The sequence below is a fragment of the Lonchura striata genome, chromosome 20 (assembly GCF_046129695.1).
Source record: "Lonchura striata isolate bLonStr1 chromosome 20, bLonStr1.mat, whole genome shotgun sequence".
Classification (NCBI taxonomy): Eukaryota; Metazoa; Chordata; class Aves; order Passeriformes; family Estrildidae; genus Lonchura; species Lonchura striata.
The window spans coordinates 3,977,290-4,103,538 of record NC_134622.1 but is presented as its reverse complement, the minus strand read 5'-3'; the positions used below and the strand labels follow the sequence as shown (position 1 = coordinate 4,103,538).

At 47.3% G+C, this 126,249-nt stretch overlaps 2 protein-coding genes across 5 annotated transcripts; both read left to right on the top strand.

Moving 5' to 3' along the window:
* Positions 1 to 16,749: 16,749 nt before the first annotated feature.
* Positions 16,750 to 92,631, top strand: CLIP2 (CAP-Gly domain containing linker protein 2). Of its 4 annotated transcripts, none has more exons than XM_021551041.3 (17): positions 16,750 to 16,814; positions 32,232 to 32,450; positions 52,454 to 52,992; positions 63,160 to 63,284; positions 68,049 to 68,262; positions 69,200 to 69,397; positions 70,526 to 70,629; positions 72,103 to 72,163; positions 76,052 to 76,156; positions 77,679 to 78,623; positions 81,072 to 81,129; positions 82,151 to 82,234; positions 82,641 to 82,797; positions 83,226 to 83,385; positions 84,306 to 84,491; positions 88,218 to 88,280; positions 88,656 to 92,631. In XM_021551041.3, the coding sequence occupies exons 2-17, from the start codon at positions 32,339 to 32,341 to the stop codon at positions 88,665 to 88,667; spliced, it is 3,123 nt and encodes a 1,040-aa protein (XP_021406716.1). In that variant the 5' UTR covers positions 16,750 to 16,814; positions 32,232 to 32,338; the 3' UTR covers positions 88,668 to 92,631. The 4 variants fall into 4 exon arrangements, with proteins under 4 accessions (XP_021406716.1, XP_021406714.1, XP_021406717.1 ...); XM_021551039.2 differs by lacking the exon at positions 16,750 to 16,814 and adding an exon at positions 17,042 to 17,152; XM_021551040.2 differs by lacking the exon at positions 16,750 to 16,814 and adding an exon at positions 17,107 to 17,226.
* Positions 92,632 to 92,718: 87 nt separating this feature from the next.
* On the top strand, positions 92,719 to 95,254 carry RBBP6 (RB binding protein 6, ubiquitin ligase). Its single transcript, XM_077787482.1, has 2 exons — positions 92,719 to 94,541; positions 94,777 to 95,254. Exons 1-2 carry the CDS (start codon positions 94,184 to 94,186, stop codon positions 94,848 to 94,850), a joined length of 432 nt encoding a protein of 143 aa, XP_077643608.1. The 5' UTR covers positions 92,719 to 94,183; the 3' UTR covers positions 94,851 to 95,254.
* The last annotated feature ends 30,995 nt before the right edge of the window (positions 95,255 to 126,249 follow it).

The following is a 126,249-nucleotide window of genomic DNA, read 5'->3' as shown; positions in this document are numbered from 1 at the left end:
CTTCCTCCCCTCCCCAAAATGAAAACAACAGAAGATGAATGGCAAAATACTGCAAGCAGTTATGTTATAGTTGGGGGATGATTCTGGCTCTATTTAACATATATAATGTATACAGGTTGCCTAGGTGTGAAAAACACCAATCACTTGGTTTTTAAAATTTTAGGTTTAATAATAATAAAATGGTTATAAAAATAATAATATAATTAGAGTAATAAAGTTTAGAGTTAGGACAATTACAAGATAATAAAAAGCAATGAATTATGGACGTTTGGATGCTCTCGGACATAAGTAACGAAAAGCATGCCTTGTGAACAAAGGAATAACCTTAAAAGCAATAGCCTGTTGCATATTCATATATCTCACACATGATGCATAAATTCCTTGCAAATTAAGAGCTTTCCTAGTTTTTTGTCAACTTCTTCTCGTTAATCCTGTTGGTTCTACACAGACGGAGAGAAGGTGGAAGAATGTCTTTTTTGATAAGGAGGCAGTAACTTTTTATGGGCTCCCTTCACTGACATCTGTGTGAAGCATTTCTTGATTATCTCATCTTCTTGCTTGAGCTTGTAACAAATCTTATATCACAGAGTTTCTATTTTAACATTATGTCGTAACCTAAAACTACATTTAACACACTACTTAAGAGAATTAATACAGCATAATTTTCTAGCATTACACATATAATGTTCATTGTAACATTTGCAAAAAGCCAATCATAAAATATGCATTTTTCACACTAGGGAAGCTCTGGCTGTCCTGTTCCTGAAAATGTTCAAGGGCAGGTTGGATGGACTTGGAGCAATCTTGTCTACTGAAAAGTGTCCCCATGGCAGAGGGTGGAATGAAATGAGCTTTAAGATCTTCTCCAACCCAAACCATTCTGAGATTCTATAATTCTAAATGTTCTTTTCCAGGTTAAGTAAAGATGGGTCAAGACTTTTTTTTCTTAATTTATAATTTTGATGAGGTGTTATGGTACCAAGCTCATTGGTACCCCTAGATGCTACCAGCCCCTGACAGAGAGCTGGGTTGTTGATTCTGTAGCATTAGAATTTGGAAATCAGTACTGATTTTCAACCTCAGTAGTTACGGGGGGCCTTGGTACATCTTTCAGCTCTGTTTATGCTCCAAATAATTAATGACGTTTGTGTTAGCTCAGTGCACAGAGCATCTGTCCTTCAGTCTGGGCCCTGATTCCTTGTGAAGTGTTTCTAATTTAAGATTGGTGTGAGGCAGGAACTCATAACTAACCATATTTGCAGCTCAGTGTGAGCAGTGATGCTCCTCTGAGGGAGTAACTTCCTCTTACTCATCACAGCATTTGTATTGTTGTGTTTCTGTCAGTGCTTGTTATTGGTATTTTGAGGCTGACATATGAGCATTTGCCTTCAGCCTGTAAAACTCATTCTGCCTATGGCCTGACAGTGATGGAGTTTAATGAGTTTCTCCTAAGACTCTAAAACTCTGGAGGGTGAAGTTTCTGTTTTGCAAAGTGCAGTCTCATATCTGAGTTTTTATGGTAAGTGCTTTAGTCTTGTTTTGCACATTGTTTTTATTAATAGCTGTGGTAGTTCCTAGTGGCTCTGGGATAACTGTTATGTAAGGTAAAACTGGAAGTGTTCTGCATCCTTCATGTGCCTGGCTGAGTTAACTTCACCAGTGGATTGACCACCTCCATTGGAGCTAAAGAAGATAATTAAATATCACCACAATTACATGGCATATGAAGGGGAGAGTTGGCTTTTTTTTTTTTTTTTTTTTTTTTTTTGGTGTTTTAACTGCTTGTTCCTGTAATTCTCAAACTCACTCTGTTACTCTTGTCTGTAGATTTCATTTTCTGTGGTGCTCATCAGAACCCAACATGAGACAGCGAAATACTGTTGGACATAGCAGCCTGTCAGTGCAGCAGCCTGGATATGCTTTGATTTCTTGCCAAATTAAACAGTAGTTCTGCTCTTAGGAAGTTCCAGCTTCTAGATAAGATATCATTTTCCTGGCTAGCATTAATCCTACCACTCTACATATGGAATTGCTGCTGATAAGCACTCAAAGGACAATAAAAACAGCTAATGATAAGAATTGTTGCAGAGAGCCTGATGACAGATTTTGTGATATGTTTCTGCTATCAATTGAAATGTGGTTTTGAGCATTTTGAGCTCCTCTAAAGAGCTGCAGCCCTAGCGTAGGCAGGAGCTTCTCACAGTGGTTTATCAAGCACAGAACAAGTATTTATTGAAGGCACAACAACATTGCTAGGGATATGTGGCAGGTGGACAAGCACATGTGAGCTGAAATTTTTAAAACCCATCATGTCCCAAAATCGGAACAGTTCTTATTCTAATCTGAAACTTGAGCTCACAGGATACATCCAGAGTTAAATCAATTCTGAATTCAATGCTGAAATAGCAGAACTTTTGATGTGTCATCAGCAATGTTTAAATACATGTGTATGCAGATGTACTGTTATCCTGAAAGGAGAATACTCCTGAATTTAAGATGATTTTTTTCAGACCTTTCTCCCTCACACCCCAAAAGATGTATAGAAAAGCTTACTAAGTACTTGTAATCAGCATAGAGTACAGAGAAAGTTTTTTGCTAGTGGTTTATTCAGCAATGGGTGTGATCCTCTTCAGTGTATTCAAACAGCATCTATTACTAGTAGTGGAGATCCCCATCAGAGAAATAAATCATGACCTTGGGGTTGGCCCAGCAGCAAGGATGTCCCAGCTGCAGATTCTTGAGGTGTAGGGAGCAGATCTACAGATCATACGGAAGCTCCTCTCACACCAGCTCTAGTCCTCATGGGGAAACTAAAGCCCAGCACAACACATTTTGTCAGAGAATTGGGTAAATGCAGAAAGCTGTAGAAAAATAATTGCTGCTTTGCATGCTATTGTTGGTGAAAGTGAATGTGGCTTGTTTGGAGTTTGAACAACAAATTGAAATTAGAAGAGACTAAAAGTGAGGCAGTAGCTGAAGACAGTGGAAAGCAAGAGCGAGGATGATGTGAGGTGTAAAACCCAGAAAGCAATAGAAATAAAGCATGAGAGGAAATTAACTTCAGGCAATTGTTAGTAAAAAGTATGGATCTGTATATTCAGTAATAAAAATTTTTTATATGTGGTTTGGGGACAGAGAGGAGAACCATTTGCTATTCAAGGTTGTTCTGCTTTTGGGTTACATCTGTGAGTTCAGCTTACTGTTGCTGTTAGGGCTAACACTCATGCATGTTATCCTGCAGGTCAGCTCATTGCTACTGGGAGACTCTAAAGTTGCACATCTTTACAATTCTTTTCTATAAGTATCTGAAAATATTTAAAATAATTTTAAGATCTGTTTTAAGCCAGAGAAGTTTTATTATGATTTTTCTCTGCATGTGTTGAGGCATTTGTCCAGTGCTTTACATTAGGTTATAGGAAAAGGATGCAGCAGCAGAGACTAGCCAGTCCTACTCTCCTGCCCTTTGGATGCTTAGAACTGAAAATGTGACTGAAATTTCCTTTCTTTTTCTTCTTTAAGCACATAATAGAGAGCGAGTGTCCAGCCTCGTGGTTACAGCTTTAGTCAGCAGAGGGAGCATGGACACCTGGGTTAAAGCCACACAGGTCACCCAAGAGAATCCAAGAGAATTTATTTTCTCATAGAATTCCTCTTTTGTCTGCAAAACCAGGTAAATTCTCTACACATTAATTTTTCCTAGATGCCAAAATGCAGCTTCTGGCTCCTAACACAGTTGATGAAGCTGAAAGTGTAGGAGAGGGGAATGATCTTCTGTGCTTGCCATGCTTCTGGTGCAGCTTCCCTGGGAGCACTTGCAGCTGGGGCTGGCATGGAGCACCACCTTTTCTCCTCCGTGTCAGGATCTCATGTCACCATTAGTGACTGCAGCAGGGTTCTGTTTGGCTCCAGGGAGGACACAGCCTTCACTTTTCAACTGAGGAAGCTGAGAAAGTGACTCTGTGCACGACTTACTGCCAAATGTAGATGTTGCAATGAGCATCCTGCAGAGCAAGTGCTTGCTGGGGCTTTCTTGTGCAAGGGGAAGGATCTTTATGAAGAAGAAGGAACCTAATGGCTCTGAGTTTTCTGCTTGAAGACTAAGCCCCAGGCTGGTGCAGAACCAGAGGAATTGTTTGGGGGCTCTGATGAATGGTACAGTTCAAGAGTTTGAAATGGAGGTAGGCAATTTGGGTTCATCCATTCTTTTACCAGTGTGTCATTCTCTTTGTGTTTTCAGACGTAACACTTGGTTTCTGTTTCCATAAAAATGGGAATGTGGACTGGCTTGATTTATGTTTATCAGAAACTTCAAAAGACATTTGCAACAAATCTGATATAAAGTGAATCATACTTTTTAATGTTACAGTATTGCTTGACTTTTGGTCAGACACCATGTAGCCATGATACAGCACAATACTGCCAGAGTGCATCTAGCATTTGTACTTCCTTGTGCTCATTCCTTGCATTAGCAGTCTGGGAACATTCTCCACTGACTGCCCCTAATTGGTACTGCATGACATTATACAACCCATTTCAGCTGCATCTAGTCTCTTAAATGCTGGGCAAAACTTCATCAGAGACCTTGTTTGGCTGAATGCAACAGAATAAATCTTAACATTATCTGCATTCATTCTGTATGTCTCACAGATGGAAATGCAATAGTGTTGTTTATCAACAGTCCAGGATTTAACTTCCAATCCAGGCTGTGGAACTCTGGATTCATTCAAGTCTGCAGAGCATGGGTTTAGAAATATCAGAAGGGAGAGCTGCTGTATTCCAAGCCATCAAGTTCCTAAAGCATAAAGGATGAATTTAGCAAAAGTTCAAGGTAAGGGTGGAGTCTGGTTTGATTTAAAGTGCTCATGATAGAGAATGTAAGAAAAATAACAAAAATAAAAAAGGAGTTATTATCTTCAGATCTCTGTGCATTTTTCTGCCTCTCCTCATGTGTGTGGGTTTTTATTGTGTTGGTTTTTCCTTTTCCTTTCATTCTGACTGCCCTGCTATGACTTGTTCCTCATTTGCTCAGCCCTGCAGGGGAGGTATTCTGAGGGCTAAAATTCATTAGGCAGTAATTAAAGCAATGAAAGAGGTATGTTAATATAAAATATTACATTTCTTCTGTAGTTTTCAAGAGACACCTCTTCTGCATGTGTCATCTTTTAGGAAGTCTGACAGAAAGTAACAGGTAGCATCTTTCTTTCCCTTAAGATTCCAGAATTCACAGGAAGCTCAGGCTTCTCAGAAAGTTTTTGTTAGTGTCCTGTGCAAAATAATTAAAGTTCAGAAGCAGTCAGTGCTGATGGAAAGGCTCCTGAGGGAAGGCACAGCCAGTGCTGGTGTTGGGTTTGAGCTGTGAAGGACTGATGGTTGTTCCTCTGCACACAACCAGAGATGACAAAGGACATCTGCACCTTCAGAGGTGCAGGTCATCTTCTCAGGAAAGCAAAGCATTGCAGAGGATTGTTTTCTCTACTGATAATAAGGGTGGTCTGTTACTGGGGGCACTAGGAAATGGGAGAGGGTGTTCTCTCTGTCTGGGAAGAGATCTCTTTTCCCATTAAGGTGCTTATTCTGGCCTCAGGTGTGGTCCTATTCTAAAAGGTACTTTTCTATTCTAAAGACAGTTTTTCAAGGGCCTTTAGTCCTATTTTAAAGGCACTTGCAAAACAATATTTAGAGTGATGTAAGTTTGGGACATGAACGAAGTGTGGATAGTGGGGAGAGGAATTACCCAGAGAATTCAAAGCAAGAGCCTGTGCAAGTGGCTGGGGTAAATAGTAAGCTGTCCTAACTAAACTTGGATGGATCCCATCCTGTAATGCATCTGTGCTGACTGCACATCTTGGATTCCCCCTCGGAGGCAGTGAGTCCCTGCAGGATCCCCACTGCAGAACACCAGCTGAGTGTTTTCCCTCCTGGGTCACCACATGGACATTCTGGGTGCAGTTTGCCCTTTGTGATCCTCCTTCCTACCATGGCAGGAAGGCTGGAAGGAAAGCAGCTTTCATGCTTCCATCCTGCACCCTGCCCCTCCTTCTTGATGTCCTGGACACTTGCCAGCCTGTGACCAACTGTCCCCAAGAAATATTTGCTTCCTGTTTTTTTTTTTTTGCTTAGCCCTCCAGAGGCCTTGTTTTTCATGAATAAAATATGAGCTGTTCTTCTGGAGCCATGAAGGGAGGAAACCACTGCCAGTGCTTTTTATTGCTGTGGTTGCTGATGCCTCTGGCCTCACTGACAAGGAGAACAGAGAGAGGAAAAGGCTTGAGGGTTTAGTCCAGTGACTGCAGTGTGAGCTGTGCTGTCTGGAGCCAATATTGAGGAACAGCTGACTTTGTAATACCTTATTTCAAGCAGTCTGTAACTGAGGAATTAAAATTTCAGTTTGAACTGAAATTTTTGATGGCTAATGCTTGGTTTTCAGTCTCTTCCCCACCTTTTTTTTTTTTTTTCTTATTTTTTGTCTAGATGAATGTAGAGTTGTACAATCTTTTGTCCTAGCTGTATCACACCTTGATTTTTCTATCAGTTTCAAGAGTTTATCAAGATTATTTTGCATGAGCTTAATTTTTCTTGCAGCTCATTGTCTTGGCACTTTACTCAGATTTAATAGAAGGGATATGAAAAAATAATATTAAATAGTAGTGTTTACCCTGTTGGTTACTGTGCTTGAGCTCCTACTTTGAAGACTTAATGGATGAAGTGATGTCAAATACTTTCTTACCCATATGAGTAAATACCAGAGGTATTTGCTAAGTTTTTTTTTTTTTTTTTTTTTTTTTCTCCTGGGCTTTAGGAACTTTTATTCCCTAAACATCATTTGTCCTGGAGATTTCCAGGCTGCCAAGCAAAGCTTTCATGCAGATTTTTTTTTTTTTTTTTTACTGTTATACTGGTACCAGAGCTGAGATCTGAGACTGATTCCCACACCATTTCTGGATTCTTAATAATTCTCCTAAGACAGTCCCTGAATTCAGTACACATATCAGCTAAGAGCAGGTCAGTTTGTAGGTGTATTTTCATAATTGTTTCCAAGTCTATTCTGATATTTAGCTTTCCAGTTCTGCAGGTATGCTTATCAATGACATTTTGATAGAAACTTTACCTGAATGGCTAAAAACCTCTTTAATCTAGGTGGCACATTTACTGGAAAAAAGGTGCTGCCAATATACATGTGGCAAACTAAACCAGGAAAGTTTGAAATTTCTTGCCCAAAAAGAGAGAAGTTTGGCCTTTATTTCCTTTACTGAGCACATTTGACTTCCTCTTTTAATGACTTAAACAATTACATTTGTGCAGGGTTTATGCATATTAATAAGCATGTCTATAAGCATATGTTTACAAGTTTGTACATGCAGGGTATTTGTGTGTGACACTGTATGAGTTTGGTTAAATACAAGCTGACCACTAGCTCAGAAAAAGATCTTAGATTTGGAAGAATATTAATCCCTAAACATGAATTGCAGATTTCTCTACACCTACAATGAATATTTGGTGATTATTTGATTATTTCATCCACTTCTTAAATTAAACAAAGCCATTCAAGACATTTGCTCAGTATTTCAGTTGTTACTAATGTAAAATATGTTTTATTGCTGCACTAGAGCAGGATTCTTAGGCAAGGTGCTTCCCAAGCAGTAGGGCTGTATAAGCTATGTGCTCTAAGTCCTCTGTGACTATACTGTTCTTCAGAAACATCCCTTTTTGTCTGATCAGTGAATTCCTATTTTAAAACCTCCTGAAATGTCATGGCATAAGGTGATAAAGGTGCTGAAAAGTCACATAATGTTACATATTGTCATTAGGGTGAATGTGAACTGGGCTTGAGCTGTTGCTTTCTCTGCTTTCCAGGGGTTCATCTCCTGTTGATGGGTGATACAAAACCACAGATACCACCTGTGCAGAGTTCTTTCACTGCAGGAGACTTGTTGGAGTGGAACAGAGAAATGCAGAGCTGAAAACACAATCTTTGTTGTAAAATGCATCTGTAGCAGCTTTAAAAATGTGATTGATTGTACAGATTATCTGCCAGAAGCTTCAGTGGGTTTAACTGTGAGTGGATGGTTTGACCTAATACAAGCAGAATACAGCAAAATGCCCTTTATGAACTTCCCTTGTTTTAGTGCATTGTAATAATCACAGCTGTGCTTAGTAAACCTCATCTCAGAATGGAAATATTACTTATAGAAAATAACCTCAAGATACAGTGCTGCAGCACGTTGTGTGTACATATGGACATCAAGTGAAAGGTGTACAGAGGAACCAAATACACCTCACCTGGTCTAGGTTGTAGGTTATAAATCAGTTTATTAGAACTGGAATTTTATGGAAGTGAATGACTGAAAAGATAGCTGCCAGAAGTAGACTTTATTTCCCCAATACATCAGTCAGTGTAAGCAAGGTATTTGACTTCCTTATGCAGCTGGAAAACAGAGTAGAAGGGAAGAGTATAATTAGAAAATCCTATGCTGCAGAAAAGTGGATCTTTATAGAAGAAATGAAGGGTTTAGAAACTAAAAGCTTATGCTGTCTCTTAATGACATCCCACTGCACCTCAAAAAATATAACACTGGGAAAGGCTCGATCCTGATTAGGGAACTGTGCACCTGCAAGCCACAGCACAGCAGTGCACACTTGCTGTGGAGCTGATTAATCTAATTGATTTCCTGGAGATAGCTCCTGTCGGTGGAGTTAAACCTGGATTTATGACTTTTGCTAAATTTGGGTTGCTATTCCTTGTTGAAGTCAGCAGGCTGGGAGCACAGTGTGCTTCCTAGCACCGGGTGCTTGGATGAAGTTTCATGGCAATGGGTGACAAAATCATCTCTCTCACTGAGACGAGCCCAAACACAGCCAGCTGTGGGATGTGGTTGTGTTGCTGTGATTGCAAACTGCTGCTGCAGAGATCAGGCACTTCCAGGAGAGCTGGGTGGCAGCATGTCCTTGCTGGGCCTTGGCTTTGGCAGTCTCCAGGCACACTTCCTGTGAAAACAAACGGCAGAATTGTTGTGGGACAGGTCTTGTTTTGTGTTGGGAATGACACCTGCCTCCTCCAAGCCCACACTGGTACAGGAGAAGTATTTCACTCTTCTATCTGCTTCTGGGATATAGGCTTACAAGATTTTTCTTACTCGTGACACCTCACAAAACAGCACAGTCCCAAGGCAGGAATGATGGAGTGAATCCAACAAGGTTCTACTTTCTTTTCATCTGCTGCCCAGATTGACCTGCTTATGTACTTCTAGATCTACCAGGGACAAAAATTGGTCTTTAAATGCAGCAATATGTTTTTTAGCAATGTGGGGATAGGGAGAGTGAAACTGCTGTGCAAGTTTGAAGTGCTGTTTACAGGGGTTTTCTCTAATATCCTCTTTATGTTTCATGGAATCAACTTCAGGGCTTTATCACATCAGCCCTGTAAAGAAGGATCTGCATGAGCTGGGAATTCTAAGTGGGGAAATTGTTAAACTTCAACTCCTTGACTATTGGGACCTGAAAGTCACAGCAGTATGTCATTTGTAAGGCAATTCTCTCTGGAAGTGCAATATGGCTTTGTTTTATGACCTCGATGTCACAAAGTATTAATAATCCACCTCACTTGCAAACAAAAAACCCCCAACAAGGTATAATCATTTGTTTGGATTTTGAGTTGGTATTTATAGTCTGCTTAAAAATCACAGCTTTTGGTGTGATACATAGGTGTGAATGCAGGGGTTTTTCTGTCAAACTTGCCTGGATACAACAAATAAATGAATTTCAGTCTGTTGGGAGGACAGCTGTTTCCATGACGTTTTAAGCCCAGTTTGTATCTCCATCTCTTTTCTTAGCAGGCTAAATGAGCATTACATGGCTTAATTCATATTTGTGTTTTGCATAAAAAAAAAAAAAAAGGTTCTATTAATTTCTTATTTCCTTTTTCAATAAACATCTCAGATAGTAACCTGCTATTTCTGTTCTATTACCACAAACATTCTTAAAAGTATTGCAAATGATGTGAAGTGAAAGGTACAGGTGAATTACTGACTGGAACAGGCCAGATGCCCTTTGCCCCTGGCAATCCCTGCAGCAGTATCCAGTTGGTGAGTGAGGTCATCTGGGACACTTTGCTACTCTCCTGTCACAGGACATAATATTTCTACATAAAGAAATAACCTCTTCTTTATAAATATTTTAATAATATTTCTGCATAAAGAAATTACCTATTTTTAATAAACCTTTTCTTTAAACCTTTTACCATCTCAATAAGAACTGACACCAGGGATCAGTGGATGATTCTCCAGTACTCTCCTGGTGACAGGATAACAGCCTATTCCATCAGTACTGAAACATGATGTGCAGAGGGTTTGGGCTGGGTATTTATGCTCTGCCCATTACTGTGGTATTTAAATTAGGTCAGACATGGTCTTTGCTTGAAATCTCTCCTTAATTAAAAGTATCCCTTTTTTGGCAGGAAGCAGAGGGCAGTTAGTTGTACTGTTAACAGCCTCCTACCTTTTCCAGACTCCTCCTGCCTTACACAGGAGGATTGCTACTATTCCATACCTCACATACAGCTCTGGCAGAGCTCATTATTGTGAGACTTACATCACAGCCACTACACAAACCTGTTTGGGTCCAGCTGCCTGCTTTAGTGACTGGAAATCAGTGGATTGTAGGTGATCCTGCATAGGACTGTGAGCCTTCAACTTTTCTCATCTGCAAGTTGTTAAAAGATTGTTCCTTCTGTTCCTTGGGATCTGCTGGAAGAGTGTTCCCTTTGTTAAATGACAGTGTCAGAGCCTTTTTAAGGATCGTTTGCTTCTCTGGAGAATTAAAGGCTGAGAAACTGAACTGGATGTTCCAGTGGTCAGTGCCCACAGCCACAGCAGCAATCCAAACCACACCCAGGCACTGCCTGCTGACAGCATTTTAAAAGCCTGGTTTAAATGTCGAAATTGAAGTCTTGTGTCCCTCCCCTTCCCCATTAAACACAGCTTTACTTGTAGGTACTGAAATCTTTTTTGAAGTCTTGGACAGCTCCTGTCCCTCAGCTTTGATCTTCTAACAAGTTCCAGTTCATGAAAAGGAAACAGAATTCTCCTGCCTTTCACAGTGCATTCTGTAGCTCTGCTAGAAAACATCTGGTGCTTCTTCTGGGTCTAAAAGAGTGTTTGTGGCAAGGCCCAAACAACATGGATATAAACAGCTTTTTTCTTTTTTCTCACCAAGTACAGGCTGGCTCCAGTTTGTTACATAACTTATTTGATGAGGTCAGAGAACACAATAAACCTTGACACCCCTGGTGACAACAAGAAGAGGTATATAGAGGGGAATAATTTTTTGACATCCAATGAAAAATATTGATACAGAAGGATATTTGATTTACAATGCACAGAGACTGAGCTTAGAGAGTTTGCAGGCATGCCCATGGCGCTTTGACAACTGGAAAAATGCAGAGTTGCCCAGTTATGGTGGATCTTTGTCTCTCTGGTTTTTGGAGGACTCATGGAACCATACAGGGAATTATCAGAGGTTTATAAAACAGGCTATGCTTCCCCTGATCAATAGAGCATATGACACCACACTGGGAGCCCTAAAGCTGGCTTTCTTCTCTGGATTGAATGTGTATAGAGAGAAGTGCATGAACTGAATGAAGAACATGGTAATGCCTGGGGTCTGGTTACCTGGATTCTGTGTGTTAGAGGGCCCTTGGACAATAAACTTACTCTTCTCAAATTTGATTCCAAGTCTACAAAATAAGGTGGTTTTTGCTCACCTTTGTGGTCAGGAGGCTTACAAGTCTCTTTTATCTTATACCAGCCTGGGTAAATGCAATTGGCAGTTGCCCTGATCTTTGAAAATGAACTAATAAAGGACAGTCTTCTCTTTAATCTTGATTTAGACAAGGAACAAGGTTTAGGGTAATAACAGGAAAAATAAATATGTAGTACTGTGCTGGAATGGTTTGTTCACTACTTAACCTCTGTTTTTTTGCTGTGTTGTTCCCTGCTACCCACGAATAAGATGTTAGGCTCATTACTGCCAAATCTCCCTTCAGTCTCTCCATGCTCTGATCCTCCTGTGTTACTTTTTTTCAGTCATGCTTAGTGTAGATGTTTGATTCTGAAATGCAGATGTCAACCAACACATTTCTGTTTCAGCTGAATGAACAGCTATGTTCACAGATATTTCTCCTCTCTATGACTCATTTACTTCATCTGTAAAGAGGAGCTTCATCTTCAGATGAAAGACTGACGATAATCTACTGACTTAATAAAAGAGCTATTCCAAGTTCTCCACTGCCAGTGTGAATTTGCATAGGGTATTTGCACAAACACAGAATTTCAGAAGGTCTTCACTTAATGGATGCTGAATTTCTCTGAACATCCACTTGCCTTTGGGTTCATGGGCAGGAAACAGCCTTTGTGATGAAAATGGAACTATTTCTTCCATCGTGCAGCGTGATCCATGTTATTGTTTTGTATTTGTGTGGAGCACTGTCCCACATTCCTCAGAATCACTGCTACTGCAGCAAGGTAGTTTACTTTCAAAATGTGGAACAACAGGAACTAGACTGTGTTAATGATTAAATTATACTGATGCTTGGAGTTTAAGTAACAGCTAATGCAGTGATTTCAGTATAGGAAACACACTAAAAAAGCAGTAAGAGCTCCTCTTGATCTTCATAATTAATGAGAACTGCCATGATCCTTCAACATATTTCTACCCACACTTCCTTTTATGTGAAGAAACACACAGGAACTCACAGAAGTCAGCTGGTAGAAAGCCTTTCACAAAGCACTTTCCAGTGCACTGCACAAGCCATATGTGTTCCCCTAAAGGGTCCTGGAGCCAGACTTTGCCCATGTTGAATCCTGGCCAACAGTCTCATTTCTTCCAGTGGAACAGAACAAAGTGAGGCCTTCAGACAAGAGTGTACCCAACACACACCTCTGAGCTATGTGTACCCAAATAAGCACCATCAGCCGTGCTGAGTGTCTCTGGAAGGGAGATGAGTGGGATTCACATCACTTAACTTTAAACATCTCATTTGGCTAGTTCTCAGATATCTAATTCATGGATGGAAGGGTGCATCATTAGAGAGCAATTCATCCATTTTAGGTGTCTGCAGTACGATGAGGGGAATTCTACCCCAGTGCCTGTTCCTATGTACTCATTACATAGAAAGCCTAGACAGCTGGCTTGGCTATAAATGTTGGAAGATGAGAGGTTTCTCTCACCTATCTAGATACAACAGAATCTGCTGGATATTAGAGGCTTTGTGGTGGCTCTGGGTCAGATAACAAATCCCTGAAAACATAATGCCACTTGGCTGAATCATTGCAACTATGCGAGATCTTAATTTTAATTTAAAGACTGTTTATAACAAGTTTCTGAAGTTTAGTCTTGGCCTAGAATGACTAAGGCCTAAAGCAGCCACTGATCCTCAAGATAAGGTCTTTCAGCAGCTCTGTAATCAAAGGGAAAAAACAGCTTTTCTTCAGATCACTACTTTAATCTTGTTCCTCCCACCAATGCTGGAATTTCGTGTTCTGCCCCCAGATGCAGAAGGCTCTTTATAGTGTCAGCCTGAATGAACAGTAGGAGCTTATGCTGTCATTGCAGCTGTACCTTTGAGGTGTTGGAAATCACATAACTGAAAGTTGACAGTAATGAAGTTGTGCAATATTTTCAAATATCATTTCTGCCACCACTCAGTTCCCACAGTACATAGGCAGGGATTTCTAGGCCTGTGGTGGAGAAAAGAATGAAGGGATTCAACTCAAGCCCTTGTTGGCATCTGGGGGCTTGATGTCAGCCCTTCATGTGGCCTTTATGTGAACTGTCATCTTTAAAGGTTGCTGCCTTTGGAGAACAAGTGAAGGATTGGGGCATTAGGGTGGGTAACTTACTGGTATGTGACAAGTTGAGTGTCTCACCAGCTCTTTGTGGAGAGGTGCTTTATCCCTGATGCTGGTGAAAGGTACTTGACCGATTTGGCTCTCTTTATTTAAACAATATAGATAACAGCAAAGCACAAAATGTTTGCTCTTTTTTGTTTCCCTAGGTACAGGCATGAATATTCCCTTGGTTTTTACATTGCATTGTCTGTGTAAGGCTTCTGTTTGTCACAGTAATTTACAAGAAAACAACAGTGAAGTTTTTTAGAGATCCCAACAGCTAATGCAAATACTTGTCAAATCACAGTAATGGATCAGTCAAGTGGAGACAGTTTTGCCAAAAGTTGAGAAACCACTTTTCAAAACAAGATATATATCATATCACAGAAAACAAGAGAGTAGTAGAGAGTACTGTTAGGCAAGTGCAATAGCCCAGAGATGTCAGAGATCACATACCAGCTCTCTACACAAAATTGTTTAATTAAAGTCATTATTCTGCTCACTTGTGTACAATTAACAAGTCCTCACATCTTCACAGGCTGAAACGTATGTGTCTCCTGTGCTCTCCCATATCTCAGGCATGAGTGAGGGGTTCTTTGCCTGCACATAAGCCCCTGTGAATAAATAAATGGTTATTGGGAAATAGCAGTATCTGTGGGATGATAGCATTTCAGCATTTATAGTCATCCTGAAGCTTTGTGACAAGCAGGTACAACAAAAGCTGAGGGACAGCTTTGTGGGAGAGCACTTGAGAGAAGACACAAATTCAAGTCTACAGGCACTTCAGCCACATCACTGCCAGAGCTCTGTCCCTGGATAATCTTTCTTGTTCTCCGTGGAAATTCCCTAGAGAAAGTTTAGTCAGAGAGGCAGATTTGTCAAAATGATTCAAGGAAATGACTGCAAGAGCTGTGGACTTTTTCCTAGCTTCACCATATTGAAGCCAGTGGGCTTGATTCTTCTCCCAGAGCTGCTGTGTGTACCACATACTTTTTGCAGGCAAAATAAGACCCCAGACCTCCTGACCTTCTTTGTCATGTAGACCAGGGCTATAATTTAAACATTTATGTAGAAGTTATTTGTACTGAGAACAGATTAGTGTATATAAAATTGAGCATAAAATTGTACAATTGATCAAAAATGAGGTTTAACTTCTAAGCAATTCTTGATTTGAAATCCTGTCCTGAAGCACCTGAAAATATCAAAGAGGATTTTTTTCCCCCCAGAACTTCTTTAAATTTATACTCCTCCTTACCAAATGCATGTCTGCATGTAATGCTTCTTGTTAGTCTCACAAAGGGAGGTCACCATCATTGCTCTACCACCATTTGGATAGGGAAAGGGATTTGGAACAAAGGATTGGGACTGACTGAGCTGGCAAATCAGGGTTGGAGCTGGATGGAGAAGTGAGAAGTCCTGTTGGAGCCCAAGCCTGATTCAATAGGCACCTTCTCATCTCACTCTTCTCCTGGCACCATACTGTCTCCCTAGGCAACTATAGATTGGAGAGGAGACAAAAATCCTTGTATACAGACTGCAAAGCAATGACTTGAGCTTGGATGTAGGAAAATGTCAGGAAAATGCAGCTAACTAGCAGTTGAAGCAGAGGCGTTAAAGTCAGGTGCTCCAGGTTCTATTTTTGGCTTGGACCAGCCATTTCACTTCTTACTTTGGCTTCCTCTCTGCAAGATGAAAAATGAGGATGCCTACAGCTGCCTCCTGGGACTGGATCATCTTGCTAAAGCCAGGACTGTCAAATTTTATATTCTGGGTGATGCTCAGTTGACCTCAGCTCCATTCTTCTCTGCTTTGGTGCCTGCACCTCCTTCATTTCTAGCTCTGCTTTTTTGGGCTCCCGCAGGCAAAACAGAGCAGCATCACAGCAACAAATCTGGGGATTGCTGCTGGGTGGGAGCCTCCTCTGTTTCTGCATACCCTGGGGCTTTCCACCATAGCATCTGATGTGCAAAATATCCTGGGCTGCCCCTTGGGTGATGTGGGTGTCTGTAGAGGCAATAAAGTACACTGAATAAAGTTATGGCCCTTGTGCAAAGCACTTCCACTCCTGTCTAAATTGGGGATGCAGTTTGAGGGCACAGGCACTAGACAGGTGCTTGAACATGTACAGAGAAAAGCAGCAGAGCTGCAAAGGGAACTCTGATGAGTGGCTGAGGGAGCTGGGGATGCTCCTTTTCCTGAAGAAAAGGAGGCTCAGGAGGAACCTTCTCAATCCCCACAACTGTCTGACAGGAGGGTGCAGCCAGGTGGGGTCAGGCTCTGCTCCTAGGGAACAGGGACAGGACAAGAGAAAACAGCCTCTAGTAGCACCAGGGGAGGTCTGGTTTGGATATTGTGATTAATTTCCTCATCAAAAGGGCTGTGAAGTCCTGGCACAGGCTGCCTAGGGCAGTGGTGGAGTCACAGTCCCTGGAGGGATTTAACAGATGTGTAGAATTAGCACCTGGGGACATGGAGTAGTGGTGGACTTGTCAGTGCTGGGGGAGTGGTTGGAGCCTATGAGCTTAAAGGGGTTTTAAGCTAAACATAATGATTGTATGGTCCTGCTCCGTTTCATTTATAACAGCTGTATCTGTTATAAATGCAATATAACAATGCAATGTCAGCCCGGGCAGGGCTCTGGGAGAGAACAGAAGGAAGTGGTGAGTGCCAGGTGACGATCACCACCTCAGCCCGGCCATCCTTGCTTTGAAATGAACGCCTTTCCAAGGCTGCAGGTGTGTTCTCTTTGCCGCGTTCCCCGTTAAATCCTGCCTAGTTAGGCGGGTCTCTCCTTTTTATTTACTGGAAGCACCTCCTGCCCTTCTCCTCTTGTATCAATCAAAATCGCTCCCACCTAAATTCAGGTGTGCCTGAGGAGCTCATCCTTCCCAGCGCCGCGGGGAGGGAGGCGGCCGCTCCAGCGAGCAAAAGGTGATTTTAAGATTATTTCGGACTTTAGGGCAGGAGCGCTCGGAGCTGCGGGCAGCCAGGAGGAGCCTCCTCGCTGCCTTTCCACCCTCCCACCCGACTCCGGGAGGCGCCGGGGCCCGGCAACCAGGAGGATTTCGGCGCGGGGCGGCCCCGGACCGGCCCCTTTGTTGGCGCGGGCCCGGCCGGAGCCGGAGCGGCCCCGCAGCCGCAGCCGCCCCCGCGCTCCGAGCCGCGCCCACAGCCCGCCTCCCGCTGCCGCCCGGCCGCGCAGGGAGTGGCAGGGCGGCTGCCGGCCGCCTCGTATTCTGCGGCGGCACCGAGCCCCGAGCAGCCCCGGGGTAAGGGGGACACGGCGGGAGGGACGGCAGCGCCCGGCCGGGCCGGCACAACAAAGGAGGGGTGGACGGAGAAGGTGCGGGAGGAGCGCGGGCAGCGGGGATGCGCCGCTCGGTACCGATGGGCGGCCCGGCCGCCGCGCATTGTCCTTGGCTGGGAAAGGCACCGAGCATCCTCGGCGGGCCGGCTTCCCGGCTGGATTGCTCGGTCCCGGCGGCGGGAGGGGTTCGGGCCGAGCACCCAGCGACAGCCCCGGGCAGGGTGCGGGCCGGGCGCTCGCCGCTCCTGGGTCACGGGGAACGCGCGCCTGGAGCGGCCTGATGCCATGGAGACGGAGCTGGGGGTGGGTGTCAGCATCGTGCCGAGCGAGTTTTGGGTTGGAAATGGGAGGAAATTTGTCTTTTGTCTTTGGGAAGCTTGACTGCCTGCTGCGCTCGGTGTCCTCGCTCGGTTTTTCTTGTTTGACGATCCAGATAGCGACATGAACCACATCCTGCAGGATCTGATGTGGGTTTTTTGTCTGGTGCAAGATGTGCTGCTGAGGAAGGCCCAGGCTGAGCTGCTGGCATGGGCATAGTGCTCAGGTTATGAGCAAACAGGCAGATGCAGGAGGGCTCTGCCCCCTGCATCTCCTGACACAGAACAGCAAAGCATGTTCGGGGCAGCATCCAGGGATGGAGGCAGAGGCACGAGCTCTTATCTCCACAGTATCGAGACAGGCTGCAGCGGCGTTTTGGAAGCACTGGGAGACAAAGCACTGTGTCAGCACCGAGTGTTATTTGCTGCTCTGTTGAGCATCAGTCTCACAGGCCTGCAAACCTTGTCTCAGAAACTCATCCTGCTGGAATGGATGTCAAGTTTTACCACTCCATCCGCTACTGCTGGCTAGAAGTGTTTCCTTGAGGGTGACTTGCAACTCAAGAACTGGTCTGCACGTGGACAGAGATGTATTTGGGGTGCCTGGCTAGGCTTGTTGGCCTTAGCCTCTGCCCAGCTGCCTGGTAAGAGCATTTCTCTCCCCGTCAGTGCTCCGAGAGAGCCCTGTTAATCAGCACGGGTCTGTCACTGCTGCTGTGGTGATGCTTTTGAACATAGTGTAGCTCCTGATCTTACAGCTGGGTCTGAGATACAGCATTTTAAGAAATTACCTGCCTGCTGTTAGAGCCTGCCAGGGATTAGGAAGGAGGGAGTCTGCGTCAAACAGCTGTGTTCTCATGAAAGTTGTCACTGCCTGCCAGAAATCTCTGGGAGTACAGGACTTCAAAGGCTCGGCTCTGAGACACGGCACAAGTGACAACATTAGCACCAGCCACTGCAGCACAGCAGGGAGAAGCTGTGCTGGAGCCTGTCTGTCATCCCAGGAGCAGAGATGTGGGGCCTCCAGTTAAGAGAAACCTCCTGTGCTTCTTTAGGAGATGCTCTTACAATGGGATTATCTACTGAGGACAAGGGTTGGTATGGGCTCCTCTAGCCTTGGAGGCTGCCACAATCTATTCTAGCAAGGAGCAGTTCCTGGTGTGTTCCCTCTCTATCCCCACTTGTGCTTTTTGGTTTGGCAGAAGTGATGGAGGACCCAGAGGAGGGGTTTTCTGGTACCAAGGATGTGGCTCTGTAAGGATATTCCAAGTTGATTCTTCCATTGTTATTGGGTGGTTAAAATGGATCAAGGCATGTGTTCCACCTCCTGATTGAGGCTGTTGATTTTTTTTATCAAAATGCTGCCTCTGTCCATGAAACTTGGGGAAATTAATTTTTTTTTTTTTTGAGAGGGTGTTTTATAATTCTGGAGACAGTATATAAAGCGAGTTCCATACCCCAAGTACATGGTGGTGGTACCACTTTGCAGAGAGTACAATGCATGGCAAGGTTTAGATACTTTTAAAGCTGTGGGAAAGCCCAGGTATGGGTAGCTAGACCTGAATGTGACTTGTGTTAGACACTGGTGTGCACTTACCTACAGAGATATCTGTAGATATTTATGGAGAGATCTATTTTTTCATGAATGCCTTTTATAAATACCTTGTGACTCTTTTCCTCTCCATCTTCCAAGGGCTCAAGAATGACCAAGGAAGTTGCTGACATGAGTTGAGAGCACTATTTTTTCCTCTGTTGCTGACTTAAATGCCCCCAGTAATCAGTCTCTGACTGTTACTCTTTTATCACTGTTCTTGTGGTATTTATGGTAGAATTTCAGGTCTTGTTAGGCAGGGAAAGCAACTTGGATGATAGTACTGGTGATGTCAGACTCCAGCATGGTTTGGGCTTTGTTTTTTTACTGCTCAGTTTTTACAAACAACAATATTAAGTTGCTGAATAAAGATGAACTGTCCATGAAGCCCAGGTTAGAGTAAGGAATTGGGTTTGGTCTTTTTTGTGTCCTACTCCATTCCTGTCTTCTCCATGTGGGTCCTTCCTATCTCACCCACGTGGAAGCTCTTTCTCTGTGGCTGACACTGCTGGAGACACACAGAATTCTCAGTGTATCATTGTACAAAGTCTCTTTCTGCAGCACCCCCGTGCTCTTGGAGCCCTTCCCTGCTCTGCTGAGAGCAGTCTGTGTGCTCTGCTGAGTGTTGATGCTAAACAGGACAAAGCAAATGCACTTCCCTCATAGCTGGATTGAATTTCTTGCTTTTATGTGATTATGCAGTAGCTCTTGTTGTGGAAAAATTACTTCTATGCGTGTGACTGAAACTTTCTCCTATTCCTGAAAAAAACTCCTGTTGAAACCTTTTAAATAAAACTTACAGCAAAGTACAATGGTTCTGCATCAGACTTTTTGGAAATCATCCCATACACTGGTACAGCTTTTATTATCCCATTCTAAATAAGTGAAACTGTGTCTATAAAACAGCCATGGCTGGTTCAGATGCAGCATAAGCAAAGAAAGATGTGTGAAGAGATAAAGCCAACTTTGTCATATTTTTGTTGCTTTTTTTTCTTACTTCAGAAGGATGGAATTAAATATGATGCTGACTTGAACTGGCACTTAAGTAAAGTGATATTTTCATTTATTTATTTCTATTGAACTGATCTTTAATCTCCTGCATAGTTGCAGAGGAATGTGACACAGACTGGCAAAATTCCATGTTGCAGTTTTTGAGCCTGTCATGGAGTCTCCATCTCCTCATCCCAGTATGCTGAAGCACAAAGGGAGTCTAAACTTTGGTTTATTTTGAGAGTTTATGCTCTGAATTCTGCTGTTGATTCCCTTGATAATTCCATTTGTGCCTGTGAAAGCCAAATGATTATTTTTGAAAATATTTATACTGTGTGTCTATAAAATAAACACTTCAGAAGGACTTCCAAGTGCTTTGACGGGTTAGTTATTCAGGGAGATTGTGGTGGCATCTCTGCCACTGTTTTTCCAGAAGTCTTGAGAAAAATCGTTTCTTGCTGTTTCTCTCAGGTCCAAAAAGGATGTTGTAATTCTGACCTCCTTTGAGGTTTGTGAATTAAATGCTCTGGGGATGTTGGATATGTGGATCTTGGAACTTTTAAATCCCTTTCTGCTCCTTATAAATCCCTTTCCTGTGCTTTCCCACATGCTTCCTTTAAAAAGGTAATGCAAATTAAATTGTATTGCCTGTGCCGGAGCTCTTGGTCAAAATTAATTCTATTTTATTTTACTGAATCACTTGCATAGTGTAGTAAAGACCATGTGGATATTGGTTACACTGGAAAGATTTCACAGAAACTTCAAAAAGTCATCTGATCCATCTGTCTGTTCCAGATTGGATCTGTCTTCACCTGTCATTCAAGGCAGAGGTTTGAAGATTTTTTTTTTTCCAAAGAATAATGTAGCAGTGAAGGAATTTGCACAGCCTCTCTGGGCAGTCTGGCTCAGTGTGAGCTGTTTTTTATAGTGCATGTTTTCCCCTTTGTTTTGCTGTTGTCATTGCCACCTTGCCTCTCTGCTTGTTTCTGTACAAAGGACAAAGGTGTCTGACAAAAAGCAACACAATTTCTTTTGCAGGATGAACTTCTTTTGTAGCACATCCTCTGCTGGGGCAGCGAAGGCTTCCAGCTTCTGACATAGTCACTGACAGAGGGTTTCTCTGGCTGATCTGTTCTTTTTCTTCCTTTGGCATATTCCTCCCCTATTTATCTGTTGCATCGTGCATTGACAACTTCTGTGTTCTGTAATTAGTACTGGAAACTTTTCAGGAGCCTGGCAGGCACAAAAAGCAGCTGCCTGTTGAAACAAACAACATTTTCCCATTCTTTGTGAACACTCCCATTTGTGACCTGCAAGTTCCTCTCCTGGATGCAGGGTCTGTCCTGCCTGCAGAACAAACCTGCCTAGAAAATGAGACCTCTCCAGTTGTGTTTAATGGGCTCTGTAGCCTCGTATTTGGCTGTTGTATGTCCTGTACTGTGGCTCTTATCAGCACAAAGCTGGCCCTAGTGAGTTAAGCCTCCTCCTTGGCTATATTTAATTTAGCTGTTTGCTTTATAACTGAAATCCTTACTATGCAAATTGGAGCAGGTCAGTCTGCAACCTTGGATAAGTGCCTTTTTTCTTTTTTTTTTTTTGTCTCTGGACTCTTTTTTCCCCAGCTGGTAAGTTTGGCATGTTTAGCTGATGACCCATCCACCAGCCATCCCTAATGGAGATTTAATGATGGACAACATGGCACAAAAATGCAGCCTTGTGTGGGATATGCTGCTTGAGACAGAGGATGCCTGTTGGAGGAAGGATATTTTGCCTTTCACTCTTTTATGTGCCTGTTTATGTGGGATTTTACTGGGGCCTGTGTAGTAGCTTTTTGAACTAGCTGAGTCTTATCCATAGGAAAACTTTGTTTATATGTGTACATATATTTACGTGTATTTCTAGTAAATGATTCTGGCAATATCAATGCCTCCTGCAAGCTTAATCTTTATGTCTCTGAAGCATCTGCAAGCACTATTCCATTTTTTATCTCAGAATCTCCCCAGAGCACATTGGCTAGGTACTGGGAAGGTGTAGGAGCACTTCAGCACACTTACATGGAAATGTCAAAGTCAGATGGTCCTTTTTGGTGATCATATGATTCAGGTTTATGGAGTGCAGTGATGCACTCTGCCTTAGGCTGCCAGCAGCTTTGATTGCCATTGCTAAAAGCGACAACTCAGTTTTCGCTCTTCCTTTTTGGCCGAAACATGACCAGTTTGAGTTTGAGATGTTGTGCCACTGCTCTGCATTGTGGTGTAGGGAGGCTGCTTTTGTAAGGGCAGATGAGATCATATCTTGATCTCTGTACAAAATCATGGTTGTGGCTTTGCCTGCATTAGTGGTATAGAAAGAGCCTGTTTCTGTGGGAAGGGAAGGAGCAGCCAGGGACACGTGGTGACTGTAAAGCTCCAGCTGGAGCACGTGGTGCTGTGCTACTCCAGGAGTATGGTGGGCTGATCCATCTGTCCTTTTTCCCTGCTTGCAGAGTGCATCGCTCTTATCTCCAGAGATATGAACAATTACATTTTATTCTTAGCACTGATCTGTCTATCCAGACCCTTTCCTTTTGGCTATTGGCAGCTGCACATCATGGACTGGTGAGTGTGCTTCTCAGTGGCATGGCAGTGTCTGGATGGAGCTGCTGATTGAATCCCAGGCTGTGGAGCATCCCAGCTCCTGCTGGGTCTCTGCTGCTGTGGATGGACAGCCTGGCCCAGATGTGGCAACCTCTCGTGTTCCTGACAGCCCAGCAGCTCCTGCTGGAGTGGCATGTTGAGTCTCCACACCTGCTGTGCAATCTGCCTGCACAGGGTGGGGATTGATCTTCTCACCCCCTAGGAACTGCAATCCCCAGCCTCCCTGTGTGTTCCATGCTAGGGAGCCATCCTCTGCTGCTGCTGTGGCTTTGAGCTGGGATCTTGCCTCTCTCCCCGTGGTGCAATCCACAGTCATCTTGGCTTTTGCAAGGCAGGGTGTGAGGTGTGCAGAAAAAAGGATTTGTGTGGCAGGAGGAGATAACATATCAAATCGGACCTTATCTGTCAGTATTATAACTTGTCGCAATTATGATTTTGGTCATTGATAGGGATGTAATTTGAATATGATAGGGGTGTAATTTGAATAGATGTGTTCCTTCTTGTACTTTAAGGTCCATGAGCTATCCAAATTCCTGTTGTGTGAGATGAGTGAGGTTACAGGTGGTAAATTACAAAACTCCATGATTAACCCACACTTACTGAAAGCAAACTCCAGTTGCCCCTTCCAACCCAACTGGTTCTACCATTGCCTGTATTTACTTTTTAACTTCCCTCCTGTTACACCCAGTGTGTCAAGGTGAGTTAATTATTCTTTAAACTTTTGTGAACAGTTGCTTTGTTTGAAGGAATGAGATGATGTTAGCTCATAGTATTTGGCATAAAGTTTGTCCCTGGCCTGGTGAGATTGCCTGGGATGCAGCCTTGCACTTTGGGTTGCCCATGTCCAGAATAGAGTTCAAGTGAGGAGGCTTGGAGGAGGTCAGCTGAGATGGAACTGGGAGTCTCCTGTCTCAGGACTTCTCAAAGGAGAGCACTGCTTGCTCCAAATGGCACAGAGGAGGCAGGCAAAGGGCAGAGCTGTCTGCTGGGAGCTGGGCACAATGGGAGGGTGTCAGAGTGTGCAAAGGGCACAGGAGGTACGTGGGCAGAAGGTTGGCTTGGATAAATCGGGTCTGGCAACTGCTGGGGGCTTTCCTGGGCAGCAGAGGCTGGAACTGGAATGGACTGTCTTGTACAGTGGTTTCAGAACCAGTGGAAAGGGGCTGCAGCAGGGGCAGGGTTGTGCATTCCTGTCCTGCACCCCTGCCTGAGGTTTTGGCAGAGGCAGGGTTAGGTTTCCCTTGGTGTTTGCACTGGGGTTGTTCTGAGGAGGTTCTGTAGATGTTACACCTGCAGTGGCTCAGGGTAAGGCTTCTGTTTCATCCTGGGATGATCAGGTCTCCATCACAAAAAGGATTGCATTAACATGGTGCCTTGTCCTGTGCTCTTCAGAGTGTGTGCAGACACTGGACAGCATCAGTGGAGCACAGTGGGACTTTAGGGGCAAGCCCAGAGTGTCCCAAGGTACACCAGAAACCTGTTGCATCCTAGTCTTATTAACCAAATCATCTGCAAGTTTAAAGTGGTTACAACTGCAGTGCCATCAGACAGGCTGGTTTGCACAGCCTGCCTTGTAAAAAGCAGGGAAAGAAAAGGGCTGAAGGGACCCAGGTCCTGGTTTTGTTTCATAATCAAAGTTCAGGACAGAGGTTAGATTATAGAAGTGCACAAGTTAAAATATATGTATTAATCTGAACTCCAGTTAGTAACAGATAAAGTGCCAGAGTGAACTTTAGTGCTATGCTAAACCAGCAGTCAAAAGCCAGGAAATTCCAAAAGTTCAGATCCTTCTGCAGCTCTGCACAGCATGCATAGCATGGCTGGGTTGTTGTATAGCTCATATTTAATTAAAGAAATTGTTTCTCCAGCAGAAAAATACCAAGCCATTGTAATGGAATATATATGTCATGTATCGGTGTGTCTCCTGCTTGTTCTCCTCATGTTTCTATTCCAGATGCTGTTTTTGACAAGTAAGACTTTCTGTGAATAGGGAACTTGGATTTTATCAAAGCCTCCTTCTCTAATGGAATAGAGTGGCAATAAATCAAGTTTGAGCTGACCTGCAGGACACCAGTTGTGAAACCTCTGTGTACATTGTGTTCCCTTCCCGTGTGAGCCTGCAGCTTTGGTGTCGTGTCCCAGTGAATCTCTGCAGGGCCACTGTCCCCTGCCCCAGGGGTGAATTCTAGGCAGCAGAAACTCATGCAGAACCAAGACCATGTCCAGGATTTTCCCCACAAATTAGAGATAGTTGTGCTCTGCAATTAGTACAGAATTGTTGCTATCTGCTGTATCAGTGCTCAGGAGGCATTTTGCCAGCGTGAGAAGCACAAGCTCATCCAGCCCATAAATTACTGCACAAGTTATGTGATTACTTCCTTGAATGTACTTGAGCTTTTTCTGCACTTTGCCTCAGGATTTGCATTGTGGTTTTTTGAGTGCAATAGGACGGTTTTGCATATTGTTCCTTTAAAAAAATCTTGCTTTAGCAGTAAATCACAGGATGTTTAGTTTATCACAGAGGTTAGAATTAGTTTTAAAAATACCTGAGCTTTTATTTAAAAGTCCTCTAGGCTTTCTCATGGCATTCTGTGCTAATTATTCCAAAGCTTGAGTGAGCAAGAAGACTAAACACATCTTCTGTAGAGGTTAACAACACTTCACACTTGTCAGGGAAATTATGTAGTGACAATGGAGCTTTATGGCTGAAAACTTATTTGAATTCTTCAAGATAGAAAAAACCTGATGGCTGACAGGATTCCCTGGTTTTCCCTGCATGTAACTGTGAGCAGAATGTTCCTTTCATTCCTGCAGTACTCTGTCTCCATTCCCTCTATGGGAAAAGGAAAGGTTTTCTTGGAAGAGGAGTCTGACCTTAATTAAAAATGAGTGTCTTTCATTTCCTCTATACTCCAGTTAAGTTCAAGGATTTACTCCTAATCTGCCACGTGCTTCAGAAATGGGTTTCTGGTGGCTTCTCAGGAGTAACTAATCAGAGAAGTGAGAAGGGAATGGCACAATTACCTTGGATCGGATGGAGCATCTTAAGGAATTAAAAGATAAAATTGCCTTTTCTTCTCAGTATAATCTCTGTCTCTATCAGCAAAGCTGCAGTTTGGTGGTACCATATCCTGTCTCTGATGGGATTCATTTCCTGTCCCTTTCCCACGAGACTGAGTGCTTCAAGTCTGGCCCTTGGATTTGGATTTCAGGCAAAATTCTGTTCTTGAGATCCCTAACCCATCTTTGCAGCCTGGTCAGTGCTGTGAGCTTGAGGCACCAAATCTTGCTCTTGTCCCTGCCCTGGGACACTGGCACTAATGCATCCAGGGGGATTTGATGCCTGAAAAATCTCATTTTCCTGGGAGTGGGAAAGGTGCAGAAAAGCTTGGAAATATGGAGTGGATGCAACCAAATGCTCAGAAACAAGAAATAACTTAAAAAAAAAACCAAACAAAAAAAACCAAAAATAAATCAGTTTCTTTAGGCCAGTAAAAGTTTTATATAAGGCCTAATAAAGGAATACCAGACTTGGCTCTGAAAGCTTTTTCCCTTTATTCTGTGTGCTTATTGAAGTGAGTGAAGAGCTCCCCCAGTGATCAGGGGATCAATTTCTTCTCTAGCATTTTATCTTCAGGGAGATGTTGAGCTTCACATACTGAACATTTACATCAGTGCCTGATGCTGAAGGTCTCTGCCCTCAGCTGTGGTGTTTTCAGAAGGGAAGCAGGGGTGGCTCCAGGGCTGTTCTAAGGTGGGTTTGCTCTCACCCAGAGTCTCAGAGGCTCTGACAAAAGTCAGAGGATGAAACTCATTGATTATGAAGAGAATGACAGAGATCAGGGGATGAAACTCCTTTGAGGCTGATGCAAAGAGTGTTCGTGTTGATTGAGGCAGGGTAGCCCTGAAAAGGGCTGAAATTCCACTTGCAAACGTGCTGCATCCCAAACCCTGGTGTTCCTCATCTCTAGCATGAACGTGAACAAGGATGGAATAGTGTTTCAATAATGGCACAAGCAATTGATTCTCAAAAAGTCATCTTAGATGGCAGTAGGTAAAAACAGAGACCTTCGTGTCCTAACCTTTCCCTATCCAAATAGATGGCTCCGAAGTCACTGATTATTTGCATTAAGTCAAAATTATTTTAGAAAACCATGTTGTCCTGCTTCTCTGCGTTGTTGTTATAATTAACCTTTCAGACAACATGATAATGTTGATTTCCCTCAGTCTGATAATTAAATGTTGTTCTTTACTTTTTTTTCCTATAGGCCTCATCCCTAAAAAGGTCTGTGCATCTCTGACTGAAAAATTCAAATTTAATTTCTTACATGTGAATTTTCAAGTTTAGAAAATTAGAAACCTAAATCCAGACCAAAGTGTTAGAGCAGTATTCAGGTACAGCTGGCTGGAATTCTACATGGGTCTGCTCTTACAGTGGAATCTCCATGCCTTGCCCAGGGCGTCTCGTTGGGTAAACACTTCTTACATCCAGACCCAGCCAGAAGGAAGCACCAGGCACAGGATGGGATTCAGGCCAGCTCAGGCTGGTGTCTGGAAACATGTTCCTGTGTCTTGCAGGTGTTGTAAGTCGAGGTGAAGAGATCCTTATTTTGTGTCTACCCATGAGGGCTTTCCTCTGGGGCGTGTGCTGGGCCTGGGTGTCTGCTTTGCACTTATTGCCATCCTGAGTGGATGTTATTCCATCTGGCAAGCAAGCAGGTGCTCCTGTGCCTTCCTGAGGGTAGGAGGGATGGGTGAAACAGAGGAGCTGTCTGTGGATAAGCTGTATTGCCAAAGACTTTCTCTTCCAGACCTTAGTTTGTGGTTTTTCTCTACCACATTTATGAAATAATTGACTCTGAGCACATCCAATTGTTTGTTTTTAATGGGTGCTGCTCTGATGCAATTATCTGTGCTGCTGGCCAGGTATATCCAGATGTATTGCTCCTGGTGGAAGGTATTTCTTGGCTGTACATCTGTATTTAGTTGAGAACAGTTCCCATCTCAGTTTTGGAGACAAATTTCAGGAGATTACATTCTGGAACGAACATTTCCTCTAAAGAGAAAACGCCTCTAGTAACACCCTTTTCTTCTGCCAATGAGAGAAATTTATACTAGTGGAAAAAAGCCCCAAAACTGTTTATTAACAAAAAAAAAAAAAAAAAAAAAAAAAAAAAAAAAAACCCAAAAAACCAAAACAAAAAAAAAACCAATGGGAGGGAGGGTATAGGATTGAATAAATGCCAGATATGAACTCCCAGAAACTTACCCACCCACAGCAGAACAAAAAAAGTCAAAAATGCCTGGGCAAGAAGAAGACAGGGCTGACTGCATGGTCTGGAAAATGTGAAGGGTCCCTTTGTCTGTGGGAAGGAAAGGAGTTCAGGCTGGAGCAGAGCAGCTGAGAAACCTGCTGAGTTTTGGCATGGGTCTCCTCACAGCAGCCAGAGTTGGTAGGTTTTAATGCCCGTTCTCGTGGTGGTTCAGCTCCTCTGAGGTGTCTGGAAAAAAAACCAACCAAACCAACAAAAAGGAGGATTCCTGGCACAGCCTGCAGGCGAGGGGAAGGAAAGGGAAAACCTCTTTTTTGCTTCAAGCTTGCAAAAACCCAATCCAGCACAAGGAACAAGGCGTGAGCACGCTGGACTGAATGAGCTCACAGTCCCAGGTCCCTCTCAACAATACCACCAACATTCTGGGCATAGAGCAGATGTGTGCATAAAGTATCATCATAAAATCACCCCAGACACTTCCCCTTTCTGAATCTGAGCCTATGTGACTCACATTCAGCTGTCCCCTTTTCTGGTGGAAAGATGGGGAAGAGAATATTTTGGTTGTTTGAAGCCGAGTTTCGTGTTGTGCATTCCTGGGATGCTTTTCTTGGTTCTGGGAACAGACAGAACCATTCATCCTGGTGTGGAAAGACTGCAGGAAGAATCTAGCAGAGATCTAGAAAATGCTTGTTTGTGAGATCTGGTAAAAGAAATAAAAACAAAATAAGCAGAGCTGGTTGCATCCAGAGGAGCAGATGGGGTTTTCTTTACACTGTGTCTGCAGAAAGTCACATTTCCATGGAGTTTTGCAGGAAGGCAGAGGTACAGCTTGTGCAGGTAATACGGGGAGTAGGAATGATAAATAACATAGAGAATAGGAGGAAACGGGGTTTTTTTTTATAGTGTATCTGCAGAAAGTCACATTTCCATGAAGTTTTGCAACAAGGCAAATCGTACAGCTTGTACAGGTTATATGGGGTGGAATACAGGAATGGTAAATCACATAGAGAATAGAAATTTTGCGTTCCTTTGAAGTTTCTGGACAGAGCTTAAAGACTATTCTGGCTGATTTCAGTATCAGGGAAAGATGGATGGCTCATGTGTTTGTTACACCACATATCTGCCTGCGTTCAGCCTCTACTGCTGGAAGCAAATTTTTTGGAAGAGCTGGAAACAGGTTTTTCAGGAGGGCTCTGCTAATAGAGCCTGTTGGGAAGCTGAGGGTTCTGTATGGGAGCTCAGAGCACGTTGTTATCTCTAATGGAGCAGGGCAGTGCCCTGTGGAGATACTGGCCTGTGTCCCAGGCCAAGGAGATTTCTGCAGTATAAAAGCTGCATCACTCAGCCAGGAACTAAAGTGGGACCAGGATGGCTCAGGCAGCATTGCTCTGGGTGGTGAAGATGAGCTCATGGGAAGAGCTCAGTGTTCAGAGCTTCCTAAAAATCCGCTCATATATATTTGTGTTGAAGTGGGGTGGGAGCCTGCTGACAGAGGAGGAGTATCTGTCCCTAGCAGCACGTACAGACTTCCTTAAAAGCATCCCAGACATTTATTTTTATCTGTGTATTACTGGCAAACTGCATTTATAGTAAAATTTGCTCCACTTTATCCTTATTTTCCTGTGTGATGGTGAATGTGCAGGGGTGTGCTGAGGCTGCAGCTTGTGCCAGTGGCACTTCAGGTGAGTTTGCCCATCAGAGCCTCCCCAGAAGCTGGCATGCAGTGGGCACAGGGGACCTGCTGGGGCTCCCAGTGGATCTGAGAAGTTTTTGAATCTGTGACCCCAGTGAGTGTGACCATGAACTGGTTTTATTTCAGGATAAAAGCATCTCTCTGTTCCAAGGGGAGCAAGATTAGCAGCCTGTGGAGTTCATTTGGGTTTAGCATTAGTGTGTTGAAAGCAAATGTGTTTGTGTAAAGATTTCTGGCAGAAATATTTAAGTGGTGGGAATATACTTCCTGTTGTTTCTCTCCCCAGTGTAAAAATATCCAGTTGTCCTGAGAAGAAGCAGAAAATCACAATATCCTGTGATGGGAGTGGACAGCTGATCTTTAGGGATAATGAGATGTGGAGAGAGGATGAACTGAAGTTCCTGTTTCCTCAAAGATGAGCAGCAAAATAGAGGAACACACTAAATTGACTGTTCGCTAAAGTTTATATGGTTCTGGCTGCAAAGTTAAGGATCCAGAGATGCTCTCTATCAGAAGATTGAAAAACTGTAAAATCCTTTTATTCTTCTGTCACCTTTTCCTACTTAAATTCTTCCCTACTGCTGTTTTTTCCTTCCCAGTGTCTTTTTATGATCTTATCCACATTCCTGGTTAATTCAACCAGCTGTGTGGAAGCATCAGCAGCTCCAGGCTGCTTAATCCTGAGTACACCATCAGCCTTGTAACCAAAGTGTAGGAGCAAATAATGAGTCAATTCAGGAGTAAGGTCGTGTTGTGAAGAGGGCAAACTTTCAGGCTGGAGGTGATGGGTGGAGATCTTCAGCTCAAGCACATCACCTGCCAGCAGATGAGTTAGAAATCAAGTTTGTCTGCAAAATCAAAGCCAGCCCTGGGCAAATGTGTGGTATGAGATGGAGTGGGTGGGAGATGCCACATCTGATAACAGGAACCTGGCTGATCAGTGTTTCTCACCTGCAGATTCAGGTCCTTCTCTCCCTATTTTATGCTGAACAGAGGTGGAAGCTGCAGCCTCCTGTCCAGCTCTGACAGCTGTTCCTCTCCAGCTCTGCTGCAGAAAGTCTGGGTTTTTTCTCTTCCTTAAGAAGAGCTTTTTGCTCTTGTCTGTTTTTTCTGCTGTGATTGGAGCATCCAGCCCTGGCTTCTGTGTGAGGTGAATATCTGCAGGTGTCTGAATCCACCCCAGGTGTTGAACACCTTTATGGGCACGTGGGGAAAAAGCCTTGATCCCTCAGTTTGTTGCTCAGGCTCCCTCCCCAGGATGCCTCTGCTGCTCCCTCCTTCCTTTGTCTCTTTAAGCTGATGTAGGATGACTGACTCTTACTGCACTTTGGTGTTTTAGATATTTGTGAGCCCTCAGGAATACAGCTTTGGAATTCTCCTTGTGGTTTTCCCTCCTCTGTGTCTGCTTGCAGCTTTTCCCTGGAGCCCTGCCAGCCCTCTGCTCGCTCTGACCCAGCCTGTGTTCAAGTCCTTACTCATGCCTTAATCATTTCCCATCCTGTTATTGCAATTCCCTCCTTGCAGCATCTGTAAATCTTTGATTCTCAGGGGTGCTGCCTCTTTGCCCAGCAAGCAGTCCCCAGCTTCTGGCTGGTCCTTGGATTGCTCTCCTTGCTGTTAGGTTGGCATTGGCATTGTCCCTGGTTTGCTCTGCTGCCTCCTTTTTCCCTCCACATCCTAGCCTGCTGACTCCCAGCCTCAGCTTCCTTTTGGCTGATAGGCTCAATTTTTAAACTATTTTTCTTTATCCATTAGGAATGTTACTGCTTTTTTTTTTTTTTTTTTTTTTTTTTTTTTTTTTGACACAACTTAGTCATTTCCTTTATTTTTCCTTTCTTGTCATAAGATTGTGCTTGTTGATGCAACATCCTTGCAAGGAATTTGGAGGTTTTATTCCATTTGCCTCCTGGGAAAGGGAATGACATAAAGAAGGATTGTGACTTCACTGATGATGTTGGTAGAGTTATGTTTAATTTTAATGAAATCTTGGGGTTTTTTTGTTTTTTTTTCTTCAAATTTTCTTGTAAATCCATAGGATCAAATGCCCTTTTTTCTGTGATAGTTTTTGGATTTGTTTTTAAGGAAAGGAGCTGAAAATGCCATCTCAGGCACTGGCTTCATCCTTCCTTCCCTGCCAGTTTGGAGAGGCTGCCCTGAAGGCTGGTGGGACTCAGGGCTGTGCATGAAGGGTGGTGCCTTTTGTCAGGGTTCTGACAGCACAACAGAGGCTTGGCAGGTGCTGAACTGAGGCTTTAGAATTTAAAACCAGTCAAAACCATTCCAGTTGCTCAAATCCTAAACTGTATTTAAATTCTTGTTGAATGGCTCTGGGAATTTTCACCTTTGGCCCACGACTTTGATATCGATAAAAAAAAAGTAACATGAAGGTGGGAGATGAGGGAAATGACCACCCTTGTTTTGTAGGAGAAGAAATGAAAGGTTCTGACTCCTCTAGGGCTGTGAGGACAGAGCTTTTTGGGAGCCTGGTCCATGCTCTCCCACTCATCCTCGATCTGATTTCTTTGTGCTCTTCTCTCCCAGGTGTGTGACCATGGAAGAAGAGATGCACCATCCAGAGGCCTGAGCAGTGACACTGGGACAGCTCTTGAGACCCTGGCCACAGGAGCCCGAGATCCAGGAGAGCAATCATGCTGAAACCAAGTGGACTTAAAATCCCAGGCAGGGCTGGGAAGCACTCCAGCCCCGTGGGACGGGCGGCAGGGACCACCACGGCTGCTGCCACCTCTGCCTCCAAAGAAGGTAAAGGCTCCATGCAGGGCCAGGAGCTGCCCAGGGATTGCCTGGCGTGGAGGCAGTGGGCTGGTGGAGCCAGTGTTCCCTGGGATGTGAAATTCCCCCCTTGTATGTGGCTTGATGGATTAAAAACAAGTGTAAGAGGGTGGATGAATGGGCTCCCTCTCCCAAGTCGTGCACAGAGCTGGTTGTGCAGTGGGTGGGAGGCAGATGGATCCCCTGATGTTTAGGGCTGACAGAGGTGCCTGTGCAGACACTGACAGGGGAAGGGCTGACATTGGGCAGATGGGAACCTCCCCATCACCTTAAACACTGCCCTGTAGCCATTGCTATTGGCCTGTGAGGATGTAGGAGTAATAACTGAGCACTTAAGGTGATTTGGGCTGTGTGTTTATGTCAAATTAGTGCCTTTGTTTAAACAGAAGCATTTGAAGCCCTAAGATTTGAGTAATGACTTACCTTCACATACCTACACATCTTGCTGTTGTTGATCTATATCCAGTGTATACAGAAGCTATGCAGACTGCCCTTATCAGTATAATTAACAGTTCAATAGCAGCTGAGGGTGTGTTTTGCTTAGGATTCATTTTTCTGGCTTATTTGCTGATAGGTTTTTAAAAATTATATGTAATTTAGTAAATATTCAAGATGGGAGTTTTGCATGTTGTGTTTTTCATTTCACTTTGTTAAAAAAGGCTTTCTTCTTGCTTCTGGGGAAACACATCAGGATGTATATTCTATCAAAACTTGTACTTTCACTATATTACACTTTCATTTGAGAAGGTCACTGGTTGCTTCTTTAGATCTGCCAAGATCTTGTCCTTATAATTCAGGCCACTTCCTACATGCCTGGTTACTTTGCTGTGTGTTTCAGTCTCCTAAATATAGAACATTTAGCAGAATCAGGAAAACTTTTTACCTTTCAGGCAGCATTTTTAATCAAGGGCATAATATTGGTCAAAATTTGCTTTAGCATGCTCAGACAAATTAGTCTGGGATACTAATGCTGCAAAATGAGGGTCACCAGACAATGCTGTCTCTTGTCAGAGTAATGTAGAAGTGTTAATTATTTAATAAAAAAAAAATACCCCTCTCTTAGGTTCCTGTTGTGCCTGAGCACATTGGGATGGTGATTAAGGCACAGCCTCTGCACAGGATGTTCACACAGACTCTATTTGCTGCTGAGGCACTGACTTTGCTCCCTTATTACACATCAAGGGCTGTGCTTTGCTCATGGATTCTTCCAGCTGAGCTCTCTCTTCTGCCAGTGGCCAATAGTGTATGTATAACCTCTGCCACTGTAAATTCTTTCCCCAAACAGTATTGTAAGAACCACAGCTCTAACTTGGCTTTTTGCACATCTGCCCCTTTTTTTGGGGGGGGTCTATCTGCTTGAGGTCATGGGCAGAGTTCCAGATCCTCTGGTGTGATACAGAACTGCAGGGATTGAAAAGGAGCTGCTCTTCCCTTGCTGAGAACGTGGCCTTATGTGTGGGTGTTAACAAATGTTTGGATTGCAGTTTTGTGTAAATGGGTTTTAATATTAGAAAGCCTGATTTCTTTATTTTGTGCCCAAATCTAAGATACTGAAATATCCCTTTATTTGTTTCCTGGAGGAAAGCATAGATTGACAAGGAAAAAGTTTGATAGGTTTGGCTGTGTATTTTGAAGTTATTCTTCTGACCCTGTATTTCTGAATTTCCCCCTTGTTTCTCCATGCCCTCAACTGTGATTTTGGAATGACCCTGAACTCCAGTGATGTGCCTCTGTAACTCCCTGTTGTGACTCTCTCAAGGTGCTTTGGTCTGCATTTATAATTGCAGCGTGTTGTGGAGTTGCTTTCAGGTGATTTTAATCACATGAAAACCATTAAAATGAGGGAAAAGATCTGAGGCCTCTCTTCCCCCCAGAAGCTTTGGAGTGGCATCTCAGCAGGCACAGTTGATGTGTGTCTTGTGCTATGAAAGGGTCAGGCAGTGGCAGGGTCAAGGCAACTCTGGGCTGAATGCAGTGCCTGTTTGCTGGAGTTGCTTTGTGCCTTGTTCAGCCATCTGTCACCAAGGGATGTGCAGCCAAGCACCCTCTGTGGCTCCAAATGAAGTCTGACCTTTTGCTCAGGAGTTGTGAGTTTTATTCCTGGAAAAAGTGGGCATGGAGAAGGGGAGAAGTCTTGTGATGATGGGTTGGTGCTGTGTGACAGATGTACTGCTGCTCCTCTGCCTCTCAGGACAGCACAGGAGGCTCTTGGAACTGGTGGAGCAATCCCAGCACGGAGCCATTCCTACCTGGAAGGTGAGAACAGAGCACAGTGGGGTTACTTCAACAACGTGGGCTGGGTGTATAAGAGCCCAGCATGGGCTGCAGTGTTATCTCTGGCACCTTCTTGCTCAGAGTCCTGCTCCAGAGCTGTGTCCCTGCATGGCCTGCACCTGCTCTTCCTCCTGCAGGCCTCTCCAAAAGTCTGGCCAGCTGCCTCTTGCTCCTCTCCTTTCCAAAGATAATCTGTGAGCAAAGTGTGCATCCCAAAATCCTGCTGACTTACCTATATGTCCTTCTCTGAGAGCAGCAGCATCTGTGCTGGCTGTGGGGCTCAGCCACAGCACAGTCATGGGATTCAGCCTTTGGAAGGGGAAAAGTACAAGAGAAAATACTCTTTTTTTGTGTTAAATTGGTTTAATTCTGTTCCAGAGCCAAGTGTCCACATCACTGAAACCCTGCCCATAGCAGGCACTGATGTGATTTTTTGGGGATGCCTGCAGCCAAAGAATCTGGTAGATGGCAATGGAAGCTGGATTTCATTACGTTTCCTGGATTAATCAGATCTCGGCCACTAGACTTTATATGAGGTCCTAAAGTTGTATGAAGGAGTCTCTGTGTGAGGTGTTTGAGAAGTCCTGCAGAGAAACCATGAGCTCCATGACCTGTATGCACTGAAAGTGGTTCCTGGGAGGCTGACAAGGTTTTCCTGACTCCACAAAATTTCATTACAAGCCCCTGAACTCCTGCCTTACTCCTTGCCTCTGCACTTACCCACCTCCTGCCAGAAAAGCCAAAGGAAATGCCTGCATTTTCTGGTGCTTGATGGAAGAAAACCTGAGTGGTTTGGGTTATAAAATACAGAGCTGCAACACTCATCTGTGTGAATTTGCTACCTTGGTGGAGGATAGAAATCTCAAATATCCTGAAATGTAGTTGCAGAAAAGAACCATAAATCTAACAAAGCACAGAATTAAACTCCAGCAATGCCCAGTCTGTTGCCTCTGAGATGTTCCTTGGCTCTGGGAGCTTGGGGCTGGCTCAGAAAGACCCCAAAAGGGAATTTTATCTTTCAGATTGCATGTTAAGAGAAGATGCCTGTTCTCCAGTTGTGCCTAAGATATGTCAGAGCCATTAGCTGCAAATGAATTTTTAAAAGCTTCCCACTTTGATCCTCCCATAAGTTTATCAATCTTGTCTGCACAAGTGCAAGTGGAGGTACTTCCCTTTATTCTTACTCTGAAATACACAAAGTTGCTTTGATTTCTCCTTTCTCTTTTCCCCAGTGTTCTGTTTATATTCTTTTGTAGAGAGTCAAGTGTCTCTTATCTGTCTCTCATTTCTCTCTTCCTTTCTCAGGCATGGAGATTCCTCTTCAGCATTTCCATGTACTTTTGACAGCTCACATCTTATGTACCAGAAAAAGGGTCGATGCAGATGGGAGATGCTGTGTGTGCATTTCTATAGAATTCCACAATTCATGGCTGTAGGTTTCTGTAGAGTCCAAACGTGCTGCAGTCACACTGAGCCAGCTTGTCACACATGCTGCATCAGAGTTATTTTTCCTGAAAACATATTCAGAGTCAGTTCTGCTCATGGAATGTCCTGTGTCCTCTTTGAACTTCCTTGAGTGGAGAGTTGTTGTGTCTCCTCACCTGAGCTGGTGCTGTCACAGAGCCATTAGAGTTAAGAGCTTTTGTGGTGGTGGTTTGGGTTAGGTACGTTGGCTTGCTGTGGTTGTGGTTTTTTTTTTAAAAACAGAAATTGCAATTTCCACTGAAAGTCAGTGGGCAGCTGACGTGGACTCCTGGAAGAAATTAGCCCTGAGTAATGTCCATGCTGGTTATTCTCCTCCTTTCTCTCCTCTAAAGCTGGAACAATGGAAAAAATAAGTTCTACTGCTTTGCAGTAACTATTTTCCATAACCAGACTGAAAATTCATCTCTAGCTGCCTTAGGAGAGGATTTCCCACAAATGTCTTGGCTTATTTCCCATATTTCAAGTGAGGAAAGTCACTGCTCTTGACCCCACATTGAAGAGAGGTTTCTGTGCTAAAGGTGTGGGTCGAGGGCAAAGGGCTCTATATAATATTTGGATTTCTTGTTACAAAGCTCGTGTGCCTCAGTTCCTTTCCCACCCTCCTAATGGAAGAGCCTGCTTTTGCAAGATGGAGAGAGAATGGAAGCTGTGATGAATGGGCTCACAGAGCCCTCCCAGCTGGTGGAACAGGTGAAAGCTGCTGGGAAGAGAAGCATTCACATTTCAGAGTGGGTTTTGTCTGCTCAGAGCAGTGTTAGAGTAACGTGGTTGGAGGAGAAATTTGCCTTTCATACTTCATTTGGCTGTCAGCTGGCTCCAGTGTTTGTTTATAGTTCATAAATCTCTTGTTCAATTAAAAAAATCTAGCAAAAGATAGAGGACAAAAGAAATATTTGTATGTGCAGATGGAGCTGGGCAACACTGAGACTTCAGTGCTGGAGGCAAAAAAAAAGCCCAAACTTATTAAGTTTTCTGTGAGACTTCAGCATCCAGTCAGGATCCAGCATAGACCTTAGGTTTTACAGATGGATCCTGTCTTTCTGAATGGGCAAGTGCAAGTATCTGCCACAAGAATTTCATATTTAGGCATGCTAACAATATCAAAAAGGTTTTTCAGCAGTTACCTAGTTTTATTACCAAAAACTGTGCTTTGAGAGCTAAACTATACAGCATATTGCTGGGAGCCTAGCAATGCCTTCTTGTTTTCATATAAGTGTGCATGCATTATTTTTCATGAAGAATAAATGCACAAGGCTAATAATGTTGGCATAGTGTCTGCTTCTGCAAACACTGTGTGTTGCCTTTGTTCACTAAAAAATAAGAGTGAAGCAGACTGGAACATTCCCAGGACCATTAAAGAGAATGGGATGACTGGCTCCATAGGGTAATTAAACTGAAATATGCTGTAATGAGGATTTGATAAGCCTGAGCTGGGTATTGGGTCCTACTCACTTGCATTTGGGGTTTGGGTACTGATGGCTGGGGCTGGTCCCTGCTGGGGGACACTTACTGCTGTGCCCTGGGACTGAGTTTGCATGAGGGGGTTAATCACATTTCTAGACAAGAAAATTTTTTTTAAAAATTATGTTCTCGGGGCTGCTTCTAGTGTGAGACTCAGCAATTCTGTGGCCAGGTGTCTTTTGATCTGTACCTGCCTCAGTTCTGCTGGAGGACCCTCAATCTCACCACCACTTGTGCATTTACCACCTTGCTCTTGCCTTTCCCAGTGGAAAATCTTCATTCCTTTTTATTTGCCTGCCACAGTATTAACAGCAACATCTTGGTAAATTAAATTGGAAATCAGTTGTTTGCCCCCCGAGTTTCTCAGCATGTTTTTTAAGTTAAATTGGCTCGATGCATAGCAATAAGAAACTATTTCTGTTGCTTCTAGAATTTTCTGTGGAAAAAAACAGAGGGAAGGATGGTGTCCTTCCTGGGGAATTTATGGCTCAGTATTAAGAGAGAACTTGGGGAGGTGGTTCTCAGGTAATTATTGGTGGTTTGGTGGTGTTTTAACACAGGCTTTTTTTTTTTTAAAGCTGCAAAAAACTGCTGAGATGCTCTAATTTTTGTACCAATTTTGTATTAATTCTAATTCCCAAATAAATATTAAAGACACTAAACCACTGTGTTACCTGCAACAAAATAAATAGGATTGTAATTTCCGGAGCAGCTGATTGACTGGCACAGACATTGGGACCTAATTCTTGTCTGCTCAAAGGCTTTGTGCCTCTTGATTAGTATTAACTTGGGGTGTTGTGTGCTGGTGAATTGAGAGAGAAGCCCCCACATCACGGGGCCAGAGGCTGCTATTATTTCTAGCAAACATTTAGTTTTGCTGTTTTGCATCAGGCCTCATGGAGTGATCAGTATTGTCAGCTCCCATCTGAGTGCTGTCCTCAATTAAATCCATGCTGCAAGCCTGGGATTAATGATGCTGCTGGAAACGAGTCACTGGTGGTGGTGAAGTTTGATTAGCTCTTGCTTTATGTTAATGGCTCTGTGTGCACAGTGTCTTCAGTTCCTTGGGGAATGAGGAGGTCGAGGTGCCAGGGAGGTGTTTGAGGATCAAATGCCTCTTGCAGTGGCAGCAGGTCAGCACTCCATTGGCAGCCAGAGCTGCAGGATCCAGGTCTGCACAGGCAGTCACCTGGAGTTAACAGGTATCTGAAAGAAAGCCAGATTGTTTTTAGGGGCTGAAGAGGAAAAACTGCAAATGAGAGTTGCTGTTTTGCTGATCCAGGATGAGGTACAGCTGAGGAGTGGAAGTGCAGCAACCATGGGAGCAGCTCTGCTGGGGGATCATTGGAGGCTGAGTGTGCCCCCCATTGCTGCTGGGGGCTTGGCTGCAGTGCCCTGGGTGGTGGTTATGTCCCTCCATACAAATCCAGTCACTCATGAGACCCTGCATATTTGTTCTCATCCTCATGGCATATCCTATGCCAAAGCTTTCTGGCTTGGTTGTGGACCAACCACTGGACTCTTTGCACAGGGCTTGTATTCAGCTCATACATACTTTCCTGAGCTGCTCTGCCTGCCCTGCTGCACTCTGAAATACCTTTTGTACTGGGGTTTCTGAAGTTGGGTTTCACCCTTGCTGGTTCCCCTCCTAAAGGGAAGAAATACCTTTGGTGGCTTTCCTCTCCCAAGAAGTGATTCAGTGCATGCCAAACAATATAAAATGGCATTGAATCAATCTTAGTTTTATCAGCTTTACAGGTAACATAGAGATAACTGTGAGTCTGATTTTAATTGTCTTAATGATTAGATGCTCTTAGAAGGATTTGATGTAGTTAATCCTTAATATTCAGCTTGTTCATTGTGGATGAGGCACACACCAAAGACATATGGAGGTCAGACGCCCTCCTGCTCTCTCTCTCTGTAGCTCTTCACAGAGCAGCAGGGAAAGAAAATCTGCTTTCCCACAGATGTTCAGCTTATGGAGGCTGGAATATAATGAACTGGATCCTATTCAGCTGGGCTGGGGTAAGTATGCAGTAGCATCACTGTGGTTGTGCTTAGGCCCATTGGGGTAGGGATGCAGGAGGGATCTGCTCCTGCATGTTCTGCCTCCAACAATTGCACTAATCCAGCTAGAGCAGATTAATCATTAAAGGCCTCAGCCAGTATTCATTGAAATTAAAGGCAAGAGTCCCTTTGCTATAGATGGATTTGGGATGAGAGTGTGCAGAATTAAAGTGGCATCAGACTGTTGGTACAGAATATTTGCAATAGGTTGGAGTTAACCATCACACACTGACCCTGCATGTGAGCATCTTCCTTTTAAGCAAGGAAGGTGACTTGAACTCCACAAAAGCCTTAAAACGTTTAGAATACAAATATTATTCTCTATTTATTTTAAGTTCAGTAGGATATTTACTTTTTAATGAAGATGCTAGTAAGTAAATTAATATCCTGTTCCCATAAAAGAGTGAAACTGGTTCTTATGCAGGAGTGAGAACCGTAGGAAAACACTGGTGATCACAACACTCACTCTGAAACAATAAGAGTTGTCAATATTGAGCTGTCTGTGACTTCAGCAGCTCTATTCAAAATACAGTTCTGGTCTCTGCTACAAAATGTGTTTGGCAATGCTGTTCTCCAGCACAGTAAATGTGTGTCCTGGGTGCTACGTCTGGACTGTGGACCAGAGGATGCAGCAGAGTGCTTCACTCCATGCATGTGTTTGCAGAATTCTTTGTGAGAAAGGAAATGTCTGTGAATGGGAACTTTTAAATGGTCTCAGAGGAAGGCAGTGATGAACTTAGCCATGAGTACCTCTTAAAAGCTGAAGCTGCACCAAGGTTCAGGAGTTAATTTGTGTGAGGTCGTGCAGTGCCAGTACTCCGTTGTAGGGCAGTGTTGTGCAGGAGTTAACTCTGCTGCAGGACTGTTCCCAGTCTGCTTGAGGAATTCCTACCAAGCAGGAGCTGTAAGTCATTCTCACTTTCTGTAATTAAAAGCTTCCTAGGCACTCATGAAACCTCTCTGTTCAAGACTCTGAATGCCTCACCACCTCCTGTAAGGCTTGAAGCCTGTGACAAATTATTACAAGTATTACCCATGTTTTGCACAAAAGACAACTCAAAGAAGTAGGTCTTGCCCATGTCATCCTGTAAGTCAGAGGTGAAAGCAGAAATTATCTTGGCCAGCAGATTTTTCTGACTTTTTGTCCTCCCAGTCCTGGCACAGCAGCTTCCCTCCCTGTTGCCACTTCATCTCATCCTTTCCACTGACTGAAGTGTTGTGTCTGTAAACATCAGTGCCTTGGGAATTTGGCTGAGGGTGAGCAGTCATTGAGCTCTAGGGTAACCTTCTGTCCTGCACATGCTTGTCTTATTTCACACTTAAATCTGCACAGTTCTGTAGGATTCATGTCCCTGAAAACAATAGGAACCCTTTGTATTGCTCTATAACTTATTTCACAGAAATGCTTTCTACAGAATATTTTATTTGGAGGTATTTGCTCAGGGGAAAAAAAAAAAAATCTTGCCAGAAATCAGAAGGGTTTGATGGAGATTTGAACAGAAGAGTTTCAGGTGAAGATGGTATGATGTTGAGAAAATTCTGAACCCTCAAAAGGGCTTGGGGGCATCGTCTTCAGTGGCTGACTCTGTCCTGGCTGGGTGTTCAGAAGATGAAAGCCTAAAAGTGATCATCTCATAAAATGATGAAGAAGTGGCATGAGAGAGAGTCATAGTCCACATGTGAGTGAGGTGTACACCATACTGCTGAGGTGTACTGGGAATGGGAGCATAGTGTGTGCCCAGTGGGGCCCTGTGCTCAGTCTTCAGTGCAGCTCAACTTGTCAACTCCCAGGCTTTATCTGTGATCTCTCACTTCACATCATCCATTTCCCCACCACCACTCCTGCAATGGTGTAAGATGCCATTTCTGGTGGTCACTGAGGCTTAGGTCTGTTGGGTTTGAGAACTCTTGCTGTGGGGATCAGTGTTTGTATCATAGCTCGTGTATTTTGGGATCAGATCTGGATAATGGTCATGTTTACTTTCAAAAAAAGAAAAAAAAAAAGACATCCACTGCAAATAGGTGACTAAATGATGCCTGTTCATGTACAGCTCATTGCCTTTTGAGTTGGATACTTAGCTGTTTAAGCCAGGTATTTGGAATGAAGTAGATGACTCAGTGTTAATCTGCTCTCAAATCTCCTTTTATTAGATTAGGCAAAGCAAAGCCAGCCCTGCACACTCTGCATTCTGTGCAGCGTGGGGCTGAGCACAATCAGTGCATTGTGTGCTGTGCAGCCTGCTCTGTGCATGGGTGTATGGCTGGAGGAATAAATGGCTGCAGGAGTGGTGAATCAAAGTTTAGCACAGTGCAGCCCCAGGGTTGTGCCCAAGTTTGCTTGGCACTTAGAGTGGTCATTTTTAGCACTGCTGTAGTTCCTCTGGGATCCTGGGGTGCTGCAGATGGCCCGTGGAATCTCCCTGTTTCAGGTGGGTGACTCAGAGATGGTGCAATTGTACTGATGCCATATTTCCACTGAGGAGGGGGAAAAACTACAGGGGACAAAGCCTGGTGCTTGTCTGTCTGCTGGTAGCACCCCAGTGGCTCAAACTCTGCTGTTTCTCAGCACAGCTGGTCACACTGAAAACCTCCCAGCACACAGATAAGGAGCTAACAAAGCATCCTCCCTATTCTTATATGTCAGGTGTTAAGTTTTTCTACTCCCCTCAAGAGTAGCTGCAGACAGGGCATGAGGAATTGCCTTTTGTGGCTGCAGGCTGGCAGCTCTTGTAAGGAGCAGTTGCTGTGAAGATTTTCCCAACTCCTGCCAGAGGGAAGCAAAGGACAATTAGAAAGTCAGAGAAAAGCTTGTGGCTGTAGCAAAGAAACATTTCTGAGATTCAGCAGGCAGAAATGAGAGGTGGTTATCTGTCAAGAGAAGAGGAGTGAGGAAGATCTTACTGCTGTGCTCTCTTGCCTTTATCATGGGGAGATTCCATGGTGCCAGCAGAGCACTTGCTGCCTGAGCTTCCATTTGCACAAATGTACCAAATAAAGGATGCTTTGAGCCTGAGCTGGGCCACTGTGGGCCTCTGCAGTGGGAGCACAGGTGTGAATGGCACAGCTCATCACCTGTCACACCAGGGGGAATATTGCTCTGCACTCCAGCTAACCTGACCTGGCTGGGGTAACCAGATCACTGAGCACTCTGAGGATATAGCACAGCTTATCATTCTTATTCCGTAGCTGGAGTAAATACTGTGCCCACAGGCAGTCTGTGCCAGAGCTGGAGTCCAACCAGACTGTTTCCAGTCATTTAACGTTTCTTTCCCATGGATTGTTAGAGGTACTGTCAATCTGCTTGTGCATGGCTGCTCAGGTTCTGTCCTATGAGTGAACACCCCGAGTTATGCACACACAGCAACTTCTCCTGCATCTTGTTCCCACTGTGGGGAGCTGCTGGGATCCCCTAAACTGGCTCCAGTCTGATCAGGAAGTAATAATTGGCTTCCAGCCAAAGCCAGGCTCTTTTTTTGGTGCCTTCTATTCTCCATTTGATTGGGACTGAGTTAATGCTGTCATTTCTGAATGACTAAGTCAGTGGCCTTTCTTGTGTGCACCTGCTTGAGCAATGTACTGCTTGGCTGCTCATCTCAGTTGGTGCTGGAGGAATGGTCCCAGAGTCCATCCAAGTGGGTTTTGTGTGGAAATGATGCCTGAGCAAAATTCCAATATATAAAAAGGCTGTGAAATTTCAAAATTTGCTGGTCATTTAGTTCTTCTGGTGAGGGGACAGCACTATGCTTTACTTGGCTGCTCTTTACAGTGTTTGGTGCTCACGATAAATTTCTCCAGTTCAGAACAGTCCCAAGGCTGTTGCTCTCTCTGTGCTGGTGCCAGTGTTCTGCCTGGGAAATCGTTTATAAATGTCTTATTAAAGACCTGTGTCTGCCTCCTTTTCTTTCTTTTTGCCATTGGCTGGGCTCTCTGAGAGCAGCTGTCTTCACTTCCATCACAGCAGCCCCAAACCACACTTGTGCCTTCCAGATTCGCACAGCTGTGCACGTGTGTGTGTGTGTGCTGGGGTTTGTGGGCACGGGGCTTCAGGCTGAGCTCCTCGAGCTTCTCCATGCTTCTTTGAGAAGAAAAGACTCCAAGAGATCAGCTTTGTGCTGGTTTCGTGGAGAGGTGAGCACGGTGTGCCTGCAGCTCCGCAGCCGGGACGCGGAGCTGGGCGCTCCCTCGGGCTGCTGGAAGGAAGCTCCGTGCATGCAGGAATTCTTCTTGTGAGTATCCCCTCCCCAGCTGGTGTTTTTGCTCTCAGGGCCACCCCACAGGTTACCCTGGGCTGCTTGCTAATGCTCCTTTCTGCCCTTGAGTTTCTCATTACTCACAATGCGAGGTAACCCAGTTTGGCTATGGGGCTAGTGGGGCAAAACCCAGTGAGACTTTAGAGCTAAGGGCTTGCTTGAAGAGAAAACTATATTTTCTTGTCAGAATAAGTTATGGTGAGTAAAGTGAGTAATGCTTCTATGTGGAATATTCTCTAGTTGAAGTGATTTTATTGTTTATTTAAGGAATAACGACGATTGTTATTTTGTAATACACCCTGTATTACTTTAACATACTAACCCGGTGTTTATGAAATTCTAGTTTTGCAAATGTGACTGTATGTTATTTCTAGAGATGAGGAAGAAGATATGGGTGCTCCAATCTTTGTTATATTTGCAAAGCTGTTGTGGGATTTTTGTTTTCATTATTTTTGGTGAAAACAGTGTGCTTCTCCAGAGGTATGATATATATATATATGTTTTAAGGCTGAAAAATGTTAAATGGAGTATTGAAAAGTGAATGTTGAAAGAATATGGTTTTAAAACGAATAATTACATAAAAATTAAGACTGCCATTTTGAGAGGACTAGATCCATCCATATGCTGCAAGGTAATTATCCCTCAGTGAAAGAAACCTTGTGCATTTTCTATACTCACTTTCCTCCCTTGTACTGCCAAAACCAATCTGCTTTGCATATTTATTGAATATTGTTGTTTATTTAAAAAAAAAAAAAAACAAAACTTTAAATCTTCACACATGAATACATAGCTTTGCTGTTTGTTTCTTTTCAGAATTATAGTGGATTTGATCTAGCATAGCTGGTAACCCCCCAGCTCCTCCATCCCTCCCATCTCTAGCAGGCACCAAGAATGTGTGTCTCGCCTGTGGCAGAGCAGATTTTGTACCAGTCAGCATCTTGAATGAGACCTTTATAAGAAAGCCTTTGTCTGGGCTGTGTGTGAGGCTCACTGCCCTTCCCAGCTGCCTCTTTGGAGGCAAATATTTGTCTCAATGGGCATCTCCTTCCATTCAGTGCAAGACATCTCTGCAGTGATCCTTACTCGGTTTTGCTTCTCATTCATAATTCTCATTCTTACTGTCTTCCTCCTCATTGCAGTTTTATTTCTGGGTTATGCCTCCTCTCTTCAAAGGAGCTAAACACAGGGATGCTGAAGTTGTGTCAGATTTTCATATCCATGCCATTGGGGTTATTCCTGGAAGCAGCAGGGCAGTAGATTTTCAGGGTGCCAGATGCAGAGCTCGCCTCTGTGTCAGATCACAGCCCCAACTTTTCAGCTTTGAACTTGCAGAGCTTTCAGCTGTTGTTTCCAAGTCAGCCATAAATCTCTGGGGCTCCTTCCTCCCACAGTGTGCTGCCAGGCACTTGGCTATTGTCTGCAAAGTATTGCTTTTCTCACAGGTACCCCTTCCCTCTCTGTTTCTGCCTCATCCTGCAGTTTGAAAGGGCTGTGATAAATCCTGCAGAAAACAGCTGCTTCATTGCTGTGCTCGATAATTTAAATTTTGATGTTGCAACGGGCTGGCTTTCACCTGATTGCTGACAGCATCGTGTTTATGTAATCCAGGTTGCTTTGAGAAGCTCAAATCCCCATGTGGTGACCTAGAAATTCCACGTGGCAAAGGCCTCACCATCAGTGAGAGCTGTGGAGGCAGCAGGCACAGGAGTCTGCTGCTGATGCTGCCAAGGGAAGAATCCCTGTCCCTCTGCACAGCTGGCAGCTCCTGGAGGTGCAGCAGGTTGTGCATCCTCTCTTACCCCGTAGACAAGCTGCTGTAGGTGGTAGGGAGCAGATGTTCTGCACTGTCCTCCTCTGAGGGGAAGCTCTGATGAGCTCTTCTCCACCAGTGAGGTTCTGCAGTGTTATGCTTGGAGGTGAAATGGCCTTGCAGACCCAGAGAAGCTCATAGTAACTGCAGTGTAAATAGATGAGTAAAAACCACTGCACCAGGAGCTGACAGTGACGTGGCTGTAAGGACAAGAGCAGGCTGTCCTCCAGCTCACAGTGCAGGGTGGTGTCACCCTGATTCTTAAGATTTTCTAAAGCATTCTGAGTTTACATTCTGTTAGAAAACTTTCCCACACGTTTTCTATAAACAACATACTGTTTTGCATTCCTTCATGGGGGTGGAGAAAGTTGATGTACTGGTGGTTTGTCCAATGTCTTTAGAGAGGTGGCCCATTCACTCTCCAATCCACTGTCACCTTTGGAAAAGTATAAAAGTTGGAGTCAAAAAAATAAAGCTTCTTCTTTTTTACCTTGCCATCATAGTAGCTCGTGTTGTACTTTCTCATGTCCTATAGCAACAGGGTGGTGGGCTGTTGGATGGGGTATTATCATCCACCACAGATTTTTGGTGCAGGGACAGTGTCTGAGTGTCACCCTCACCTCATCATCTGATCCCTGAACCAAGCATGAGCCAGGCTGCTCTAGTGCTCCAAGGCTCTTGCACAATCCCTGTGGCAGTCAAACCAGACCTTATTCCTTTGAGCTGGCACCCCTGTGGGTTTTCCAGCTGACAAAATCTTGGCTTCAAATGGGCATTACAGTCCCCTGGTCTCAGGACTGGCCTGAAGTCTTGCCCGGGCTGGGAGGAGCAGAGCTGGTACCAAAAGTTTTTTTGGCCAGTCTGGTTGCAAGGCTGCACTTTGAGATGCTCACAGACTGCACAGCTTGCTGCCCCATCACAGGTCAGTGGCATCTACAGCAGGGGCCAGTGACATGAGGGTGAAGTGTCTTCAGTCTCGTGCCAGTGGCAGCTCTGCCAGGCTGGGGCACCTTTTGTTGCTTGGGAGTGGATGAGAAGTTTATTGATTGCCATGGAGAGGGAGCACAGCTGGGATTGGGCAGGCAACTCTGCTGCATGTCAGGCTGGCTTGTGATGTGGTGATGTTTGAGGGTAAAAACCTCTGCAAATTAAAATAGAAAAGGAAAAAGGCCTCTTGTAGGGCCATGGTAAAGCTTTTCTGTAAATGTAATGTTTGTGCCCATTTCTGCCTCCTCCCTGACATAAGATGCTACTCTGGAATCTTCTTTTTTTTTTGTTTGGTTGTGGTTTTAGGGTTTTTTTTTTGTTATTGTTTTGTTGGGGGTTTTTTGGTTGGTTGGGTTTTTTTTTTGTGTGTGTGTGTGTGGTTTTGTGTTGGTTTTTTTGTTGTTAGGTTTTTGGGTTTTGTTGCTGTTGTTTTTTCTTTCCTCTTTCTTTTAAATCTAGTCTGCCTCCATTTCATCAATTAACTGCTTGTCTCCTGATTCCCATGGCAACACAACAGGCTGTTGCATTTCTGAGTCCTTTGGCAGTTGTGGTGCCTGGCATGTGTCTTGGGAGCAGTCAGACCACAAAAGGGTTCTGCAGGGAGTGGGAAACACAGGGGCAGCACTCACTGAGTGCTGCTTCTCACGCTGAACTGCTCTTCCCTTCCTCTCCCTCCTCCCCTTTAGGTACAAGTTTCCTTTCCCCTTTGTTTCAGTTGCCTGGTGTTAAGAAATGAGCAACTGGAGTGCTGTGGGAGGTCGAAGGATGTGGAGGGAGCGAGGGGATGGATGGGTTCAGTGGATGTGACTTAAAGGTAGCACAAGCTGAGCATGTTAGCATCCTGCAGGGAAAGCTATTCCTGCTGGTGCTGCAGAGCAAGTGCTCTCTTCCTCCCATTTTGGTTTCCAGAGCTTTCTTGAGGAAGGATTTCGTGCTTCTGTACTATACAAAGCTCCTCTTCACTCCTTCCTACAGCAGTTTCCAAGAGCTGGAAGAATCCATGACCTTTTTGCAGAAGCCTTTGTGCTTCAAGGGATTTTGGACACATGGCTTTCATTGACACGGTAACAAGAGCCCTGTGAACAGGCTGAAACTTCAGTTAAACTTTTAACCTCTCCAGCTCCTGGCTGGTAGGAATTTGGCTCGTGAAGTACTGATGCCTTGTTGGTGTGGGTCCCTGAAACTGGTGGGATGAGCTTGCAGAAAGAGCTCTAAGCACCAGGCTTGCCATGGTGGTGGCTAAAGTGTAGGCTGTGTGAAGGGCAAAGGGAAAGCAGAGATTTGGAGCTGGATAAGATGTGCATTAGTGGATGCTCTGTGTGACTTTGATTCACAAGCTGTTGCTCAGCCCTGGAAGCTGTGACCTACAGGAAGCCCATTTAATCCGAAAAGAATGAGCCAGCTAATGAACACAATGGGGTTGTAAAATTGGAAAGCCTGAGTGGAGGAGATCCTGCTCACTGCTTGTGTGTCTTGGAGCCTGGTCCCAGTGAGAGGGGGAAGGCAGCTGCTGCTGCTGAAGTCCTGACTAGCAAGTGAGGTCTGTTCTGGACAGAGCAGCACAGGGAGATCCTCTTGGATCAAGCAGGAAGAGCCTTCCTCGGTGCTGGCTTCCAGGTGAGTCCTGAGTTAGAGGCTGAGTAGTGACCTTCAGAGAGTTCCTGTGGCTTCTTGGTTGGCATCAGCAGGTACTGGCAGGGTTGGAGTAGAAAGTACCCAGTTTGTTCTGTTGGGTGTGTTTCCCTTGTGTAACTCTTCTCAGTTTCATCCCCAAGATGTGTACCCTTGGTTTGCTGTTTCTTGGAACTTTTTTCTTAGTGAACTTTTTGGAACTTGTTGGCATTTATCTAGGGAGTCTGACTAGAACAAGGAGACTTTTCTTCTTCAGAACAGCAAATCCATGTGACACAGACCAATAGACCAACTCCTGAGGTGCCTGTAGGCTGGAAGAGCTCAGAAATCTTTCTTGGCAATCCTCTTGGGTGAGTTTCCCTTCAGCTGTAAGAGATATTTGGAGAGTGGCAATGACGATGTCAGGTCTCTGAGAGCAGTGCCATCAGCTGCTCTCACTTTTGGGCTGTCCTAAGATACTCATGGGGTTGAAGTCAAGTTGTTCATTACTATCATTTGTCTTCTGAAAGGCTGGTGACCAGATACCTACCTGGGAGGATCAGAGCTTAGACTAGTTAGACTGCTTGGGATGCTGTCTGGCCATCTAGTTATGGGTTAGTAAAACCCAAGAGAAATGAGTTCAACTTGCTCATGGTTACTCTTGGCTTCTTTGAAAAGCTGCTGCACCACAACCCATTAACTGCTCTGTGGTTATTATTTCCTATGTGGGTAATGAAAGCCATGTAAAACACAAGTTTCTATACTGTGGCCATAATAAACAAGGTGAAGCTTCAGGCAGTTCTTTATTTACATCCTGTACTTTTGAATAATTCACCTCATGCTCAAGAATAATGATGTTTCTGCCTGCACTGCTCAGGAGCCTGGAATGATATTGTTTCCCTGAGATGCAATTCTGTAGTTCAGCATACGTGCTTATCAGACAGACAGGCACCTAAAGTGAACAAGGGTGTGTAAAGTTCCACTAAAATTTTGGCTTTTGGGGGAAGAGAGTGTTGCATCAGGAATCCAATGAACTGTCCTTTATTTTTTTGCTGGTCCGAGTAAATTTTGAAGGTGTTTGCTCTTGCAGTGAAATATGGTGAGTCTAAATGCAATTTTAAATCCTGCTGCATTGTTTGTTCAGCCTTGGGCAGCCTTCCTGCCTTTCTTTGCTTGAGCTTTGCTGCTGAAGGGTTTGCTTATCCCAGGCACATTGCAGAGGTGCTTGTGAGAGTTAATGTGACCATTAACTAATGTGACATTAACTTCACCATTAACTAACACTTGATATCAGGAACTATGCTGAATGCAGGCTCAGTAAGACTAGAAAAACAGTTCTGATCACTTCTCAATATAGTAGCAGAGCCCCACAGATTTATGTGCTTACAGTTCCCTGTACAGTAGGTTGAGTTTGGCTGTTCTTGACACAGTGGATATGTGTGCACAGACATGTCAGTGGCACAATCTTTGTGTGTTAGGGTGCTCTGCCAGGCATGAAAGCAAGGTGTAAGTTGTGTTTCTAATTTAATTTATTCTCCCACAGAGAATCTTTTTGGTGAAAAACCCCTGTAGCCAGCTTTGGTTATTTAACTTAAGAGCTTTCTTAAAATGTAACTTGCTAATCTGACTGCTTTACTGTCTTGTGCTATTAAGCATTGAAATTACAATAATGGCTTTATTTTCTGCCTATGATTGTTTTCATAGTTCAGATGATGAAGCCCTGTTTCCTTCACACTTCTTTTTATTTGAAGTTTTTTGCAAAGTTCAAGAGCTCTAAACATCCTAGTCTTTGGGTTTAATTTTTTTAAGGTGAAACTGGTTTTTGGATGTAATGCTGTCCATCTGATGGATCTCATCTTGGTGCACTGTCCTACAAAATTGAGAGTGACACAAGCTTAAATGCCAGAAATTTGCCCAAAAGCCCCCAAAACTTCTTGATGATCACATGAGGGATCATCAAGAAGGCAGGAAAAGGCTCTCCCTGGGAGCTGACTGAGCTCTGCTGGAAGCTCCATGGTCTCTGTTGCCACCAACATTTTTAGCTGGTGTATTCACACAGCTGGGGACAGTATTTACTGTCCTTCCTGTGCCCATCTTGGGATTTTCCTGAACATTCCCCATGTGTTATGCTGTGCATGTCCCTTTCGGCTGAACTCCTCAAGAGCTGTTCCAGCCCCAGCCCACTGAGCCCAGTGAGCTGGTTGGAGATACTTCTGTTTGTGAGAGGAGTTTGTACAACCACACCTTGATTGCTGCTCCTTTCTTGTTCAGGTGAGGTCCAGACCAGGCAGAGGTGCTGCTTCCAGGGGCCCCAAACTGGTGGCCACAGAAATTTGTCAAGTGTTGACTCTGGATTCTAATAAGAACCCAAGTGTAAAAATTGATCCCTTGTAATACACATGATTTAGCAGAAACTAAGTTCTTCATGCTCTTGCCCTGGTGCTCTTTTCTTTCCTCTTTGCTAGACCTCTAGCAAAGCTTTGAAGTGTCTTGCTTTAAGAGCTTTTATGTTTTTCACTCTTTCCAGGAGCTGAGCCTGATCTGTCAGGCCCATTACTTGTGAAAGAGCTGTAGAAGTGTTGGGGACTGAGCCACAGTGATGGCTGAGGCTGAACAAGTTTCACAGCTCATTACACATAAGCACTCAAGTTTGCCTTGTCTCTGCAGCTGCTCAGGGTGTCCTCTGCCAGCCTTCCCTTGTAACAAATAATTTTTTTTTCCTGGGTGTGATTTAGAGTTTTCTAGTTGGTGGCACCCCAAAACTTCAGCTGAAAGTTGGGGTGAAGAGTCCAGGGAGTTTTCACTGAGCACAGGGTATGTGGGACCAAGCCTCCTGCAAACACCCCCTACACCAGCTGTGTGGGAGAGCCACACGTGGCACCTCAGGGCTAATGAGAGCTGAGGATGGCTGAAGGTCCATGGTATGTGACTGGCTGGATCTTATTTTGCAAGCTTATTTCCTCAGTTTCTGTTGTTTCTTTCAAGGCTTTACTCAACTTCTTCCTTTCACCCTTAGAGTTTTAATGAAGTTCACATGTCCTTGTCATTTGTTGCCTGGGCTGAAAGCCCAAAGTTGGTGATAGGGTTTGGCAATGGGGTCAGCAAGAGTTGGGTCACTGCTGTCTCATTTGCTGTTGACTCTGTTCCCATTCATGCAGCTGTCACATGTTTAAGGGTCCTCTTTTGTATTATGGAGAATTTGGCCAATCAAGATTCTCCTGGAGAGTGTGAGCAGAGTACTGAACACCAGCATCACCTGCAGTTTTCCTTCCCCAGGCAGCAGAGAATTGCTGGAAGGCTGATGCTGGAAAAAGGACACTCTTTATTGCCAGGTTGTTGAGTTCCATGCACATTGTGTGACCCTGCAGGGCTGTGCATGAAGGTTTGTAGATGCTTCCCGTTTAAAGAGATGCTGTTGATATTGAACATACCCCAGGTGTTTGCTTGCTGCTGCATTTGCTCCAGCAAAGGGCACAGCAGCAGTTGGGAAAAATGGGGAATTTGTGGAGGCCACTGTGTGATCCCACAGGAGCTGTTAGTGGGACACACAATGGGGTTCTCGTAGTACCAAGTACTAAAACATCAGTGCCTCACACTTAAAAAAAAATATATTTTTTAATTTATTTTTTTGGGTAAAAGGATGAATTTGGCTTCTTCCTGCAAAGCAGCAGTTCATTGGGCTCCCTTTGGTCTTTAAACACTTGCCACCACTCCTGTGCTTTTGAGCTTATCCACACTCTGGGGCTGTGAGGGGGCTGAGGTGTTGTAAAGGGAATGAAGGCATGGGACCATTTTGTTATGTTCTGTGTGAGACCTTCAGAAACTGGGCAGCAGATGGAGGATCTGTGCAGATTAACACTGAAGAAGGTGTGTAAGTAATGGCATCAGGCTGAATCTTCACAGGGTGTACACCTGCAATCTAAGTTGTCGTCCCAGATGTTTTCTTTCTGTAAATGCCTTTTCCTGGTGTTTTGGCTTCCTTCTAGGACTTCCCCTTATACCAAAACCTCTTTTTCCTTGATCCCCAGGCTCCCCTTTACACAAGCAGGGTACCACATCCGCCACCAGCGCCGAGAAGCCGGGTTCGAAGGTTGCCGAGGTGGGCGATGATTTCCTGGGCGACTTCGTGGTGGGCGAACGCGTCTGGGTGAACGGAGTGAAGCCAGGAGTGATCCAGTACCTCGGGGAGACGCAGTTTGCTCCGGGCCAGTGGGCAGGGGTTGTTCTGGATGAGCCGGTGGGGAAGAATGACGGCTCTGTCGGAGGCGTGCGCTACTTCGAGTGCCAGCCGCTGCAGGGGATCTTCACGCGGCCGTCCAAGCTGACGCGGCAGCCGGTGGCCGAGGGCTCGGGCAGCGACGCGCCCTCCGTGGACTCCCTGACGGCTCAGAACTTGTCACTGCACTCGGGGACGGCCACGCCGCCGCTGTCCTCCCGCGTGATCCCGCTGCGGGAGAGCGTCCTCAACAGCGCCATGAAGACGGGCAACGAGTCGGGATCCAACCTCTCGGACAGCGGGTCGGTGAAAAAAGGGGAGAAGGACCTACGGCTTGGGGATCGTGTGCTGGTGAGTTGCTTGTGGGGTCCCCCTGGAATGGCACAGGACAAGGATTTGTCCCCCTGATGAGTGTTCCTGGTCAGCTTCAGGAGGAGACAGAAGGAGGAGAGGGTTGGATGGAGCATGGGAGATGCCTGGGCCAAGTAGGCATCAAACATCTGCACTGTTATTTGGGATGCTGTCTTCTGGACATGTCTGTCTTTCACACTGGTGCAGGAGAGCGTGTCCCAAAGTGCTTCTTGTATTGGACAAGTCCTGAGCTGTAGAAAGATGTCAAGAGAGAGAACTGAAATATGAGGGAAATAGAAGCAAAATAATTAATTGCCTTCTAATCTAGCAATACTCCATAATGGAGTGTATTATTTGGGTTCTCAAGGAGTTTGCAGCATTATTATTATTGTTTGGGCTCTCAAGGAATTTGCAGCAGTGTCTTGGTGCATGTGGCTGTACATAGTCTGAAAGGACTTGCAAGAATCTCTCCTGCTGGTTGCTCTTTCAGGTGGTTCAGTTTTCTTATGTCAGATGTGACACAAACTCCTTTCTTGTACAGAAGGGAACCTTCAGTAATTTTTAGAAGATGGCAGGACTTTGGGAGAGATCACTGTTGTAATGGATGAGTTCTCCACATCTGATTTTTGTTGTTTTTTTCATTATTTGGAATAGAGTACCTGATGACTGAGCCAAAATGCCACACTTGTACTAGGAATGAGTTACTGGAAGTTTGCCACCTAGTTTGTCATCATTTATGTCCTAGCAAAGGAGATGGAGAAGGGAAAGAATGATATTGAAGACAGGAAGACTGAGTTCTGTCCTGCAGCAGTGTAAGAGAGTTCAGTTTTGTTAGTGTGTGTGATACATAATGTGATATTTAATATTGGAAGGGACAAGCCTTTGGGCACAGATCTGCTGTGACTGTATCCCAGTAATATCTCTGCATCTGAAAGGTAAAGGTGACTCTGACCAACAGCCATGGCAGGTTGCAGAGGGTTCAGTCTTTGCACACCCTGGGTAATCTGAATCCCATTTGAAGTTACCCATGCAGTGTTGCAGCTGGTTCCAGCACCAGCAGTGGTTGTGGGGGTGGGCAGATAGACTGGACATCTGTTTAAGGACAGGTGTTTGGCTCCACAGTCTGTGTGAATCAGGAGTGTGTGTCAGAGCCAGTCTCAAATATCCTTTTGGGACTAGTGTTGGGTTGTCCAGTAATTTTTATTTTAGTTATATAAGATATAAGCAATGTAAAGTTGGTTATTTTCAGAGGAGGGAAAGTGAAGATTGGTTCTGCTTGTGCTCACTGGATGATGCTTAGTAAATCTAGTGTGAATATGTAGGTTTGTAGAGTTGAGAGAGTTTGATTTTCTCAGTTTTTCCCCAGAATGTGCACAGGAGCTGACACTTGCTCAAGGGCCTGTCTGCTTCCTGATTGCAGTCAGCCTCTCATCCCTGCCCATCCCTCCTGGCAGCAGAGCTGCTGCTGTCCCTGCAGTGCTGGGGCAGGGAAAGGTGGCAGCAGTGTTGTGTTTGCACAAGCATTGATGCACAGCAGCCACACATGGGGCAAAATGAACCTGAGGATCTGCCCTCTTTTGATGAGTTTATTTGTTCCCATTTTCTCCTTTGCCTCTTGCAGGGGGGGAGTGTTCAGGTGACAGTTTAGGATTTTACAATCAGCAGTCATAGAAGGCAAACTGCAAACCAGAAAATCTGTGGTAAACCTGGCTCTGTTCTTTCTGAGCCAGGCAAGCAATGGAATGATGTTCTCCAGACTTGTTTTACCCCTATTTTTTTCCTGACCATAAGTTCTCTGAGACAGGACCTGTTTCCTGAACACTGCTCACCTCAGCAGGGCCCACACAGAGTGAATTTTGGCATAGCCACAGAATACAACCTGGGAGCATCTCTGCCCTGGACTTCTGTTGAGTTGTGTTTTGGGAATGGTTTGGGTTTTTAAATTTTTTTTAATGAGGGTGCATCCTTAAAAACCTACCTTCCCTGCCTGCTAATTTATCCACCTCAGATGTTACTAGATAAAGTTTGTGCTGTGACTGGTTAGTGGAATAAATAGCTCCAAAAGAGTGAGCCTGGAATAAGTTTAGTCTCTCACTGGTTCTAGCAGGAGTGCTCAGCTTACAGAAACATGAGGAATTGTTTGCACACAGTCATAGGGATCTAGGAAAAGAACAGATAATAATAAGAAATAATTTGCTGTTATGGTTCATTCACATGTGCTTGGCTTGACAGCTTTTATTTTACTTATGGGAGGCGTCAATCATGTTGGGTATTGGAATACATAAACAATAATTCTGAATTGACCTGAGTTGCCTCAAATTCCATGAGCAAATCTTTGCTCATCCTCTATGGATTGGTATAGCTTTAATTATTTTTATGACTCTCAGTGTTTCCTTTTCTGAAAGAGTATATTTTTATTTGAGAGTGGCTTTTAGATGTATGGGATCCACCAAAGGCTTTTCAACTGAGGGAGGACGTGTTTTCAGTGATTGCTTGTGATGGAGCACAAGGTTGCAGGGGACCCTTCCAGGTCAGCCAGATGGACACCTGGCTCTCTGCAGTCTGGCCATTTCCTGATGGTAAAGCCTTTTTTAGCTTCATTAAAGTCCATTATAGCTTGAAGACATTTTTGCTTTTCAGTTACTTTGTTCCACGACTCTCTCTGACTTTCCAGCAGTTGCAGAAAGTGACTTTCAGCTTTCCATTAGAAGCTTTCCATTAGAAGAGTTAGATAATATTTGCCTTTGGCACTCTTGACTTTTTCCCAGAGATGTAAAAATTGCATTTAAGAGATGAAAAATCCACCCTAATGTTGTAGAACTCATCTCTTGAAGTCTGGCAAATAAATGTGGGACAATTAACCTTTGCTTTAGTGACAGCTGAGCTTCCTGAAATGGGATAATTGCTGAAGTTCTGTTTATGTGAGACTGGCTTATTGCTTTTCTGTGGGGAAAGAAGGGCTGGAAACAGATCAGTGGAGCATTTTCTGCCTGAGAGGAATTTCTGCTTGGTTTTTTGCCTAAGAAAATGTATTTTGCATTCTTTGTGGAGAGGCCTTCTTAGCAGCTGAACTCGTTCCCCTTTAGATGCCATTGCTTTCTGCAGAAGTGGGTGAAGTATGTGGTTTTATTAAATGTCAGCCTAAATAAAAAATAATTTAAACTAAAAAATAAAAATCCTCTTAGAATAGGTATTCTGCCCTTCAGCCATGCTTGTATTTCCCAACTGGAATTGTGCAGTTCAGCATTGAAATGGAGTGATAAATAAGGCTGTCTGAGGACCTGGGTGTATCCCAGTGGCTGGTTCAGTTGCTGAGGGGCATTGCCCCAGATACCTTTGGGAGGGATGCCAGGTTTGTGACTTTTGCTGGTACTTACAGGTCTTCAAAGCCAGTGCAAATGCTGGAGCAGCAGCACTTCAGCTGGGCAGGGCTGAAAATGGATCCTGGCCTTCCCCTGAGCGTGTGGTTTTAATCATCTTGTCTGTCTGCTGCGAACTGCTTCTGCCCACAGTGTGCTGCAGCCCCTGGCAAATGATGGAAATCACTCATGAATAAACAAATCAACTTCTTTCTTCAGTATCCCTCCTGCCTGTCCCTGCCCCAGCCCTGCTTGGCCAGCCTGGAGCTGCAGAAAGCATTGAACCTCCTGAGTGAGAAATAATTCCCTGAGCAGCTCCCTGGGCAGGAGAATTGCAGCCTGAGCCCTTCTCCTTGGGCAGAGATGAGTCCCTGCTCTGCTGCCAAAATCCATGAGCTATTTCAGTGCCTGAGAATGAAGCCTCACTGCTGAAAAGGCATGCAAGGTGTCATGAAGGAAGGATTCCTGCTCTCTGTTTTCCAGGTTAACCATTGGACTCTCCCAGCTTGTGAGTCCTAGGGATGCAGCAGTGTTCCTGTGTTGCCTTTTTCAGACAATCACCAGGCATATTCCCTTATTGCTAACCAGGCAGAAAAGAAGAATTCTGTATTTCTATCAAGGCAGGATTCTTAGAATTCCACTGCCTGCTTAGAGCTCCAGCAATTGCTGTGTCATGGCTAGAGAGAGTAGGAGAATGGCAGTGTGGGAGTGATGGATCTCTGTCCCTATGGAAGTTTGTGACAGGCAATGGGAAGTGCAGTGTTCCAGCTGTTTGCAGGATTCAAGAGAGAAGAGAACATCTAGAACTCCTAGCTGGAGCTCTTTCCTCACTATATGTGCTTATTGCTGGAAAGGGGCTTTTTACAGGAGTTTGTAGTGTCAGGGTAAGGGGGAAAGGCTTCAAACTGACAGAGAAGGGTTAGATTTGATATTAAGAAATATTATTCTGGTAAGGGTGGCCAGGCCCTGGCACAGGCTGTCCAGGGAAGCTGTGTCTGCCCCATCCCTGGAAGTGTTCAGAGCAAGGTTGGATGGGGCTTGGGGCAACCTGGGCTAGTGGCAGGTGTCCCTGCCCATGGCAGGGGCTGGAACAAGATGAGCTGTAAGGTCCTTTTTAACCCAAACTGTCCTGTTTCTATGCAGTGAAACAAAGAGGGAAATAAATAGCTCAAAGCAACTGCCCTGCCCTGCTGCCACATTAACCCTTAGAGGCTCATTGTGCACACCCTCCTAACCATTCATTTGGGCTGAGCCACTGCCTGGCCCTTGTCTGCTGGGTGCAGTACCTGTAGTTAAACAGGAGCTGTAATTGGACTGTGCTGGAGCAAACTGAGTTAATAACACGGGCAGGGTTGGTATCAGAGACAGCCCCAGAAGGGGATGCTGTAATTCCAGGCTTTCCTCTTACACCACCTCCCTAGGATATAATTTTCTCACTGGTGCCTGACAGATAAATGCACAGAAATGTCTTGCATCAGCAGTGCTGTCAGACTCATTGCTGTGCAATGCTGACTTGTGCTGTGGGGATGGGTAGGCACAAAGATGAGAGGTTGGATGAAAAGAAACTATAAAAATTCCTGTACTTCACATACAGAGGGCTGTCCTGTAATTCCTGGCTGTCTGTCTCCCTTTATCATAAAAGCAGTCTGGCATTCTCAGATGACATGGTATTTATTCAATTGGATAAAGCTGCTGGAGGTGAAGTTTTATTTACAGATAAACCTGACCACAAGCCAGTTCCCCACCTTTTACCAGCTGCTGAACACTGGCCCTGGCTGTAGCTGGGACACAGCCCCAGTATGTGATGGCCACATTTACCCCCTTGCATTATTTCAAGTGATCTGCAGTAGCTGGACCCACAGCCTGTGCCTTTGCCAAAAGCACCCTCTGTAAGTCAAGTATTTCTGTACAGTGATTTTCAGTGCTTGGAAGAGCTAAACTGTGTATGATGGGAAAACAGCTCCTGCCTCTCTCAGCTTGGATGGAAATAGGATCCTTTAGTGGGTGGATGAGTATGGGGAGGGGGAAATAAACCCAGCCATTCATCCCCAAGGAAAGGATGGTTGCTCCAGTTTACAGGCTGGATAGAACCTGCAGGAACAGCTCTAACCAGAACCAGCCTCACTTGTCCAGTAAAGGTGATTACCAAGTTCTTGTTGGCATCATCCAGTAGCAGAGTGGAATAAGCTGATGTGCTGAACACAAAAAGTACTTGAAGGTCCTCAGGGTGTGCAGCAAGTGTCCTGTGTGTGCTCTTTCTTCCCCTTTCCAGAGGGGAGCAGCAGGAGTCTCACAGCTCTGCTGGGGTCCAGCACAGGACATGGGAGCTCTGCAGAGGAGGTTGTCCATGTGCTGGGCACTCTGTGCTCCCACCTCCACCCTCTGGTCAGCAGCCCTGTCTTGTGGAAACTTTCAAAATCAGTTTAAATGGATAAATTAGTATGTTAAACCAAAAGGACACCGTTATCTCTGGATTTCTGCATGGGGTTATGTCATGGTTTGACACTGGCACAATGCCAGTGCCCCCATGAAAATGCAATCTCTCAAATGAATGCTGTGAATGGAATCAAGAACAGAGCAAAGCAGGCCCAAGCTTAATAACAGGGAAAAAAAAAAAACTTTATTAAGCTACTACTATAAAAGAAAGAAAGGAAGGAAAAAGAAAAAAAAACCTGATCAAGCAGGTGCCCTGACCCCTGAATGTGCATGACATGGTTGGAGACAGTCCCTGACGGCCTGAAAGGCACAGAGAATTTTATTTTCCTCTTCTTCCTGAGCAGTGCTGGAGTGTATTGCAGGCAGAGCAATGCCCACAGGCCATAGGCTGAGGGCACCTCCCAAGAGGTTCCTGCTTAGAGCAGGAATCTGCTGTGGGATGGGCAGGGTGTGAGGAGCAAAGAGCAAACCCAGGCTGGAGGGGTGCTACTCACAGACTGAGATCTGTCCTGCTGCTAGTCTGGTAAATACTTTAAATGAGATGTTAGCTCAGTTGAAGGCAGTGTCAGGAAGGATTAGCATCATTGTCTTTTCAGCCCTAGGATACTGGTCTGGATCCCATTTTGTCATTTTGATGGGAAAAGCACAGTGAAACGTGATGTCACTGATACCACAATTAGCAGGGAAGGTGTGTGATGTCCTTCCATGGCTGCATGCTACAGTAGATACAGACCTGCTAAATATCCTCTAAATATCCTTGCCTTCATTTTGTTGTGAAGGTTGAGACTGTTTCTTGAAACTACTGAGGATATTTCACTGGGGAAGCAAGAGAATCTTTGATTAAAGGCATGAAAAAGGGGGCAGGGAGCTTCAGTCTGGAGCTGAATGTTCCAGGAGCTCCAAGGTGTGTGGCTTGGAGGCTGCTCAACTCCAGCTGAAGAGGAAGGGCTGCCACAAGCTTGTTTAAATTTAGGTTTTTTTATCTGAAGTGGAGAAACTTGGGAGTGTTTGACACTGGTCAAAATAATCTCCAAACCAAAAAAATCTAGTATCCCTGTGTGAATATTGTTTCCATTTTTTGGAACTTCTAGAAAGAACTCTTTCTAGCTGCTTTGTGCTTGGTTTTTGTTATTGCTGATTTTCCCAGAACAACTATAAAAGCAAAGTGAAAAGAGAATACACTGCTCTGGAAGGAGGGAATTATGTGGCTGTTCAGGGGAGTTCTGGACCTGATCTGTGCTTAGAGTTCTCTGCCATGGAGCTTGGGTGGGAGCAGGACCTGCACTCTTACTGCACAGTTTTAGTGTTGGCATAAATAATACGTGTATCAGGTCAGTAGGGGTAGTGGTTTTACTCTCTTGGTTGGAAAAAGCTTTCTCAAATAAATTATACTGATGGGGACATGCCCGAGTGGTTCTTTGTGTGGGACCCTGCAGTAGATGCTACAGTCACACTGATGCAGGGAGCTCACTGGATTTTAAGGCTTACATGAGACTCTGTCAGGGTCATATGGCTTGGTAAAGGAAATATCTGACTCAACATCTGGAATTAAAACTCAATAAAAATAAAATTGAGGGGGCACGCAAGCAGTGGTAAGTTCCTATGAATTATTCCTATGATTAATTGCATTTATATCGAGTTCAACTTGCAGCTAAAGAAATGTATTAGAATGGCATTAAATCATGGCATTAATATTAAGAGGCTAAATCTGTTTAAACTCAATCAAAATAGGAACCAGCATTTAACTGTGAGTGTTAGATAAAGAATTCACTGTGACTGTTCAAATCAGTAACTTGCCAAGTACCTAATACTGAAATTGAATTATCTTTTTACTCCTGGGCACAAAGTAGAACCAGAATTTTTTCTTATGATCCTTTTCCTGCTGGCAAATATTTTACTCTACCCTGTAGCAAAGAGAACAACATCCCCAAAGATTTTCTTCCATAAGCAGCAATGCTTTGAATTCCCAGTGAGAGAAATTCCAGAGAACTAACTCAAGCTGTGTGCTGCAACCTCCCAGGATTTGAGGTAGGACCCAGACTTCAGAGCTGTGCTGTTTAGTCCAAAAAGGTGCAGGTATTTTTAGTCTAGGAAAACTATTTTTTCATTTACATAAGCAATTTTTTAGGGATTTAACATTCCTCCCCTGAAATACACAAACCCAGAGATTTCTGCATTCAGCTCTCATTGTTTTCTGTGGGAAAATAATATTCTGTTAATACCTTTTAATGCTCAATTTAATATTAAGAAAATTAATAACTGCAAGTCATTCAGGATGAAGCTGCAAAATTAATTTTAAACTTATTTTTAAGCTTTCTTCCTTGAATTTAGGTGTTGGCAGAGAGATGCTAAAAAGGTTTAGATCATATGCTGATTTACTTGAAGTATGAACCTTTAGAACCACCCTCCTCCTTTTGTATCTTCCTTTTCTCAGCCCAAGTGTCTAAGTGGAGTGTTTGGAGCGGAGGCAGCTGCTCAGTGCCACTCTCAGAGCAGTGATCAAAGCACAGCTCCCAGGGTTCCTGACTTGCCCTCCTTCAGTCTCCTCAGTAAGCTGCAAACTTTAAGAACTTGAAAGTGTAAATTCAGGAGGAAAAGGTGTGATTTATTCTTATTTCTCCATGGTGGGGGAAGAAAGCTGTGCTGGAGGATGCCTGGCAGTGAGCTGAGCCCCACTCCCATGCAGTGTGTTGCTGTAGGAAGTGTAGATAAAAGTGGAACACCTCTATTTTGAGCAGTTTTTACATCCTGGGAGCAAGCTGAGGAGCAGTGAGTGCTTTCCTGGCTCAGCTGTCATGTCCCAGGATTGCCCAAAACTGCTGGCTGAACGGGCACAGGGCTGAAAACCTGTCAGTGCAGGTCATGGTTCTTCAGGCAAGGCAGGTATGAGCTGTGCCTGTAGGGCTTAAACTCCTTTGTGGCCTCACAAGTAACTTGGTGTAATTAATTAACACCTTGAAATATGCTTTCATTATATTTACTCTGATATCTTCCAGGCAGGCAGTCTTAAAATCACTTTGTAGTTATTGGAAAGAGAGCTTTATTGCTGGGAGAACTTGGTGTGAGAACTATTCAATATTGTTTCTATTTTTTGGAACTCCCAGAAACTTTTAGCTGCTTTATGCTTGGTTGTTGTTGTTGTTTTTCCCAAAACAACTATAAAAATAACAACATTTTATCTTTGGTAAAATATAAGATTTTATTGCTTTTATAACAATTAGATAGAACTTGGTGTGAGAGCTGTCTGCTGATTTCATCAGATCTGAAACAGAAAATACAGATGTCTGTCCCCCTCTTTAAATAGCTGTCCCAGCTTCAGTCCCTTTGTGTCAGAGCTGTGTGGCAGCAGCTCTGTGGCCACGGAGAGCAGGCACAGCTTTCCCAGGCATTGTCCTGGCGAGGGCTGTGAGATCAGAGAAAAGAATGAGAAACAATTATTTTCTCCACTTGCTGCACCTGTTCTTGTGAGCATGTGAAATGTGTTACAGAGATCTGTTTACCAAAGGGTGGTTTCTTAATTAACCAATAGTGTTTTAATTAAAGGACCAATCAAGTCCAGCTGTGTCATAACTGTCTATAAAAACAATGGTTTTCTTCATAAAAATAGAGATTGGCCAGGCTTCTGTGAATCATAGAGTCTGTAATTGTGGGAATCCAGGGCTTCCCTCTGGCTGTCCTGGCAGGTTTGGGACCCTGGCAGGGGTCAGGAACCCCCCTGGACAGAGCCCCCAGAGACATTGTCTATGATCTCTGGCCATGGAAAAGAGTTTTCAATCTTACAGCATGAATTACAAGCTCTGAGTGTTTGATATAAGTAATAATTAAGTGTGGCATGGGTGCAAAAGTAAAATTTTAAGATTCTAGATAAGGGGTCCAAAGGGGACAAGATGGAGGAAATTGGGTGTGCCTTGTCCTTTTTCTCCTTCTTCATGCCCTCCATGTCTCACTGTGGTGTTGGCATTTTTCTGTTGGTTCAGGCTGGGGACACACTGTCCAATGTAGGTAACAGATATTGGCACGTTCTTGTAAATCCAGCCCAGGGAGTTTCTGGTATTTAATGTTTGTCACATCCCACTGAGGGCAGAGCCCCACACGCTGCCCTGCAGGACAGAGCTGGGCAGGGCAGCAGAACATGTGAGAGATAAACAGAATAAACAACCTGGAAACCAGCACAGAGGAATTATGGCTTTTTCTTTGGCAGTGGGGCTGAAAGACAGAGACTTTCTACAATCTCAGAATCATGAATAGCACAGATTCTGACATGTAATAATTATTATTAATCTATAATGATAATTATTTTCCAGCCAGGGGCCGTTACTACAGCAGTGCTGCCATCTCTAATCCTCTAATCCAAGCACCTTCTCTCTGGCAGGTCGGTGGCACAAAGACGGGAGTGGTGCGCTACGTGGGAGAGACGGATTTTGCCAAAGGAGAGTGGTGCGGCGTGGAGCTGGATGAGCCCCTGGGGAAGAACGATGGGGCCGTTGCTGGCACGAGGTACTGTGAGCTCTGCACACCTCCTGGGCTGCTGGGGGGCAAATGCCATCAGACCTGGGAGGAGACTTAGGGCTGTGCTTGGTTGGACACTGTGGGCTGGGAGGAAGTGCTTAATTTTGACTCTTTTAGGTTTTCTCCCTTGCAGGGAGATCAATACAAACCTCATCACTGGGTCATTTTAAAGCAGGATCAGATAATTTCTTTGAAGGAGGAACCTGAGTGGCTTCAGGAAACAGGAGAAAGTAGGGAGAGGAAAGAACTTAGAGTGGGATTTAATTTTTGCTATAAACTGATTCTGTTGATTGTATTTGCTCTGCTTTCTACCACATATTCCTTCTTGTGCTATAAGTTATTCCTGTCAGAGCTGCAAAAGACAAAGATTTTACTTTCTTTTCTCCTCAGCTTAATGTTTTATTCTGTTCTTTCTGGGAACAAATTTCCAGAAAACCAAAAGAGCAGTTGGTGGTTGTTTTCTGTCCTTGTACTAATTCTGTAGTGCAATAGGTGTCTGCTGATTGATCTTACCACCTCTGACTCCCTAGGCACCTTCACTCTTTTCTTTTCCAAAAAAGACTTTGTTAGCACCTATAAACCTATGCAGAGACATCTCACAGGCTCTTTCTGTTGAGGTGTAATTTAGTTAATGGAATGACCCAGGCCTTGGATATTGAAATTGGTGGTGTTCAAATCTGAATTATACAGCAGCTCTGACCATGCTTCAAACACAGGTGCAACTGATTCCTTGTTCTACACAAGTTCCTTAAGTGGGAAATACTGTTGGTTTCTTGGAGGTTCTGAAGGCAGACTGGCTTTAGAGGTGAGAGTTATCTTTCACAGAATTAACTAGGTTGGAAAAGACCTTTGATATTATCAAGTCTAACCTATACCTTTGACACAGAGGAGCTAAGAGATTCTGTCTTGTTAGATCTCAGGTTCTGTAATAAAGGTTTCTTCTGTTGGGTAAGCCTTTTGTCCAGCAGCCATGTGCTTTTATTTAAATAAGAGAAAAGCTGTCTTGTTCAATGTCAGGGCAAGAAAGCAATAAATGATTGGCAGCAGATGGCCAAGTTTCAGCCTGTTCTCAAAATGAAAGAACCAGGATGGCAGAGAATAAATCATGGAGTGAATGCAAGTCCCTGCTTTCTTTATCATACAATTCAAACTATCTGGAAGATTAATCTTCATGGTGCTCAAAAGGTATTTATTGTCTCTGTGCATATGGAAGGTGTGAAAGGCAGATGTGAGTGTAGTGCTGTCTGCCTCTCATCCTCCTACCTCTGTTGCTGAGGTTTGAAAATCCAACTTCTGGAAGTCATCTGTCTTCTGAAACTGCTGCATCTTGGCTGTTGTGGTGTGTGCCCTGTCTGCAGAGGCTTCTCTGTTTCCCACTGTTCAGAGCAAGGCTGCAGCATTGTCCCTGTCTGTCCTTTGGAGCCTTCATCCAGCCTTTGATTTCTTGTAGCAGGTGCCCATTCAGCAGCAGTGTTTTTGGAGGAGCTAACACAGTAACACCAACTCTCTTGGTGCATGTTGGCACCCCCCAGTCAGCATTCCCAGTTTGCTGTGGCAGAATGGAATTCTTGAGGCTGTCCTGATCTTGTCCTGGCAGGATCAGCCTGGGCAGAGGCTGTCCAGGACTCTGCAGGCTGTGTTTGGTGGTGTTTGCCATCTCGTGAGCACTGGCCAGCAAGCCCAGCACTGCCTGCTGCAGCTGCAGAGAGAGTGAAGCCAAAACTGGAGCTCAGGGCACCGAGGCTGGTGGGAGCAGTGAAGCCTTTGGAGCCCTTGGTGACATTGTCCACCTTTGCTGTCACAGGCAACTCCACTTGAGCTACTGGTGAACTGGCTGAAATGTGTGGTGGCTTGTTGGATTATGTCTTTTTCTGGCCCAGAGATGGGGTAACTGAGAGGCCTTTTAAAAAACTTCTATTCCATTTTCAGTCTCATGAGAAGGTGTGACAATGCAGATGTTATAATTCACACCATCACAATCAGAAGCCAAATATTTCCTAATTTCAATTACAGTTATAAGTGTTTCTAGTCCTATCAGCTTTTGCCACACCGTGCTGTAGATGCCTGAAAGCCAATCATCTAAAATTACCTTTCGTGGGTCTTACTACAATGCATCTTTCACAGTTCTATTTCTCCAAAGTATCCAGTCTTTTTTGCAAGGCCATCCTTTGAAACTTGTTTCTAGTTCTATTTCTCTCTCAACAATATCTGTCTTATGCCATGGCATTTCTAAGTCAGCATTTCTTATCTCAAGGTTTGCATACAGATGCACACCGTGTGAGCCTTCTGCCAGGCTTTGAGAATTCTCTGTAAATTCATTTCCCACTGATTTTCCTGCAGGTTCAGGTGTGGATATGCAGCAAGGGGAAGCCCTAGGGCTGGGCTTTCCTGGCAGTTGTGGCTCTTCAGTGGAGGCTGCCTGCAGGCTGTGGGTCAGAGCAGTGGCCCAGGGGACAGGGTATCACTTGGGGAGCCCCTCTGTACTTCAGATGCTGCTGGTTTGCACTGAGGTTTGCTGCTTCTGCTTTCTTGTCTGCACAGGAGGTGCTGGTGCTGGTTTGGTGTCAGTCCCACAAAGCCAAGCAAGCTCCATGTACTCATCTCTAGTAATTTAAATGTTACCTGCTTATTTTACTGTTCTCCTCTCTCTGCTCCAGTCAGAGTCCTTGCTCACTGAACTGCCCAGACCTTTTACTTTTGCATTTTTTGCCAGCCTTGGACAGTGAAGATTTTTCCATCTATTTCAACATTTCCTGTGCTGTTTTCCGCCTGCAGTTTGCATTGCCATCACTTTTCTGCCCTGTTTCCTCTCTGTAATGTGAGTACAGAGCTCCTCCACACGAAGTGAGAGCAGCTCTTGATTTTCATGTAGATGTTTTTTTTTTTTTTTCTACCAAGTGGTTTGGACCCAGTCCCTGCTTCTGAATTATAAAAGTTAATTGCAACCACTTTCTACTGAAAGAAAATGGGCAGACATAGTGATGCAAATTTGAACTTGCTAAGAGCTGTCAGAGGCTTTTAAGGGAATTAACATTTGGGATTGTTGTGCAGCCTCGAGTACCAGTCTGTGCTTACTGCAGGCAGAGCTATGGAAGGGGCTGTTGGCCTGCCTGTGCCTATTGGAATTTGGGAAAATGATGCTGAGCAGGGCTTTGGCAGGTTTTCAAGAGGTCAGCCTGTGGTGTGGCTGGTTTTTAAAACCCAAGGGCCTGTGTTGGCAGGAAGTCGAAGAGGCTGAGAGATTTGGGGTTGTAGAGGGATTGTTTAAAGTTATAGAAAAAATGTGGATCAGAGCTGATGTTTAAAATTTAATTTTATTCTCATCTGGCTGGAGATCAGGCTGTTCCCTGGCCTCCCAAGCACACAGGGGTCTGCCTGTGACACAGCTGTGTGGCTGCCAGCTCTTAAAAATTAAAGGGAGTTGGGGAAACAGCTGCTCACATCTGGAGAGAGAGTAAACTTGTGCTAGTAAAACTGGGTTTGTGTAATTTAGTTATTAGAACCTGCTTTTTCTATATTAACATCAGACAGATTGTTTTATGACCCAGTATTTAGTCCTATTCTTGCTGTGAGGCCTGGGAGAGAAAGCTCTTAGAGAAGCTTTTTGTGTTGGCTGCTCCCCTGAAACTGGGGGACACAATGCTGGAGGTGATCTGGTTTTTCTTGCTGCAGTGCAGGTGGCCAGCAGCAAATTAACCTTGATTTATGCTGGTCAGGGCCCTGAAGGAATTTCCAGGGTTTGACACTGAGTTGTGGCTCATTTTTATTCTGGAAGAGGGGTCTGGAGAGACAGAATCATTGGGCTCACTGCAGCTGTGGAAGAGACCATGCACTGTAATTATTGGATCCTCCCTTTTCCATCCTTTCACCTTTCCAAGTTTGTTTGCATAGGAAACAGCTTCTCTGCCACCCAAAGCAGGTAGCACATGCTGGAGTTTGCTGTAATTGTATTTTTAACTTCAAAGGTTTGAGCTGCCATTTTCACCTGTTTTGGTAGGAAAGATTTTTACCCTGTGGAACGTTTATATAGAGCTGTGTGATTCGGATTTTTTTATTTCACAGAGTCACAGGGTGGGTCAGGTTGGAAGGGACCACATTTGGTCATCTAGTCCAACCTTCCTGCTCAGAAAGGGTTATCCCAGAGCACATGGCATAGTGTTGTGTCCTGAAGGCTCTGGGATATCTGCACACCTTCTCTGGGCAGCCTGTTCAGGCCTTGCTCACTGTACAGGGAAGAAGTTCTTCATTTTAAGCTGGAACTTCCTGCTCATGGCCTCTTGTCTCATTGCTGAGCTGAGCCTTGTCCATCTTCTGACATCTCCCTGCTGACACACTTTACTCCATCACTATCTTCAAAGCAGGGAAAAGAGCACACATGAGTTTTGGGGAGGCTGGTTGGTGAGCAAGGAGTTCTTGTGCTGTGGCTGTGTTTATGTTCTGGGATCTGTGCTCTCCAGGCTGCCAGCTGTGTCTTTCCTGGCATCTTATCAAAGTGCACAGCCTCTAGTGCTTGGCAATTACCTCAGGTCCCCCTGCTAAAGCACCACAAATGCAAACATGGAGATTTCCAGTACTACAAGCAGGAAAGGAAAATAATCCAACTACTTGTACACGGGAAGCACTGCCACAGCAAAGCACCCAGAGAGGAGCTGTGTTTTTTTTTTACTGCTTGGCAGTGCCTTTCTTCAAGGCTTGGGTGAGATGTCTGCTCTGCTCTGCCACTCCTCACTTGGTGCATCTCCTGTATTCCAGGTACTTTCAGTGCCCACCCAAGTTTGGCCTCTTTGCTCCCATCCACAAGGTGATCCGGATCGGGTTCCCATCCACCAGCCCTGCCAAGGCGAAGAAGAGCAAGAGGATGGCCATGGGGGTGTCAGCCCTGACCCACAGCCCCAGCAGCTCCTCCATCAGCTCCGTCAGCTCCGTGGCCTCGTCCGTGGGGGGCAGGCCCAGCCGCAGTGGGTTGGTGAGTAGCTCCTGCGTGGTCTCTGCTCCTCAATCCACCTTTGTGACCCAGCTCCACAAAGCAGGAGGCTTGGGTTTTCTTCCAGAGCAGCTGCTCCTTCAGCATTCACGAGGTGAGGGGGATGGATCGTGGGACTGTGTTACCCTCCTCACAGTCTGCCTCCAAGTAATGGACACCAAGCAGCTGTGACCATTAAAGGACCTTAAGTGCAATTTGCAGTGGGATGAATCTCAGTTCTGCTGGCAAGAGCAGGTTTGTAAGGGATCCCTGCAGAAAAAGGACACTTTTTCCAGTCTTGCATGGTCATGCTGCTCCACTGACCAGCTGTGCAAAGCTCACTGTCTCACTGTGGAGGGTGACAATGTCCTGGGTCACATGCCTGGGGTTTTGGCAGGTCCTCAAGCAGGCAGAAAGCAGAGCAGGCAGTGATACTATTAAAAGTTCTGGCTCTGCTGTGGTGTTGCTGCAGAACACCCACAGCCCTCTTGGCTGGGGACAAGGGTGCAGTGTCATTCCTGGGAGTGGATCAACTAACCCTGTACTGGTCTCCACCTGAGATCAGTCTACCCAGCCGAGCTCCCTTTTTGGGATTTCATCAGTGCAGGCCGTCAATAAATTGTATCTAAGAAGGCAGATGATAGAATGCATGATAATTTTTCCTGACCCAGTTCCCACCCCATGTTGTGTCCTTTGGGAAATGTTGTATTCACTGCAGTGCAGAACAAGAGAAACATCTTTATGTTGTGAGCTTGTTAGCATTGTCCAGATGTTTCTCAGACTTAAACTCCCCTGTAGGGCCCTGAGCTGGAACTGCAGCTCTGTTTAGCTGAATAAATAGTCATTAGGTGAGCAGCATTCCAGATGTAACAGGGGGCTTCAGCTACTCTGGACTGGAAAGGACACAGCTTCACCCCATCCCTTTTTAACTCTTTCCCAGCTGACTGAGACCTCTTCTCGCTATGCCCGGAAGATCTCTGGCACCACAGCTCTGCAGGAGGCACTGAAGGAGAAGCAGCAGCACATTGAGCAGCTGCTGGCAGAGAGAGACCTGGAGCGGGCAGAGGTTGCCAAAGCCACCAGCCACATCTGTGAGGTGGAGAAGGAGATTGCCATCATGAAGGCCCAGCACGAGCAGGTAGGAGACAATGAGGCTTTTTATCACTAGCTCTCAAATATCTGAATATTTGATATCCCCTGAAAGTGTCAGATCATAACGTTACCGCTGTGTGTGAAACTTGGGCTCTGAATTTCTGCCTTTTTTGTGGTGAGTTATGCTGAGGCTCTGTCTCCACTCTCCCAGTGTCACATGTGCTATCTCTGCCCTGAGCCAGTAGCAGGAAAACGGCTGTGCCAGATCAGAGGCAGTAGATAGTTTGTGTCTGGTGGATCAATACATTTCAATGCTGAAATGCAAGTGGAAGGCAAATTTGTTCCCCTCAGCCACTGAATCTGGCTGTGGCTGTGACTGCATTGCAGTGATTTTATGGTGCTGACACCATCAGCTCAGTTCATATTGCCACTGCTTTCCCACCAGAGAGGATGCTTTTATAATGTAAATAAAGGCAGAAAATCTAGAAGAAAAACAGACTGATCATGTTAGGTTGGTGTTTGTTTGTTTGTTGCACAAGCATTTGTACAGAGGATAGTTTATGTATTAAAATGCTTAAAGAGATTTGTGCTTATGCTATTTGTCAGTATGTGGTTCTTTATCATCTGCTGTTCTCCTAAATTCTTTACTCATGCTTTTAAAGCCAAGTGAGCTACCTGGGAGCAGGGATGGCACTGTGTGGTGGGTCACACCTGCCTGTCAGAAATGCAGGAGAAATTGGGAAATCAACTGCAAGCTGACATTCTTCTTGTGCATTGTGTTTTTCAGTAATTATCAGTAACAAATGAATTAACAGAAAACTGAAATATCTCTCTTGCTTCATGACTGGGGCTGGATTGCACTGGTAACCTCTGACCAGATTTTCAGAACTTTTCAGGCTTCAAGTTCTTAACTCTAATCAGAGGTGGAGTCTCCAGAAGGGTCAGGTCAAAGAGGGACTGAAGCATGGATCACTTACAGCTCCTGGAGACAGAGCAGTTTTTGTTGTCTTGACCCCTACATCCTAAGCTCTTTGGAAAATATGCTCTTTCCACAGCATCCTCTGAAATAGATCATCAAAACTTTCTGTTCTCTAGTTCTGACCCTTTCTTGAACAGCTTTGTACTACTTCAGGCATGGCTAACTTTTGTGTCTTGGGCTTGTTTTTTGCTGCAGTATGTCACAGAGGCAGAAGGAAACCTCCAGCGAGCACGAGCCTTGGTGGATGGGATGCAGAAGGAGAAGATTGAGCTGTTGAACCAGCTGGAAGAGGAGAAGAGGTAAAGCAGGATGAATGTGAGGGAGGTGAAGTCATGTATGGACAGTGAGGAAGCCTTCAGGTGGTTTTGAATTAAAGATACAGTGTGAAATAAAAATTGGATCATAAACAGGCATGTGCATGTTGGGCCATCACAGATCCTCCTGTACAACCTGGATTTGCTCAAGTCCCCTTCTTCCGCTCCATTTGTGATGGGCTGATCTTGAGGATGTTCTTTGTGAGGAAGGGAAGCCAAACTGGAGTGCAACCTTACTGCAGTGGGATTCACCATCTCCCCACATGCCAGAGGCCCCCATCCATGCACATCTCATGTGCAGACATTTCCTCTCTGAGTGAAGATCTGCATGGCATTCTTGGAGTCCAGGTACTCCATGAGTATAATTAAACTCTTCTGTGGAAACAGAAAAACATTTATGTGTATTAAATAACTGAAAACAGTGTTGATTTCAATTATTGATGCCCTCCTGAGGATGAAATATTCTTTCATGCATAAGTCTCCCCGTGCTCCTGGTAGGCAGCTGGTTTCCCAGCTCCAGGAGGTCCTTTAACCCAAGACAGCTGAGTTTTCCTCTAAATATCAACAGATGCCTCCCTCCTCTAATTAGAGGAGGTTTAGACAAGGAAGCTTGTTTATGAAGTTAGTTATGTACACTCACAGCTATTTTTGTCTGTAACAGAATCATACTCCTTACATCTGGCTACTAACTAAACATCCTCAGCTTTTTTTTTTTTAATCAGTAAAGAGAAGAGGGATGAGTCTTGCAGAAAATTGAGTTATTTTCTACTGTTACTGGCCTCTCTCTCCCAAAAGAGAAGGGTTTCCTTGGCATGTCTGTATTAATGTGTTAGTTTTATTGCATTTATGCATGAGTGGCCTGTAGAGTCTGTGGGGAGGTCTCTTCTGTCTGCCAGGGTAGCTCACAGCTTCCCACCCTCTGCCAAGGAGGCAGAGGATCCAGTTCCCTTGGGATATTCTGTATGGACCCTGTGCATTTGGCACAGGAATTGCCCAGTGCTCAGCTGCAGGTTAACAAGGTTTAAATAATCCAGTGAAACCTCATTGTGCTTTGCTTGTTTCCAGGATCCTGTGTCAGAGAACAGTAGTTGTGTGTCTGAGGATGTGGCTTACAAAAAGGCCACGTTTGTGTGTGGAAAACTGCTTATAAGTGTCCTGCTCCATGGGGCTTGCTGCTCAGGTTCTGCTGAGCTGTTTGGATCCAAAGGTGGTCTGTGTCCCTCTCCTCTCAGACTTGGATTCTGCAGGCCATGACGTGATTTTTTTAATATTGGGTGGGTGGTTTCAGAACACAAAAAGTTTATCAGTAGTTTCTGGGCAGCTTTTCCGTTTGTTGGAGCTCTCCATTGATGGTTGCAGTAATCCAAGAGTGGAAAGGCTGATGTGCAATGGCTGCTTAGGCAGAGGGTGCTGAGCTGAGTGTTCCTGATTGCTCTGTGTGTCCCTTTCCTTCCCCAGGAAAGTGGAGGACTTGCAGTTCCGTGTGGAGGAAGAATCCATTACAAAAGGGGACCTGGAGGTAATTCCTTATGATCTTGCCAAAATGTGGGATCCAGAGTTGCATGTGGGGCCTCACTTGAGTGACTTCTGCCCCCTTTTGCTCCCCTCTAACAATCCTTTATTGGTGCTTTGGGCCTGCTGTGAACTGTGAGGATTGTTCTTTGCTGTGGTGCCCAATTGCTGTTCACAGTTGGGGCTGCCTGGAGTTAATCTGTCACTCTGAGCTGCCAAGCCGTGTTAAAATCTGTATCTGAATGTGTTGAAACATACATTTTTCCACTCTAGAAATGAATTGACAGTTCAGTTCCCTTCCCTGTGGTGTCCTGCTCTCAGCAGCTAATAGACACACGGAGTCTCCTGATGGGATGCTGTTTAATTCCAGCCAAAATGCTGTGTATCCTGAGGTATCCTCAGTGGGGTCCAGTGCCCATGAGTGTGGGGTGACACCAGCATTGACACCCTGTCACTGGGCAGGGCTGTTGCTCAGAGATGCTGTTGCAGTGAACGTTGTGCAAAGTGGAAGGGATGTTGGGATGAAGTGATGTTGGTCCTTGAGTGGGAGGTTTTTCCATGGGGAAAAAAGGAACAGAAAATCTTTCTGTGAAAGCAAGGCTCTGCTCTCCAAATGTAAATCAAGGGAGTTTTCTGTCTCTGTAGCTGGAGTGCCAGGTTAGTAACAGCCAAAAATGTCAAGGGCCCTGCTCCTTGTGCTTCCCTGTCACTCATAGCAATAAAACCTGGGAAAATGGGAAAACTAGGAAATGGGTATGTGGCTGGGGCTGTGATCCTGTTGTCACAAATCTCTCTTCTTCATCCAAAAGCTGAAGGAGATGTTTGACAGGGTGTAAATTAGCAGTGCACTGATAGCAGACCTTTGTGGAAGCACAGTAAGTGCAGTTTCTGCCTGTTGTGGGGGAGCAAAATCAGATTTCTGTTCATCCCTGAGCTGACAGCTTTCCCACAGTGCTTTAGAGAAGGTTGATCCATGCATCATTCCCTTTGAGAGCAGTGAACTGTCCCTTTGTAAGCTCCAAGTGTTTAAGCCTGACTGTGTAATTATAGCAATGGGACCAGGGTTGGCCAGATGGTATATTTGGATATATATTTTTTAAAAAAACCACCATGTTTAGCAAGATGATAAGCTGCTGTGGATAAGGGCTTCCATTCTCAGTTTGGGACTCACACTTCTGGATTTATTTTTCCTTTGGGCTGGGAAGGAATTATTTTGCAATGGAGATGTGGCCAAACTTTCAGCAGGACATTATGGTCCTGTCCTCACTTCCATGCTTGTCTGTACAAAAGAACAAATAATTTAGGAATGCTTGATTTCCTCTGATCCAGGGAACTGGCATGCTCTCCATGAGCCCAGCATCAGGCATTGGCAGAGGGCTTGGCTGGGGCCAGATTTTACATCTTGTCTGCCTAATTTGTATGCTCAGGCTGAATGATTCACACACTAGAGTTAATTCTCACCTTCCTGCTTTTTTTGTGGAGACAGTTAAGCTTTCCAGAAGCAAGTAATTAACTTAGAGAAAAAAATGTGTTGGTGGCCTGAAGGTACAGATGAAGGTTTTGTACCTCTGATAGAGCAGCTGTGGATTTAGCCTTGAAATGTAGTTATGAATTCAGCCCAGTTTTGATCCTGGTTGGCAGCTGAAGCTGTAGTGATTTGGGAGATGAAAAACAAATGCAGGAAAAGCTTTCAAGAGCTTAGAAATATGAAAAGCTAATGCAGGCAAAGCTTTCAGGAAAGCCTTCTTGTGGTGGAAAACCATGGTTTACAGGAAATATTATCCTCATCAAGGAACTCTCTCATGCTCATCTCCTGGATCCTGCAGCATGCTTTGAATGCCAGTGAGAACTTGGTTTATAATTTGTGAACAGTAATTTAAGGCTAATAGCTGCAAGTAAATGTGAAGTTCATATCTGGGCTTCCTCAATGTGCAAGAAAATTTTGGATTTGAAGTTCTTACTCATACTGGCTAGTACTAGCAAACCAACTTACATAGAGTAATACAGGATTGAATGTAAATCTAAGATTTAAGGACTGTAAAACAGTTAATCTAATTTTTTCTAATGGTTTTTTGTTTGATTGGGTTTTTTCCTCTATTTTCATATGTTTTTCCAGAGTTGGAAAATAGCAGGATTAACAGATACTGAGCAAGAATATCAGGTGGGACTGAGAGCTTGACTGGGCACTTGTGTTAACCTCAGGAGCCTGGAGAGAATCTCCTTGAGAAGTCCAGAGATGAGTTTTGTAATAGATCAGCACCTTCAGTAGCAAATACCTGATGTGCTGCCACCAGTTAGTTAATTGGTATCAATGGGATATTTATTCTTTTTAGTAAAATCAATCCTGGAGCTCCCTCTCGAGATGTGAATCTTAGGGCTTTACAGGGAGCAGAATTAATTTTATTTAACTTATTAATTTATTAAATGCCTCTTTTTTTTTTTTAAATTAGGATGCAGTAAGTCAGCTTTTACACTTAAGTTATATAATTTGGGGTTTTGATAATATTTGGGCTCTTGAATCCACATCTTTTTCTCCCCTCTTTCAGGGGACATAAAATAGGGGCACATAAAATATAGAGCCATCTGAAATAAATGCCACTTATGTCACCATCTATGAATACATGTACAATGATATTTTGCAAGCATAAAACACGGATTGTTTCTTAAACTTCTGTTTTTATAATTTGTACACAACTAGTCAAGCCTTGCTTTATTGTAGGGAAGGGCAGAAAATCCTTAAAACTGGCTCTAATAGAAAGAGGGGGGAAGCAAATAATTATATGGAAAATGAAGGGAGGAAAATTGGATAAAAAATGGTTCTGAGGAGGTTTGCTTGCTTTTTGCTAGATTAATTTTTTAACTTGATAGATTAATTAAGTTTAATTCTAAAGAAAATGTGGATTTTGTAAGCTAAAAAAATGTGAAGGCCACAGTGTGCATGCACCTTCCCATGTCTCCTCTCCTCTTTTATTTATAGGGAATTTTACGTGATATTACAGTGGTGGTTGTGGAGTGCTGAGCTTTGCCACCAAGTGCAGATTTGTGGTCCTTCAGCTTTAAAAGTGAAAGGCACTGAAGCAACGCCCAGTGCTCCTGGATTTGGGTAGATAACATTAACTTCTTGTGCTTAGTTGAATCATTTATCAAAAAACCCCCAAAAAACTCTTGAAAACAAACCACCACCCAACCAACCAAAAATCCCAAAACCAACCAACTGAAAAAGTTCTGTTTTCTTGGGCCAAAATTAGTGAAGTCTTACTGTACAAAAGTCACTTTGAAATTCATGTCAGGCCTATTCAAACTCAAAGCACTGATTTATAGAGCAGATTGGGATCTCAATTCCCTGATCTCTTCAGTGCAGTGTATATTTTGTTTTACAGCATGCCATGTACAGTGTGACCTCGGGGTTTTTCCCACTTAGTGTAGGATTCACATTGTGTCCAGAGCAAAAAGAGGAGGGGAACTTCCAACTCTTTTCAGTCTACTTTGTGATTCTTCTGGAGGAAAGATGTGGAGAATCATTGCAAGGTCTTTGCATTCTCACTGTGTACAAGGGCCTTGTACTGGTGGGAGTTTTGCTTTTTAGGAAGTGTCTTCAGCTGATGCAGGAAGACACTGGAGCAGGTTTCTAGTGCAGAAGGATGTTCTCCCATCACAGATTCAGTTTTCCTGTGAAGAGCCACTACGAGTACCATGTAAAATCCTGTAGGGACCGTTTTTTTTTTTCCATTTGGTTGGATTTTTCCTCCTTGTTTGGGTTTTTATTCTCTTCCTGCTGTGAACGGCCTTTCCTTGTATGCTGGAGATGATGTTGCAGCCTTCTCTCTCCCCCTCTTTCTCTCTCTCCCTTCCCTACTCCCATCTCCACTGTTCTTTTTTCTCTCTGTGTGACCAGACTCAGACGCAGTTGGAGCATGCCCGAATTCGGGAGCTCGAGCAGAGCCTGCTGTTTGAGAAGGCACAGGCTGAAAAACTCCTCAGAGAATTAGAGGACACCAGGGTAATGCACCCTCGCTCGCCCTGCCTGCAGACAGCGCTTGCACTGCCCTGGTGCTCATGATGCCTTGCTTTGGGTTTCTTTCTTTTGGTCTTTGTGGGGTTGATGGATTTTGGCTTGAACTTAAGCTTCCTTGATTTTGTTTGTTTTTTATTTGCTCTCTTTCCCACAAATAGTAGTATAATATGATTTCTAGCTTTGCTTCTCTTCTGGGGAACTTGTTTCTCAGATTGAGTTTGCTTCTCTGCCCCACACCACCATCTGACACATGAGCTCTTACAATTCATTTTTCAATTAACATATCCCAATAATATTCACACCCTGCACAATTCATTCTGCCTCGAGCCCTCCCCCAGGCTGTCAGAGGAAATAACATTGCAGTCAACATTCCAGTCTCCCCTGCCAGTTGTGGGAGCTGCCATCTGAACTGGAAGGTACTAGTGGATGCAGGTGGGCCCACTCTGATCCTTGGCTGTGCCTGCCACGGGACAGATTGCCCAGAGGAATCCTAAAAGCAGCCAGATGTGGAAAGGGCTTTTTCATGCTACTGTGGTGTGGGAAGCAGCAAACTTGCTGCAGTGAGCAGTAATGGGTGTGAGAGCTGTAGAAAACACAAATGCGAGGGTCTCCAAAAGATCTGGACGGTTTGAAGCCCCCTGTGCCCATCTAAAATAATGACCACCAGCTAATGACCATCAGCTCCTGGGCTGATGGCTGCTGGGCAAATGGCAATTGAAATGAAGTGAAATTGATTTCTTGGAGTTTGGTTTCCTTGTTTCTTCTGCTTTTTTCTAATATTTCATCCTTTTCTCCATCCATAGTGGCAGCACCCTGTACTCCCTGTGACTTGCAGGGAGCTCAGCCCTGCCAGGTTACATTCAGATGGCAAAACATGGATCCATAGCCCTTAAGCTCAATGTTTACCATGGCCAGATTTATTGTCTTGCATCCTCTAGCCTCCTTTGTTATTATGACTTTGCTAATAAACTCTACCAAGTACTCATATGTAAAAATCCCTTTTCCTTTTTACACAAGGGTAAACAAATTCTGTTACAGAAGAGAGGTCTGCAGGCTGAGGATTGCTGAGCAATAAAGGAAACATGATATGCTTAATGCTGGTTTCAATGCTTGTGAAATTCCTGCATGTGCAGTCCCATCTCCTCTGTGCATCATCTGGCAAGATGCCTGGTCTGGAAACATAATGCCCTTCCAGGACATTATTTTTCATAAACCACTGTTGCTCCCTAGTGAATTTCAAGGGTTATTTCCAAGGTGTTTTTCTGTGGAAAGCAAGAGGTTTGTATTAGGAAAAATAAATTGCAATTGGCACAGGCGTAACTGTGAGCTGTCAGTGCTGGTTACCCTGGTGCAAAACCAGGCTCAGGTTGGAGGGTACCAGGTGTCCTTTACCTCTTCATGTGAACTTTGACTAACGTGCTTTGGATTTATTTCCACTGGAGAACGCTTATTACGGGAAGGTGTGGCCATGGGAGATGCACTGACCTTGTGTTGTGTCGTGTTGCAGTTGACCACGGTGGCGGAGCAGTCCAGGATCCTGCAGCTGGAGGAGGAGCTGAGCCTGAGGCGCAGCGAGGTGGACGAGCTCCGGCAGTGCCTGCAGAGCTCCCACCAAGCAGAGAGCCCCGAGCACAACCTGGGCTTGCAATCGGAGGCTCTCCGCTTGCGGGATCAGTTGCTGTCTGCCAACAAGGAGCACCAGAAGGAGAGCAGCCAGCTGAAGGAGAAGTACGAGAAGACACTAAAGAAGTATCAGCAGGAGATGGAGAAGCTGAAATCTGTCAATGAGAAGTACTCGCAGGAGATCGTTGACCTAAAGCATAAAGTTCAGCAAGCCACTAACGAGAACATGGGGCTCATGGACAACTGGAAGTCCAAGTTGGACACGTTAGCTTCTGACCACCAGAAGTCTCTGGAGGACCTTAAAGCCACGCTCAACTCAGGTCCTGACACCCAGCACAAGGAGATTGTGGAGTTGAAGGCAGTGGTGGAGAGTATAAAGTTGGAGCACCAGCTTGAGTTGGAGAACCTGAAAGCAAAGCACGACATTGAGACAGCTGTCCACATAAAGGAGAAAGAGAGTCTCAAACTGAAGCTGCAGGAGGCTTTGGACGAAGTGGAAAAAAGCAACAGCAACTGGAAAATGCAACTGGAAACCAAAAGCAGTCAGCACCTTCTTGAGCTCCAAGATGTGAAGGACAAGTGTCGAGACGCTGAGCTGAGGGTGCATGAACTGGAGAAACTTCATGGTGAATATACAGATCAGACAGAAGCAATAGCTTTCTTGAAAGAGCAGATATCTTTGGCTGAAAAGAAGATGTTGGACTATGAAACATTACAGAAAACAGAAGCCCACAGCAAACAGGAAATCCAAAGATTACAGGAAAAAGTGCTTGTCTTAGAGAACAAGCTGCAGTCCATGGAAGCCCTGCATCCTTCTCAGCATGCAAATGTATGATTTTAGGGTCATTTTGCTTGTTTATAATCACTGTTGGTAACTCCTCAGCCATTGCCTTGTGCAGCTTTCTGAGGCTTCAAATATCTGGATGTTTTTTTCTTCCACTCACAGTGTTCTTTCTGCACTGCATCTCCATGCTGAAGGTGTCTTTCTAGAAAGCCAGGACAGTGGGACAATTAGGAAAAAGGAGCAAGTGGGGCCACACCTGGGTTTGGAGGCTGCTGTGGCAGCAGACTAGGGCTGTCATGGTTTGTCAGGGTGGGCTCTCATCCTGAGCAAGCAGAGTTCTGGGCTGGAAAACCATCATTCCTGCAATGCAGTTGTGCTTCTCCAAGGAGCTGCAGCAGGCTTGGTGTGCTACTGGGCAGGACTCTTTGGGGGTGCTAGGAGGATAGGGTGGACAAAGAGTCAACCTTGCTCAGCACCTGGAGCAAGAGAGGTGCAGTGAATGGCTGAGCTGTGGGATGGGGTTGGGGGAGCAGGGCAGGGGCTTCACAGCCCAAATGGGAGACAGGGAAATGCTGATGTTGAGGGTTATAATGAAAAAGCTGCCAGCAAGGGTCAGAAGGGAACCAGGCTGGGGAAACAAAATGCTTGATTGAATATGAGACCAGGGAAGGCTAAAATAAAAGTAGTAATATGAAGGGGTCAATTTACTGTGGCCTTTGTGTCTAAGTAGTATTTTTTTTTTTTTAACTGTTTGCCACAGGATGCATCATCCTGCCATTGTGTGTGGCACAAGGAATCGTGGCTGGTTCTGCACTGTAGTGAGCAGGGAGATTGCTACTCATGGGGGGCTGGGCCCCTATTTGTGTTTGGATTTTGCATGAGGAATGAGGAAAAACCCAATTTACATCCTGTGGGGATGCAGCAAATTAAAAATAAGCTGTAAAATGTGCATATCTTAAGAATACCGTGTTGAAATGTCACTGGAGATGTAGTTTCTGTTCCAGACAGAGATGCCAATGGAATGAATTCAATGCCTGTGTTTAATTTCCCAATGTGAACGGCCCATTGAAACCAGCTGCACCTCCAGGGAGCAAAGTCAAGCCCATGAATTCCATGTTGTCTAAGTCAGAACTCCACACCTTTTAAATAGTCACACTGAGGACAATAGAGGCAAAGGCCAAGGAGGAATCTCCAGCATTAATAATGTTTGAAGGGTTGCTCCAAGATGTTCCACATAGTAAGGACAGTTGGGAACAATAAGTACAGCCAGGACCCTGGGAGAAAGGGATTATTATTACAACATGTAACACATGATAGCCAATATTCAAACAGGAATGAATGGAAAAGAAGAAGCTGGAGGCTTGTTCCAGAGCCCTTTAGATAAATGGAAGGGCTCTGGGGGATATTGATACTGGTTTAGAACCAGGGAAGTCCTGAAGTAATTATTTCAACTATGTGTCCATTAAAATCAGGAGAATATGGGAAGAAATGCATGGGTGAAAGCCTTTGAGTATCATGGGGCAAGTTCTATTTAAAACTGGCTTAGTTCATTTCAAGTGACTGCAGTATTCACTGTCCAAGTATTTTAAACAATCAAAGATGTCCTGTGACAGTCTTTCCTAGACCTTCAAGGGAGAGCCACAGCTGTGCTTCCCAGGAGCAGTTAAATAGTTTTTTCCATACCAAAAGTACATCAGGGAGCATATTTCTCCTCTGGAGGTTCTCCTGCTTCTGTTTGTCCCACAGCCCAGAGTTCAGAGAATTGACCTTGGGGCTCTTGACTGTGGTGGCCACATCAGCTGCTGGGTCTGGGCATGTGCTGAGGTCCCAGCAAAGGCTGCTGGATGGGAAGAGGTGTGAAGGGCTCAGCTGTGGCCTCTGCCACAGGAAGTTTGGCATTGGAAGCTCTCTAGTCTCTGGCTTTTCATTGCAATATTGAAAAGAGGGTGGGGGAAAAAAGCAGAATTCCCTGTATGGATATAGCATTTGCTTGTTACTATTTTTATGAATGCATTAGTTCTCTAATAAATTATTATTTTATCAATGTTTTTATAACTTTGGGCACAGCTAGGTTCTGCAGAAGTTGAGGAACTTGTTGACTGGTAGGTCCCAAGCTGCATGCTGAGAGCATTTGCAGTTGGGTATTTGCTGTGATTGACCAGAGGTGCCTGGTCTGAGGGACAGCAGCTCCTCCATCACTCTGTGTGTGCAGAGCTGAACCAGAACTTGTGGGGAAAAACGGGAGCTCTGTTCCCTCCTGGGTGAATCCTGCTGTTTTCTCAGCTGTGGTTGTGTGTGGGCACTCTGGTCAGCCTCACTAGTACCTAGCTGGACAAGTGGCTCCTCAAAAAAGCCTTTATTTCCCCCTTGGGAAGGATGTAAAACATCCTAAATTAGATACCTTCTGCTTTGGATGGGGCTTTGTGGTTGTTAACTTTTGCTTATCTTTGGGTAAAGGGTTAGTTTATATCTTATATTTTACATTTATTCCAGATGATTGAGACTAATGATATTTCAGAAGAAAAGATAAAGATGAAGCAGACTATGGAAGGTATGAAGCTGCTATTTTTACCCTGTTCTAATGACTCGTGCACCTTCTCCTAACTTTCTGCTCTTGCAGGGATGGCTGCATGGCAGGGATTTAGGAAGACATTTCATCTGTCAAAATTTGCCAAACGACATTTGTTGTCTGGATTTGTTTTTTCCTTCTAATCAAGCTGAGCATATGCAGGGATGGATGTTTTTACCTGTGTTAGATACTCTCCATGCAGATGGTGCAGATTGGAGACAAATCTGGGGAAATAGATGCATTTCCATCTCATCACAGATTTTTACAGCAGGTAAAATCCAGACATTAAATGTTCTGTAGAACACATTCATGTTACACCCCATCCCTGGTAGTGCCCAAGGCCAGGTTGCACAGGGCTTGGAGCAGCCTGGGACAGTGGAAGATGTCCCTGCCCAAAGCAGGGGTGTGGAACAAGATGATCTTTAAGTTATTTTCCAAACCAAATTATGTTTCTACACCAAATTCTTTGTTGATTGCCAGGTAATTCCTGCCTAGTGATGGCAGAGCTTAACTTGATCCAGCAGCCACTGCTCTGAATGGCCACCCAGTCCACATGTGCATTGTTTCCACACTGAATAAGCACAGAAAGATGCTCTGAAAACAGCCAGGTCAGATTTAAGCCACAAAAGGATCAGACTTCAGGTCTACAGCTGAGCATGGAAATGCATCAGTTCCAGAACACATTTCTTTTGAAACAGTCTCTGCCTTCCACTGTAGGAGGTGACACAAAGAAATGTGCTGAAAGTTCATTTTGGTTTTTTTTAATTAATGTTTTATTGCCTTTCCCCCCTCCTCCTTGGAGGTTGCTTTCCTAACCCTGTCTGATACAACTTCCCAGAGTGCATCCTAGCTCCAGGTGTGGTGAGATGCAGTCTCTGTGCCAACAGGAGTGTACCACCAAGGTGCCCACTGCACCCTGACCCATGCTGTGCACCTGACACCTTCCCAGTTAGCACAAAGCATTTTCCAAGCCTCTCATCCCTGTCTTTTCATTCCTGCACAGACCTCCAGGACAAGCTGAGTAAAAGAGACAAAGAGGTGTCATCCCTGGTGACCCAGACTGAAACTCTAAGGGCCCAAGTAAGTGGTAAGTTTCCCTAATCCAGTGTTGGTGGGAATGCAATGTTTCCCTGCTTGTCCTACAGCCTGGTGTTGAACAAAAGCCCAGAGCTGAAATAGGCTGTTGTAAAACATGCTGCTGCTGGTGTTTGAATGGCTATTGCTGTTAGAATTTAATTCAGGAACTGGACACAAACTGCAGCAGATATTAGTGTCCTGTGAGGGAGGGTTTGGGCTTGTTTCTGTGTAGAGCTAATGAAGCAGAAGTTGGTCAAGCTGGGTGTGTTGTTTCCAAGATCTCCCCTTAAGTCCAGCCAGTCAAGAGCTAATCAGGTCTATGGTTTTAGGAGTAGGAATTGGGAAAAGGCAAAAAGTAGGGATATAAGTAAAGGACTAAGTGACCTTTCTTCCCCTGAATCCTCTGCTTCTCATAGCTTTGGAAAACAAATGCAAAACAGCAGAAAAGAAGGCTGATTCAATATTCAAAGAAAAGAAAAGGTTGGAAACAGAACTGGAAGCCTTGACCAAGAAAACACATGATGCCTCAGGGCAACTGGTCCTGATCAGCCAGGAGCTGCTCAAGAAGGAGAGGTCAGTGTGCTGGTCTGGAGGACAGAGCTGCAGACAGAGGGGCTCTGAATATTCATGTTCTTTCTGGGTACTGTAATGGCCAGCAGAGAAACGTAGGGTTACACTGTTGAAGTCAGTTCTTTAGAGATGCTGATGTGTGAATTTGGTTTGAATTAGAGGCTGTGAGTTCTCAAAAGGCACTGCCCTTTCAGTGCTTGCCAGGAGCTGCAGGACAGCTCAGTTCAGTGTGGATGCTGAAGTCACCTACGAGGCGGCCGCGCTGCTCCCAGGCAGGGCTGGGCAGGTGCCAAAGTGGGACAGGAGAAGAGTGGTGGGAGTTGGCTCAGATTTGCTCACTGGCCGTTCTTTGGCTCTGCAGCAGAGGTGGGAGGGAGCCCGGCAGGGCTGCAGTGGTGTGTGGGCTCTGGGGATGTCTCTGTCTCTTGCAGGAGCCTGAACGAGCTGCGGGCCCTGCTGCTGGAGGCGAACCGGCACTCGCCGGGGCCCGAGCGCGACCTCAGCCGCGAAGTGCACAAAGCTGAGTGGCGTCTCAAGGAGCAGAAGCTCAAGGATGACATCAAGGGCCTTCGAGAGAAGCTGGTGGTGCTGGTGAGGGCACTAAAACCCATCCTGGGCATGGCAGCTCTGTACTGCTGAGGGGAGCGGGGTGGGGTGGGGGATCTGAGCCCTTCACTCTTGCTTCAGGTCTTTGTGTTTTCGTTTGTGCTGCTGAGCATCTGATGGGAATTCTCTTGACAGTGACGGAGCTGTGGCCTGGCTTAGCAGCAGCTCATTATGCAGCAAAGATATCCACATGTCATATGTCACAGAATACACAGAATATCCCAAGTTGGAAAAGCCACAAGGATCACCAAGTCCAACTGCTGGCCCTGCTCAGGACACCCCAACAATCACATCTGCCTGGCAGCATTGTCCAAAGGCTCCTGGAGCTCTGGCAACCTCAGGGCCATGCCCTCTGCCCTGGGGAGCCTGGGCAGTGCCCAGCACTTCACGCTCTGGGGGAAGAACCTTTCCCTGATCTCCATCCTGGACCTCCCCTGACACAGCTCCAGCCATTCCCTGGGTCCCGTCCCTGGTCACAGAGAGCAGAGATCAGTGTGTGCCTCTCTGCTTCCCCTCGTGAGGAAGTTGTAGCCTGCTGTGTCCTTCTCCAGTGTTTTTCTGTTCGCACAGGTTTTAGATCCATGGTTAAATAGGGCTACAATTTGTGGGAGAAACTGAAGGTCGTTCAGCCACCCCACGTGTTTTACATATTCTCTGATCCAAGAATAAGCAGTGTCCTTAAATTCCCGTGTACTTCAGCGTCCTCCAGTGGCTGAGATGTCAATAATTTATTTGAACTGCTGGGAACCAACTGGAGCTGCTTCTGGTCTCTTGATAACGAGCCGTGCTCTGCCGCACCTGCTGCTGAAATCAGCGTGGTTAGGCATCGTGTGGATTTCTACCATGACTTTCTGCAGCTGTTGGTTTTGATATAACATCTCCTGTTTTCCCTCTGGTGCCTTAAGGACAAGGAGAAGGCGGTGACGGACCAGCGGCGGTACTCCCTGATCGACCCCTCCTGCGAGTCAGAGGTGATCCGGCTGCAGCACCGGCTGGTCAGCACCGAGGACGTGCTGCGCAACGCGCTGGAGCAGGGACACCAGATGGAGAAGCTCATGGAAGCCATGAGGCTCTCCTCTGAGAAAACACAGGTACAACATCAGCAAACAGCCTTGCTTAGCCCTCATCAGTCTCCTGGTGTGGGAACTCAAAATGTCCCTCAGATGCTTTTTGAAGGTTCTGGGTCCAGGTCAAAAGCATTTGAGACCCTGGCAGGCAGCTGGAAACAGCTGTGATTTTGGGTTTGAGCCATGGAATGATTTACCAACCTTGCAGGAAGAACAAGAAGTCACAAAAGTTTAGATATTAGAGTAGAAGTAGTCACAAAATAAAGGAAAGAATTTTTAAGTGCTGTACAGGGGGGTTTTAAGTCCTGTACAGGGGGGGTTTGGTTTTGTACATGGGGGTCAGAGGTTTTAAGATGGATTTGGGATTTGGGCCTGCCCTGTCCTCCCTCTTTCTCCTTCCTTTCCTCCATGTTCTTGGTGATGTTGGCACTCACAGATTGGTTTAGAGTAGAAAGGCACCATTTAATATAGTAATAGGCATTGGGGAAAACTGTAACCATGTAACACGTAATGTACCATATAAAAGATAGAAAAGCACCATTTAATATAGGTAATAGGCATTGGGGAAAAACTGTGAACATGTAACACGTACCATATAAAAGACAGCAGCAGCCCTGGGCGGGGAGAGAAGAAGCAGTCGGGAGTCAGAGAGGATGTCAGGGTGTGTGTGTGCCTCTGCCTGAGCTGTGAGCAAACCACAGCAGCCTGAGGAGAAAATCTTTTAGATAACTTGCAATAAACTGCCTTGAGACCGAACAACAGAGACTGCTGAGCCTTTCTTTGGAAGCTCGGATTGGAGGAGAGACTTTTCCACCACACGGAGCCACCCCCAAGCTAGGGCGAGCTCCAGCACCCTGGCATCTGGCCCTGTGCTCAGGGGTGATAGCATCAGCTGGGTCGCTTCTTTGCTGGGAACAACCTAAGAAGGCCTTGATGTGCCAGATGGAGCCTAATGCTGTAAAATCCCTGCTAGCTGGTAATCACAGATCCCTCTGTGCTCCAGGGAATGGTTGCCAAACATGGAGTTTTGGGGAAAGTGCACTGCGAGTAACTGTTCTTTATGTGTACAGTATGTTCTGGCTCCATGTGTTTGTGACTCAGTGGTGAGGTTTTTCTGGCATCCCTCTTCTTTGAGAGATTTATCTGTGTGTCCCTAAGCAGAAACTTTGCAGGTGACTCTGGGAAAATGCTTTCTGTTTCTCTTACCAGCTCTCTTACCACCTTTGGTGTCTGATGTGAGTTTGCTGATGGACTGTTAATGTTGCCACTCCAGTTTCTGTTTTCTCTCCACAACTTCCTCAGATCTCCCTTTGTTTCTTCCGACTAAAGAAAAGCTGCTTCTGTTAACTGTATTACATCTTTTTTTATGCAACTGAAGGGTACAAATAGCTTGACTCTCAACATTTGGCTTTTTCATCTCATACCTGTGGAGTCTCAGCCCTCACCGATTCCTCCTGCAAGGTGACCTGCCCCTTGTGCCAAGCTTTGTGTTTCATGTCCTTGAATGTTCTTCCAGCTGTATTTTCTCTTGGGTCTGCAAATAGGCACTGTTTTTTGGAGCTCAGGTGCACTGTTATTTCTCTTATACTTGCTTATTTAAATTCTCAGCTGAAAAATATCTTTCTCTTGCAAGAATGAGTTACAACTGGCATTCAAGTAGACACTTTAGGGTAGTACAGAACAAGCCACTAGACACAGAATGCGCAGAGAATTTTTTTTTTTTTTTTCACTGATGCAGGTGCAGATACGCTGTGTTAGGTGATCTGGGGGGTTTCAAGCCTTCTCCTCCCACAACAGTCTCTTCTGGATACACTAAACACTATTTGCATTGCAGTGGTATGGGTATGGAGGTGGTCAGGAAGGTGCAAGGTAAAAACTGCAACCCTGAAAGATCTGCTGGCTCACTGAACATCTGTGTGTTGCACACATGTTCCTCTATCCTGCAGTGGAGCATCTGCCAGCACCAGGCAGGACTGATGGAGTTGTGCTGACATGTTTGTGGTAGTCCAGGATGTGTCATAATCCTGTCAGGACCTTCAGAATGACTTTTGCTATGTGTCAAATGCAAATGCATTGTGGTAGGGGAAAGTTGTTCTCTGTTTGCTTTAATGCACAGTCTCTTGAGAAAGGGAAATCTTCCCTTTTGCATTCCCATCTCTCCTTCTTCAGTTCTAGAAAATGACTAATCTCACCTGAAGTGAATTGGAATGAGGTCAGCTAAGATATCCCTCTATTAGTTTGTTACAATCATGCTTAAGAAAATGTAGAGACATGACAGAATAGCATTACGTCTTCAACTACAATCCAAGGTGCAGAGAAGCAGAGGATTACTGTGGGAAGGCAGGCTTCAAATTTCTGTTGATGTCAGGTTTTTTAAGTGCTATTTACAGGAAGGTCTGGATCAAAGCTTCCTAATTTTGGTTTGAAATCTGTGCACCCTTCCCCTTGTGAAGGAAAACTGTTAGCCAGGGGCTTTCAAGCTGAGGCTGAGGACATTGCTGGTCCAAACAAATTCTGCTGCTATAGTTAGGGGATTGATAGTTCTTCCCCAGAAGCCACATGCCCACTCTAACTCATTCTGCACCACCTTCCAACCTCCTGTGTCCTCTCTGATGGAAGCAGCTGTTGCCCAGCTATCTGCCTTGGCAGAAAGAAAACCTTTGCCTTCTTCTTGTGTTGGGAGATACCTGACCCACAGCTTTTCAGGAAATAACAAGGATTTGGTAGTCAGACTCTTTTCTTGAAGAGTTTTAGTGATTCCATCTGGGAGCCTTTTAATTTCAAGCAAATTGCACCACTTTGTTCATTATTGTGACCATGTTCTGAGACCAGACTTCAAGCCTGATTTTTGATATCAGCTGGCTGGTCAGTGCCCAGATTGGGTGAGCTGCAGACAATTGCCTGTGGTGGGACGTGCTGAGCCCTGGCACCAGCACTATTCTTGCCATCCAGGTAGGATCCACTGCCTGGCAAACAGCTCAGTCTCTTATCAGAGCTTAGTTTGAATTTCTGCCTGGTTTTAGTGATCAAGCTAAACCTCTGTCCTGTAGGGTTGATTCTGCACCTTCATGGTCCCAGTGAGGATGGAAACTGGGGCTCTTGGACCCTGCTGTCTTGTGTCCCCGCAATGCCACCAGCAGTTCACCAGCAAATGTGACTCTGATTGCCAAGGCCCAAGCACCCAGCACTGGGAATGCTGGGGCTTCAGGCTGCAGCTTTCTTCTCTTGCTTGCGCTGGCTGTACTATGTTTGGGAAGCTGAAGGGCCCTATACTACTCTTTAGAGAAACATTATAAATGTTTAAAAGTTCTTGTGCTTTTTAAAGATAGAACTGCCTGTCCGGGTTGCCAGACTTGTCCCCGGAGATGGGAAATGGGGAATGGCAAATGTTCTTTTCAGTGCTGGATGTTCAGTGTGCGCTGTGCTTTGCAGCTAACACTGCCCTTGGCTGGATTTGGTTTTTGGTATTTAAGAGGTGGGATGAATAGTGGGTCTGTGTCCAGGAGGAGCTTGGGGGATGTTTGGTAGCTGGGAGGGATGCAGTCTGGCACGGGGGGATTGAGCCAGGGTGCAGAGGGCAGGAAGATTCTTCCCAGGAGTGGGGTGGGATTTTTGCACCCTCCTTTCCTTGTGTGGAGTGGGCAGCTAAGGAAGGACAGGGCAGTCTTGCCAAATTTCAGTGTTTGTATGCAAGACCACCAGGATCTATGTCCCTCTTCACTAAGTGTTGTTGTCTGTTTTCCATTGCAGACTGTTGGAAATTCTGGGTCTGCTAATGGGATTCACCAGCAGGATAAATCCCACAAGCAAGAGGTAAGTTTTGAGCAGAATGTTGTTTAAAACAGTATCTGCTTCATGTGGTTTCTTGCCTGCTGTGGTGGGGACCTTACTAGAAACCCCTTGAAGCCATGGGGAAGGTGGTGGTGAGTGGCACACAGAGGTGCAGTCCAAGGGAGCTTCCCCACTGTCTCCTGGGTCAGTGCTGTGTCACACTTCTCCTGGCAGCCCCTGCTAGGACCTGCTCAGCCTCAGCTCTCTGCTGTCCCCTTTACATGGGTGGCATCTGTGGGACATGCTGTCCTGGCCTCCCACAGCAGACTTCATCTACCCATACTGGGCATTCTACTCTTCCAAAAAAAGCCTCTGTGCTTGTCCTCATTTTGCCTAACAAGATCTGTTTTCTTCTAGGAGAAGCTCTGATAGAGAAGAGGTGAAAAGGATCATTTCACGCCAGTATCAGCTCCTCTGCACAGTCAGGAAAAACAACACCACATCTGGCTTTAGCACCTCCAAAAGACCACACACAGTATTTTCACTTTAAAGCAGGACAATGTTTATAATGTACTAACTGATGTTATCAGGACAATCCCAGAGTCCAGTTTTCCAAGACAGCCATTGTTCCAGGAGGGAGCAGAAAGACCTCTCTGGGTTTGGTTTCTTACTTGTATTGGTTTTGACTGTGGAATTTGTATTGTTTGAGCTGCCCTTGTCCCACCAGCTGATGTGGTTTGGATGACAGCTGCCCTGACCTGTGGCTGAAGTGTCAGTGGGTCCCAGCAACCCCACAGGAGCTGCAAAGGGATTTGCCTGTGGTGTTCAAAGCATGTGCCCATAGGCTGCACCTTCCCACGGGGTCTGTCCCCTCCCTCTCACAAACCCTGGTGTCCTGAGGACCTGCACAAGTGAGTGAAACCTGCTGGGCTGATGATGTGAGGTTTGGGGACATGTTCCCCTCCTCCCTCTTGGAAGACATCACTGTTTAGAGCAGAGGCTGCACTTAGTTCTTGTATTATAGCATGTCATGGGAAATAATCCAGTTTCAGAGGGATATTTATTTTGTTTTTTCTCCCCTGCCATTTGGGGAAGAAGCTGTGGTGACTCTGAGTTTGGGGTCAGGCATACCTTGCCTGGGTGTAGTTGGCTTTTCTGCCTGCAGTGAGATCTCTGAGCAGGCCTGCTGAGCCCTGTGCCATAGCCCAGCTGTCCTGCTTGTCCCCCTCACTCCTGGGGGGTTCATGGGCTCTGTTTTGAGCTCAGCACTCCACAGATGCTGGATCTCAGCACTGCTGGCCTTGGAGCTCCATGCTGGGGTTAGTCAGTGCAGGACAGATGCATTGAACAAACAATTGTTCAATTGAACAGCTAACTGTGGTTGCCTGGTGCTTTCCAGAGCTGTCCTTGGCTCTTCAGTGTGATGCCCATCTCCTGCTACCCGAGATGGATGAGGTGAGGCTGCTGCTGTGAGCCTGACTTTGATGGCTTCAGCAATCCTCTCTGCATGACCTGAGTGTGAGTGTTTGGAGCAGAGGCAATCCAAGACCAGAGCACACAGCTCTTGTGTCCATACCAGCAGAGGATCTTGTTCCTTCTTCCCAAGGCTTTACTCTGACTTTGCACCATGGCTCCCAAGAGATAGTAGGGCAGAGGAAGGTGACAACATGCTCATAAAGGTGTGAAAGAGCCCAGCTGAGGTTGACTGACTCTTCAGTAGCACAGGGAATGGTCACAGCAATATTTTTCCAGGCTTCTCCCAGTTAGTGCCCAACTCCTCCAGTCTTCTTGTGCTATGATGGGGCATCTATGAAAGGAAAAGATGAGAGAGGAGCTTTGAGCCAGACCCCCAGCAGGTGAACATGATGGCACATCAGCTCCCTTGCTTTTTGCCCTGATTTCCCACAAAGTTGTGTCACTTTTTCTTAGTGGGTTGCCAGACTCCTTCTTTGAAGGATGGGCAGCCAGAAGCAGCCTGGGAAAGACCTGAACTTCATGACTGTAATTTTACCATGAGGAGGATGACACTGAATGCTTGACCCTTCTCACCTGATGCAGATTGGTGATCTCCTATCCTTCAGAGGAGGATGGAAGAGGAAGGGGAATTCAGAAAAATAAAGGAGGTCAGAAATCACAGCAGAAATCTGCACGTGGTAGCAGGAGGCAGAGCGTGGGATCGAACTGGCTGGAAATAATTAATGTAGGATTCCATCTTGCCTTGCGGAAGTGTTTCTTCAGCTCTTACAAATCACCAGAAAGATTGCCACATCTCTGCTTAGCTCTGGGAGTTTCCCAAGGGATTGTAGGAGTAGTCTCCAAAACCCTCCTGCTTGAATATTCATCTTCTAAGTGATTTTGGAAAGTCCCAGAGAGAGTTTTTGTTTGTTACAGCCCTCAATAGTGAATACCTCACGGCTATTTTTAAGAATTTAGGGCTGATGTTTCCCAAAATACTCTTGTTGCTGGATGGTCTCTGAAGCCATGTCTGCTGACTCTGTGGGCTTCCATGGCACTTGCAAGAGGAAGGTCCCATTCTGGTTTGTAACTTATTTTCCCTTATGGGTCTTCTAGTGACTTGTGACCAGCTGCCTTCACCTGCAGCAGAGATATCTGTGTTTTCTACCTCCTTTTGGCTCTGTACAGTGGGATCTCCTGGGAGTCCCTGTGGGGACCATGTATTTGGTTCTGTTGATCAGATCCAAAGTTGTCAGGCTGGAAGAGTCTCTGGCTTCTGCCTCTTCCCAGAGGCCATCGAGCGCAGCTCAGACCTGTGGCTTTTCCCATTCAGCTCGGGAGACAATGCAGAACAGGAACAGAGGGGATCAAACCAGGTTCAGAGTTAGTGCTGATGGTCTTCTCTGGCTGTAAATGACTGTGCTGGGCCCTGAGGATCAGCCAGGAGCTGTCGGCACTGCTTGGCTCTCTGTGCAGGCTCTGTGGTCACTGTGTTGCAGGGCTGAGGGTTGAAGCCCCCCACCCACTGGGGTGCAGGACCATGGCAACAGGATATTTGTGTGCTCATGTGGGCTTCAGCTCAGCCCTGTGTAAGGGGCCAGGGGGGGTTGCACTCACTCACTCACTTCCTCCCTCTCCAAAATTAGCTCAGGCTTCCCCAGGGCAGCAGCCTCTGGCTGCCCTTCTGAGGTGGTAAGAGACCACACTAGGGACAAACTTGGAAAGGACAAGGGGGAGATTCCCCATCCCCTCTATTTATTTGTAAGTTTAAGTGCTATTTTTACCTATGTGGTGGTGTATAACGTGCTTCACAATACTTGGTCCTACTGGCTTAGTTCTTTGGGAGAGTTCTGGGGCCCTGGAGCGGTGATGCGCCCTTGTCCCATTGTTGGTCTGGGCTGGTTCCTGTTTGTGCCTTCACTCCCCCTTTGGCCTCAGCCTTGCTCTTACCTCGATCCCCGAGAGCTGGGAAGGGAGGGCTGTGCTTTCCCCAGCCTGAGAATGCCATGCTGGTTTTCCATCTGGAGATGGGTCCTGAGCACTGGTGCAGGGAGGGGAGCAGGAGGTGACATGCAGCTGGAGCACGGGCTCCGAGGGAAGGAGCAGCCCCCACAACCAGTGGCATTACCCTGACAGTTAGTGATGCTTTTCTGCTGAGAGCTGAGCCCTTATCCACTGAAAAAAAACAGCCTCTGTGATGGACATGACTTAGTATTGAGTGATTTCTTCTTTGTTTCTCAAGACAAAAGGGGAAAAGAATCAGTCTTGCTTGGGAATGTCAGCTTTATCCCTCCTGCAGCATCCAGAGAGCTGGAGCAAGGGCAGCACCATGCTGGTGCCCTATGGAATGATGGTACCAAGCTGCCAGGGTGTTACAGCTCTTGGAATGACAGGTGCCAAGCTGCCAACTAAGGCCTTACAGCTCCTGCCTCCCCCCCAGCCACCAGCAGCTCCTCTGACTTGCAGTAGAAATGCAGAAGGGTTTCATTAAACAAAACAATGCAAATGGCACTGTAAAAGTCTTAATGAAAATTCCAATACTCTGTTATTCAGCAGCTTTAGCAGCTCAGCACTATCTGTAGGGAGTTATTAATACACTAAGATCCTATAGGCTTCCTGTAAGTTACCAGAAAAAAGATACTAGATGTATAAATGGATGATAACCTTTTACCCATACAGTATGTATTACAATTTTGTAGCTTAGTCATTTTTTGGCTATCAGATTTTATTAGTATGAGACAAAAAAGAAAAAAAAAAAAACCAAAAAAAGTTTGACTGCTAATGTCTATTTTGTTATTTGATTCATTTTCTTCCTCTGTACAAAAGCTGTACAAATCTGTCTGTGTAACTCCTCCACATCTGTATTCATGTACCATCCCCCTTGTCCTGGCTTGCTGGTGTGGTGAGCTCCTACTAAATAATAAACTCTGTGGCTGAAGTTGGGCATCCTGGGGTGTGTTCAGGGTGTTCTGCAGTGCACAAAGTATCATGAGCTGGAAGGGGTTTGGGCCACAGGGCTGTGGCCCTGTTCCCCCTGCCCTGACCCCCAGGTGATCTTGAGCCACCTGTGTTTGGGCTCTGCAAGTGCCTGGGAAGCTGCAGAGCTGTCCTGGGGATGAGCTGAGCTGGAGCACAGTGGCATTTGCTCTTGTGCACCCCATGCCAGAGGTGGGGACAGCCAAGCCCAGCACCATCTCCTGGCTGGGCAGCTCCTCCATCGAGTATCTCCCAAGCCTCAGAGTGGTTGTGCTATTTATTAATCCACAATTCTTTTCTGTCTGATTGTCTCCCCAGTCCCTCACTGACATATCCACAATGCACTGAGGTGAGGAGTGCTGCAGGGTGCTGTGCCAGACCCACCTCCCTGCACCTCAGCACTGATCCATCCTTGTTTGAGCAGTGCCACCTTCATTTTACATGGACTGTGATTGGATCATCCTCCTTCCTTCCAGGTCATCTACCACAGACCTTCAGAGTACATGGAAATGGGGAAGGCAGTGAATCAGTCCAGGAGCAGCTGCCACCCTCCAGCCCCTGCCTCTCTTGTCCCTGTGTTGCCACCATGTCCATATGGATGCTCTGAGCATCACGGAGTTACGCTGTTGCCCATGAGGCAGGACTGGACAGATTTATGCCAGGGCTCAGTGTTTTTTTCATGGTACGACCTCTCAGTTGGGAATTTCCTTGACTGCCTGTGGCATGTACCCTGCCCCAGCACTGCTCATAGAGCAAGGGAACATCCATCTCCTACTGCCATGTTTCCCTGCATCCAGGGGCTGCAGCTCCTTTATAGAGACGTATTGCTAACTGCTTAAGATACAGGGAAAAACTGGAATAATTTTCCCTTTGACTCCTGGCTCTTGCTTTTCCTGGATTTAAAATTCTTCTCTACCAAGATTACCTGAAAGTTTTAAATTCTTTTCAAGAGCAGGTGAGGTTTGTAGGTGCTGTTTTTATTCCAGAAAAAATTACATGTGCCTGATGACAACACCGTGAAAACTGTCCATGCAGCCTTATCCCAGAGCTGTAACAGAGGCTGTGCAGATACCCCTGATATCCCCTGATTTATTTTTTTCAAGGTAGGTAAGGCATTCTTGTCTCTCCAGCAGCTCCCTGACCCTGTGCAGTGCAGGGTCTTGGGAGTGAAAGGGTTAAAAGCACTGTGCCTAGACATATTTGGGCAAGAATAAGATATCCTGTAACCACTATAGGAGCTACCAAATTTTAGCCACAAGCTAGACACCCAGGATGTAACTTGGCAAGAAATAGGGAATAGAACTTGAAAAAATGAAGAACGGAGCTGGCTGAAACCAGTGAGAAAATTGCTGAAACAGCCAACAAGAGACTGCACATGCCTAGAGGAGAAAGGTGAAAAGGGCACGGCGATAAACACATCTAGCCTTCATCAGAAAGGACAGTTGAGGAAGACATGGGGCCTTCCTCAGTGCCACCACCATGGTGGCTGTGCCTGTGCTCCGGCTGTGCTGAAGATGACAGTCCTCTTGAGCAGAGCTCTGGGGGTTCCATGGCTCCAGGCCACCACACCACGAGGTCACAATGCTCTGGGTGGGTGCCCAGTGCTTGTGGCAGCGCCGTGGCTTTGTCCTGGCTGCCCTGGGCAGCACAGCGAGGCAGAGGTGCCCCAGCCACCCCAGCCAGGTCAGGGCTGGGACTGTAGAGCCATGTCCAGTGTCCACTACAAGTTCTCCTCCAAGCTGAGCTACGATGTGGTCACATTTCGTGGCCCCAGCATCTCTGTGGGTGACCTCAAGCGTCAGATCATGGCCCGCGAGAGGCTGAAGGTGGCCAACTGCGACCTGCAGATCCTCAAAGCTGAGACCAGTGAAGGTGAGTGGGACTCGGGCCCCGGGGCCATCCAGGGGCAGCGGTGCTGATCAGCCACAGGCTGTGTGTGGAGCCTGCTCTGCCCTGGGGACAAAAGCCAGGGCGGAAAAACACAGTGGTGCATACAAAACTGGCTTTTACAGCTCTCAAGGGATTCTGTGATGTGCCATGTCATTCCGTGTTCATATCCATTCTTCTCAACTGACTCATACTTTTTCTGCATTTGTGCTGTTCTCAGAATACTCTGATGATGCACAGATCCCAAAGAATGTCTCTGTGATTGTGAAGAGAGTCCCAGCTCGAGCTATGTGAGTATCTATAAAGCACTACATTCCCTGTCAGGGATGCCAGGGTGTGAACTTCTTTTCTGGATATGGGTTTGCAGAGGCACTTGCACTGCATCTGGTCAAAGCTGCTGTTAATTTCCTTTTTCATGGGGTAGATTTTAATGTACCTGCTCCAAAGCAGACTCACACTGTTAGGCTTGTGGGGACATGGGGTTCAAACTCCAACACTGGTAAATCCTAAGGTGGTTCTCTTGGCTTTGTTCTTGGGATGATTGGGCTGAGAGCCAAGTCACAGATCCTGTTTCCTTCGCATGAGGAGATTTCAGATTGTATGTGTTTGTTTTTATTGGCTTTATAGTAATGACAGGTACACACTGTAACAATTACATATTATTAGAAATAAACTTTTAATGTGTTCCCATCTGAGAAGAGTCTGGTTATCAGTATTCGACTCCTTCTTGCACTGGGGAAAGTGGGTTTGGGGACTGTGGGGTATCTGGCAGGTATCTTGCACCCAAAATTTGGGGCTTTTACACCCTGTCTGTAGAAGAGAGACCAAGAATTCTGGACTCCTCAGTGTTGTGCTTCTAAAACATGGCTTTGGTTTGGGGTTAATACAGATGCTTCATGCTGCCCTGTCACAGCATCCTCCCTTTCGGGCTGGATGGCCCTCCCCTGGTGTTGTGGTGCTGCCCTGCAGTGAGAGGATGGATGCTGGCAGTACTCAGATCCCATCAGTTCCTGTGTGTGACGGTCACGAGACAATGGCTGGGCAGCTGTAGTGATGGCAGTGGCCCAGGCAGACGAGCTTTGTGTCCCTCCAGCTGGAAACATGGCAGAAATATCTGGCAGAGTGGCTGATGTGTGGGAGGGATGAGGATCTGCTGTCACAGGGGTTGTGTGTCTGATTCCTGAGGACCTGAATCAGACACAGATCACTGATTATGTGGAATCTCAGTGAGTTTGCAAATGTAATAAATAGCTCCCAAAATATTGTTGCATTTTCAAGATCACCTGAAAGGAAATTCTGCCAATTAAGTCTCTTTTTTTTTTTTCCCCCACAGAGCTCCTAAATTGCACCAACCCATAGGAAAGGCTTCCAGGTGACCTTTCTACCAGTATTTGTAATCACTGTAGCATCTGTAACACACTGGGCACTTGGCCCTGTTGTGGTTTAAGGATGGCAGAGATCTGAGGGCTTGGGATCCCACAGAGAAACACCACTCTGGAGACAGAGCTGCTGGCACTTCTGGTATTGCTTTGGCAGAGGAGGGATTATTTTTCACTGAAAGAAACCTGCACTCCTGAGCACTCGGACTGTCACTGTTTTAGCTAATTACACTCCCGTGTAACTGGTGACACCGTAGAAATGAGATTTTGGGGCCTTGTTTTAGTTGCATTGAAGGTATCAAGAGAGAGGAGTTTATGAAGACAAATTTCCACATTCACTCAAAATGGTTTGAGGTTCAGGTATTCTTGTCAGTTTTCACTGCTTGATGCTGGGTCCAAGCGCTTAATTTTAAGTTCTGATCAAATCTGTTTCTTCTGCCAGGAACCAAAATGAGCCAGTGAGGGAAACATCCAAGGCAGTACGTAAAACCCCAGCCTCACACTTCTTCCTACACACTGCACTTCATTCTAAACAGTGCAGCCTTGTATTAATTTTCTGGACATTGAACTTGAGTATGGTTTAATTCTTTTGTGAACAGATTTCTGACTCTTCTGCCCCTCTTTCTCTGGCCCAGCTCATTAAGGTATAGAGATATTCTTTGTCAAATACTTGAAGAAAATAATTTTTTTAGTCTTTTAAAATCTTGCACTGTGATCTATAGCTGGATAATTGTGGTAATGTGATCAAAACTGTATTTTTAGTAATTTAAAGTGTTTATTGTAAGTTTAAAATGCATGTATGTTGTGATGCTATCCCAGAAAGAGAAGTTCCCAGGTTGGGAAGAGGGAACCAGGAGCACCTTATCAGCTCCAATATAATGTTGCAGCATTACTCCTTTTCAAGACCCAAAGCAGCAGCACTTCAGCACCTGTTTCCCATTTTGTATCATCACCTTTTCACTGGAAACTAACAATTTGTGTTGTACGAATGTGTACAGAAGAACTGAACTGGCTGTAAGTTATGGACATTTCAGGGAGGTCTGCAGCAAACCAAAACAAACACTTCTGGAACAAGAACACTTGTGAGGCTTGAATTTTGAATTTTTGGCCATGACAGCTATAGATCTATTCTTTGGTTGCTGCACTTGCTCACAAATTGGGGGCTGGGTACACAATCTCCTTTGTTTGACTGCAGACAGTGTAAATGATTTTGGTATCATTATTACTTTGTAAAAAGTGCTGTATTTGAATCTAGGTCTATTCCTAGACATGTTTTGGTGGGTCTTGGTTGTGTTTTGTAAATCATTTGGATTCAAGCACATTGGTGAAGTGTCTGTAGATCTCTATGTAAATATTGATGGAAATGGTTCCAGAGAGGTGGATATGGATATTTTTCCTGTGTCAATGAAACACCCATTTATTAAATCTCTGAATTGGTTGCTTTTGTGAAGGAGTATCTGAAAGCAAAACCTCAAGATGTTGATGTCTCCTGGGCTGCATGGAGGCTGTTGTCTTTGGCTGTGGAGGCTCAAACATGTTCTTCATGTGTATGTCAACCCTCCCATGTCCCACAGACCCCAAATCTGGCTGAGGCCAATGCTACAGAGGAGGACAAGATCAAAGCCATGATGATCCAGTCCTGCCGTTACTATGAGCCCCTCAAGTAAGTGTTGGTAAGGTCAAATCTGGTCTTGGAAGAACATGGAAAAATCACGTTTATCTCTGACAAGGGATTTGTTCTGACAAGGGACACACATTCCTACCTTCCTCTTTTTTTACCCCCAAAAACTTGCAGTGACCTGAAGAAGACACCCTTGGGTCCTGTTCCATCATCACCTACCAGCCCTGTTCCCAGGCTTAAAAGGAGCTCAGGAATTCCCATGAGTTTTATGGTGGAGGTGAAGGACCCCAACACAAAGGGAGCAATGCTTACTCCCAGTGGGAAATATGCCATCCCAATTATTAATTTGTAAGTATGGATTTAATTGCACTGACCAAAAGTGACTGAGAAAAGCCATCGGGAAACGTCTGAGTGGCAAAGCCACCACATTGGCCACCACCTGTCCTTTGGGGCAGGGAGTGTCGCCACTGTAGCTGATCCATTCCAGAGGTCATCTAAAAATCCCAGATTCCGTAAGCAAGGAAATAACAACTACAGGCCAAGAACAGGACAAGAACAGGACAAATCCATTGTCCTGAGGCAGCAATGCAGAGAGTCCAAAATCCATCTATAGCTCTGGCAGTTCATTGGGCACAGGAGAGTGGAGAGAAATGGACCCTCCTGGATGCACTCACACAGTAGCTGCTCTTCTGCCTTGGCAGCAGGAGCTTTTCCATGCTACCAAGTTCTTCCATGGGCAGCAGTGTTATGGCAGCAGCTGAGAGATGCTTTCACATGAACATATGGAGAAAAAAAACACCCAAACCAAATTTTGGAGGAAAAGAAGTGGGAGAGGGACTGTTTTGAATTAACCTCATCATGTCCTTCTTTCACCCATACAGAAGACAACATCCACAGCCAGAGTCTTCAGCTGGAATGGAGCCTCCAATGAAAAAAGTGAAGAAGGCAGAGAAGCCAGTTTAATTCATGTTCTTCATTCTTCAGTCATGTTCTATATAAATGTTCTCAATTATTTGTTCTTTTCTTGTTCTACCTTCCTGTTCTTTATTCATCGTTCTTATTTCATGTTCATAATTGACTGTTCACTTATTGTTGTCAGTTCTTCTTCACTGTTCTTATTTCATCTTTCTACAATCTCTTGCAAGATATATTTGGACAATAAACAGCACAGCATTGAAAGGAACTTACTTTGATATATTTTTCCCTAGATATGCTGCTTGTTACAAGTCTTGTCGTGTCACTGGAAATTAACTTCATTGGCCACTACTGCAGACAGCTGCCTTTGACACTGGTTTTCCTTCTCTTACTGTATGCAATAAAAAGCTCAAGAAATTAGGGATAAGAAAAAATCTTGAAAAGTGAAAAAAACAAACCAAGGCAATAGTGATTAAAGGCATTAAAGCTAAGAAGATGTACCAGAGAGAAGTTGTAGGAGTCTCCCATATTCACAAGTCTGACAAAGAAAGAGAAGAAGGTGGCTGACAAGGTCAGGATGCAGGGAATAAACTCCCTTTCCATGTTGTCAGGTTTCCCAATGCCTGAAAGCAGATTTGATAGTTCTCTATGGTTTATTGCCTCTGCTAGCTCATAAGTCAGCTCTGTATCTCCTCACAGAAATATTGCTGCCATAGAGCTTGGAAGCATGAAGGCCTAGGGGTGAACAGAGCATGTTTTGGAAAGGAGCAGATGGGGGTGGATGGAAGGTGTTGAAGGGAAGAACTTGGCTTGTCTTCCCGCAGTCTTGGGGGCATTGACAGGAGAAATTATTTCATTTTCTTCTTTATGGACCGTCAAGCTGACCTAAAACCTGACTTGGAGGAAATTGTACAAAGGCTTCACCCAGGCAGACTCTTTGCCCTGAACTCCAGAGGAGAAAGGAGTCTATGTCCCAACAACCCTAAAGCTCAGTGAGGGGCTCACGGGGTTCCTCCTGCACCTCCGGCATGAGGAACAGCACCCCACTGCTTCCCTGGCAAAGGCTGATCCCAGTAGATGCTCCCAACCAGGCCCTGGGTTTGCAGCAGTGCAGGAACTGGCTTAGATGAAACGCAACTCTTAAACTGACCAAAAGAAAAGCAATGAGACTGTTCTCTCCTGGAAGACTTTTGAGCACTTTTCAGCAAATAAAAGACCTAAAAAATGGCTGAAGGGGGACTTGGCACAAGGGCCTGGCATGGGAATGGCTTCACACAGAGAGAGGGGAGAGATAGGTGGGATATTGGGAAGAAACTCTTCCCTGTCAGCGTGGTGATGCCTTGAAAGAGTCGGCCCTGTTCCTGGAAGTGTCCAAGACCAGGTTAGATGGAGCTGGCAGCAACCTGGTATAGCAGAAAATGTTCATTTCCCTGTCTGTGACAGGGGGTGAAAGGAGAAGATCTTTGAGGTCCCTTCCAGCCCAAGCCATTCCATGATTCCACTAATCCAGCCTGGGACCCACTGGTTCCAAGGAGTGGAGTGGGGTGCGTTGCCTGGCAACAGGAGTTGTGATGAGCATACACAGGTTCCAGTCCTGCAACGGATGAGGAAGGAGCCTGCTGGCTACTCAGCCTTTTTATTATCTATTTCCCACTGCATATATTACGTCTATTATCCCTTTTGTTAAACCCTTTTATCATCTATTTTGCTCACCCCTGACAGACCCAGCTGGGCAGGAAGGCTTGTGACCCACCAGGGAGTGACTGTGTGCAGACATGGCAGCATCCCTGGACACACTCAGCCTCTCCCAGATGCTGGATCTCGCCATCGGGACGCCCCAGAAGGGGATCATTCACTTTGCAGCCATGCGAAAACTGCTGCAGGCCGTGCTGGAGCACCTGGACGTGCAGTACCTCACCAGCCAGGAGCCCTGGCCGGGCCAGCTGAGTGGCCCCTCACTGGCTGATGTGGCCACTGACATGGCAAAGATGAAGAAGGACATGGAAGACTACAAGAAACACATGTCTGAGGTAGAGGCTCTTCCCAGCCCCCGGGGCACTCGCCCAGCAGACAGCCCCTCCCCTCTTCCTCAGACAGCGCTGCTTGGCACTGCCCTCACTGCCCCGGCACAGCCCCTGGCAGGGGCTCTTTGCCACCTGGATGGGCTTCAGTGCTCTGGCACCGAGCCGGGCTGGGGCAGGTGGCACTGGGACTCTCCCTGCCCACCTGGATGGCCACGGGCTGCCCGTGGCAGGGTGGAGCTCCTTGGGGTGTTGCTGCCCTGGCCATCAGCTCTGACATCCCTGTTGGTCGGACTGTTTCACAGGTTCTTCGTGAGGAGCTTGGTGGCATAAAGGCAGAAAATTCCCGCCTATCAGAGGAACTGAAGAAGTTCCAGGAGACACAGGTCTGTGCAGAACACTGTGGTAGTGAAGGTTGCTTTCCTCACAGACACTCAACAACTTGCCTCTTTCACCATTTTCTCCTACAGTCCTGCCTTGCAAGGGACATGAAGAAGATCCAGAAGACTCAGGACAAGGTGAAGTGCTGATGGGAGCAAGTTTTGGATGTGACAGCAGCCTGGACCCTCAGCCCTGCTGGCTGGAGGCTCAGTACCCTTGGCCCTGCCACATGCATGGACCGTGCTGCCTGCAGAGCCCTGCCAGCCTGGCCGAGCCCGGCCCTGCGCTGTCCCCAGGGCTCCACAAAGCACAGCAGGGCTCAGGGCCTTGCAGGTCCCCACTGACCCTCCCACAGGCTCACTGCCACCACTCCTCTCTCCTAGAACATGACTCTCATCCAGGATCTCCATGAGGAGATGGACAGGATAAAGACAACACAGATGCGCATGGAAGGAGATGTAAAGAAGGTTAAGGAGTCCCTTCCCATTGTAAGCTGTTGGGCTGTGTAATCTTTTGGCTCTCATGGGGAACATCAATGTGATTCCAAGAGCAGGGTTTGGGATCAGGGTCTCAGGACCAGGTGGAGGAGCCTGGGTCTGCCCATGTAGCTGAAGGGCCCCCACGCTGGCACCACAGGATGTCCATGCCCTGACTCTACCATCACTGGCTTTCCAGATGAAGAAGATGGGAGGGGACCTTAAAAAGCTGAGAGAGGATGCTGCCAAATGGAAAGAAGAAATTAGTAACGAGATTTCTCAGCAAATTGAGTAAGAGGACAGGAGTGGGTTTCATACCCTGTGGGGCTGCAAGGGAGCCCAAAGGGTCTGGCAGCATCCTGGTTTGCGGGCACAGCACAGTGCCCTGCAGCCCTGCAGGGGTAACCCTGACCTTGTCACCATCCCGCTGGCCAGGGCTTTGCGTCAGGACACAAAACTTGAGCTGCAGAAGATGGGAGAGCAGCAGGAGATGAGGTATTCCACACTGGAGCAGCTGGTGACTGAGACAGCCAACCAAGTGAATGAGCAGGTGAGGTCCTGGAGGAGCACTCCCACCATCGCTGGCTTGGTGCACCAGCCCTGCAGGGGTTCCTGGACATATTCTCTGACTGGCCAGGGCCACCTTGCACTGTTGATTCCATTCATCCCACCTCTGAGCCAATTTCTTCTGCCTCTCCTGCAGCTTGGCGGTACAGGAGAGGCAACATTGAGCCTACTGGAGGAGCTGGAAGAGGGGAATGGAGACTGCTCCAGTTGCACCCTCAAAATCAGGGCATATTTGGGGAGGCTCCTCCAGTGCTATGAGAAACTCCAGGAGAAGGTGGAATCCCTGGAGTCCCGGCAGATGGCCATTGGAAAGCTCAAGAAAATGATGAGGAACTGGGGACAGGTAGGCTGTGGGCAGCATGGGGGCCTGAGGACATCACCCAGCTGGATATCCTGAAGTCTCGGGGAGGCCCAAACTGTCCAAATTGGCCTGGACCTGTCAGCAACATGGACACCAATTAAAGCCATGATGCAAACGTCCTGTTGACACTGAGAGCTCATGGCCACAGGCTGAGAAATATGGGTCTGCCCCTGTGGAGCAGCCAGACCCCCTGTGGTTATCACCTAATGTTCTTCCTTCCCTGAAGCTGGAGCATGACCATGAGCGGCTGCACTACATGGAGGCAACACTTGTGCAGATGAGAGGAGACTGGGAGAAGCTCAGCTTTGTTTCTGGGACCTTGCAGAAAGACGCTGAACAAAAGCAGAAAGCAATTGAGGTGTGTGGCTGAAAATCCTGTGGTGCCAGAGCATGCCCCAGGCCCTCGTGATTCCAGGGAGGGATCACAAGATTGTCTCCTGCCAACCCTTTCAGCACTGTGCTGGTTCCAAGGGCCTTTCCCCAGGGTTTTTGGGCAAGGGGAGTGGGTTGTGTTCTCCTGGCCAGGAGGCAGCTCCAGATTTTCTGTGATGTTATGGATTCCTTTCTGTACTAAAAGATGCTGTTCCAGTCTCTGGAGAAAGTGCAGAGGGAGAAAACAGATGAGCAGGACATGATGGCAGCAATGGACATGGTACAGTCTCAATGGGCCTCTCTGCCAGCCCAAGGGTTTCCAGGCAGGGTGCCAAATGCCCCTTGTCCCTTGGGGACTGGGTGGCAGAACTGGCCTGGGGAGGGAGAATTTCCCGAGCATGTTGGGGTTCCCTCACCCTCCCAATGGTGGGACCAAATCCACCAGGGTGATGGGGCAAATGGGGCCACAGAACCCCGAGAGGGGCATGATGGCCTGGAGGAAGCACTTCTCCCTCTGCCCCTCACACGCGCTGGCCCTGCCTGTCGTTCCTCATCCCTTTCCCCATCGCTCTCCTGCCGTTCCCCTCTGCTAGAAGGCGGACAAAGCTGCCTTGGGCAGCAAAGTCAACTGCAGCCAATTTGAAGCATATATGGAGCGTCTGGATGAGAGGATGCAGGAGTTGCAGAGCCAGATTTCAGGCCAGGAGGAGCACTGGAACAATATGCAGCAGCAGCTCAGCCGTGTGGTGGAAGAAAAGGTGAGGAGTACCTTGTACCCAAAATGACAAACTGGCACCTTTGGGACTCAACAGCCTGAGGCAGCATCCCTCTGAGGATCCCCCTCCAGGCTTTTCCCTGGAGAGCTCCATGTCACATCCCGGGGCAGCTGGCTGAGGCTGTGCACCTGTTCACAGCTGGATCGCCTGGAGCTGAAGGCTTTCAGCTCCCAGATGGAGGAGACGTGGAACAGGAACATGGAGGAACTTGAGAACAGGCTGATGCGTGAAAACGCTGCTGGGATTAAGAAGTGAGTGTGATGGAGATTCTGAAGGCTTTGGGGACAGCAATGGTCCGGTTCCCTCCAGCTGTCCCACTCGCTCCCCTTGTGCTCCCCTGCCTTGGGATCAATTCAGCTGCTCAATGAACCATGGGGATGCTGATGAAACAGCTGCACCTTCTCCTTCCACCAGCAGCAGGTTCCACACAGGAAAGGAGGCACGAGGACAGGGCACCTGCAGGACAGAGCCCTCCCAAAGCAAAATGGGGCTGTGGGTGCAAAGGCTCCCTGAAGCCAGGGTGGGAGATGGCAACTGCTCCTCGCAGGCAGGGCTGTGGGACGCAGGGTCCCAGAGCTGGGTCGTGCGTGCCCTCCTGGCCGTGCACACAGGGGACTTTGGTGCCAGAGAGGGGCTGAAAGCGCTGCAGGGGCTCCTTGGGATGGTGACACGGGTGCCTGTGCCCTTCAGCTGGCAGCAGCCAGCACGCTGGGGATGGGGAGAAACAGGCTCAAGAGCCCACCGTTCAGCCTGCAAAAGCCGTGACCCTGTGCAGTGACCTGCCCGGCACCCGGCTGCTGCCAGCCGCTGCTGCCTGTGTGCGGGCAGGGCTGTGGCCCCAGGAGCTCCCCCAGCCCTCTTCTCTCACCCTCCTTAGGCAGCTGCCAGTCCCTTTCACGTGCCTGTCCTGTGACCGCATGCTCACCGTGCAGGTCCCTGGCCAGTGAGTAGCACCAGTGCCCCGGGGGCAGCGGGGCTGGGATGGGGGGAGATGGGTGCCAGCAGTGACCGCTGTGCTGGGCACAGGGTGACAGGCTCTGCTTGGGAGGCCCTGATGTGGGGAGCCCCCTCTGCAGCCCTGCCGTCAGCAGGGTGTGGGGACTCATCCCGAGGGCTACAGGCCGTGGGGTACCGTGGGGTACAATCCTCTGGATTTGGGGGTGCTGCCTCCAACAGGAGCAGGTTGTTTGTCCCCTGTCACACACCTGTGACTCCTGCCCTCCCCAGGTACCCCGAGACACTCCCGTATTTGCCGCCGCTGCCCCCCAGCAAGGAGCCACCGCACAGCCAAAGGTAAGGGCCCTGAGGACACCTGCCCAGCTCCCGGGGTGCAGGCTAGCCCTGACACAGCAAGGAGGGCTTTTCCTGCTGTGGCACAGGCTTTTGCTTCCTGCTCGGTGCTCCTGCAGCTGTTGGACAGGAGCTGGGAGGGACATGCCCCTGCAGGCAGCACTGCCAGTCCCCTCCCTGGCACAGCAGGGTGAAGCCCAGGATGCCACAGGGCTGGGCACTGAGTGTCCTCTGCCCCATCCCACAGGAGGCCGGCGGCCCATGGCAGTGTCCCCCGTGTGCCACAGAGCTCTGGGGACCATCAGGGCAGCACCTCCATGATGCAGAACATCAGGACCTCCCTCCAGAGAAGCAGTCAGGAACAGCCCTTATTGACAGTACAGAAAAAGGTATGGATGGTTAAGGTGTGGACACAGAATGGTGACTGAGGCTTGATGCCATTGCTGACTATCCAGGGGTAATCTGTGCCTTCAGTCCCCAGGGAGATCTGGGTTGGGAGGATTATTAGGAAATGCTGGTTGGGCCCAGCATTTCAGCTTGTTGACCTCTCCTCCTCAGCCTAGTGTGACCCAGCTGCTGGACAGTGATGGACACATCTCAAGGGGCCGTAATGACAAGCATCCTATGGCAATCAGGACACAGGATGCATCAGGTATGGCCCTGTTAGGTCAAGGGGGTCAACAAGGACAGGGAGCTGATTATCTGCAGGGTACCGGCTGGGGGATGAGCTCTGTGTGCAGAGCTGGGCAGGTTGGGATGGGGCTTGGGGCTCTGACCTGCTTTGGAAGGGGCAGAAGCAGAATGGAGGAGAAGGACTGGCTCGTGGGGCAGCTGAGCTTGGCTCTCTGATGGTCTCTCACTAGGCAGGTGACACTTGTGCTGGCCACCCCTGGGCCGGCAGAGTCTCTTGAGCCAGGGGCAGTCCCTGGCAATGAGGGACTCACCCTTGTCCTTCAACCCCCAGGCCCTGCCGCCTCACGAGGGCCCCGGCCAAGCACAGCCCCCCGACACGTCTCAAGTGCACCAGGGCTCGTCCAGCCTCTGCAGCCCCCCCGGACATCCACAGCCCCCGGCCAGCTGCAAAGGACCCAGCGCCCAGTGCTCGATCTGGGGCATCTCCTCAGAAGCGAGAAACGCCTGTGACGCTGCTGTTGGGAAACATGGTGTTTGAGTTGTGTTAATAAAACCCATGAAGACTGTGGGCAGAGCCTTGTGTCGGCAGCCTGTCTGTTCCCCGGGCTCCCTGATGCTCCTTAAGCTCCTCGCCCCCGCCGTGGCCGGGCCCCCAGGCCGAGCAGACGCAGCCCTGGGCCAGGCGCTGAGGCTGCTGCTGGTGCCGCGGGCCCGCGGGGCAGCTCTGACAGCCGGGCCCGCTGTGGCAGCAGGAGCAGCGCCGCACAGCCCGCGGCCCTGCCGGGCTGGGCGGCCTCGGGCACATCCCCGCGGGGCCCGGCCGGCACTGCCGGCGCTGCTGCTCTCGGCTGCCGCCCGAAATCCTCACAGGCAGCCCTGGCGCCGACTCGGGAGCCGCTTGCAGCCGTGCCCCACGGCTGGCCCCGAGCCCCGGCGCCCAAGTGCCCTCGTCCCTTCATCCCTGCACGGGGAGGCTGCGAGCTCGGTCGTCAGCTTCCTCCTCCTCTTCCTCGCTGAGGGGCACCTCGTCCCGCGACATCTGGACCTTCTTCATTTCCCCTGCCGTATGACGCTGGGCAGCCTTTAACTTTTCAATTTCTTCTTCATGCTGAGAAATAGCCATGGTCTAGGAGAAAGCATTGTCAGAGACAAGTCTCTGGAGAGTGAGTGTGAGAAATACGCCCTTGAGAACCACAGTGGTCTGCACAGACCTGTGTCTCCTGGAACTTCTTCAGTTCCTCTGATAGGCGGGAATTTTCTGCCTTTATGCCACCAAGCTCCTCACGAAGAACCTGTGAAACAGTCCGACCAACAGGGATGTCAGAGCTGATGGCCAGGGCAGCAACACCCCAAGGAGCTCCACCCTGCCACGGGCAGCCCGTGGCCATCCAGGTGGGCAGGGAGAGTCCCAGTGCCACCTGCCCCAGCCCGGCTCGGTGCCAGAGCACTGAAGCCCATCCAGGTGGCAAAGAGCCCCTGCCAGGGGCTGTGCCATGGCAGTGAGGGCAGTGCCAAGCAGTGGGGTGCTTTTCCTCATGCCGGAGGTGCAGGAGGAACCCCGTGAGCCCCTCACTGAGCTTTAGGGTTGTTGGGGCATAGACTCCTTTCCCCTCTGGAGTTCAGGGCAAAGAGTCTGCCTGGGTGAAGCCTTTGTACAATTTCCTCCAAGTTAGGTTTTACGCCAACTTGACTGTCCATAAAGAAGAAAATGCAATAATTTCTCCTGCAGACGCCCCCAAGACTGTGGGGGAAGACAAACCCAAGTTTTTCCTTCGACACCTGCCATCCACCCACATCTTCCCCTTTTCCAAAACATGCTCTGTTCACCGCTAGTCCTTCCTGCTTCAAAGTTCTACAGCAGGTTATCGAGTTTGCAATTTTATAACTTTTAATTAGTTTTTAAAATTAATCTTTAGCAGTGTAAGTCCAACTCTTAGCCAACTGGTAGCTAAACTTCTTTCCAGAGGGTGTTAATATTAGGGTTTGATTGGGAAAATCAGGGAACTTTGTAGTTTTGCTAAACTAACACTTAAGAGCTTCAGTGAACAAAACTGGAAAATGGACATGTGAAATGCAGGGTTTATAGCCCTCCAAGGAGTGTTGCAGACACCAGTAGACAATGAAGAGATTAATAAAGGCAATTTTGTTTATGCTGGATAACTCACTGCCTGGGAAAAAGATAACAAAGAAACAGAGAAATGTGTGCTAATTAGGATGAGAAGCAAGAAGGCTTTAACCAATAGAGGTTAGAATGATAACTCATGAAGAGGATTATGTAGTTGAGAATGGATGAGCATTGATTTCTTTGTTTGCTAGAAACAGATAACTAAGTGAAAAATTTTGTGCGTGTGCGTGGCTGCAACTATCCACTCCACACGCCCTGACCAGCACAAAGTAACGCCTAACTCACTAATACTAAAATGATCATGTTTGGGGATTTCATTTATCCTGGTTTTGGAGACCGTTTCTAGAGACCCCGATGGAACCATGCTCCTTCTTTTGCTCCATGGATTCAGGGGATCAAGAGAACTCCGGTGCACTCCAAAGATTTTTCAGGGAGATCCTCCAATGCCCTAATCCAGTGAGTTCAAGGCAAAGACCCCTGGGATTTCAGTAAGGCAGTGTCAGACCCACTGTTAACTGCAGGTGGAGGAACTGTGGTAATGGCAAAAGTGGGGGAAGAGGCTGAGAGAGGGAATGCTCAGAATGTTCAGCAAGGAACCCTGGATCAATACTTCCCACCTGCACATCCCTCGTGGAAGGACGTGGAAAACACTGTCACTGTGTTGATGTGGACCAACAGAATTCCTGGGAAATCAAAGCAGTGGAACCAGTAAGGATTCTGTTTGAGCCTGACGGTCAACTGGTTGGGCAGAAAAAAATTATTCTTTGAAGTCAGAAGGTAGAAGAGGGTTAGATGAATGAATTGCTAAGTTTTGCAAGATGGATCACTGAGGGCATGTGAACCACAATATAGGACTCCTCTCCTGCCAGTAAAGGAGCCACATAGTAATGAACACAGGCTGGTACAAGATGTCAGAGCTGTCAGTGAAATAGTGTGAGACTTAGACCCAGTGGTAGGAAGTCCTTATACACTTTTAAGGCCAATTAAGTAATCTGGTGAGTCCTGCTGAGCCCTCTGTTGTGGATGTTAAGGATGCTTTTTTCTGCATTGCCCTTGAAACTGAAAGTCAACTCTTGTTTGCCATTCAATGGAAAGTTCCTTGATGGGCCATGAAACGCAAATGAAGTGGACCTATTTTCCTCCAGGGTTCAAAAATCATCCCACATTGTTTGAGAACTGTCTCAACTTGAGACATGTTTGGAGGAGACAGGTTTCAGCAGTCCCTGCCACAGCAAGGAATGTTTTTGAGGAAAGTGAAAAAAGCTGTTTATTTAACACACAGAGTGCAGGCAGGCGCAGGAAACAGAATGAATAATGTCAGATATTCAAACCTTCTCGCTGCGGAGAAAGCTGGTGGATTCACAGTTCTTTCTGTAGGAGCGGCTCAGCTCCTCCCGAGTCTGGAGCCAGGACGTCCATCCCAGGGTCTCCCCTCCGGGCTGGGGTACAGGGCTCCCGGAGATGTTCTGGTGCTTCGCGCCGGGGAAAAGCCCAACAGTTCCAGGAGGAAAAGCCACAGGCCTGGAAAAACTTCTGGCATTGTCAAACAAACAAGGAGCCAGCTAAAAGCAAAGATGTGCTCCCTCTGTCCATGCTGCACAACACAGCTGAGCATGCCTAGGGAATGATGCATGAAAACCACACCAAAAGAATTCCACCAGCTTTCCACCCCTCTCTCAGACCTAGCTTAAAGTTACAGGACCCCTGTCTGGGCATAAAGCAGACAACAGGGGCACAGTATCATACTGCCAGCCCAAGACAAGAACCAAGTGGCAAAAGAATTGGAAGTATGGCGTTGCAGTTTGAATTTATTTTATTGATTCCTTGTTAAGTGGTTTGTCCTGTTGCACCCCCATGTTCTCCCTGAATTTGTTTAGTCCTGGGCTTTTACCCTCCCTCAAAGCTGTCCCTCATGCCATTGCCCACCCTTGGTGCAGCCCTTTCCCTGCCTGTCAAGGCAATCCCCACCTTGTTTCCTGAACCTTCTGTGCCACTCAGACCTTGGGCCAATCCCTGTCTGCAGCAGCCTTTGGAATTCTCCTATCCCTGGAAGCCCCGCTGGCCCGTGTGCCCCATCCTCCCCACCCTCCTGCCCCAAGGGGCCCCAGACACTGCATGTGATCCCCTCACTCCTCCCCTGAGGGTTCCCTCTTGCTTGGCTGTTTGTATCTACCCGTGACTTGTATCTCTACTAAACCCCTGCACAGGAGTGCCCAGGGCTTTTTCTTTGAGCTCCATTCACCTGGATTGAAGTGTTCCTTGTGGAACCTCAAGGCAGAGAGCCTCCTCCTTTCTCCTCTCGTGTTGCCTGTGGTGACTTGTGTCTGGCACCTTAGAGCAAGTGCCTCTAAAGGCTCAGCCTCGGCTAAATGCCCATAGCGAGGCCGTTCCCCACTCCCGGCCAGGCAGCGGAGTTGTAAGAGCTAGCCAGGGCTCCGGCAGTCCCTTCAGTATGGGAAAAGGAGAATGAAGAGACCACTTTGCTACAGTATGTGGTTGATCTTTGAATTGCTAAAGGAACTCAAGCTAGACGCATTGAAATAGTTGTCAGCTTCCTGAGGTTTTTGGGACAAGCCAGATACAGGGAGCCAAAGAGCATGTTCTGTATCTGAGGTTCACCATTTCCCAGGGGCAGCAAAGCCTTGGATCAAAATGATGGAGGCAATTTGCAAAACTCCAGAGCCAAGGTCTTTTTGCAGGTTAAGAACATTTCTAGGAATGGGTGGTTGCTGTGGGCTCTGGGTTCTTAATTCTGGCCTGTGGTATGAACTTGATATGTGGCCCTGAGAAACCCCCAAGCAGGTGCTACAGCAAGGAGGTGCCACGGGGGACCCCAGATTGCCAGAGGCTTTCAGTGACCTCAAGAGAGCTCTAATGTCAGCCCTGCACAGGCATTACCTGACGTGACCAAGCCTCTGGAGCTGTTTGTTCACAAACACTGACATGTTGCACTACGGCTGTTAGCTCAGAGGCTGGGGACATGGAAAAGGGCCATAAGGTATTTTTCCAAACAAGTGGACAGTTTAAGTTACCTGGTGAACTGGTACTTCTCTGCAAATGAGGAGAAAAGATGATCTAGCGGGCCAGTTATTTAATTTGTCAAACCTTAGATCAGTGGACTGTAGTTTTACTCCCTTCCTTGCTAAATGTATAACCAGCTATTGATGCTGTGGTTCCACAGACTTTGGTAAAATGAGAGTAGTATGAGCCCACCAGGAGCTAACACTTCTTTAGCTGGCAACAGCATGAGAATTGAGAAATCAAAACCAAATGGAAGATAGAATATTAATTAAGGAAGAGAAATATGAAATTTATAGACAAGGAGCATTAATTCCTTTGATAAAGAAGCATAGTGAAAAGTTTAGATAGTGGATGTGCATGCTGAGTGGAGCTATTCCCAGGCATCCCAGTGCTGGGAATGAAGTGATGCCTGGTGCCTAGCAGTAAAAATAGTGTAAGATAGTTGTATTTACCCCCATGTATTCAGTGACAGTGGGAAAAGGCTCTGTCTGTCTTTCAGAAGGATTTTTATTAATGGAATGAAAAAGGATTGAACTGCCAACAATTATGGCAGACTTTTCTGTCTGCTGAGAAGACGTCCCTGGTGGAGCAATGGGTTCCCAGTCCTGTCCGGCTACTTGAGGGCTGTCGAAGTCTGACGGGGCTGGGCTGGCAGGAGGAGCCCTGGTGCCCTGGAGACGTGTCGGGGGGCAGTGCCTGGCCGGTGGTCCCGGGGGGTGGCAGGGCCTGGGGGCGAGAGGCAAGGGTGAGCCCCCAGTCCCCGGGGCTGCCCCGTCTGGCTCAGCTCAGCCAGCCCAGGACAGGGCAGCAGGAGGGTCACCTGCTTGGCCAGAGACCCGCAGGGACCAGGCACAGACCCAGCAGACAACCAGTCTCTTCTCCCCCTGATCCCCGTGCCCTGACAGGGCCACACCTGGCTCATCCAGTGTCCTGGTCAGCACAGGACGCTGGTCATTGCAGGCCCTTGGGATGTGTCCACCCCTGCCCAGCAGCTGGCTCACTCTGGGCTGAGAAGGAGAGAGCAGTTTGCTGAAATGCAGGGCTAAATTCAGCATTTCCTAGCAGCCCTCCCAAACCAGCTCTCCCCGAGGAAACTGAAGGCACAAATTCACCCTGGATCCTCAGCATCACACTGCCAGTCCACATGACACATGCCATGTCCTCACCTTCTTCATCCCTACCTTGTTGGGAAGGGTGACGAGTCCAGGCAGAAATGCCTTGTTCCGGGGAGACTCCTGAATGGGGGGCAGTTTGAAACTGCTGCCCTGATGGTCCCCAGAGCTCTGTGGCACACGGGGGACACTGCCATGGGCCGCCGGCCTCCTGTGGGATGGGGCAGAGGACACTCAGTGCCCAGCCCTGTGGCATCCTGGGCTTCACCCTGCTGTGCCAGGGAGGGGACTGGCAGTGCTGCCTGCAGGGGCATGTCCCTCCCAGCTCCTGTGCACCTGCTGCAGGAGCACCAAGCAGGAAGCAAAAGCCTGTGCCACAGCAGGAAAAGCCCTCCTTGCTGTGTCAGGGCTAGCCTGCACCCCGGGTGCTGGGCAGGTGTCCTCAGGGCCCTTACCTTTGGCTGTGCGGTGGCTCCTTGCTGGGGGGCAGCGGCGGCAAATACGGGAGTGTCTCGGGGTACCTGGGGAGGGCAGGAGTCACAGGTGTGTGACAGGGGACAAATAACCTGCTCCTGTTGGAGGCAGCACCCCCAAACCCAGAGGATTGTACCCCATGGTACCCCGCTGCCTGTAGCCCTCGGGATGAGTCCCCACACCCTGCTGACGGCAGGGCTGCAGAGGGGGCTCCCCACATCAGGGCCTCCCAAGCAGAGCCTGTCACCCTGTGCCCAGCACAGCGGTCACTGCTGGCACCCATCTCCCCCCATCCCAGCCCCGCTGCCCCCGGGGCACTGGTGCTACTCACTGGCCAGGGACCTGCACGGTGAGCATGCGGTCACAGGACAGGCACGTGAAAGGGACTGGCAGCTGCCTAAGGAGGGTGAGAGAAGAGGGCTGGGGGAGCTCCTGGGGCCACAGCCCTGCCCGCACACAGGCAGCAGCGGCTGGCAGCAGCCGGGTGCCGGGCAGGTCACTGCACAGGGTCACGGCGTGTTTGCAGGCTGAACCGTGGGCTCTTGAGCCTGTTTCTCCCCATCCCCAGCGTGCTGGCTGCTGCCAGCTGAAGGGCACAGGCACCCGTGTCACCATCCCAAGCAGCCCCTGCAGCGCTTTCAGCCCCTCTCTGGCACCAAAGTCCCCTGTGTGCACGGCCAGGAGGGCAGGGCACGACCCAGCTCTGGGACCCTGCGTCCCACAGCCCTGCCTGCGAGGAGCAGTTGCCATCTCCCACCCTGGCTTCTGGGAGCCTTTGCACCCACAGCCCCATTTTGCTTTAGGAGGGCTCTGTCCTGCAGGTGCCCTGTTCTTGTGCCTCCTTTCCTGTGTGGAACCTGCTGCTGGTGGAAGGAGAAGGGACAGCTGCTTCAATAGCATCCCCATGGTTCATTGAGCAGCTGAATTGATCCCAAGGCAGGGGAGCACAAGGGGAGCGAGTGAGACAGCTGGAGGGAACGGGACCATTGCTGTCCCCAAAGCCTTCAGAATCTCCATCACACTCACTTCTTAATCCCAGCAGCGTTTTCACGCATCAGCCTGTTCTCAAGTTCCTCCATGTTCCTATTCCATGCCTCCTCCAGGTGCTTTCGGAAAGCCTTCAGCTCCAGGCGATCCAGCTGTGAACAGGTGCACAGCCTCAGCCAGCTGCCCCGGGATGTGACATGGAGCCCTCCAGGGAAAAGCCTGGAGGGGGATCCTCAGAGGGATGCTGCCTCAGGCTGTCGAGTCCCAAAGGTGCCAGTTTGTCATTTTGGGGATGAGGTACCCCTCACCTTCTCTTCAATTGCATCGCTGAACTGACGCTGCATCTTATTCCAGTGCTCCTCCTGGCCTGAAATCTGACTCTGCAACTCCTGCATCCTCTCATCCAGCTCTTCCATGTTCTCTTCAAATTGGCTGCAATCGACTTTGCTGCCCAAGGCAGCTTTGTCCGCCTTCTAGCAGAGGGGAACGGCAGGAGAGCGATGGGGAAAGGGATGAGGAACGACAGGCAGGGCCAGCGCGTGTGAGGGGCAGAAGGAGAAGTGCTTCCTCCAGGCCATCATGCCCCTCTTGGGGTGCTGTGGCCCCATGTGCCCCATCACCAGGGTGGGTTTGGTCCCACCATAGGGAGGGTGAGGGAACCCCAACATGCTCGGGAAATTCTCCCTCCCCAGGCCAGTTCTGCCACCCAGCCCCCAAGGGACAAGGGGCATTTGGCACCCTGCCTGGAAACCCTTGGGCTGGCAGAGAGGCCCATTGAGACTGTACCATGTCCATTGCTGCCATCACGTCCTGCTCATTTGCCTTCTCCTTCTGCAGCTTCTCCAGAGACTGGAACAGCATCTTTCAGTACAAAAAGGAACCCATGACACCACAGCAATGTGGGGCACACCCCAGGATATGGGAGCATCCCCCTCTCTCCCTCCCCAAAAAACCTTGAGGAAAGGCACTTGGAACAAGCACAGTGCTGTGAGGAGATCGTCAAGAGACGCCTTGCAATCCCTGCCTGGAGACGTCTTGGGGGATGCTATGACCTAAAAGGGGTTTCAGCCACACACCGTGATTTCTTTCTGCTTTTGTTGAGAGTCCTTCTGGAGGATCCCTGAGGCTAAGCTGAGTTTCTCATAGTCTTTTTGAATCTGCAGAAACTTGGCTTCCATGTGCTGGCGCAGCTCCTGATCCTGCTCCAGGGAAGGAAGAACATAAGGAGATGACCACAGGGGGTCTGGCTGCACCACAGGGGCAGACCCACATGGCTCAGCCAGTGGCCATGAGCTCTCAGTGTCAACAGGACGTTTGCATCAAGGCTTTAATCAGTGTCCATGCTGCTGACTGGCCCAGGCCAATTTGGACAGTTTGGGCCTCCCTCACAATACAGCAAAGCACCAAAGAGCATGAGGAGGTGGCATGGACCTCCAACATGACCAGGCCAGGAGTGGTGGGAGTGCTCCCCCAGGACCTCACCTGCTCGTTCAGCTGGTCGGCTGTCTGAGTCACCATCTCCTCCAGCATGGCATTCCTCCTCTCCTGCTGCTCTCCCATCTTCTGCAGCTCACGTTTTGTGTCCTGACGTAAAGTCCTGGCCAGCGGGATGGGGACAAGGTCAGGGTTACCCCTGTGGGGCTGCAGGGCACTGTGCTGTGCCCGCAAACCAGGATGCTGCCAGACCCTTTGGGCTCCTATGCAGTTCCACAGGGTATGAAACCCACTCCTGTCCTCTTACTCAATTTGCTGAGAGATCTCCTTCTTGCTCTCTTCTTTCCACTTGCTTACATCTTCCCTCAGCTTTTTAAGATCCCCTTCCAGCTTCTTCATCTGAAAAGCCAGTGATGGTAGAGTCAGGGCACGGACATCCTGTGGTGCCAGCGTGGGGGCCCTTCAGCTACATGGCAGACCCAGGCTCCTCCACCTGGTCCTGAGACCCTGATCCCAAACCCTGCTCTTGGAATCACATTGATGTTCCCCATGAGAGCCAAAAGATTAGAGAGAGCCCAACAGCTCACTAAGGCAAGCGAATCCTTAATCTTCTTTATGTCTCCCTCCATGAGGATCTGCGTTGTCTTTATTCTTTCCATCTCCTCCCGGAGATCCCGCATGAGAGCCATGTCCTAGGAGAGAGGAGTGCTGGCAGTGAGCCTGTGGGAGGGTCAGTGGGGACCTGCAAGGCCCTGAGCCCTGCTGTGCTTTGTGGAGCCCTGGGGACAGCGCAGGGCCGGGCTCGGCCAGGCTGGCAGGGCTCTGCAGGCAGCACGGTCCATGCATGTGGTAGGGACAAGGGTACTGAGCCTCCAGCCAGCAGGGCCAAGGGTCCAGGCTGCTGTCTCAGACCCAAAACTTGCTCCCAGCAGCACTTCACCTCGTCCCGCGACATCTGGACCTTCTTCATTTCCCCTGCCGTATGACGCTGGGCAGCCTTTAACTTTTCAATTTCTTCTTCATGCTGGGACATTGCCATGGTCTAGGAGAAAGCATTGTCAGAGACAAGTCTCTGGAGAGTGAGTGTGAGAAATATGCCCTTGAGAACCACAGTGGTCTGCTCAGACCTGTGTCTCCTGGAACTTCTTCAGTTCCTCTGATAGGCGGGAATTTTCTGCCTTTATGCCACCAAGCTCCTCACGAAGAACCTGTGAAACAGTCCGACCAACAGGGATGTCAGAGCTGATGGCCAGGGCAGCAACACCCCAAGGAGCTCCACCCTGCCACGGGCAGCCCGTGGCCATCCAGGTGGGCAGGGAGAGTCCCAGTGCCACCTGCCCCAGCCCGGCTCGGTGCCAGAGCACTGAAGCCCATCCAGGTGGCAAAGAGCCCCTGCCAGGGGCTGTGCCAGGGCAGTGAGGGCAGTGCCAAGCAGCGCTGTCTGAGGAAGCGGGGAGGGGCTGTCTGCTGGGCGAGTGCCCTGGGGGCTGGGAAGAGCCTCTACCTTGGACATGTGTTTCTTGTAGTCTTCCATGTCCTTCTTCATCTTTTCCATGTCAGTGGCCACATCAGCCAGTGAGGGGCCACTCAGCTGGCCCGGCCAGGGCTCCTGACTGGTGAGGTACTGCACGTCCAGGTGCTCCAGAACGGCCTGCAGCAGTTTTCGCATGGCTGCAAAGTGAATGATCCCCTTCTGGGGCGTCCCGATGGCGAGATCCAGCATCTGGGAGAGGCTGAGTGTGTCCAGGGATGCTGCCATGTCTGCACACAGTCAGTCCCTGGTGGGTCACAAGCCTTCCTGCCCAGCTGGGTCTGTCAGGGGTGAGCAAACGCAATATTAAAAAGGATGAGTAGCCAACGGGCTCCTTCCTCCTTCCGTGTCCTTCAGAGGACTGGAGCCTGCTCTGCTCCTGCCCCTTTTCATCACAATTCCCGTTGCCAGGCAGCACACCTCACCCCTGGGACCTCGCCACTGGGTCACAGACTCATGAAGTCATAGAGTCATGGAATGGCTTGGGCTGGAAGGGACCTCAAAAGATCTTCTCTTTTCACCCCCTGTCACAGACAGGGAAATGAACATTTTCTGCTATACCAGGTTGCTGCCAGCTCCATCTAACCTGGTCTTGGACACTTCCAGGAGCAGGGCCGACTCTTTCAAGGCATCACCATGCTGACAGGGAAGAGTTTCTTCCCAATATCCCACCTATCTCTCCCCTCTCTCAGTGTGAAGCCATTCCCATGCGCCAAGTCCCCCTCCAGCCATTTTTTAGGTCTTTTATTTGCTGGAAAGTGCTCAAAGTTCTTCCAGGCGAGAACAGTCTCATTGCTTTTCTTTTGGTCAGTTTAAGAGTTGCGTTTCATCTAAGCCAGTTCCTGCACTGCTGCAAACCCAGGGCCTGGTTGGGAGCATCCACTGGGATCAGCCTTTGCCAGGGAAGCAGTGGGGTGCTGTTCCTCATGCCGGAGGTGCAGGAGGAACCCCGTGAGCCCCTCACTGAGCTTTAGGGTTGTTGGGACATAGACTCCTTTCTCCTCTGGAGTTCAGAGCAAAGAGTCTGCCTGGGTGAAGCCTTTGTACAATTTCCTCCAAGTCAGGTTTTACGCCAACTTGACAGTCCATAAAGAAGAAAATGCAATAATTTCTCCTGCTGACACCCCCAAGACTGTGGGGGAAGACAAACCCAAGTTCTTCCCTTCGACACCTGCCATCCACCCCCATCTTCCCCTTTTCCAAAACATGCTCTGTTCACCCCTAGTCCTTCCTGCTTGGAAGTTCTACAGCAGGTTATCGAGTTTGCAGTTTTATAACTTTTAATTAGTTTTTAAAATTAATCTTTAGCAGTGTAAGTCCAACTCTTAGCCAAGTGGTAGCTAAACTTCTTTCCAGAGGGTGTTAATATTAGGGTTTGATTGGGAAAATCAGGGAACTTTTTAGTTTTGCTAAACTAACACTTAAGAGCTTCAGTGAACAAAACTGGAAAATGGACATGTGAAATGCAGGGTTTATAGCCCTCCAAGGAGTGTTGCAGACACCAGTAGACAATGAAGAGATTAATAAAGGCAATTTTGTATATGCTGGATAACTCACTGCCTGGGAAAAAGATAATAAAGAAACAGAGAAATGTGTGCTAATTAGGATGAGAAGCAAGACGGCTCTAACCAATAGAGGTTAGAATGATAACACCTGAAGAGGATTATGTAATTGAGAATGGATGACCATTGATTTCTTTGTTTGCTAGAAACAGATAACTAAGTGAAAAGTTTTGTGCGTGTGCGTGGCTGCAACTATCCACTCCACACGCCCTGACCAGCACAAAGTAACGCCTAACTCGCTAATACTTGAAATGATCCTGTTTGGGGATTTCATTTATCCTGGTTTTGGAGACCGTTTCTAGAGACCCCGATGGAACCATGCTCCTTCTTTTGCTCCATGGATTCAGGGGATCAAGAGAACTCCAGTGCACTCCAAAGATTCTTCAGGGAGATCCTCCAATGCCCTAATCCAGTGAGTTCAAGGCAAAGACCCCTGGGATTTCAGTAAGGCAGTGTCAGACCCACTGTTAACTGCAGGTGGAGGAACTGTGGTAATGGCAAAAGTGGGGGAAGAGGCTGAGAGAGGGAATGCTCAGAATGTTCAGCAAGGAACCCTGGATCAATATTTCCCACCTGCACATCCCTCGTGGAAGGACGTGGAAAACACTGTCACTGTGTTGATGTGGACCAACAGAATTCCTGGGAAATCAAAGCAGTGGAACCAGTAAGGATTCTGTTTGAGCCTGACGGTCAACTGGTTGGGCAGAAAAAAGTTATTCTTTGAAGTCAGAAGGTAGAAGAGGGTTAGATAAATGAATTGCTAAGTTTTGCAAGATGGATCACTGAGAGTATGTGAACCACAATATAGGACTCCTCTCCTGCCAGTAAAGGAGCCACATAGTAATGAACACAGGCTGGTCCAAGATGTCAGAGCTGTCAGTGAAATAGTGTGAGACTTAGACCCAGTGGTAGCAAGCCCTTATACACTTTTAAGGCCAATTAAGTAATCTGATGAGTCCTGCTGAGCCCTCTGTTGTGGATGTTAAGGATGCTTTTTTCTGCATTGCCCTTGAAACTGAAAGTCAACTCTTGTTTGCCATTCAATGGAAAGTTCCTTGATGGGCCATGGAATGCAACTGAAGTGGACCTTTTTCCTCCAGGGTTCAAAAATCATCCCACATTGTTTGAGAACTGTCTCAACTTGAGACAAGTTTGGAGGAGACAGGTTTCAGCAGTCCCTGCCACAGCAAGGAATGTTTTTGAGGAAAGTGAAAAAAGCTGTTTATTTAACACACAGAGTGCAGGCAGGCGCAGGAAACAGAATGAATAATGTCAGATATTCAAACCTTCTCGCTGCGGAGAAAGCTGGTGGATTCACAGTTCTTTCTGTAGGAGCGGCTCAGCTCCTCCCGAGTCTGGAGCCAGGACGTCCATCCCAGGGTCTCCCCTCCGGGCTGGGGTACAGGGCTCCCGGAGATGTTCTGGTGCTTCGCGCCGGGGAAAAGCCCAACAGTTCCAGGAGGAAAAGCCACAGGCCTGGAAAAACTTCTGGCATTGTCAAACAAACAAGGAGCCAGCTAAAAGCAAAGATGTGCTCCCTCTGTCCATGCTGCACAACACAGCTGAGCATGCCTAGGGAATGATGCATGAAAACCACACCAAAAGAATTCCACCAGCTTTCCACTCCTCTCTCAGACCTAGCTTAAAGTTACAGGACCCCTGTCTGGGCATAAAGCAGACAACAGGGGCACAGTATCATACTGCCAGCCCAAGACAAGAACCAAGTGGCAAAAGAATTGGAGGTATGGTGTCGCGGTTTGAATTTATTTTATTGATTCCTTGTTAAGTGGTTCGTCCTGTTGCACCCCCATGTTCTCCCCGAGTTTGTTTAGCTTTGGGCTTTACCCTCCCTCAAAGCTGTCCCTCATGCCATTGCCCACCCTTGGTGCAGCCCTTTCCCTGCCTGTGAAGGCAATCCATGCCTTTTTTCCTGAACCTTCTGTGCCACACAGACCTTGGGCCAATCCCTGTCTGCAGCAGCCTTTGGAATTCTCCTATCCCTGGAAGCCCCGCTGGCCCGTGTGCCCCATCCTCCCCACCCTCCTGCCCCAAGGGGCCCCAGACACTGGATGTGATCCCCTCACTCCTCCCCTGAGGGTTCCCTCTTGCTTGGCTGTTTGTATCCACCCCTGACTTGTATCTCTACTAAACCCCTGCACAGGAGTGCCCGGGGCTCTTTCTTTGAGCTCCCTTCACCTGGAGTGAAGTGTTCCTTGTGGAACCTCAAGGCAGAGAGCCTCCTCCTTTCTCCTCTCGTGGTGCCTGTGGTGGCTTGTGTCTGGCACCTTAGAGCAAGTGCCTCTAAAGGCTCAGCCTCGGCTAAATGCCCATAGCGAGGCCGTTCCCCACTCCCGGCCAGGCAGCGGAGTTTTAAGAGCTAGCCAGGGCTCCGGCAGTCCCTTCAGTATGGGAAAAGGAGAATGAAGAGACCACTTTGCTACAGTATGTGGGTGATCTTTGAATTGCTAAAGGAACTCAAGCTAGACGCATTGAAATAATTCTCAGTTTCCTGAAGTTTTTGGGACAAGCCAGATCCAGGGTGCCAAAGAGCATGTTCTGTATCTGAGGTTCACCATTTCCCAGGGGCAGCAAAGCCTTGGAACCAAAAGGATGGAGGCAATTTGCCAAACTCCAGAGCCAAGGTCTTTTTGCAGGTTAAGAACATTTCTAGGAATGGGTGGTTGCTGTGGGCTCTGGGTTCTTAATTCTGGCCTGTGGTAAGAGCTTGATAGGTGGCCCTGAGAAACCCCCAGGGAGGCGCTACAGCAAGGAGGTGCCACGGGGGACCCCAGATTGCCAGAGGCTTTCAGAGACCTCAAGAGAGCTCTAATGTCAGCCCTGCACAGGCATTACCTGACGTGACCAAGCCTCTGGAGCTGTTTGTTCACAAACACTGACATGTTGCACTATGGCTGTTAGCTCAGAGGCTGGGGACATGGCAAAGGGCCATAAGGTATTTTTCCAAACAAGTGGACAGTTTAAGTTACCTGGTGAACTGGTGCTTCTCTGCAAATGAGGAGAAAAGATGATCTAGCGGGCCAGTTATTTAATTTGTCAAACCTTAGATCAGTGGACTGTAGTTTTACTCCCTTCCTTGCTAAATGTATAACCAGCTATTGATGCTGTGGTTCCACAGACTTTGGTAAAATGAGAGTAGTATGAGCCCACCAGGAGCTAACACTTCTTTAGCTGGCAACAGCATGAGAATTGAGAAATCAAAACCAAATGGAAGATAGAATATTAATTAAGGAAGAGAAATATGAAATTTATAGACAAGGAGCATTAATTCCTTTGATAAAGAAGCATAGTGAAAAGTTTAGATAGTGGATGTGCATGCTGAGTGGAGCTATTCCCAGGCATCCCAGTGCTGGGAATGAAGTGATGCCTGGTTCCTGGCAGTAAAAATAGTGTAAGATAGTTGTATTTACCCCCATGTATTCAGTGACAGTGGGAAAAGGCTCTGTCTGTCTTTCAGAAGGATTTTTATTAATGGAATGAAAAAGGATTGAACTGCCAACAATTATGGCAGACTTTTCTGTCTGCTGAGATGTCCCTGGTGGAGCACTGGGTTCCCAGTCCTGTCCGGCTACTTGAGGGCTGTCGAAGTCTGACGGGGCTGGGCTGGCAGGAGGAGCCCTGGTGCCCTGGAGACGTGTCGGGGGGCAGTGCCTGGCCGGTGGTCCCGGGGGGTGGCAGGGCCTGGGGGCGAGAGGCAAGGGTGAGCCCCCAGTCCCCGGGGCTGCCCCGTCTGGCTCAGCTCAGCCAGCCCAGGACGGGGCAGCAGGAGGGTCACCTGCTTGGCCAGAGACCCCCAGGGAACAGGCACAGACCCAGCAGACAACCAGTCTCTTCTCCCCCTGATCCCCGTGCCCTGACAGGGCCACACCTGGCTCATCCAGTGTCCTGGTCAGCACAGGAAGCTGGTCATTGCAGGCCCTCGGGATGTGTCCACCCCTGCCCAGCAGCTGGCTCACTCTGGGCTGAGAAGGAGAGAGCAGTTTGCTGAAATGCAGGGCTCAATTCAGCATTTCCTAGCAGCCCTCCCAAACCAGCTCTCCCCGAGGAAACTGAAGGCACAAATTCACCCTGGATCCTCAGCATCACACTGCCAGTCCACATGACACATGCCATGTCCTCACCTTCTTCATCCCTACCTTTCTGGGAAGGGTGACGAGTCCAGGCAGAAATGCCTTGTTCCGGGGAGACTCCTGAATGGGGGGCAGTTTGAAACTGCTGCCCTGATGGTCCCCAGAGCTCTGTGGCACACGGGGGACACTGCCATGGGCCGCCGGCCTCCTGTGGGATGGGGCAGAGGACACTCAGTGCCCAGCCCTGTGGCATCCTGGGCTTCACCCTGCTGTGCCAGGGAGGGGACTGGCAGTGCTGCCTGCAGGGGCATGTCCCTCCCAGTTCCTGTGCACCTGCTGCAGGAGCACCGAGCAGGAAGCAAAAGCCTGTGCCACAGCAGGAAAAGCCCTCCTTGCTGTGTCAGGGCTAGCCTGCACCCCGGGTGCTGGGCAGGTGTCCTCAGGGCCCTTACCTTTGGCTGTGCGGTGGCTCCTTGCTGGGGGGCAGCGGCGGCAAATACGGGAGTGTCTCGGGGTACCTGGGGAGGGCAGGAGTCACAGGTGTGTGACAGGGGACAAACAACCTGCTCCTGTTGGATGCAGCACCCCCAAACCCAGAGGATTGTACCCCATGGTACCCCGCTGCCTGTAGCCCTCGGGATGAGTCCCCACACCCTGCTGACGGCAGGGTTGCAGAGGGGGCTCCCCACATCAGGGCCTCCCAAGCAGAGCCTGTCACCCTGTGCCCAGCACAGCGGTCACTGCTGGCACCCATCTCCCCCCATCCCAGCCCCGCTGCCCCCGGGGCTCTGGTGCTACTCACTGGCCAGGGACCTGCACGGTGAGCATGCGGTCACAGGACAGGCACGTGAAAGGGACTGGCAGCTGCCTAAGGAGGGTGAGAGAAGAGGGCTGGGGGAGCTCCTGGGGCCACAGCCCTGCCCGCACACAGGCAGCAGCGGCTGGCAGCAGCCGGGTGCCGGGCAGGTCACTGCACAGGGTCACGGCGTGTTTGCAGGCTGAACCGTGGGCTCTTGAGCCTGTTCCTCCCCATCCCCAGCGTGCAGGCTGCTGCCAGCTGAAGGGCACAGGCACCCGTGTCACCATCCCAAGCAGCCCCTGCAGCGCTTTCAGCCCCTCTCTGGCACCAAAGTCCCCTGTGTGCACGGCCAGGAGGGCAGGGCACGACCCAGCTCTGGGACCCTGCGTCCCACAGCCCTGCCTGCGAGGAGCAGTTGCCATCTCCCACCCTGGCTTCTGGGAGCCTTTGCACCCACAGCCCCATTTTGCTTTGGGAGGGCTCTGTCCTGCAGGTGCCCTGTTCTCGTGCCTCCTTTCCTGTGTGGAACCTGCTGCTGGTGGAAGGAGAAGGGACAGCTGCTTCAATAGCATCCCCATGGTTCATTGAGCAGCTGAATTGATCCCAAGGCAGGGGAGCACAAGGGGAGCGAGTGAGACAGCTGGAGGGAACGGGACCATTGCTGTCCCCAAAGCCATCAGAATCTCCATCACACTCACTTCTTAATCCCAGCAGCGTTTTCACGCATCAGCCTGTTCTCAAGTTCCTCCATGTTCCTGTTCCATGCCTCCTCCAGGTGCTTTCGGAAAGCCTTCAGCTCCAGGCGATCCAGCTGTGAACAGGTGCACAGCCTCAGCCAGCTGCCCCGGGATGTGACATGGAGCCCTCCAGGGAAAAGCCTGGAGGGGGATCCTCAGAGGGATGCTGCCTCAGGCTGTCGAGTCCCAAAGGTGCCAGTTTGTCATTTTGGGGATGAGGTACCCCTCACCTTCTCTTCAATTGCATCGCTGAACTGACGCTGCATCTTATTCCAGTGCTCCTCCTGGCCTGAAATCTGACTCTGCAACTCCTGCATCCTCTCATCCAGCTCTTCCATGTTCTCTTCAAATTGGCTGCAATCGACTTTGCTGCCCAAGGCAGCTTTGTCCGCCTTCTAGCAGAGGGGAACGGCAGGAGAGCGATGGGGAAAGGGATGAGGAACGACAGGCAGGGCCAGCGCGTGTGAGGGGCAGAGGGAGAAGTGCTTCCTCCAGGCCATCATGCCCCTCTCGGGGTGCTGTGGCCCCATGTGCCCCATCACCAGGGTGGGTTTGGTCCCACCATAGGGAGGGTGAGGGAACCCCAACATGCTCGGGAAATTCTCCCTCCCCAGGCCAGTTCTGCCACCCAGCCCCCAAGGGACAAGGGGCATTTGGCACCCTGCCTGGAAAGCCTTGGGCTGGCAGAGAGGCCCATTGAGACTGTACCATGTCCATTGCTGCCATCACGTCCTGCTCATTTGCCTTCTCCTTCTGCAGCTTCTCCAGAGACTGGAACAGCATCTTTCAGTACAAAAAGGAACCCATGACACCACAGCAATGTGGGGCACACCCCAGGATATGGGAGCATCCTCCTCTCTCCCTCCCCAAAAAACCTTGAGGAAAGGCACTTGGAACAAGCACAGTGCTGTGAGGAGATCGTCAAGAGACGCCTTGCAATCCCTGCCTGGAGACGTCTTGGGGGATGCTATGACCTAAAAGGGGTTTCAGCCACACACCGTGATTTCTTTCTGCTTTTGTTGAGAGTCCTTCTGGAGGATCCCTGAGGCTAAGCTGAGTTTCTCATAGTCTTTTTGAATCTGCAGAAACTTGGCTTCCATGTGCTGGCGCAGCTCCTGATCCTGCTCCAGGGAAGGAAGAACATAAGGAGATGACCACAGGGGGTCTGGCTGCACCACAGGGGCAGACCCACATGGCTCAGCCAGTGGCCATGAGCTCTCAGTGTCAACAGGACGTTTGCATCAAGGCTTTAATCAGTGTCCATGCTGCTGACTGGCCCAGGCCAATTTGGGCCGTTTGGGCCTCCCTCACAATACAGCAAAGCACCAAAGAGCATGAGGAGGTGGCATGGACCTCCAACATGACCAGGCCAGGAGTGGTGGGAGTGCTCCCCCAGGACCTCACCTGCTCGTTCAGCTGGTCGTTTGTCTGAGTCACCATCTCCTCCAGCATGGCATTCCTCCTCTCCTGCTGCTCTCCCATCTTCTGCAGCTCACGTTTTGTGTCCTGACGTAAAGTCCTGGCCAGCGGGATGGGGACAAGGTCAGGGTTACCCCTGCGGGGCTGCAGGGCACTGTGCTGTGCCCGCAAACCAGGATGCTGCCAGACCCTTTGGGCTCCCTTGCAGTTCCACAGGGTATGAAACCCACTCCTGTCCTCTTACTCAATTTGCTGAGAGATCTCCTTCTTGCTCTCTTCTTTCCACTTGCTTACATCTTCCCTCAGCTTTTTAAGGTCCTCCCCCAGCTTCTTCATCTGGAAAGCCAGTGATGGTAGAGTCAGGGCACGGACATCCTGTGGTGCCAGCGTGGGGGCCCTTCAGCTACATGGGCAGACCCAGGCTCCTCCACCTGGTCCTGAGACCCTGATCCCAAACCCTGCTCTTGGAATCACATTGATGTTCCCCATGAGAGCCAAAAGATTAGAGAGAGCCCAACAGCTCACTAAGGCAAGCGAATCCTTAATCTTCTTTATGTCTCCCTCCATGAGGATCTGCGTTGTCTTTATTCTTTCCATTTCCTCCCGGAGATCCCGCATGAGAGCCATGTCCTAGGAGAGAGGAGTGCTGGCAGTGAGCCTGTGGGAGGGTCAGTGGGGACCTGCAAGGCCCTGAGCCCTGCTGTGCTTTGTGGAGCCCTGGGGACAGCGCAGGGCCGGGCTCGGCCAGGCTGGCAGGGCTCTGCAGGCAGCACGGTCCATGCATGTGGTAGGGACAAGGGTACTGAGCCTCCAGCCAGCAGGGCCGAGGGTCCAGGCTGCTGTCACATCCAAAACTTGCTCCCAGCAGCACTTCACCTCGTCCCGCGACATCTGGACCTTCTTCATTTCCCCTGCCGTATGACGCTGGGCAGCCTTTAACTTTTCAATTTCTTCTTCATGCTGGGACATTGCCATGGTCTAGGAGAAAGCATTGTCAGAGACAAGTCTCTGGAGAGTGAGTGTGAGAATTATGCCCTTGAGAACCACAGTGGTCTGCACAGACCTGTGTCTCCTGGAACTTCTTCAGTTCCTCTGATAGGCGGGAATTTTCTGCCTTTATGCCACCAAGCTCCTCACGAAGAACCTGTGAAACAGTCCGACCAACAGGGATGTCAGAGCTGATGGCCAGGGCAGCAACACCCCAAGGAGCTCCACCCTGCCACGGGCAGCCCGTGGCCATCCAGGTGGGCAGGGAGAGTCCCAGTGCCACCTGCCCCAGCCCGGCTCGGTGCCAGAGCACTGAAGCCCATCCAGGTGGCAAAGAGCCCCTGCCAGGGGCTGTGCTGGGGCAGTGAGGGCAGTGCCAAGCAGCGCTGTCTGAGGAAGCGGGGAGGGGCTGTCTGCTGGGCGAGTGCCCTGGGGGCTGGGAAGAGCCTCTACCTTGGACATGTGTTTCTTGTAGTCTTCCATGTCCTTCTTCATCTTTTCCATGTCAGTGGCCACATCAGCCAGTGAGGGGCCACTCAGCTGGCCCGGCCAGGGCTCCTGGCTGGTGAGGTACTGCACGTCCAGGTGCTCCAGCACGGCCTGCAGCAGTTTTCGCATGGCTGCA

What these genes read in the sequence shown, in the direction of transcription:
- CLIP2 (XM_021551041.3), top strand. Translation starts at nt 32,339, where the DNA reads ATGCTGAAACCAAGTGGACTTAAAATCCCAGGCAGGGCTGGGAAGCAC. An exon ending in ATCCTTCTCAGCATGCAAAT is followed by an intron (nt 78,624 to 81,071) that starts GTATGATTTTAG and finishes CATTTATTCCAG; the next exon opens with ATGATTGAGACTAATGATAT. An exon ending in GAGAGAAGCTGGTGGTGCTG is followed by an intron (nt 83,386 to 84,305) that starts GTGAGGGCACTA and finishes TGGTGCCTTAAG; the next exon opens with GACAAGGAGAAGGCGGTGAC.
- RBBP6 (XM_077787482.1), top strand. Translation starts at nt 94,184, where the DNA reads ATGACAGTCCTCTTGAGCAGAGCTCTGGGGGTTCCATGGCTCCAGGCC. An exon ending in CAAAGCTGAGACCAGTGAAG is followed by an intron (nt 94,542 to 94,776) that starts GTGAGTGGGACT and finishes TGCTGTTCTCAG; the next exon opens with AATACTCTGATGATGCACAG.